Source organism: Venturia canescens, chromosome 5 (genome assembly GCF_019457755.1).
Source record: "Venturia canescens isolate UGA chromosome 5, ASM1945775v1, whole genome shotgun sequence".
In the NCBI taxonomy this organism is placed as follows: Eukaryota; Metazoa; Arthropoda; class Insecta; order Hymenoptera; family Ichneumonidae; genus Venturia; species Venturia canescens.
This window is the reverse complement of record NC_057425.1, coordinates 8251870-8393890: the sequence shown is the minus strand read 5'-3', so window position 1 is coordinate 8393890 and position 142021 is coordinate 8251870. Positions and strand designations below refer to the sequence as shown.

The 142021-nt window shown below is 43.4% G+C and overlaps 7 protein-coding genes across 12 annotated transcripts; 4 read left to right on the top strand and 3 right to left on the bottom strand.

Moving 5' to 3' along the window:
- Positions 1-46746: 46746 nt before the first annotated feature.
- On the bottom strand, positions 46747-54821 carry LOC122411007 (sialin). The gene is made up of 8 exons (XM_043419523.1): positions 54279-54821; positions 48892-49235; positions 48453-48704; positions 48283-48367; positions 47980-48197; positions 47723-47872; positions 47521-47653; positions 46747-47300 (listed from the first exon to the last, which is right to left on the bottom strand). Exons 1-8 carry the CDS (start codon positions 54301-54303, stop codon positions 46867-46869), a joined length of 1641 nt encoding a protein of 546 aa, XP_043275458.1. The 5' UTR covers positions 54304-54821; the 3' UTR covers positions 46747-46866.
- A 998-nt stretch (positions 54822-55819) lies between these two features.
- On the bottom strand, positions 55820-75051 carry LOC122410425 (protein bangles and beads). Of its 3 annotated transcripts, XM_043418538.1 has the most exons (12): positions 74404-75051; positions 74163-74262; positions 67017-67132; positions 65739-66006; positions 61742-61937; positions 60976-61239; positions 59791-59942; positions 58463-58703; positions 57993-58321; positions 57651-57826; positions 57353-57543; positions 55820-56975 (listed from the first exon to the last, which is right to left on the bottom strand). In XM_043418538.1, the coding sequence occupies exons 3-12, from the start codon at positions 67101-67103 to the stop codon at positions 56708-56710; spliced, it is 2172 nt and encodes a 723-aa protein (XP_043274473.1). In that variant the 5' UTR covers positions 67104-67132; positions 74163-74262; positions 74404-75051; the 3' UTR covers positions 55820-56707. The 3 variants fall into 3 exon arrangements, with proteins under 3 accessions (XP_043274473.1, XP_043274474.1, XP_043274475.1); XM_043418539.1 differs by having other exon boundaries at positions 74163-75051; XM_043418540.1 differs by lacking the exons at positions 65739-66006; positions 67017-67132; positions 74163-74262; positions 74404-75051 and adding an exon at positions 64544-64814.
- Positions 69295-87057, top strand: hgo (homogentisate 1,2-dioxygenase). 2 transcript variants are annotated; one of them, XM_043418553.1, is made up of 8 exons: positions 69295-69324; positions 82014-82149; positions 82622-82758; positions 83473-83656; positions 84447-84626; positions 84709-84932; positions 85113-85239; positions 86491-87057. In XM_043418553.1, the coding sequence occupies exons 1-8, from the start codon at positions 69310-69312 to the stop codon at positions 86805-86807; spliced, it is 1320 nt and encodes a 439-aa protein (XP_043274488.1). In that variant the 5' UTR covers positions 69295-69309; the 3' UTR covers positions 86808-87057. The 2 variants fall into 2 exon arrangements, with proteins under 2 accessions (XP_043274488.1, XP_043274487.1); XM_043418552.1 differs by lacking the exon at positions 69295-69324 and adding an exon at positions 81308-81424.
- Positions 87058-87572: 515 nt separating this feature from the next.
- LOC122410426 (uncharacterized) lies at positions 87573-90716 on the top strand. Of its 2 annotated transcripts, none has more exons than XM_043418543.1 (8): positions 87573-87904; positions 87986-88046; positions 88109-88264; positions 88418-88648; positions 88900-89205; positions 89287-89552; positions 89819-90215; positions 90369-90716. In XM_043418543.1, the coding sequence occupies exons 1-8, from the start codon at positions 87821-87823 to the stop codon at positions 90605-90607; spliced, it is 1740 nt and encodes a 579-aa protein (XP_043274478.1). In that variant the 5' UTR covers positions 87573-87820; the 3' UTR covers positions 90608-90716. The 2 variants fall into 2 exon arrangements, with proteins under 2 accessions (XP_043274478.1, XP_043274476.1); XM_043418541.1 differs by having other exon boundaries at positions 88091-88264.
- Positions 90717-90840: 124 nt separating this feature from the next.
- On the top strand, positions 90841-93638 carry LOC122410429 (odorant receptor 83a-like). Its single transcript, XM_043418551.1, has 5 exons — positions 90841-92096; positions 92210-92817; positions 92912-93016; positions 93096-93257; positions 93344-93638. The coding sequence occupies exons 1-5, from the start codon at positions 91682-91684 to the stop codon at positions 93401-93403; spliced, it is 1350 nt and encodes a 449-aa protein (XP_043274486.1). The 5' UTR covers positions 90841-91681; the 3' UTR covers positions 93404-93638.
- A 553-nt stretch (positions 93639-94191) lies between these two features.
- Ret (Ret oncogene) lies at positions 94192-140022 on the bottom strand. The gene is made up of 19 exons (XM_043418537.1): positions 139038-140022; positions 110466-110690; positions 110142-110263; positions 109267-109402; positions 108887-109140; positions 107726-107900; positions 107533-107630; positions 106546-106817; positions 106282-106467; positions 105875-106041; positions 105321-105515; positions 104997-105099; positions 99861-100029; positions 98441-98745; positions 97805-98006; positions 97472-97601; positions 97101-97302; positions 96609-96787; positions 94192-96228 (listed from the first exon to the last, which is right to left on the bottom strand). Exons 1-19 carry the CDS (start codon positions 139120-139122, stop codon positions 95801-95803), a joined length of 3633 nt encoding a protein of 1210 aa, XP_043274472.1. The 5' UTR covers positions 139123-140022; the 3' UTR covers positions 94192-95800.
- LOC122410428 (odorant receptor 13a-like) lies at positions 101717-105261 on the top strand. 2 transcript variants are annotated; one of them, XM_043418550.1, is made up of 6 exons: positions 101717-102124; positions 102199-102488; positions 102608-103215; positions 103316-103420; positions 103499-103660; positions 104820-105261. In XM_043418550.1, the coding sequence occupies exons 1-6, from the start codon at positions 101979-101981 to the stop codon at positions 104877-104879; spliced, it is 1371 nt and encodes a 456-aa protein (XP_043274485.1). In that variant the 5' UTR covers positions 101717-101978; the 3' UTR covers positions 104880-105261. The 2 variants fall into 2 exon arrangements, with proteins under 2 accessions (XP_043274485.1, XP_043274484.1); XM_043418549.1 differs by having other exon boundaries at positions 103316-103660.
- Positions 140023-142021: the final 1999 nt, after the last annotated feature.

Here is a 142021-nt window from a genome sequence, read left to right as displayed (position 1 = left end):
ACAAAGCTTTTTGTGTAGAGCGTTTTATCTGGTATTGCTTTAACTTGCAACACATGAATTTTTTTCTTCGTTGCTTCAAGGCTGTTTTGAATTTGGAATTTTACTGGAGAATCTTTATCGTTGAGGGGATCAAATTTTCTTGGACTACGACGGTGTTTCGATGACGCGACGAAATGTTTTTCGAAGCCAACGACGTTTTTTTGAAGGATTTTAAATGTTGTTGTTCCGAGGAAATCTTTGTTGCGTGTTCGAAGGGACTGTGGAAATCAGAAATCAACTCGAGTGGCTCGTAATGCTGGTGGATTGTGTCGAGCCGGTGGCTCGGTGTTGGCAAGAAAATTAACCGAAATTAGGATCTCAAGTGAGCACTGATGTATAGTAGAAAAAAAATTTCTACGTAGATAGTCACGGAATTTCCATCATTTCGATCGAGCAGATATTTGATTACGTAGAAAAGCAGGTTGTTATGATACGCAACTGTTTCTCAAAGCGTCTTCATCGCCTCGAGTATCATACACGTTTCAATTTCGCGTGGGATTACCGCGTTGAGTTTCTTCAGTCAATTTATATTTTCGAGTTTTATTTTCCTGCTCGTAGGCCTATTGAATAAGTACGGTCGTTCTTATCGGCTGTGTCTTTAGTTAATAAATATAGAAGGGGGATTAAGCGAGGAGAATTCTTTGCAAGATATCCACAAAGTTACATCAGATTTTATCATATTCGGCATGTTTTTCGAGCTTTCTTTACCAGTACGATTAACACTGGATGAAAAATTTTCAACTACGATGTACAAACTCCATTGATAACGATAACATTTTTCATGCAATGAGCTGACTATGGAAGTAATCACTTTTTTGTATTCAAAACTCAATCAATTCAGGGAGGAATTGAAACAAAAAGTTGCGAGCCAAACAGTTCGATTAATGAAGAGTTGTTTCGTTGCTCGATCCAATTTTCCAAATTTCGAGGCAACGGATCATAATTTTCATTGAAATTAAGGTAGTCCACGCACGAAACGATTTTCTTAAAAAAGTCTTGAAATTAACAGAGTTTAAAGAGCTACTCGACTGACACGCCTATCAAATTTTAAAGGGTTCGACTCATTGGGTATTGAGATAAACGTCTTTAAATATGAAGACAAATACACAAGCTTTCAGGGACTGTGCGTAAAAAGTCGTTTATGAAAGTTTATGAAAAAGTACACAATAACAATGAAGTATGTAATGAAGGTTTGGGAAAAAATTCGAGACGATTGTCTTACTAGTAATAAAGATATTTTATCTTAAAGATTGAACGAAATTGGTAATGAGCATTCCTAACCTCGCATTTGCTTATTTCTGTACTTTGTTTCTTCTTGGCTTCGCCCATTTGTGTCACAGCCTTCTGTCTCTTTATTAATACTTTTTTCTTGATCCATTTCCCCTTGTGTTGTCTCTTTGCTTTCTCTAATGCAATTTTTCCCATAAAAAACTATAGTATTTTCGCCAAGGACGAATGAGATTTGGGATTCGGTCAGTGATGGATCCCCGATTGATTAATGGCTCGTAGTTTCATTCGCTATATGAGACAAGTTGAAAAAATTTATTTACAATTTCGAATTAATAACTCTGCGACATTAATTTAAAGTGATTATGTCTTTGATTAGGGAGTAAAAATCGACCCAATTTAGTCACCCATAAAATACGACTCTTTGGGCACGATCTACGTTGAGGCAACAGTAGCGTTCGAAAAGTTCGAAATTTGCAGTTAGCAAAACTTTGTCCCCTTTTTGTTCACCGTTTCAGGATTCCTGACGTCACATATCATTAGAAGCATCATTATTAAGGGGGATTAACCGATGCTGTAACTCGGGGCGACCAAATGCCACGTTCACTTTCGACCCGGAACAAAACCCATAGAATTGTTTTATTTGTTGCAGCGAAACTACAAAAAGCATGCGTTCGCAACGGCTGTTACACGAGAGAAGTAGCGTAGCCTGCTCGTCTTATTAGAGGAGATTGCTCTGGTAAAACAGTTGGTCAGTTACTCCCGTCAGTTCCATCGTGTTAGGGTGAATATTTCTTGCACGGAGAGCAGCCCCAAAGGACAGCAGATGGGAGTGTCAGGGTTTGATTATTCGGGGATATAAATAAAATATTCTATACGATATTGATTTCATCGATGACTTGGTAAATGGAACGTTTTTCGTCATTATTTTTAGAGAGAATGGATCGTGACAGGGAAATTGATGCGACTCCGGACGAACTTCCGGAGGCGTCGACATGCGGTATCACTTTCCGTCGAAATAGCACGAGGCAGCGCTCGAGAGAGAGAGAGAGAGAAAATTATTATCGCCGTGGAAAGCTCGTGCCCAGGGCATGTGGCTAATGCGCCGCCGTCTTTCACTTCCGGTTTAACGGGAACCAAAGCGTCGTCGCTGCGCGTTTATAAGCGAAGATGCGTCGCCGCGAATACCCGCAGAGGACAGGTGCGCGGATAGAAACTAGAAACACCTGCTGCTCGTGTAGTTAATAGTTTTACACTCTCTCGTTTACCGTTTTCTCTTCGAATCGTTATTTGTCGTTCGATAACCCAATTCCACAAAATCCCTCCGTCTCAAAAGTAGCAATCGTCGGAGGTTTCGATTCGAACGCGTTGCTGTTTTCCGATTCAATTTCAAAAGTCGACGACCAATATGAGGCTTCCTGGAAAATGATCACTTTCGAAAGAAACTTCGCTAAATTTGTTCAGAAAAAAATCGAAGAATTTTCACGCCCTCAAAGTGTTTAGAATTTGTCCAAAGTCCCAAGCCCCAACGAGGACGCGAGAGCACCAAAGTTCGTTTCGTTATCGAGAGAGAAAGTCGAGCAGTGACGAGTGCCCGCAGGGATGATAAGCCGGAGCGATTCGTAAGCATAATTCAGCAGAAGGGAAGTTCGACGAACGTTTACCGCAAGCAAATTTCTCATTGTGTGTGTGTCCCGTTCCAGGAGCTCTCGGTCAACTAGAACTCCGCTCGTCTCCTGTCACCCTTTATTTTCCCTCTTTCTCTCCTCGCTCCCTTCGCTCGTGACGTCTGTGATAAGCCAATGGCGCCATTAGGTCGCCCTCTGCGTCGGATGACACGTGCTGTTTCAATTACAGCACCATAAGGGTCTCCCGAAGGCTGCTGCTGCTCCTATGACTTCATCGCGGACGCACGGAAATCGCGATCAAATCCCCACCCGGTTCCTTCGGCTGGGAATATCTTGATTTGCTAAACAGCCTGGCACATGCGATTCCCAGAAATTGCATTTTTTATTGTACCATTAAGTGTTATTTATTAGAAATCAATGTCGAAGGTTCACAATCTTTGGAGCTAATTATAGAAAACCCCCTCGATAATGACGCGTTCGATGTTCTTACTCAATTTTAAAAAATGCTTTTTAATTATTTCGCTTTCATATAGATTTTATCGCTCAATATAAAAGTGGCGTTAAAAATAATGGAACGAGGGTAAAAGAGGCGAGCAGGTATCGTGTAAAAATAATGAAATGTGTTTTACGAGGACACGCCTGAGAAATGTATAATTTAGCGAAAATGATCGCGGCGAGAGAGAGAGAGAGAGGGGCGAATGTAAGAAGGAGAGAAAGAGCGAGGCGGGCGAGTCGCGAAAAGTCGAGCGTGTGAATCGATGCGAGGGGAATTTAAACGAGTCGGGAGCGCAGGTTTCTTCGGCTGAAAGTGAAATAAGCCGTGTGAGAGTGTCGCCTCGTTGGCGAATGTGGTAGCGCATAATTTGAGAAGAGAGCGACTTCATTGACGGGAGTTTCGAGCTCGAGGAGCAGCCTCCGAAGGAGCAGCAAGGATCTGCTCTCGATCATTGGAACGAGATAAGAAAAGTGGTGCGCGCGGGGCGAGGGGGCGAAAAGGGAGCGAAAAAAAGACAATCTGCCCGGATGACAGTTGACACGTTCGACGGGAGAGGACAGGTGCGAGATTCCCCGATCGAGCGAGTCAAACGTGAGAACGAAACCGCTGAGGGAAGAAAAAACGAAGAGGGAGACGAAAGTCTGCGGCTGGCGCGCGAGGACACGAACAGCGAGAGAGGAACGAGCGCGGAGGCTCGTAAGAGCGAGAGGACAATTTGCCAACTTGAGAAATTCACCGCTCGTTATTCCTCGGAGAATCGAAATCGTGCTCTTGATAGATGCCCGACGTGTGACGATCCTCTCGCCTCCCGACCGCCTTTTTGTCCCCCGTACAAACCCACTATCGATCTTCCATCGAATATTCGATTGGCAATTTGTCATTTAATTATTCCCCTGCATTCTTGCGCTGTTTTTCGACTAATTCTTCCGGTGCACCTGTCAACAGATCCGGAGAGCGAACGCGCGTCGCAGTAGAATGTTGAGAGCTCCGGAACACACACACCGGACGATAACGGGGTCAAAAAAGTTTTGACTCGCTGCAATAAATGTAAACAAAGAGACAGTTGCCTTCGAGAATGTTAGCACGCAAAGGGGTGTCCTGAAGGACGAGCTATTAGTTCCTAAATTCATAAATTTTACGGAAACCAGAGAATACTCGACAGTTCAATTTCCGCTCGTCATTTATCCTCCGGAGGGTTAAACTGTCGCGTGTTTCAAGAGTGTTGAAAATTATACAGCGACCTTAACACACGAGGATATTTTGTACAAGGACGTTTCCAGGAGGCAAACGGAAGTGGGGGGGGCGTGTCGGAGTTAATCAGGAGTGAAACGACGACGGCTTGGCACAAAGATGTTTCATCGATCGCGGAGGAAATGCAGTTTTTATTTCGTCTGGCAGTTGCGGGCCTGGAAAGTGTCTGGTTTGTGGGGGCGAATGTCGAAAGAAGAGGAAAAGTGAACATGCGGGTGGGCGGGGACTCTCGAAGGGAGATCCTTCTTCCTCGTAATTGACCGAGACATTCGAAACTGTAATGTTTTTTGGCCTCTTAACACGTATGGAATGGAGGGATGACGAAAGCACGTGTTTTGTGGCCGATTTCAGATTCATGGCTTCGTCGAGTCGCTCCGCTCGTTAAATATCAATTACGAAATATGCTCACCGCTAACGCATCGTTCTAGTTCTCATGGCAGTTAATCCCCGCGTTTCTTTTTTCCTCAACTTCACTTCGAGCGCATAGCACACACATGTGTTTCGCCAATGAGTTTCGCTGAAATCCGCTATTTTCGAGTGCTCGCGAGATGCTGCGCGTGGCGGGAGGGAGCAACGTAAATGAGGGAGTGCGCGCAGTTATGGATCCTAATCCTCGCGGAGCTCTATGATCCTGCTTTGAGAGGAGCCGAGTCACGGCTGCGCGGAGGGAAAAAAACGAGGATTTCTGTGGTACAGGGGCCAATTGCCCCTGTCTGGCGCCACGGCAAAAACGACGCTGCTTCCTTTTTCGAAGAAAAGTCCGCGCTCCTTCGACTCTTCTTGCTCTATGGCCGAGCCCGTAAAACAGAGGAAGAGAAAGAGAAAAACGCGGGCTGGAACGAGAGCGGGGACCGAGAGGGAGCTCTTTCACGGGGTCAAAAATCCTTCGTGGTCCCCTCTCCCCTCCGCCCCTGATTCGCAGAGCCAAACACTGTTTTATATCTCGTGAGAAAAGTCTCTGAGAAATCCGAGTCTCTGAGAACTGGAACAAACGTTCCGCCGTTAAATTAAAATGTTAGAAGATTATCGGCATTCTTGTGAATCGCTAATTCGCCAAATCACGCCCGTAGCAAAGCTCTCCGTGAAAAGCTAAGTGCAAAAGTGCACTCAGGGCGAGGAGACAGACGCGCAATCTCCTCGCGTTTAATATACTCGCACGTAGTACCCCAAGTCATTTGTCGCTCGGTTGACTCCCCCCGTCGACAAACAGAGGGAGCATTAACCAACTAGCCCGATTCTGGTCAAACTCTGTCATGTGGAACCTTTCGCTTTGATACACTCGACACTGTTCCATAACACAAAGATTCTGTAAACAAATGCAAATCTCTCGAAATCGCGTTCTAAAACTGGCCTCTCGACACTCGAAATTACTCTGGAATAAAAAATGTTGCCTCAGTACGGTTCAACTGGAACAGCTGACGGGGGACTTTAACTCGGGAACTTGGAGTCGAAAACGATCATTTTTTTCCCCGAAGAAATCTCGTTTTCATGAAGCAAAGAAATGGAGAAGAAGAACATAAAAAATTCAGAAACGCCGGTTTTTTTGACGCTCCAATTATTCTGGGGTCTGGAAAGGAAGGAAAAAGCTTCCGAACGTTCAGTTTGAATGGAACCATAAAAACAGTCCGAAAGTTTGAAAACGTTTGAGAATTTCTTAGAGTAGTAAATCTGCTGAAGCGAGTTTTCTCGTGCTTGTGATTATTTTGAAGTTCCATGACTGAGCGTGGGAGGAGGAAAAAGGTTCGATTTCTCTCGCTACAGGTGTAACTTTTTCCCAGGGCAACGACGAGTCTTCGGAGCCGGAGAGGAGAAACGTCGAGTCAATTGAACGCAAAGGCCCGCGCGAGCGTTACAGTCGCTTCCAATCGTATTTTCCCGTCTAATTAGCGAGTTTGTACGGGGAGTTGGCTACCGCACTCTTCGGGATCGTTCATCTTCTAACTTAAGCTTTCGGAGGCAAACGGTTGTGCGAGGAACAGCAGCTGCGAGGATCGCGGTCTCACTCTTTTCCGATATCGTTTCGTCTGCGGTCATTCCCACCCGCGCGTCCCCGAGCACGCATTCGTCTTTCAACGTCGATGTGCGTGTTCGCTGAAGAAAAAACCCGAAGATTTCTCTCCTCGTGTTCTTATGCCTCGACGCTAATGCCTAATACAAATTCGAGATACGGACGATCGTACACCGAGTAATCTCTCGGCTTCTCGGCCTTTTATAAAAGGCATTAATGCGGGGAGCTAGAAACAATTTTGGGCTTCCCGGAGCCGATAGAAACGTCTCGCTTTTTCACACACACGGACAGATCCTCTCTCGCCTCGAGCTAAACTTCGGAATCGTGGGTACCCGCGCACCTGTGCACGAAGAAACACAGATCCTAGAAATAATGAGCCTGAGACTAGTTCTCATAGAACACTGGCTTCTGCGGCTCTTATTTTGTTAAAAAAATGGATGATCATGGGGATTGAACGGCTACCGCGATCTCCACAGCCCGCACTATGATTTTTTGCGGCGCCTCATCCCTTCGTGCAAATATTCCGGTCCTAATACCTCGATCTTCTTCCTCGAATCCTCTGCTCTCGTTCTCCATATTTCATCTCTCGAGAAATGCGTTACGCTTTTGATTTTTACACTCTTCATCCTCGCAGCTCCGCGTGTTTGTGAAATAGTTTTGTGTGTGTGTGCGTGTGTGTGTGTGTGCGTGCGGCGAAAAGAGAATGAGACGCACGTGCGTGCACGGCAGCGTAGCAACCGTACGCCGGCATTAAAAGTTTATTGTAGTCATTTGTAAGCGCCCTCTCTCCTCGACCTCTCGCGGCGAGGGTGGAACGACGCGATTTAAAGCGGAACCGCACACGGTACCCCGATTCACCGCACGACGCAATCACGCACAAAAAATCTTTTTAATATCAACTCCCACGACAGTTTTCCTCTTCGATTCGTACCTGCGATTTTTAGCCCACGAGCTCTCGTTTTGCATCCCAAAATATCTTCCGCCGTTTACACAATTTTACGTACTTTTTCATCTTCAAACTTTTTGGATATCGGCCTCTGAGCGAGGTCTTGGGAACGGGGGGCTGAGAACAACGATTCGAAAAATTGGGAATTGGGCTCAGCATTTTAAGTGGAAGACGCAAATCTTGGTTCCTGAAACTCGAAATTTTTAGTCAACTTCAGCCTAAAGTCTTTTGCTGGATGAGTTTTTAGGTAGTTCATGCACGAAACGATTTTATTAAGGAAGCCTTTAAATTTATACAGAGTTTAAATGCGTAGTCGCATATCAAATTTTACATTTTGCTTTGAAAAAATTCGAATTTCGGAATTTTTTCACAGTCTACTGCCTTCGAAAATGTTTTTTTTTTTCGTTTATTACACTTTCCTCTCATTCGACTCAGAATCGTAATAACAATGAAGTATATAATGAAGGTTTGGGAAAAAATTCGAGACGGTGGTCCTACTAGTAATGAATATATTAAAGATAGAAGGAAATTAGTAATGCATGAGCACTCGTATGACCTCACACTTGCTTATTTCTGCATTTTCTTTCTTCTTGGCTTGGCTCATTCCTGTCACAGCCTTCTGTCTTTTTATTAATACTTTTTTCTTGATCCATTTCCCGTTGTGTTTTCCCTTTGCTTTCTCTAATGCAATTTTTCCCATAAAAAACTATATAGTATTTTCGCCAGGGACGAATGAGATTTGGGGTTCGGTCAGTGATGGATCCCCGATTAACTATAATGGTTTGTAGTTTCATTCGCTTTGAGACAAGTTGAAAAAATTTATTCACAATTTCGAATTAATAACTCTGTCATTAAATAAAATTGATTATGTCTTTAATTAGGGAGTAAAAATCGATGCAATTTGTACACCCATAAAATTCGGGCATGATCCACTTTAAGAGAGGAGAAAATGCAGAAAAAAGAGGGAATCGGACGAATCTAGAGTTTGAAAGAAGTTGGCACGAAAATGGGAGAATCTTTGATTTTCAAAAGTAGCTGAAAAGAGAGGCGAGTAGAAGCTCTATCAAAAAAAAATAGAGACATTTGGAGGATCTGGTAAGAGCCAGGGAGTAAGTTCGGTCTGAAAATGGACGCACGTTCACAGAGCAGGGATCATTGGACGAGTTGACTCGAGAGTTCATCTCGTCGGAAGTTCGTCTTTATCCCTCTCGAGTTTAACGGCTTGGGAGTCTCGTGGGTTCGCGTTAAATTGGGGGTCGAAAATGATATTGGGTTGGAGCACCGGGAGAGAAGCGAGTGAAAGAATTCGTAGAATTCTTTGCTACGGTACTTGACCCGCGATGAAAAAAAAAACAAAAACTAGAAAACGAAGCGATCCGCAAAAAGTCAGGCTTTTTCGACTCCCACGAAGGCTCCGTTTTTTCGCCTTCTTATTTGCCACTCTGCCCAATTAGTTCGTTTCGGTACAAATCTCAAATTGCCGATCGGTTGCGCGACTAGAGATTGATTTCACCGAAATTCCCGGCGTGAATCGGCCCGGGTCTCGTGGACCACGCGAACGGGCTAGGCTACTTAATAATGTGTACACACATGCGTGCATTTCATACTCGCCGACCGAAGCGTGGGAAAGGTATACACGCAACACCTTTTTTTTCGGTCCTTTTTATATCCCAGGAAAAAGAGCGCGCAGCAGTGCTTCAAGTATATTTATTCTCTATGTGTACACACGGACGAATTTGTGTCTGAATATCTCGCGTACTTTTATGAAGCGAATATCGGAAAACTGCGGAGGGTTTAATTCGAGAAAATCGCCAAAGATACACGTGGACACACGATGATCTTGCGGAGTCTCCTGCAGATGATGACATTCGTGGGGCTCGCCGCGTCTCAGACGATGAAGAAAAGCGACTTGGACGAATAATCAGATTGATGCGCGCTCACTAACGTATGTTTATTATCCTCCAGTTTACGAGGGCTAAGTGGCACTTTGAATCTTCACTAACTTCTAGGCTCTCCCGCGCGTATCTCGAGTTTACCTCTCGAGTTTATATCCGATATTGACGATTCGACGTGGCCTTTTTCTCACGTCTCGCGCGCCGCTCCACATTTGTATTCGAACATCGGTTACGACTGTTTTTCATCGCACTTGGCAGATTTATAACTGACAGGAAACTCGAGACCATGCGCATCGTTTCTTGGCTTCGGATTGCACCTTCGTAAATGGGGCAAGAAAAAATTTGGAGTCGAACAAGTCGAGGATTATTATTTATTTAAAAAAACTCCAAACTTCTGGATTTTCATGGCTTTTTTAGTCCTTTGGTCGTTATTGAGGATTCTCAGGAAAGTATCATCGACCCTGCTCGAGCGAAGGAAAAATTCTCCGGTGGCAGGTTTTTCCGGACTCGAGCTCGTGCAGGAAGTATAGAAGAAAATATTTCTTGCTCCTTTCTCGATGACTCGAAGCATGTTACTTGACCTGGGGCGGTCAGGTGCACAGTTGGCGCGGGAGCGTCAGAAAAAAGTTGAACCTGCTGTCACCGAAAGGTGGTCTCGACAGGGACGCTTGAGATGGACTCAAAGCGAGTAAAAATGAAGAACGTCGTTTGAAAATAGGAATGGCAAACGCTCCGGGACAGAATGCCAGCGTGTGGATGACGCATAATTTTCTGGTAAATTTATTCGTAGACGCGGTGCTCGAAGCATCTCCTCCAACGTTCCCAGAGACTTGTAAACGTCCCTTATTTTCTCTTCGCTATCTCTTCGTTCCTCGCTCCTTCCTTGCTCTCTCTCGCTCGCGCATCTGGCTCTTTCATCTTTCGGTTACTCTCGCTGACCATTATTAGCCTCCGTTGGCGATGGTCACGCGACTATTTCGTGATGCATAATCGCGAGTCTAGGATTATAAAGCTCGGAATTCGGAAGGAAACCGAAGGCATAGCATCCAGGATGCTTGGGATACGAGAAAGGAGGAATTTCTCGGCTACTTTGCACCGTGGGAAGTCGCTCCTTGTGATGTGCCAATTCCGAATTCCTCCGCAACGATCCCAGCTCTTCCTTTTTCAGTAAATATTTTTTTGGCCTCGCTCAAAGAAACAGCAAAGATCCGGAAGAGAAAAACGTCTCGCGGTAAACTTAAAAACTCTAAATTGCGAAAGTATTTTTGAAATAAATTCTTCCGATCGATTTTCATTTCAATTATTCTCACTTAAAACCACCGTTTCGACGCGCGCGCTTAGTCCGAGAGTATGAATAATTAGAAAAAAATATTTTCCCCTCGTTGCGTTCCAGGCTGGAGTCCCGAGAGCGTCGAGTCCCGTTCGCGGTCTAACGTCCTAGCTCCAAACAATAATTCCCTCCTTGTTTATCCTCGCCCACGGCTTTTTCGTTTCCGTCTCCTCCCCCAATCCCGACGCAGACGCAGAGGAGAGATAAAAAAGGAAGAACGAGTGGAAAAAGGAGGCGAAGGATTTGGCCGCCTGCTGAGTCCTGGCGCCTCTTCGAAAAGTCCTCCAGGGCACACCTGTGTGTGTGTTACTTTCTCGTCCCCAGACTCTAAGAGGCGAAAATGAAAGATAAAAACGAAGAAAAAATACACGACGAGAACGAGAGAGAGAGAGAGAGAGAGAGAGAGAGAGAGGGGGAAACAAAAACACGTCTTTCCTCGGTGGGTGTCTCTGGCCAATGGCTGTGGGATGATCACACACGAGAAATTATAATACCGTTAAAATACGAGCCGAGCAGAACGGAACGCGATTCGAAGAAGGACATTTTTACTTGCGCATTTGTTTAACAATTGATTCGACTAAGAGAAATTGTCATGCAAAAAAGTCTCCGGGGAGGGACAATGCAGCCGGTGGCGATGGAGTTTTTCAGTATTTTCTAACTTTTTCACACACACACACACACGCACACATTCGAGTCTGGGTATTTTTCGGTGGTGCGATTGGCGAAACGTGACCCGAATTCCATTTCGTTTCTTTTCCCAAATTCAACACTCTCGCAACATCACCTTTTTCTACGCTGTAAATATTCTTCGGGAAAGCCAATAGATTCCGAAAGATCTTTCCGTACACACGTTTGTCTTTCACGCCTCCGCACGTTCTTCGAAGCGACGAGAAAATGTACGCAACACAAAACACTGCGTGCACACATAACCTTCGAATATAGACACGTTCGAAAAATCTTGGAAATTCGAGTTTAAGTGGACACACCTGCGCCTCCAAATCTTCCCAATGAAAATCTATTTACATGGCCCCGTCGAACGGTGCCAATTTTCGCCAGCTTTTATGTCCGAGTACGTGAGCGGATCACCTTACACGAGCTTAGGCGATTCCTCTCCCCGTCAGGTGCGTGTGCGCGCTTTAACACCCATTTTATTTTTCCTGCTTCGACGCCTTGAAGACTCTCTGGGAAAAGGCCCGGACATCTGACATTAAACGTGGCCGTTAGATAATCGTTCCGGAAGATCGTAAAAACAACAAAGCTGCATGTAATAATTCGAGGTTTCACCATTCCCGTCTATCTCAAAAGCAGATTGTATTTCGTATTATTTCAGTCACTTTTTTCCAAACTTTTCACTCCAAAATGGCGAAAAAAACTTTCGAAAAAGTTTTTTCTTTAATTCCATCATTCGCAGGTTTTTACGAATGAATGGGACGATAAAAGACCCTCAGTGTCAATGCACGTTTCATAAACATTGAGGATATTCACGGCGAGATGTGCGCGAAGCCCCGAAGAAATCCTCGCCCTCGTTAAATTCTCGTTTAGCCCGCAAGAGCCTGGAGAGCGAATTTTTTTCAGGCCGTGCCCGTTCCGTGGCCGGGCAGGCAACCCTTATTAATTTTTCCGTCCTCCGGACGAATGAATGCGAGAAATAATACAAGTTTTACGGCACGAGGAGCGTCAGAAGGGGGGACGAAGGCGATTGTTCGCACAAAGAGCTCGGAGCTATTTTCGGGCGTAAATACACTCGGGAAATGAGGAAGGGCGTATCGTCGATGCGATTCGACGGAGCTGCTCATAGCGTTGGCGCCGTTTCGTCTCGTAGCAAGCGATTTTTATACCGGAGATTCGTGAGGAATTAAGGGTCAGCGGTTAAAAGTGCAGTTGAATTTGGACTTGCGAATCGCGTTAGGCTGAAAAGCGCAGGTGCACCAGCATCAAGGAATAACTGAGAGGCTATGGTTTGAGTATCGCTTACAAAACCCGGGCGTGGATTACCACGGATATTAGGACGGGGGCGCGAGAAGGAAAGGGACCCAGAGGCAGACGGAAAGATACGGAAAGAGAGAAGACGGCGAGAAAGGGAGGGACGGAGAGCAGGAGGAAAGACGAATTGCAAATGAAACGAAAAGTTTCTGGCACTCTGGCAATCGAAACCATCCAGGTGTTTGCTCCGACGAATTATTCCAATTTGCATATCAATCTACGCTGTGGCACACATTCGAAATAAATCTTCACTCCCCTGTGTGCCTCTCCATTTATACTGACCCAGGCCAGAATTCTTAATGACCGATCAATTCCGCTCACTTCAACAAAGAAAAATGAACCGTTCAGTTCGCTATTGTATCTGAGATTTGAAAGGATTTTCCGTTCTGAGACTCACGCGTCCGCACAAAAACTCACGATTTGGGGTTTTGGACAATAATTTCGAAAAAGACGTTTCTCGTGTCAGAACCAGCGAATTTTCTTGTCGGAAAGTTGAATAGTCTGCAGCTTGTTTTTATCCAGATTGCAAGCCTCCTTTATAATCTCACTCGAAATCAAATGGTTTATAATTGTCTATTAAAAATTTTGAAAATCAAGTAACATTTGAACTTTTCTCAAAAGAATTCAACTCCGCGTTAAGGGCACGCGATCTTTTTGTAGGAGCGATTCGTTCCGGAATTTAAAAGTTGCTTTTGTTGCTCGGATTAGCGAAGGGTGCAAGGTAGATCTTCGGCCTCGGCGAGTTGGCATTTTGCTGGACAACAGGTGTAGTCAGATATTTGGTTAGGTATCAGTTACAGAGAGCTGTAAAACTTAAAATTCCATTTAGACTAGCCGTGTACAAACTCGGCTGCGCCTCCTTCACGAAATATATTTACGTCGAAGAATCCTGTGGAGTTCTCTTCAAGCTGAAGTATCATTGTTCCCTTCGTTAAGATTTACGAATGCCCCTGTGAATTCCACGAGAGGGCGTGGGCCTCGTCATCAGAGAGGATTTCTGTCCATCAACCAAGGTGTAACTTACACTCTCTTTTTTTTCCTTTCTTTCTTCATTTTACTCCTAGAGCCATAATAACACCGTGAAAAATTGTCAGCTTAACCTTTCCCGGTGCAATAAAAATTCAACAATCCTCGTTTTTCCCTGGCTGATCCAAAAGTTTTCTGGGATCCGGGTTGGGGCCTCTTGCTTAAGAAATCCTTCAAAAAAATGGAGGATCTTTCACAAAACTGAAGACTCTCGAGGTTTTCACTCCATTCGAAGAAGAAAAATTTGTGCCATTTTCAATGAAATCGATAAAATTAACATTCCAGCAGAAAAACGTTCGTTCGACCTCGAATAAAATTCCCGCGCCCAATGAATCGCGTTCAATTCCCAGTTTATTTAAATTCGAATAAGAAACTCCACCCGACTCAGAAGCGAAGGCAAAACTTTCAAGTTTCCAGCCACTTTCGACAGAAAGTGATTTTTTCGCCACGTCTTCGATCCCTCGAACACGTGGATGAACAAAAACCGGGATAAAAAACTTTCGGAAATGACGAGAGTGTGCGTTTGCGCAGTGGAGAGGAGCGCGATCGTCGGTGATGCGAAGCTAAGCGTGTGCCGTGGACGGGCCGCTGGATTAGTTCCGTTCGGCCGCGTGTATAATCGCGAACAAAACAGGTGCACACGCTCCTCCGGGAAGCGAGAGTATCAGTTACAAAGGAGAGCAACGAGAGTGAAATGGATTCGAGGTGGAAGGACGAGTCATTTGGGGGATTGCTTGAAATTTTCAAGAGGAGCATTTGTGTGTATGGGCATGCATTATTTGCAGCACGAGGCAGGCAAAAGGGTTTTTGGCAACGGTCCCGGCGAGAGCGGAGGATGCGCTGCACCTTCGATCCCCGTGGCTGTTATTCCTCGCGTGGGCGGTCAACAGGTGCATAGAAATGCAGTGGGGGGCTGAAAAACTCATAATACAGCGAGCATATGGATCGAAAGGATCAGGTACACCTTACACAAGGGAGTGAATAAGATCCTGGGAGTATCAGTTACCGAGAGCCAGCGGGATACGGGATCAGGCTCGTCTCGAGTCCTCGTGACTCTTCCCCATCAGCCTCCATTGTTGGAAGTATGGAAAATTTAAGAATTTTCATCCTGGCCTGTCCCGTTATGGGGCCGGCCACGGGGCGAGGGGTCTCGAGCGCTTTGCTCATTTTTCCGCAGGGCCCGCACTCGTGATTTATACCCTCGTTGCCCTGGACTCTGGTGCACTGCGCGGGCGAGATGCGGATGGAGAAAGGAAGAGAGGGAGCCGCGAGTGCGGGAGAAAAGGGAGAGACAATTCCGCTGCTTCTGCCTCCACGAAAGAACAATGTTCCTCCTTTATTTGCTTCTCCGACGGGGGGGTTTGTTAGACAAGAGTTTGCGACGATGAGCCAAGAAAATCGACAGAACGCCTACCCTCGGCCTCTTCTCTCTCCGGAGAATACCTTAAGACTTTTCCTCCTCGCTCAACCTCGCTATCTCTTCGAACCTTCATTCTAACAGCGGGTTACTCATTTTTTCCCTCGCGAAATTGAAAGCCCTACGAATCCGCGATGAAAGAGCTTCTCCGGCCAAACTTTCTCGGGGAAAATTGGCCCGAAAAAAGTTCCAGGAGACAATGAGATCGTGGCGGGACCTCTCGAATCCCCAGTTTTTTATCTCGACCGAGATCTTTCAATTTTTCAAGCTCACGTATATTCCCGGCGCCGAGAAACCCGGGAATGATTACCAGAAAATCAGGCTTTTTATGAAAAAAAAAAACAAAAAAAAATACAAACTCGGAAAATAATAATCGCACATCGCCCAACGTAATTGCGTCGATTCCGATGTCTGTGTTCCTCATAGTGAGTCATTTCCAGAAACCTACCTGCACCTATTAACGTCCCTTTTCGAGTCTTTTGGGCACAGCGCGAGGCTCCTCGCTTCGAAGTGGAAGGGCACAGGTGTTCGGAGCTCCTTTTCCCCTGGAGAGATACGGTGCCTCCAAAAGCCCAGGGGAGAATAGTAAACGCGTATACGAAGATACTAAAGACTGGGAAGATCGAGTGAGGGAGGAAGAGAGAAGGAGCGAGAAAGATCGAAAGGAGAAAAGGCACGACCCAGGTGGCTCGGGCATTGTCCTCGGTGTCACCGATACCCCAAATATACCTTGGTCCCTGCCATTGTTATCCTGAAAGCGATACCCGGCTCGCTGTTTCTCTCGCTCTCGTTGGGAGCTTCCAGGAACGCGGGAGGATTCTCTCGCCACCGCATCGTCTTCCAGCCCGGAGTATTCATACCTGGGAGAACATTATTGCGAAGAGGAATTGATCGGGCGGAGGGAAGGAAGAGAGAAAAGAGGGGAGGCACTTTTGGAGGCTCTGGTTCGCTGTCTAATTACTCGGACCCCATGGTCTCTATTCTCTGCAGAGAATGCGAAGAAACTTGGAATCCCAAGCGTAGAAGTGACCGAAGTTCTGAAAGACCTCGACCAACATCGAGGAGCCTGTAACCTCGTGACCTTCCTCCGAGAACCTTTTTTTTGTTCGACCGAGTCTCTGTGACTAGGGGAAACCTTACAGAAGTGGGTATTTTCGGAAGGGGCGTTCATTGTCTGCGGAAAGAATAAGAAAGACTTTGACGTCTGACATGATGACGCAGCGATCCTGAAAATCGACTCTGCTTTTCTTCATTACAAAAGAGCTTAAAAGTACGGTGAATATCCACTTCATTAAATTTATTTTTGAGACTGACTCACGCCTTTTCATTCGTCTAGTAGCTTCGCTTTTTTAAATCAATGACCATCCTCATTCTCGGTGCCATTGCAACGATACAAACTTTCTTTCGCACAAGTAAAAATGTTCCCTAGGTTATGTGTACTTCAAGTGTCACCGGTACCGACTCAATCATCAAGTATATAGTCAAGTTGAAGTATAAATTTGATCTTTAATGATATTTTTAAAGCATTTTATTGCATTCTTATAACAAAAATATTCTCAATTTAAGTATCTATTAATTTTCTTAATAATTTAGACTTAAAATTAATCAACATTTCCTCGTTCTCTTCAAAAGACTCGAAGTACGCGTTTGCGAGGGTGTGTTTTTCCACATTCGAGAGACTTTTCGACGAAGCAACTCGATATCCTTATGGACAACGAGACGAGCGCACACGCGTGTGTATATTTATAGTCGTAGGCGCTTCGAGGGCGAGAGGAGTCGCTGCTCGCATTCAAGAGCCCGTTTTTATTCTCGTGAAAATCCTCCAGTCACCGTTCCCCATAAACATACACACACGCGCAGACGAGCATATTTTAAAATGACGTATATGTGAACACGAGTCAAGGGAGATCACTCTGCATACAAAGTGTCCGGGAGGCTCGTTGCTCAACCGGCAAGCTTTCGTCCTCGCGTGTAACCGCGTCCTCTCTTGATGCTTGATGCCAGAGAGAGAGAGAGAGAGAGAGAGAGAGAGCCGGCAACTCTGCGGAGAGTGATGGCCTCACCGAGAGGGAGATCGGGTCGGCCACAAATCATATACGTGTTTCTTGACCCTCCGCGCGCCCAGTTGGACTAGCCATGTCCGCCTCTCGCTGCGTTTTCATGCAGTTTCGCGTAGGACGAGAGACTGAATCGCGACGACGCGAAGAAGAAGAAGAAGAAGAAGTTGCGCTCTCGAACCGCGAGATAAAACGAGCGAAAAAGGGTCGCGCGCGCCCGGCAAAGAAGCACTTCAGAGAAACGCGCTTTTGAGACGTGCAACGAAGCAGACGCAGACGAGGCGGATGAGAAGCCGCAGACGAGATACTACCAACTGGCAATTCTCTGTGATATCGTCCCCAGCACTTATTCGCCACGGGGTACCTGTTACTCCTTTCTCCAAAGAACGCACACACGCGGCCCTCTTTCATCTCAGCTTCTCCCATTTGTATGCCTCCCCATATTCAGGCTTTCCTACTCTTTTTCTACGTTACGCATCTCCGTTTGCACACGTTTCGCCCCTTTTTCTCGACTCTCTTAGCGCCTCCGTCTATAAAGAGAGCCTGCTTTTCGTCACCCGCCCTTGCCCCCTTCCTGCTGCTTGCTTCCTCATCTCTTCTCTCATCTTCTCCCCAGTCACCGGAGATTCTCATCTACCGACTCGTATCTCCGATCGTCCTCCTACTTTCTTGCTTTCTCTCTCTTCCTCTCGTTTCTCCTTCGCGTACCTATCTCCGTGGGCGCATATTTCGTATACTAGCTGTGGGAACCCAGGCCTCGTGCTCTTGCACATATCGCGGCTTCGTTTTTCGGCTTTCGGTTTCAGCCTGGCATTTCCTTCCCATCACACGCTCCTCTATCATTTCCGAGAATTTTCTAACTATCATCTCCACTTTTGCGCAACTCGTTCGGCCGTTCCCACATACGAACGACCTCAAATCGCGCGTCTAGACGACAATACGATCTCGCAGGCCTTGTCACTTTGATATTGATGGAACAAGTTCGTCACACAATTCGACGATTCTGGGAAACAGGCCGTTTCGTTATTTGCACTTACACGCGAAATCGACTCGGGAGTCTGAAACAATTTCGAGGGTGAAGTTCTCCTTTATTTGTTTCAAGGGCAGTTGAAAAATGGCTTTTTGCGTTTTGAATATACACGGAGAGAAAAAATCGTAAGAATTACCATGCCGTTTTTACCAAAAACGTTTTATTTTCGTACCGTTCCTCATTGGAATACGAGCAAAAATAATCCGTCAGCATAGTAATAAAACTTGATATTGAACAATACACGCGAGAGCGTGCTCGCAGTCCCATAAGTTCGTTTATAAAACGAACATACGGATCAAGAAAGAGGTCGACACACGAGGCCCCTTGTCAGGGTTAGGGTCACTTTTTTGACCGGCTCGGTTATTCGATAAATTTCTTAGAGTAAAGTTCATTGAATAAAATATACGATTGCTGTGCTTAAACTTTGTGCCATTTATTTCGAAACCTGCTCCATAATCCAATATTTCTAAATGAAAATTTCTCATAATTGCTTATTTTACAGTTTAGTACAGTCAAATTCCAAGAGCTCGAGTACAGGTATCGCTGATGCGCCGAAACGTTTGAAAATTTGCTATAAAATTAGAACTATTAATGAATTTACTATGAATTTATTATGAAAATGAGCGTGTATGTTCGTAAGAATAAATAAATATTACCCCACAGAGCCCTACTTCTATGGGACCAGAGTAGTTTTCACCGTAATTTTTTCATCCCACCCAAAAACTCAAAATTCGAGTGTTCACAATTTTTGAATCTCCAGAATTGCTGCCACGTCGTGTAATAAAACTGTTTGGAGCGCGATAGGCGCCATAAAAGTGGCAAAATAAGCTCGAGGATAATCGGCCCGTAGATTGGGCTCTTGGTTTAATCAGTGGCCGAATCGGGAGAAATGACGCTGCAGGATTTTCGGCCACGAGCTGCGAGAAGTCCTTCGCAGTCGGGTGAGTCACGTTGGCCTGGGGGGAGAATCGACGTAGGTGCGATTGCGGACGTGTGAGAGGAGACTTTAGTTGCGGGGGCGTTGATCGTTGTCTGAAGTGAGGAGATCTTTGACCACATGACAATTGGGAGAGTTGTCCAGCGATCCTGCCACTGTGTGGAGCGAGGACGCGTGCAGCGGGGTCTCATAACGAGGAGAGAAAAAAATGAGGAATTCTTTTGTTTCTGCTCTTCTGCGGCGGAGCGAGTCCGGTCTTTTCATCCGTCACGCTCATTTATCTCGGATCCTCATGCAGAATGGCTTCGACACGGCAGTTTATCCTCCGAGGATTGGGACAGTTGTGCATCTCCGTGGCTCGCGATGCAAAATAAATGTCCCATCCGCACTCGTTTTTTTCTGCCTCCCTGTCGCATCCCTTTTTTTCCAGTTCGAAAGACCCTCCTCGCGTGTCGGCCTCGTGGACGACGCGGACCCCTCGATCTCTCGTCGCTTCGGCAGAGAGAGACGAGAAGGAAGGACGACGGTAGGATTGGATTGAAGAAGGAAATGGCGAGTAACGAATCACCGGGGAACTCGCGATTCGACGTGAAGATATCGATCGCTTGAGAAACTTCTCGCATTCATCGATTCTCGAGTTCCTCTCGGAAAGAAGACTCGCGTATGAGAAGCTCGCGTGACGAGTGTGGATAAAGATACACACACGCCTGCTCGCTCGCAGTTGAAAAAGTAATCACTTTTTATTTCGTTTCGCACAGGGAGTATACAAAAGTGTAAATACGTCGATACAAAATGTGTGCCCGTGTGTGCCCGTGTGTACGTGTGTGTGTGTGTGTGTGTGTGTGTTTATGTATTTTCGCAAAGAGCCAGATCCTTTTTCGCCAACTGATATAAATCTCGTGCACTCGCGCGTCGCTTTGCTGATTATAAGAATCCTGTTCCCGCGTGAGTAATAAATCTCGTTCCGTCTCTATCTCACCATTCAAATACGCACGTATTCACTCGAATCAAAGTGTACTGTATATGCACGTATTTATGCACTTTTTGAATGAGCTCGAGTACCGAGTGCAACTCGCTACTTTTCTTTCCCTCTCCGTTCCCCCTCCCTCTCCGTCCTTCCTTTTTAATATCACGCTCATTTGCGATAAGAAATATTCCCGTTTAACCGCTCGATGATTAAGGATAAATTTATACTGCCAACTCGGCAATTCCCACACCGCATATTTCCCATATAATTACAGGCGTCTCCGCGCGATCCTTCGGAAGGCAACTCCGACGATATTATTTCACAAATTATATCTCGCTCATGAGACACCACGAAAAATCTGCATATTTATGCTCGCGTGTATGTGCGCACGTGAAGCTACTCGGAGGAGCGATAATTAAGGGAAAATCCGGCGATATTTTCGGCGCTTAACGAACTCCGATGATTTGGGTCATTGCTAAATTATTCGGACAGCTCCGGGGAAAAAAAAATAATAAAAACAAAATTTTACGCTGAAGTTTATACCGCGCACGGAGGGGGAAAAATATTCTCGCGATTTTGGCTCCCTGAGGAAATTCCGTTGCTCGCACTTCGCCATCTACTCGCTTTCCTTCAATAACGCCAACGTACAATAAACTTCGGTATTATTGTTGAGGCTATGCAGAAAGACGATACTCCGATCCGAGCTCCGATGACTGCGACGTTTCTCGTTTCATTAATATGCACACATACAACCTTTCCCAGCGTGCTTGTGGATAAGGAATATACAAACGTTTGGAACGCCTCGATTCTCGTCAGCAACCGCACAGAGGCCTTAATGCAAATGTAGCTTCATACGCCGCTAAGAGATTACTGAGCACAACATCTGGCGCCACTCGCGCAAGCCAATAAAACTCCCACGACTGCGATACGCACCTTTTTTCTCGCCACGCTGCGATCTCTCGGTGCACGAGAAATTCGCGAAAAAGTGCGATTTAGAATCGCATAAGCTTGCACCCGCACTTCCTTGTGTTTTGTCTCCAATTTCTCGGGTTTCAGCTTACTTTCGAGAAACAGCTTGACGCGACTTTTTTAAGGTTTCCGAAGAACTCGAGAATCGGCTGTATAGCTTCGTGCCTCTATTTTATTCCATGTGCGAGTCAAACGAAGATCGGTTCTTGAGAAAACCGACGATAAGAGGCCGAGTCAAGCGGATTTTGTTGATCTTTTTCTCCAGCTCGTTTTTTCTTTCGGGGGCTCGATCGTACAAGAATTCTGCGACGCAGCAAATCGAGAGGATGAGAGAATTTTAAGCTCCATTTTATCTTAGTTTTTCAATAACGAAACGTTTGCGTCTCCGATTAGCCCAGCTTTATCCGCTTTTCTCGTCGTTCACTTTTCCAAAGGTATTTGCAAATTGTTCCTCTCCTGCTCCTACTTAATTCAAAAACGACCTTTCGGTCCATTTGCGTTACATTTGCGTGGCGAACACCTGCGCGTATATCCGTCTGCGATGTCGTAGCAGACCACAGGCGAGAGGGAGGGCGCACGCGAGTCAGAAATTTCGAGTCGCGGAGACGCCGACTCGCGCCTCGTGTGTGCGAGCATCTTCGGAACGTCGTCTAACGTGTATCTGCGTCGTATTCGCTGCTGCGGCGTATCTAACGTAAAACAAAGATTGCACGACGCCGCGGCGCCGGAGTCCAGCTGGCGTTTGTGTCACCCCCTCGCAGCGTTTTCCATACGAGTTATTCCGCCTCGAGTCAAACATTTTTGGCAAAGACAAGTATCTATTTTCGGAAAACGCGCTTGTCCACAAAACGAAAACAAAAGCAAGGAAAAATCACAGAAAATATGACTCGACGGTCGCTCTCACTTTTGTATTTCTGTCCGAGGACTCGCCGCCGAAAATGATCTGTGAATTTAATTATTTTCCCATTTTTTCGTGATACCAGTGAAAGCTGAGAGCTGAAAAAAGCGGAGAAAGAGCGCTCGGAATGAAGAAAAAATTGTCACGATTTTTGGCCATGCACTTTGAGTTCTGCGTGTCGTGACAGTTTTAACGAAAAGAAATGAAATGAAAAAATCAATGGTGAATATTGAATGAGAAGGTGAAAATCGACGTCACAGAGGGCTGCGAATCTCACGATCGGCAAGATCGCCTTAACACTCGGCCCCTCCTCCCGCCCCTCGCGACGGGTCTGCTAATAATACGAGAGCGCGGCAAAGGTACGTCGCTGATCGCGTCGCGACGACGCGACAGATCGTGCAGCGCGCGCGGCGAGGGCGCGAATTGCAAGCTCTCTCGGGTTCGAAATAGAAACGCTCGTCTAGACGAGAAAAGCGAAAAGTTTGAGAGAAGATGGAGGCCGAGCGATAGGATTAAGTATCTCGCGAAAGATGAAGAAAGAAATTTGACGCGAGAGCGAGGGAGAGAGAAACGGCTATCGAACGCTGAGATCGAGGCGCGAATAATCGGAAGAATGTACTAAACCGCGAGATGGCGTTGGAGTGGCGAAGCACGCAATCTCGTGCGTAACAACCAGAAGGAGACGAGTCGAGGAAAGATTCTCGTGGCATACCGATCGTGCCAGAGGGCTCTCTCCCTCCATGTTTTTTCTTTGATGGCCGTTTTTCTTTTACCTCCTTTTTTGATGCTCGAGGGCGCGAATTAATACGTTCGGAATAGCTTCCAATTACTGAAATCCGCTTGAGCCAAGGATCTCCTTTCTCCTGAACTCTCTTCTTCTGCTACTTCGTTACACTCTGCTGTCGAGCAGAGGTGGATCCCTCGCGAACTCTATACAGCTACCGAGCTACACACAGCTTGAGCACGAGAATACCAAGGAACGAGGGAGTATATACTCGAGAACATAGCGATATTGGAGAGATCCGGAGCTGAAGAGATGTAATAATGAATGAGAAATAAAAAGAGAAGGAATTCATTGCCTGTGGGTCAGCATTATTATTCTTTAGTCTATCGATATCGAAGCCACTTTTTTCACAGCTCATTTTTCTCTCTGTCGAGTCTGCCTCATCATTTTCATGAAACTTCATTATCCTTGACAATTCACACTATCAAAGTATTTCATTTACGGACATACAAGAACTTCAATTTTCCTGAGCTGTTAAGGTAGATCTCGAAGAATCGTATTTTATGGGTGTTTAAATTCGATCGATTTTTACTCCGTAATTAAAGGTATGATCACTCTAAATTCATGTCAAAGTTATTAATTCGAAATTGCAAGTACATTTTTTCAACTTATTTTTTGGCGAATGAAATTACGAGCGATTAAACGGAGATCCATCACTGATCGAACCCAAAATTTCATTCCTCCCTGGTGAAAATACTACAGTTTTTTATGTGAAAAATCGCATTAGAGAGCGCAAAGGGAAAACACAAAGGGAAATGGATAAAAAAAAAGTATTAATAAAAGGACGGAGGCTGTGACAGCAATGGGTCAAGCCAACGAGAAACAAAGACCCGAAATAAGCAAGTGTGAGGTCATACGAGTGCTCATTACTAATTTCGTTCTATCTTTAATATATCTTCATTACCAGTAGGACCACCGTCTCGAATTTTTTCCCAAACCTTCATTATATACATGATTGTTATTGCGATTCTGAGTCGAATGAGAGAAAAGTGTAATGACCAAAAAAAAAAAATTTTCGAAGGCAGTAGACTATGAAAAAATGCCGAGATTCGAAAATTTCGAAATTTTTCGAAGATCGCAAAAATCGAAAAAATGACCTCCCACGATGGGTTCGTAACATGTTTCTAGCGATTCTGAATCGAATGAGACAAAAGTGAAATGACCAAAAAAAAAAAAATTTTCGAAGGCAGTAGACTATGAAAAAATGCCGAGATTCGAAAATTTTGAAATTTTTCGAAAATCGAAAAAATAACCTCCCACGATGGGTTCGAAACATGTTTCGTGCGATTCTGAGTCGAATGAGACAAAAGTGCAATGACCAAAAAAAAAAATTTTCGAAGGCAGTAGACCATGAAAAAATGCCGAGATTCGAAAATTTCGAAATTTTTCGAAAATCGCAAAAATCGAAAAAATGACCTCCCACGATGGGTTCGTAACATGTTTCCAGCGATTCTGAGTCGAATGAGACAAAAGTGCAATGACCAAAAAAAAAAATTTTCGAAGGCAGTAGACCATGAAAAAATGCCGAGATTCGAAAATTTCGAAATTTTTCGAAAATCGCAAAAATCGAAAAAATGACCTCCCACGATGGGTTCGTAACATGTTTCCAGCGATTCTGAGTCGAATGAGACAAAAGTGAAATGACCAAAAAAAAAAAAATTTTCGAAGGCAGTAGACTATGAAAAAATGCCGAGATTCGAAAATTTTGAAATTTTTCGAAAATCGAAAAAATAACCTCCCACGATGGGTTCGAAACATGTTTTGTGCGATTCTGAGTCGAATGAGACAAAAGTGTAATGACCAAAAAAAAAAATTTTCGAAGGCAGTAGACCATGAAAAAATGCCGAGATTCGAAAATTTCGAAATTTTTCGAAAATCGCAAAAATCGAAAAAATGACCTCCCACGATGGGTTCGTAACATGTTTCCAGCGATTCTGAGTCGAATGAGACAAAAGTGCAATGACCAAAAAAAAAAATTTTCGAAGGCAGTAGACCATGAAAAAATGCCGAGATTCGAAAATTTCGAAATTTTTCGAAAATCGCAAAAATCGAAAAAATGACCTCCCACGATGGGTTCGTAACATGTTTCCAGCGATTCTGAGTCGAATGAGACAAAAGTGAAATGACCAAAAAAAAAAAAATTTTCGAAGGCAGTAGACTATGAAAAAATGCCGAGATTCGAAAATTTTGAAATTTTTCGAAAATCGAAAAAATAACCTCCCACGATGGGTTCGAAACATGTTTCGTGCGATTCTGAGTCGAATGAGACAAAAGTGTAATGACCAAAAAAAAAAATTTTCGAAGGCAGTAGACCATGAAAAAATGCCGAGATTCGAAAATTTCGAAATTTTTCGAAAATCGCAAAAATCGAAAAAATGACCTCCCACGATGGGTTCGTAACATGTTTCTAGCGATTCTGAGTCGAATGAGACAAAAGTGTAATGACCAAAAAAAAAAAAAAAATTTTCGAAGGCAGTAGACCATGAAAAAATGCCGAGATTCGAAAATTTTGAAATTTTTCGAAAATCGAAAAAATAACCTCCCACGATGGGTTCGAAACATGTTTCGTGCGATTCTGAGTCGAATGAGACAAAAGTGAAATGACCAAAAAAAAAAAAAATTTCGAAGGCAGTAGACTATGAAAAAATGCCGAGATTCGAAAATTTTGAAATTTTTCGAAAGTCGAAAAAATAACCTCCCACGATGGGTTCGAAACATGTTTCGTGCGATTCTGAGTCGAATGAGACAAAAGTGTAATGACCAAAAAAAAAAATTTTCGAAGGCAGTAGACCATGAAAAAATGCCGAGATTCGAAAATTTCGAAATTTTTCGAAAATCGCAAAAATCGAAAAAATGACCTCCCACGATGGGTTCGTAACATGTTTCGTGCGATTCTGAGTCGAATGAGACAAAAGTGTAATGACCAAAAAAAAAAAAAAAATTTCGAAGGCAGTAGACCATGAAAAAATGCCGAGATTCGAAAATTTTGAAATTTTTCGAAAATCGAAAAAATGACCTCCCACGATGGGTTCGAAACATGTTCCTGCGGATCGCCACGGATCCCGCGAAACATTACGAGTGCTCATTACCAATTTTGTTCAGTCTTTAAGTTAATATATCTTTATTACTAGTAAGAGAATCGTTTCGAATCTTTTCCCAAACCTTTATTACATACTTTATCGTTATTGTGTACTTTTTCATGAACTTCCTAAGAAGCGTTCATTCGTTATATGGAAAGATAAACGATTTTTTACGCACAGTCTCTATAGCCCTGTGTATTTTTCTTCCTATATTTAAACATGTTTATCTAAACAACCAACAAGACAAGTCCCTTTAAAATTTGATATGCAGGTCAGTCGACTACACATATAAACTCTGTCTAAATTTCAAGCCTTTCTCTGTCAAAAAAATGTAGGCAAAAAAACAAAAAAAAATTGAAAACTGGAATCTACTCTTTCTCTCAAGTGAGCATCGTTTAATCTCAATAACACCAAAAATAGTGAGTGATGCCCATAAGAGATATATTTATATGTCCTTAAAAAATGTGAAGGACCAAAACGTGTCTCGCACCAAGTTAAGGGTGATTGCTACTAATTAACCGAGAAAAAAGTAAATGGAAAGGCTCGACGAAAGGGTGAACGTTCAGTTGGGATCTAAGTGCGGGAGTTACGAGAGCGAAATTTCGTCGGGAAATCCGGATGTGAGAGATCTATAGGTGCCGGAGCCAGGAGATACGATGATGACGACGATGAGAGAGAAGCGCAGCAGCCGTCTCCTCTCGCGAGTGTTGTATTTTCGTGGCGAACGTTCTAATTTCGTGGGCGCGCGACACACGTGGGACCACGCGGGGCGGATGAAGGGAACGAGGAGAACGCGACACGGTGGAAACAGATGTGCCGCGAGCTGTTCGACTCCCTCTCTCTTTTTCTCTCTTAAAAGCTACACCGGGTATAAATACACCGCGTTTGTGTGCCTCTGCCACACGCTACACAACATTGCCGCACTCTCGTTAACTCTTAAAGGCTTACGCACGCGGAGACTCGCTTCGTTTTATACAGCGGAGAGCTTTTTTCTATTCTTTTCAATGCACGAGACATTCCACACGGAATTCAACACCCTGCGAGGAGGAACGGTCGCCAATAGGAGCCGGAGAATCGAATTATTGATTGACCCGGAAATAACGGTCGTTCGGCTTCCGTGCACGAGTAAATAGACGCGGGATTTTGGGAAATGAGCGACTCGGAAGAACGAAACTGAATCGATCCTTTTGATTCTATGGCTTTTTTCAAAACGGTTTAAAAGGTTTTTCATTGACGCTGCATTCGTACCGGCTGTTTGAATAAAATTAAGGGTTTCTTGATCCCAATAGTCTGGGGAATAAAAATGAAAGAGAAATAACGACGACGCCGATGAAAAATCGGCTTTTTCGTCAGTTCGATTCGCTGATTCGTGATTCCTCGATGCCTGAAAAATCGCAAGGAACGAGGCTCCTGCGCTCATTTTTCACTCGCAGTGCGTCTCCTCATCAATTTTTCTCTCCTCCAAACTATTCGAGAGTGTCGAGCGTTGCACGTGGGATTTCGGGGTATGCGTTACGTACGCACACGCCCGCGAGCGTGCGTCTCGACGAGGCGTCGACGTGGCGACTGTCGTGGAGGAGAGAATCACCGGTGCGTTCGCATGTGCGCGCCCGTAAGTTCCGTATCGAGGAGGAGTGGATTTTTCTTTCGCTTGATATAAAGTTACCGCGGCGTCGCGCGCCGCGGTTCTGGCGCCATACTGCCCCGGACATTCGAGCTATTTGGATCGCTACGCGAGCAACGGACTCTGCCTCGAGTGTGCCTGTCGCGGATGAATTACACGTTTGTCTATGCATTATTATTATCGTTGCTGCGACTATACGTCGCACCTTGTACTTCGTGCTTTATTCCCGCTCGCTGTACCAACTTTTCGGGAGAAATTCCACCGGGCGTGCGACTCGCAGGCAAGAAGAAAAACTTTCCGTTTATTTTCCCAACGATTTTCATCGTTCTGGCTCTCGCACGCGACTCTCCGGCAAGGTCATTCGTCCGGTGCGCATGGAACACGGTTTTTTCTTTCTTCAAATTTCTTGTTGTCATTGAACCGAGAAATAAAATGAAATAAGCGCTCTCACGTATCGCCAAAGGCGAACGGTTTCAACCGCATATTTTATAAATCGTGTGTGTGTGTGTACTCTCTCCCCGTAAGTCGACGTTTAATTAACGCTTGTAATGAAAAGAAAAACGAGCGGCATGCATGTATTATGCGTTGGATACGTACGAAGCGGCGAGAACAGCGATAGACCAGCAGAGCCGTGGACTCGAGACCGGGTGGGTTCGCACGGTTTCAATTCCTCGTTCTTTTGCTTCTCACTCGCTGCTCCGCGCGCACCGCTCACCCAGAACAAACTCGCCAAGTGTCAGAGCTGCAATTAGCTATTACGCCCACGCATACTGAAAACCGTGTGACAACGCTTAATCAGTATATTTTCGCGCGCGCGCACCACCAGCAGGCTTCTCGCTCGTCTCGCATAAATCCCTTGACATTTGAATCCGCGAGTCTCTTTATTATTTATATAACTGCTGCTCGGATTTTCTCGTGCTCTTGGGACCGCTCCATTAGTGTTGCTCTCGCACGCACAATTCTCGTGATAAAAGATCGGATTTGGACGCACTTCACAGCCGCCACGTCCGTGAACGTTTCTTCGGATCGTTCGGACTTCCGGCTCGTCGATTATGCCCGTTTTTCAATGTTTACTTCCGGTTTGCAGACAAATACGAATTACGTTGCGTCACCATTGGATTGTGGATGCAAATTTCTACGATTATTTTTTTACAGCTGTTTGGGGATAATATTTACTGAGAACATGCAGAGTCCGCAAAACCTCCAAAATCGAGGAATTATTCCGGTTGAAACTCAAATGCGATTTATTTTTCATCTTACCAGCGGTATCGGAGAAGCAATTTTCAGTCGCCGTCCAGACCGTCCTCGTCTTCGCGATCAGACCCCAGAGGGCGATCCCTCGATACACGAACGAGTAAATCTCGTGAAATGGGGCAAAATGAGCGATTCGATTAAACAGAGTTGCTGCAACGATCGAAAGCACTGAGAAATAAATTTGGTTGAAACACCTGAAAAATGGTGAATTTAACTGAAATATTTAGTCCGCACGACAAAATATTTATTAAATATCACAAAATATTTAGATTCAAATAGACAGCGATTTGGATTAACTCTATAACGTCATATTTTGTTGCTACGAAAATATTAGTTAATGCATCCGAAAACCAGGAACACATGCAAAAAAAAGTTTTTCGTACCAACAATTGAAATAAAGAAAATCGAATATTGTGTATCAGGCAGAAATTTAGTTGGTTAATTAAGAAACAAGCAGATTCGTTGAAATAAATTATACGTAAAATATACTGAACTTTCTTTCGAGGTAGACATTTCTATAGACAATTCATTTGATTCGTCATCGTTGAGATTTAGTTAAGCTACACGAAGAAAAAATCCGACTATCAAAATTATTTGTTTGGCCAATATAATAATGCATTTCAACAAATTTTCGGTTGTATTGAACTGACCAGTATGATTCGATTTACAAAATATTCATCATTCTCAAAAAAAATTATAAATATATCATAAAAGTGTATGTGAATTAAGATAGAAATGAACAAATGTTTCGATGAGTTCTTCAAACAAAAGATTTCGTTTCACTCGTTCGGTTAATTAACACAAACAAAATAAGTTAGGTCAAACAACAAAAAAATATCAACTCAGTTGTTTCAATGATTTTTCAATGAAATTCGGACCGAATTCTAGTAACAAAAAAGAAAATGCAAAAACTTAGCACAAAAATGCACGAACTCCGATTCGTCCGTTTTGCCTCGCGTGGATCAATTCGCGTACACGATTTTTACATCGTAAACGGAAGAGAGAGAGAGAGAGAGAGCGGCGTGACACCGTCTAATTACAATCCTCTGGCATGACATCATTAACCGAGCAGGCGATTATGAATGAACAAACTCTGTTGGTCGAACGAGCAGCGGTGGCGGCGACGACGTGGACGTCGAGAAGGCGATAGCGCCGTCGGCGGCGCGAGCCAAGTCGACCCCGATTCAGGGTGCATGGGAAAACCGCCGAGTGTTTGAGCCTCGAGCGATATTCGCTCTTTTTATACGTGCAAATATATATAAAAACATAAACATGTATGGAGAAAAGGTAGAAGCGCAGCGCGAGCGAGACTGCACTTGGAGTATCATTCCCTCCCACTTTCGAGGAATCACTGCAATTTTTCCTCCTCTCTTTATTTCTCTTTTCCTCGCTCTCTCCTCCTCCCCCCCTCGCGGTCCGATGTAATGCACGTGCGTGCATTTATAACTTACGCGCGAGAGCTCTACACGGGGCGACTATTATGCATATGGGTGCAGCATTTACCGACGATGACTATGGCCCTCGAGTATACCTCTGGTAACAACAACACCGAGCATTAAACTCGCTGTTTCAGCTTCGCTCTCCACCTTCGTATCCCACAATGCATATGTATTCAAAGTAATGTGCTCCGCAACAAGTATTTTCTGCCAACTCGATCAATCCCTTCTTCTCTTTGATTTTCGTTTTATTTCATTTTTTCAGGGCTCCTTGGAACGAAATGACGCTTTAGCTGAACTTCCGGAATGAATCGAGGGACACTAAAGGTTTTTATTTTGGAGGAATTTAAAAAAAAATGATTTTCGATGATTCTAATAAAAAAATTTGTAACGCTTCTATCCAGTATTAAGGGGTAATTAGACGGACAAAAGGAGGACTATTTTCGCGAATTTTTTGGACCGGTGTAAATTATAAGGACAAAAAAGTGTTAGGCCTAAAAATCCACGCTTAAAATACACAAAAAAAATTTCTCTTATTTTACTCAGTTTTCGTACAGAGATTCGGAGGAGAAGACAGGACCGAAAAAAGATGGGTTGAATAAAATCTCTGGAATGGATGATCGGAGAAAAAAAAATAAAAGTCGTTTGAGATTCGATTGGTTAATGGCTGTAGCGCATAGGATTTTTGATTTTTCCAAAAATGACAAAATCGCGGCCATTTTTAACAAGTTCGGTGACAAAATGAAAAATACGGAATTTCTTAACCCGAGATTCCCGTCCGGATTTTTATTTCGAATTTAAAATCCCTCTCGGCGACTCTTTTGTTTCCACGACGACAAAGAGAATAGAGCGATTACGCAGAAAGACATTTAATGAAATTTTCTCGCCCACGTTGGTTCGAGGCCTCCGAAATTCGTCGCTTTTCTCATACTTCACAGTTTCATTCCAAATGTTCCTCACAAGCTCGAAGCAGGCAGTTTTGTTTTGTAAAAAAGTCTAACTCCAGAGCAGGAATCGATTATTTTTAACAGCCTTTTTACAATATCTTTATATGGCTTGTATATCTTTTTCATATCTCAACGCGTCCTTATATAAAAATATGTGCACATGCATCTATAGCAAAACTGTTGGGATGTGAGTACACGAAGGCAGGCGTACCGAGAGCCGAGCTCTGACTACAAGTCTGCGCGTACAGTTACCCTTATCCGAAAGGAGCCTGAGATGAGCCTACGTATATGGCTCGACGCAATTCCTGGCGCCAGTGTAACTACGGATCGTGATTCATGCGATATACACTTTGCTCTTGCGCTCCCTCCCGCCCCGCGCCGCTGGATCTCTCTTTGCCTCGCTCCTTTCTGTCCAACTGTCCTTCTCTCTACTTCCAGTAGTTTTTTTCCTCCGCCGCGCATGTATTTCTCTTGTTTTTCTTCTTAACGCGCGCGGTTCGTACGAGCATATGGCCACTTTGGTTCGACTTACGAGATTGTACTCGTTTCCTCGTTAGCAGCACTTTAATTACTTTGATTGAACGTTTTTTCTCTGTTTCCCTTCGTCTTTTTTCGTTGGTGAGACTTTCTCGTTGGTGTATAAGCTGACATTAGGACTAAAGTGGGGAGAAGTATTGTTCGAGTTGCTCGGCAAACGACGGCGTTTTGCAGGCTTTTCGTCGCTGCTGCTGAAGGGAAAATGGGACAGGAAATTCTCGCTTTTGTTCATTTTTGCGTTGATCGAGACCGAAGCTTTTCGTCTCCGGGACCCCGCGTCAATCAGCGAGGATCGTCCTGGACGAAAAATTTGTAAATGTGATGCCAGTTGTCGGCTCGATCGAGCCGCGCGCATAAGGCCGCCATATGTGGCTTCTTTATTGAGCATTGTGCCGACATTTGGCGATCATCGCACTCGCTCCTCGATCATTTCTCTGCACGCGTATTACACGCTCTTCGGATAAAAGCCTCGTTACGTATACGTGTGCGCACGTTGGGGAACGGGCGTAATTCCATTTGACCTTGCAAACAAGCTTTTCTCCCTCGATTCTACTCAGTAGCCAACTTGCAACGAAAATTCGTCAGAAATACGATTCCAAAGATTCCAAACATCTCGAAAAAAGATAATCGCGGTTCGTCTACCGTTGATTTGAGACTCGAGTGCAAAAGCTTTGCGCAGGAATCCCTAAATGAGCCCTCAACCTTAAGCATTCCTTCCCAACACCATTAGAAGTGATTCCTAACATTTTTCGATCCCAAGTCCTCGTTGATTGTTTGATAAACGATGTTTAGAGAATTCCTCGATACGATAAAACATAATGGAAGATAAAAAACATGGATTACCGTGTTCGATGCTGCATCGCGGGGCTCCGTCTCAATCCATCGAGGAGCCTATTAACATCTCTATCTCCATGAGATCTACGCGAAAGAGGCGGCTCTTGCCAACCCTCGACACGTCAGGTGCAACTCACTGGGCCAGCTTCGTTACTCCTTTTTTATTCCCTCTGGTGCTCACTGTGGCGAGGCGAAGGGCGAGCAGAATGCACATCAAAATGGGGAGAAGTAAATATATGCTCCATATACTGTCTTCGCGTATGCGAACATGGATACAGGGTGGCCGGACTGCGGCTTCGCTAGTTGAAGATGAGAAACGGTCACTGGGAGCCACGATTTTTCTACGATTTTCGAGTAAATTCAATCTTTTGTGAACCAACATTTTTTCTTGATATTACCGCGAAATATTCGCAAGTTGGAAATACTTTTGACGGCTCTCGATGAACTATTTTTAAAGAAAAAAGGCTAAGCGATGGAAATTTGCCGAATCGTAAATTCGGTTCTTTTAAGGTAGATGGGTGAATATTCGCTATCCGAGATTTGCAAAATTTGGACGCTGTTACCGTGCAGTTTAGCAGCAAATTTATTGTTGAATGCCGAATTCTCTCTGACACCTAACACTCCGGCACATGAAAGTCGTACAGACGTTAAAAGTTATTAAATTTTTTCACTATGGTTATGTCCAAGATTTTGCAATAAAAATAGATCCTTGTATTTCGTGGATATTCAAGAATACAGACGTATTTTAGTTTCCGAACCTTATCGTTGAAAATCGGCTGAAATATGAAAAAATATCTGATGAGAAATTATTAGGATTACACGACAAGTGGATTGGTAACGTTTGGCAACGCTGCACTCAATATATGTTCACACATGTGACGTCAGTTCGACCTTTTCGTCATATTTTGTCGTTCGTTTGATTCGCCACGCTCTTTCATCAGTTTTTACCTAACGACCATTTTTATCCTTCATTTCTACATTTTCCTCCACTGCTATACTTTGGACAGTAAACTTACTTGATAAGCTATAAAATTTGTAAACAAAACTGACAGCGGGACATCAAGAGCAGCGACAGCTGTTGCGACGCGCTAGTCAAAACGAACTCTTCAAACGTTTTTTAATAATAAGATTGTATAAAGATGTTGGTCTCTTACCGATTATATTTTTGAAATAATGAAATTATTATTTGAAAGTTTCGTTTTTTGGGATTTTCGAAAATATAGTTGTGCAAAGATCACTCAGTTCTACTGGATTTTTGTCAGGAATGTTTTGGCATTGAAAGTGAAGGAAAAAACTTTTGGTTAGCAATGAAAGTGGGAAAATAGTGGATCGAAATATCTCGAGGGCGAGGTTTGGGTCTGATGTGAAACTTTGAATAGATTTGGAGCCACCCGGTAGATGATCGTGTGCACGTGCGCATTCGAATCTCGCATTTGAGAGCGTATATTTCTGAAGGAGCACGCGCCGGAACCGGAAGTTGGAGTTGAGCACGCGAGCGCTTCGTCCACTTTGTGATATCGCCACATGCAAGAAAGCGGAGAGAAGCGCGAGCTCTGGACGGAGTAAAAGAAAGGAAAATGACTCGTACGGTGAGCGCCACGCGAGAAAGTGCTCCGTTGAAGGGAGAGTCGAAGAGCGAGCAATTTTGTGGTCGCATTACCATGTGTGCATGTCAAATTTCTTTGTGAGCGCGCTCGGCTTCGCCCTCCAACGTTTTCTCTGCAACTGACTAACATTTTGTTGCCATGTTCGAGTTTATGGATGGACAAAGAAAATGAGGAAGGGACTGAGACGGCGCACCAGTCGGAGGGAAATTTGCATTGCTTCGGGCGCAATTCGACTCGGAATTACGCCTTAAGATGATTTTTTTAAATCGTTATTTTGACACTTTTGAAAGTCTTCATTCCCAGAGATGAATATTCGAGATAAGAATGATTCTGGCTTCTTAAGAATTGATATTTTGCCGAGATGGTCTTACGAGTGATAAATCTATTGACGTTTACAACTTCGCTCTATTATCCGGCGAAAAAGACGCTGACCAAACCGTACTTCTTGCCTCCAAACTCCTTCCATATTGCTACCGACACGTTCGTTTTTTCAATCAGCTTAAAATATCGATGAAATTTCATTGGAATTCTATTTGAACGCAATTGCTCATAAAATTTGAGGAATACGTTTGTCGAATCGAAGGGTAAAACTGTTGAGTGCCGCCGTCGCCGCCGCCTGCTCGTGCTACGAGGCAAAAACTGGGATGGTTGAAACGAAACGAGGAGACTGTAGAATGGCGCGATAAACACCTGTAAGCTTTTTAATAATCGTTCATTTCACTTTATCATCACTTTTCGTGGTTCATTATTACGTCGTGGTGCGGCGAGAAACGACTTTATACTTCGGTGCTGTATACACACGTGGTAAACCGCGAAATTGCCAGAATCGAAAACGCTACGGCGTTTTATTACAGGTGCGCCTTCCGAGCCAACATTTTTCTTTTTCTTTCTCCCTTTCTCGCTCTTTTTCTTTCCCATTTCAGCCCACCTCGTGCGTACATTGCTGCTACATGTAAGAGAACCCCGCTATCATTTATTTTTCGCTCCGATACCCGCCTCTGGCTGAGCCTTTGGCAACACCATTTACCGGAGCACGTTCAGTGCTGCCGCCTACCGGAGTGCTAGCCTCGCAAAGCGCTGCTTTCGGTGCTTGCGTTCCCCATTTTTTCTATTTTTTTACGGTTTCTTACGCCGTTACCATTGGACGAAGACGATTTGGATACTTGGCACAAAAAATAAAACTTCAAGTCAAACTTAAGTGCAAAAACTCGAAAAATTTTGTCGCAAAATGGCATTGGGGACATTTTGAAAGGAAGCATCAACTTAAATTCATTCTTTTTTGTAAAAAATTGATTATTTGTCTCGTCGTTGGTGAAAACGACGAAAATTACGCTCATTGGAATAAAACACCGTCAAATTGCATTTCTCTCAATTGCAATTTCTGCGTTTCTTACCCTTTCTCAAAATCTCCAATGTCTTTTCCCTCCTTCCCCCTCGGGGGCGGTTTTTTTGAGAAAATTAAAGAAAAACTGTCGATTTTGTATGAAAATGTCCATGCAATATAAAACGCCCGTCAGGCCATGAAAGTTAACGTCATTCTCCCAGGCTCAGGACATTTTCATTACTGCCGGAGCAGCCTCCAGGCATAAAAGGTGTCGTTATACGATACGTAATCGTAATTCTTGCATACGATCGATTATCTTTTTCAACGTTTTCAGCATAGAGGAGCAACGACTGTATTTATGGGATCGATGATTGATCGAAAAAACATATAATTTTGTAATACGTATCTGAGGACACGATCTGGATCGAAAAATCAGGAAAAAAGGATCCAATGGAATTTAAGATGGGCCGTCGCAGTCATTCGGAGGAAGGTGATGAAACGATAATTTATGTTCTCCGTCACGAAGGACACTGCAGCCTTATAATTTGTGGAGATAAAATCTCGAAAGATTGTTTCTTCTTCGACGTGGGGGTGGTTTTAGAAAATTGAATGAAGAGAAAAAAGCGTTGCGCGCGCGGTGCGAGAGTTGAGAGATCATCGAGAGAACTAATGTGACGTTTGCGAGCACGTGGTAGCCTTTGTTATATAGCTCGGGCCAGGGTTTAAGTGGGCTTGGAAGAGTTAACACCGCGTACCTATAATTCTCAGTTGGCCGAACACAATCTCGTGTTCTCACCCCGGTAGCGAGAGCAGAGCGATCGTGACGCTGGATAAGCTTTCGAAACGAAGACACATGAGCCCTGCACTCTCAAAGGGTTTTGTATGCTCGCTTCTTCCACATACACAGACCGCGAGCCAAGCAAAAGGCGAGGAAAACAAATCGAAGAAAAAATACGTTTCCAAACACCCCCTTAAATCGCGAGTGTCTGCGATTGTGAATCACCGCGATCGAAACATACAGATAAATAAATGGGGCATTATCGCTCCCACTAAATCTTACCGTAAATCTTACGGCAAGCGAAATTTTATCTCGCGGGCCCGGAGTAAATCATGAGATACTGGACGGCTCGAACGAGCTCGGAATCTCGGTTAATACTTCTGCGTCCGCTCCTCGCTCAGCCTCGGGATTCTTCACTTCCGGAATTAACCTCACGATCTTTTCATTTTTACACTATTCCCAACGCTTTTCGTTGTCGCTATTTTTCGTGTCGTTTCATCGCACATTATTCGTCGGAGTTTCACACTTTGACGGATGGGAATCGCGTAATTTGGAGACGAAGCAAACTTTGGGACTGCGGTTTCAATAAATGTGGGAAAGGCAAAATTTTCACTCTTCGAAGCCAAAAATCCTGCGCTCTGTCCAGAACTTTTCAGAGGATTCAAAAACTCCCATTTTAAGCGTTCGAAAGTTTACGCAGTTTCGCGTTATCAATCTTCCCACTTCCGGTTGAAAATTCAAAAATCCATCAGTCCAAGGTTCACGGCCCCTTTGCCACGATCGGGGCCGCAGCCCGATTCATAGCATTAAAATAAATCAAGTTTTTCCAATCCGATCCTACAATCAGGAATACTCCAAACCCATAATGACATCGAAACAGTGGAATTTCGATTTTCAAATTTCATAAACTGTTAATCGAGTCCAGCAGTTGCTCTCCAATTACGTGTAACGCGTCGTTCAGAGCAAAAAATGAGGAAATAATTTCATTGAACTTGCGACGACTATTCTTCGTACCGGAGCCACAAATCGTTCGGACTGTCCGAGCAGCAGCTCCTAATCGATCGCCAAATGCCATGACGAGTGGACGAGTCAAAAGTTCGTAGCTGCGTTGCACTGTGAATGGAAGTGCATTTCGAAAGCTCCGAGAGTGACGTGCAGTGTTCTCGAAATACCAGCTCGTAAGCTGATTGTCCGATGATGCGTTTGACGAGGTTGAAACGTACGAGGAGATAGCGAGTCGTGTGTATGTCTTTGTGGATGCGGTGAGCATCGCGGGAACTGCAGGTGAATCCGTCCACCTGGCACAGGCCCGACAGCCAACTGCCTAATTAATAACAATCCAGAGATCGAGACCACTGACCAGGACTTGAGCATTCAGTGACTGAGCATGCACGTACCCGTGAATAATTCGTTTCGTCGTGACGGTGACCGGAAACGAATTATTTGCCGAAAATTTTAATTCCGTCAATTGATGATCGGGTATGATCGCTCTGCTGTAATGCTGACTCACGAAATGCCACGTGACACGAATCGCAATCGATTTTTTTAGTATTTACCATTTTCATGAGAATGCACTCGATTAACGAATCGGGTTTCGTTGGCGGGTACGTGCTTTGGAATAAATTTTGTAACGAATTATCAACAGACGATAATTCGGACTAGTTTAAGGTCGTATTTTGCATCAAATTGACTGATCGCGAATAAGAATTCAAATAAAGTTTCAGCTGAAAGTTTTCTTTTTGAAAAGAAAACGTTGGTTCAAAGTAAAAACGCGGTTAATTTCGGTGATTTATTCAGTTAGGAAGCGTATCACGGTCGTCGCGATCGTTCTCGCGATCGGTGGTGCGATCGCCCTGGGTGGTTTTGCGATCTGGTGGAATCGTCACGATTCTCGAAGCATGTTTTATCTCTCTCGCGGTGTCTCGCTCCCCGGAGATCGTTAATATGACGGCGAGTGGATGACTTTGGTATCCCGCGAGCGAGGGTCAAGCATCGGCGATTTGCACTCTCGGCTGGGATGCTCTCGGTCACGAAGAGACGAAGCTGGCCGAGATAACTGTATTTTCGATGTGCTGCTCGAATGAGACTAATTGCCCGAAATTAGTCAAAACGTATAAATAAGCAGGAAGCTGTGATTTTGTATATCGTTAGCTCGCCCCGAAAAGTAAGTAAATGCCTTGAAATTCCTTTCTTAATAACAAGAATATTCGATTTAGAACGCGATGCAAAAAGGTCCGCAACGCGAACGCGTAAAATAATGCTTAATCTCCCGTTCTCCTTCTCTGACTCCCTCGACCGGGGATTTTTGTTCTCGAGACTATACGGCCAGCAAATGATAGGGAGAAGCTGCTGTGGCACGTTGCTCGAAACATGGAATGATCTTTCGCTCTCTCGCTCTCTTCCTCTTTCACTCTGTCAGCGGATTTTGCCTCGTATTCGAGTGAGAAAGAAAGAGGAATCTGCGCATTTACCATTCGGGAGCAGTTGTGCCGGCGGGCAAGGATGAACTTGTAACGTTCGAGGGAGCGTGGGACCGAGGCTCGCGAGACGGACGATACACTCCGTGGATACACGTACTCGTATACATGGACTATTACTAACTACAGCTAGCAGGACGATCGAGAATCTTCTTCGAGATGAACGGCGACGACGACATGTACGACGTTTTCTCGTGTGTGCTGCTCTCCTCCTCTGCCGCAGCAGCCCGCACGAGACGTGTGTAACTTTGACTTGCTTGCCAGCCAGCAACGAGCCTGTAACACGTACAGAGAAATCGAGAAAATTATCACTGCCACTGGCTTTAGCTCCTGTAATTCAACCTCCTGAAAAGTATCAAGAATTTTCTCCGCCTCGAAACACACTCTCCTTAGGATCGCGTACGTGCTTGGAGAAAACTTTGCCGGGGAGCAATGTGCGTTTCAAATTAATTAGAACGATCGATATCAAAGTTATTTCGATGGACGAAGAAAAAATTGAAAATTCTGGTTTTTGTGAGTGTTTGAACGATATTTTTGAACAGATGGGCAAGTTTTTTCGGCGTTGGGTATGAAAACAGTGATTAAATATTTGTGTCAGTCTTCGGAGAATCGAATTTAAATTCGTAAGGTTTTAATGGCCAAAAAGTATTTTCTCCACTTGTTGGATTCCCCGTGCCGAGGAATAATTTTCTTCGCGAATTCCGCCGAAGGCTCGTGTTGTATGGTTTTTCATTTCTCGTTGTTTCTTACGCGTCGTAGGGCGATTTTTTCACAGCCCGTCTCTTTCTTCCTCGTCGTAATGGTGGCGGTGGTTCGTTCGGAGTTCGCGTGATGCTGGCGTGTGCCCGCGGGGGCGGTCGAGAACGACCACGCCACCAAAGTCTTCGGAGCTCGAGAGAGAGAAACGAGAAAAATGCGAGGGCGAGGAGGAGAGACGAGAAAAAAAGACTGGAGGATCGCGTGTGCTCGCCTCGTCAGTTGCGCTCTCTTGCAGGTGGAGAAGCAGGCCCAGCAACAACTCATCTTTTTTCCTTTCGTCATACTCCCGCGAGTTCCCCGCTGAATCGCGAAACTCCGCTACGGACTTTACCGATTCTCTGCGTGCGAGAGAAATGTCGATTTTATGTGTAAATCCCCATACAGTTTGCATCAAAAATCATTTACAAGCTCCAGCGAAGATTCTTCGAAGGCTCGCACTTCTAGCGCAAACTCTCAGCACGTCCGATAATTCAATTTTTGGTGGCACGTCTAAACAATACCACAGTCGAAATGTCACACATCAAAAAATCACGGACACCAAATCTCACACGACCAAAAATACCAATTAATCGAAGCTCAATCTTGTGTGTGGTGGGTTTTGAGTATTGTCCATGAGGGAATGAATAGCCGCAACGGTTAGCAGTACCTTTAGAGCGGGGGGATAATGTCTGATACATTTTGTCCATTATACGTAGATAATCGTGATTACGGTTTAGTATCAATCGCGCAAATTGTCTATCCGTTTTTTTGGGCGTGTGTGTGTGTGTGTGTGTTTGTTTTTTGGCTTCGGGACCAATCGTAGCAAATTCTTGACCTTAACCTTAACCAAAATAATTAAATGGTGTTGTACCGTCCGTGAGTTTTTGTCGGTGTTCTTTTACAGTCGTGGAGCCAAATTTTCAATAGCTTTAGTGTCAAGGTGCCGTGGGCAACGTGGGTCAAGATGGTGGAGCGTTGCATCAACTTTTCCCACTTCTGCAAGTCTTCTCCTCGGATCAGCCATCGTAATTAAATCGCCGTGTCTCGTGTGAGCTGCACAGGGAAGAAAAGTGCCTGAAGAATGTTCTCCAAGTCGAAAAAACGACTGACCTGATGAATTTGGAGGCAACTTTTAGCGCAGGCTCTATGCGCATAGGAAGGAGAGACACGGTCGTTGGACGTCGAGGTACACATCGCTTTGGGTTACGGTCAGGGTGAAGAGCGGTGGTTTGCACCACTCGGTGTGCACCTAAACGTGGGCGGAACACACTCTGGACCCCTCCGGGTCTTTCTCACCCGCATACCGTTCTCGCATATACGTCGATTCTTAGCTTACCTTCTTCGCATCCGCAGTCATCGTCGAGATACTCTTCGAGCTCCGATTGCTTCAGCCTCTTGCAGAGTTTTTAGTTCGTTTGTCGAGACGATTCCTCTGTTCCTGGGGCCGAGGTCGAGGTCCCTCGCTTCCTCGATGATTTATCGCGGGAGCAGAAGTACGAGGGAGAGTCGAGAATTAGGCGATCGTGGAACCAGTGTCGTTACCGATTCCAACATCGAATGGACTTTGACTCGATAGTTCTGGCGGAATATCGCGAGAGAAATTATGGCCGTCGAAAGGCTCTCTCGATCGGCGCTGGCCAAGGGGAACGAGAGAGGGAGCAATGAGCGAAGAGGCAGGGGGAAAAAAGGACGAAAATGTTCTTGAATGCCCTGGTATATTGCCCCGAGGAAGTTCCCATGAGTCGGGGGCGTCCACCACCGGTGGTTTGCCCGAGACTCGAGGTATTCCTCACCGGGATGAAGGATTTTTAGGCCCCGGGCCATGTTCCTCGGCTCTTCTTTCTCTATATACAATCCCTTGGCCTATCGTCCACAGGCACTATGTGCTTTGATGCTTTTCACTCCCTGCGGCTGCTGCGTGCAGTTCGTGTCTTCCTCTCTCTCTCTCTCTTTCTTCCAGACGCGTTATTATTACGAGAAACCCCTTAATAACCGTCAGCCTCTTCCCCCGCCTTGTGCCAAAAGTCCGAATAACCGGACCAACGTTTCGATTAGCTGGGCACGTTGCGCTCTTCTCTTCCAAATCATCTTTCGTGGTCATCAGCGAATCCTGGTCAACTTTTTCCATTTTTATCTTTCTTCGTCCTCGATTCGCATGATCCTCGGTTCCACGGGTTCGTCTCTCCTCGTCCAAATGTACTTTCCGCTCTGCTCTAGAAATCCCTTCCATTCGGCTCGTACCATTCGGGACGAGATTGTGGTGCGAAGGGAGCTTTCACCCTTTGGAATTTCTCCGAGGTTCTCACAGTTTTGTCCCGTTCGAAGGCTCAATCGCGGCGGGTATTATGGTAGCAGAAACCGCGAGAGTCCGTAGTAGAGCCTCCGATCCGCGGCTCCGAGCCCGAGCGTCTCTCAAATGCTTCTCTTTCAGCTTCGTCTCTGTGAATGATTCTCGAAGCACCTTTCGTTCATCGATGCGTAATTTCAGGCTTTTATTTCTTTCTCTCCAAACTTTCGCAATTTCTCTCCTTCCCCGCTTTCGCCATATTCTTTATCGTAACTATCCGTCCGGGAGCTCGGCATTCCCGAATTTTCATTCCCACAGTTACCGCTCGCGTACGAACACGCGACCAAAATATTTCGGATCTGCTCCCACGAAGGAGGGTTCTTGATCTCTGAGGCACAACGCATCTGGGCCGATCCGCAGGAGAGCAAATGGGGTAAGAATAGCAGCCGAAAGCGATGGAAAATAACAATGTGATCGGTCATCCTCTTTTGTAATGGATTTACGAACATTGCGCGAGGAACTTGCCCACGTCCGGACCAGGGCGCAATGACAACGAAGAGATGAACGAACTCCTGCACCTTCGAGCGTTGCTCGCATTGACACTGGTCCAGTCACGGAATGTTAATTGGACCGATGAAACCGTAAAACGTTTCTAGGCTCTTCCATTTTTCATCGAACCATTCACCTTCTCTAGGCAACAAAAAGAAAGTCGCTACGATGTGTATCCCTACATTTGAGTTACTACACTCAATTTAAACTCTTCCCAACGTTTCCAAACGACAAACACGGAAGCCCCGTTCGAAATGACACCAACTCCGAATCATTTTCCCCACAAAATACAAATACAAAAGCTCCCACACTACGATTTCCGAATACCAACTGGCCCAGGAGATTCCAAACACGACTTCAATCCCACGTGGAATCTCAAAAAAAATTCTATTCCCAAAATAACTAACGAATTTCTTTTTTTTTCCACGTATCGTACCAACCCGTGAGCCAACGTACGAGAAATTATCGAATTCGTACGATAATTATCGTACGGTTCCAGACCCCGAGTACCAGGGCACCAGCACCGGGAGCCGCGACAATCTAAAAGGCCATGTGGCAGAGAGAGCGAGAGAAGCGAGGGTTAGTTCCCCGGGTTCCCCGCCAAAAAGTGGCCCGTCGTGTCGCAAGAGCACGGAAGCAGCGGCGCCCTGGTGAGAGAAGGACAAGCTTCGATAAAGTAGAGAACGAGAGATAGTTGGGGATTGTGCGAGCCGTCGTATGGTACACGGTGGTGTGTTCGACACTTGGTACGCGCTCGTCGGGCCTAGTGTTGGTCCTGCTCGTACAAGACAGCGGAGTAGTCTCTCATCTCGGCTGCCACGGAACGGGGGAAGCAGATAGGAGTCGGAGGTAGAAGCGGAGCTTAGGTCTGAGCGGAGGAGGCGAAGGAGCGAGAGCCGGGTCTTGCTCTCCTCTCTCTCTCTCGCTCTCCCGGTCTCTCCGGCTGTCAGAGCAAGGTGTAGAGTGCCAGAGAGCACTCACGGACAGTCGGAGGACACTCGGAAAGATAGCCACGGATTATCATGCACATGCATGTTGACAAAAGAAGTTTAGCTTGTAAAGCTGATTAAACCTTAGTTAATCACAACCGAGCAGGAGATTATGGAGTGGATGGAAGTGGCGCTCGGCGCACGCGCTTTCCCCTCGTTCGGGTATGCTTCCCCGATACAATGCCGTTCGAGCGGGCGGTCCCGCGCGGCAAATCCGAGCGCTTTGCCTCCGCCGCGCTCCTGCTTTCCTGGCCCCCTCGACATAGCAACTGAATTCAGTGCTGCAGTCCGTGAATTCCTAAGATTCTACCATCATACCTAACGCGAACTAGCTCGCGTTCTCGCCTTTCGTCTAATGTTCCTAGCGGATGCCGCTCAGATGGCAGTGGCAAGCAGCGAGGCGGCGGAAGAGGCCGCGACGGGAAGCGCGAGGGGCACAGCGCGCCCGTTTTTTCTCTCCTGTTACTCCGAGCACGCTTCTACTTTATCGACGCAACAGAAGTGACGAGGAGGTGGAACGCCGGACGCTCTGCCTCTCTCGGCACTTGGCCGAAGTTCTTCCAATTTTTTTCTCTCCGCGGGACTCTCGTTACCCACGGCAACCCAAGGGGATTCTTTGGAAAGCTTCAGCGGATATGAGAAGATTCGAATTGGAAATGCGCAATGTGCGTTAGCAACCCACGCGAAGGAAAAATCACTCCGAGACACGTTTTTATCTCCCTTCGTAACTCAAACTTAATTGAAACTCGGTAGTAGGATAAGAGACGACGAGCTGGTTGTCACCGGTAGATAATGAAATTTACGAGGGGAACGCGATCGTAACGCGTCGAGGTAACGACCTCGCGGATAACGTAAATCGGAAGCCAAACGCCGGCATCGGAGAGCAGACTAATTAAACGGGTATTTATCACGACGCCAGAGCTGGTGAAACGCGAGAGAAAGGGAGAGAAAAATGATGAGAGATTCTTGATAATAATCGGAGATGCAGCGTGTTGATTTCTAACTTTGTAAAGTTCAATCGGTTAAAGCATACTTCGCGGGAGGAAAATAATAAAATGTTTATCTATTTGCCCAGGAATGTGTCAAAGAGATTGCAACTTTTCTGTAAATTACAAGTCCACCTCGATGCGATAAGGACTTTGAATTTCTATTTCGAGTTCGTAAGTGCTATTTTTTTCGCGAATTTGTTTCTCCGCCTGCAGCCACTGCTCGCGGGATAATCGCGACTGCGACTCGCTCGCGCGTTCCTCGTCTCCTGATAGCAGGGCGAAGCGCCGCAGCGCCACGCGTCACGGCGAGCACCATCGCAACGCCCGGCGCCTGGACGCGCTCATGTACGCTTTTTTTACGGCCACCGTCACGCGCGCCTCCCATTCCTGCTCCTTTCTCTTCTTCCTTCGCCAGTCCTAGGTCCACGGCGGCGACCAGAATGCGTCGCGGGACCGAGACACCCCACGGCGAGCAGCAAAAGGGGAATTGCCGTCTCGAATTTCACCGGAGGCTGTACAGGGTTTCATAACCCATCCGGAGTCGAGAGCTACTCAAATCGAGTCTCAATTTGCACTCGCTTCCAGATTAAAATGTTGTTCGACACCAGCGACTCTCGCGCTTGTGCTTTATCGCCAATGAAACGTTGCCGTATCGCCATCTTTCCAAATATACGAAGCTAACCGCGGAGTCAAAATCTCTCTCGTGATATTTATCCTCGCTTGGAAGATTGCAGCCTTATCAACCGCTGATAAACGCTCCGTTTTCATCCAATTCTTATCTGAGACGTTTTCATCCAATTCTTATCTGAGACGTTTTCATCCAATTCTTATCTGAGACGTTTTCATCAAAGTTTATTCTGAAAGGAGCAGAATGTTTCGAGTTTATTTTTAGAAGCGTCGAAACTTAATGACGGTTTAATCAGATGCTGCGATAAGAGTCGTCCTCGAACTGGGCTTTGAGGTTGGACTCCCACCGAGTCATCCCGAACATTTGCTGCGAGCATTTCAGAAATTATCGTTAAATTCGATTCGATTTAAAGAAATTTTCTTACCAATGAGTTTGGCAATTCGAACTAATCGAGTTATTGCTACGAGAGCTCATAACGACTTCTGATTGTGCAACGATCCAGAACCAATCTCACAAATCACACGCTTTCGTCACTCCCATTAGAAGCCAATTAAATATGAATATTTTGTTGAACCGAGAATTTTAATCCAACGGGACAAAGAACTCGCTCAACGTGGCAATAGACCGAGCAATCGAGTGGAAACATTTCACGAATTCAATCACATTTTCACGCAATTTATTCTGAACGGAGGTTCTTACGAAGCCTCATTTATCAACACTTTTACTCATTCTCTTTCTCAATTGAAGAATCAATTACTGCAATACGATCAATGGCACCGGACAAAAAACGAATTTGTATTTCTTGCGGACGAACCAAAACATTGAAATTTTCGTTTTCAAGAAACCGTCAAAGAATATATGCTTGTGTCCCACATAAATGGAAGTCAAATTTTTATCAGCGCTGCAAACTACGAACGAGGAACAAATATTTACAAAATTGTTTCAGTCACGATAAGTTTTTAACCAGCGATCGAACCAGCTACGAAATTCGAGTTTTCATGCTTATGTGTAAACCTATACTCATGTGCTGATAGACCAAGTGGATAGCATTCGACGTAGAATAATTACGATTCTGTCACTCGTGATAAAAAAAATAAAGGTACAAATGCCGGTTCAAGTTTCCCTGGAGTCTGTAGAAGATTACAAAAAGCATTTTGATCCCAATCTGGCGACCACTTTTAAAAATAAGCCCTCCAGACCCCCATCAGTTTCAATATTTGTACCATCTTTCGAAGCGTGTGAACGAGCATGGGGAAAAAGCACTCGCGATATCAATGGTCGATAGGAAGATGGCTGCTTTACGAACCGTTGGTAAACTCTCTCTGTTTCAAAACAATAAATGTTTATCGTGTCTATTGATAAAAATGTATTTCGAGATAAGCCAAAAAAATTCCAAGATTCATTTTCTGAAGGTTCTAATGAAAACCTAATAATAGTTGCGATAAGAATTTTCCTAGAAGCGAGCACTGGAGACTCGTATCGTCACAGTGAAAGTGTGTCTTGGCTCATGAATTAATGATCTCAGATTCTTTATTTTCTATGCAAACTTCAAAATACCTGGTACTGACCGATCTGGCGATTGGCAAAGAGATTCAACATTATTTGTATTTCAACATGGCTCAGCTCGAGCATTTTCGTAATAACAAATAAATACAATTCTTCAATTTGTTCCCACATTTCATACTGTTACTGCGATCCGATTGAGAACGTGGAATATATAGTCGTAATTCTCCGAATTCTCGTTACCTCGAAACATAAATAAAGCACGTAAACAGCCTTGTAAAAAAAGAGTGGATTTTTATTTACAAATACTTGAGTGTACGTCCCGGAATTATTGTCCGTTGGTCCAACAATTTATTCGAGTTTTCATTGAACGAAGATCGCGCGTATGGTTTCGCGACTACGCGACCGGAGCTTTCAGAGGCTTGAATTCCTCGGCGCCATCCTCGTTGGCTCGCCTCGCCTGTGCAGCACTTTCCGGATTGTTCCAAGACTGGAGTTCGCCGCTGCCGAAAACGAGGAACGTCGTAGCCCCGACGAAATAAGTGCCCGCGAGAATCCAGAAGATCGTGCTCCACGCCGCGTACGTTTGGTTGTGGTAAGTTATCATTCCGACCATCATGGCGCTGAGGTACCCACCGAGGGAGCTCAAGGTGTTCGCCAGGCCGAATATCGTGCCGGAAAAGTTGGGGGCGATGTCGAGGCCGTTGCCCAAGTAGCCTGCTGTTACTGCGCCGTTCAACGTGAGAGCAGCGGTGAATATCGCGACGGATGTGACGCGATCGCAGCCCCAATTGGCCAACACTATCATCAGCAAACTTGGACACAAAATGGCTGAAACAACAAAGAATCCGGAATAATAAACGGAGAGAATGAAGCTGATTGGGTGAACCGATCGACGCTTCGTTTAGTCGAATTAAGGACGTCGCTTGTGATGCGCCGTTCAATTCAATAGCTGGTCCGATTTGTCGCAACGAAAATACCAGATGCCTGCCAACATCCAATTGCTTTCGAGCATTAAAACTCTGGAACAATCGCACCAAACGTTACTCACCAAATGTCGTGAATATTTTACGAATCATCGTTACACTGAGCTTTCCAGTGCGGCGTATGTGGTCGGCGAGAGTCGCTGTTGCTAGGGCGAAAAAGTACTTGCCCAGGTATGGGAGCGACGATAAAAGTCCGTTCTGTAAACAAGCAAATTTTGAGTCCACCGAATTGTGGAGCGAGCAGCATTTCTCCTCCAAGTTTCTCACCTCTTTGATGTTGAAGTTTAGAATGTACTTCATGTAAGTCGGGAGTTGGTTTACCACAGTGAAGTAACCGAAGACACTGCAACCGTGCGTGATGATGATGGCCCAAACCGGGGCGGACGTGAAAATGGCTTTCCAGGGCACGCTGAGATGCTGGGGGAGGGGAGGGGGAGAGGAGGGCCGATAAAGCTTAATTTTTCAAGGGTTCTTCGTTAACCGATCACTCGAGGACTCAGCATTGCGCGAGTCCTTCGACGTACCTTCGTCGTCGAAGTGGTGCCAATCGCGTCCTGAATGTACCTTCGCTCGTCGTCCGAAATCCTCGGATGCTGGGCCGGCGAGTCGAACACTAAAACGAACCAAAACAGGCTCCAGAGGACGCCGATTCCTCCGGTTACGTAAAAAACAGATTCCCAGCCGATTTCTGATATGAGGAATCCGCAGATGGGCATCGTGATTGCTGCACCCAGTGAGGAAGCTGCAGAGACAGGAAACATGATTGGAAAGCGCCAAATCTCAACGAACCAATACAAAAAAATCGACCTCGAGCTCGCCATCTTTACCCATCATATTCGATACGAATTTGCTTCGCTCCATCGGAGGAATCCAGTGAGAAGTCATCGGCTGGATCGCTGGCCAAGTTGCCCCCTACAAAAATTCACCAATTTATTCGTGCCTCGCCGGGATTAATTCAGGGAAAGCAGAGACCGTCACGCAGTGGCTCGGACGTTACCAGCATGAATCCGAGGACCACTCTCAGGGCAGCGACCATCGTATACCCAAAGGTTGCTGCGAGCGGTGTCAGGAGTGTTACGAAACTGGAGACGAGCATGCTGTACCCAAAAACTCGTTTAGCTCCGACCACTTCCGCCAATCTCCCGCCCGGAAGTTCCGTACAAATGTAGCCCCAAAAAAAGCTCCCGAGAATAAAATTCACTTCGTACTCGTTCCAAGCGTATCTCGTCTGCTTCAGTTGTGTCACGTTCTGAAAAAAATTTTCAATCATATATTCCATAAAACGAGGATTCTCGATTGTCGAAATTCAAAAAAGAGTGAAAAGCTCTCGGAATATTCCTGGCGTTTTGAGGAAAATCTACAGTGGAAATTCCACAAAATGAATAGTTTTTTTTTCTTCATTTAACGATTCGGAAAAAGTGGCATTCGCGACATACATTTTGAGGACGGACTTCTTGGAAGGTTGAATCATTCGTCGCGTTTATTGTACTGTAAATATTCTCGGTGTTGTTAAAATCGACCTCTTTCGCAGTCCCATTATTGTTCAAGGTAGTGACTGCGGTGAGGGATCGATTGATCGAAACGCCGTCGACGTTTATCGATTCCGTAAATCCGTACTGAGCCGTAACAACGTGCTGGAGACTCGCGTTGCTGGAATGTCCCGTTTCGTTATGTATCACCATAGCCACGATGGCGATCGTCAGATTAACTCGAAGCATGTAATTCAGCATGAATCCGAGTATCACCATAATATTCAGTACTTGACGACATGACAGACGATCTGCAAAATAAATTTCGATCTCGATCATCTCCTGACAATTCTGTCGTATGAGCATATTGACTTTTTGCCAACTTTTCTTCACTTTCATTCAACCCAGTGCGCATCTACCCAACAAAATCTGGCGATCTTCCATCGACTTGATCATGCTCGAAACGATTTTCTTAAAAAAGTCTTCAAATTTACTCAGAAATCAAAATAATCAAAATTTGATGAAATTTCGTAATAACATTCTTTGACACCGCGAGTATACGAATACAATTTTTTTCAATATTTTTTACCACATATGGTTATCGAATAATTGAGCGTTAGGTCGAACTTCTTGTGCACGAGATGTATAACTGTATAAATGTAAACTCTGTGCTTATACACGTGAACTTTAGTGCTAAATTACTCGAGAGCAATATGTGGTAGAAAAATATTTGAAAAATTATATCATCATAAATATTTTTAAAGAATACATTTACCAAATTTATTAAATTCTTGTCATTTTTAAATGATTAATGTTTTTAACATGGTTTAGCATCGCAACATTGCATCGTCGCGATCCAACCTCCTTAAATACGAGAAAAAAAACACACAGGGACTGGGAGTTAAAAATCGCTTATCTTTTCATATCACGAATGAACGCTTCTTACGAAGTTTATGAAAAACGTGCACAATTGCAATGAAGTATAATGATGAAACGGTGATTTACACACTTCAACAAAGGGCTGAGCATGTAAAAACAATGGATAAATTGGCCGATGCAGCGACAAGCCCCTAGCGTGTCTCCAGTGCAGCCGCGTCCTAGCATAAACATTCGAACGGAAATGTTAACAGTGCAGCGCGGTAAAATTCACACTGTTTCACTGTGACGTCAAAATTTACTAAATACTGCGGTAAAAGTTTCTACTGTGCGAACAGTAAATATTTTTTATTTTCGATAGTAAAATTCAATTTCTTTCCCTCAATAATATATCACGAATTGCACTGAGAAAAAAAATTGTTGATTAAATAGCGATTGATGTTATCGGAAGAGTTTTCTTCATTTAGCTGCAAATGTTTTCGGAGTGGTTGAATCTGAAGTTCGATCTAAAACTGTTTTATTCGTTCGATCATGTTTAACCTTGTGACAATGATAATCATAATAATTTCGTTGTTCCAATTACTTTTTTCTCATGGTGGCAAACTTCTTCGAAATCGGTTCTAGGACTGCGAAACGGTAGTACGAAGAATGTCGTACTCGAAACTCGGATTTCGAAGCTCCGAATTTTTTGAGTCGAGTTCAAAAATGATTGTCACATAGGAGGAGTGACTAGCTCGTAGTCACGAGCGAGAAACATCATCGAGAAAAGTAGTTTTGTTTCCACATCGTATTTTTAGTTCATTTGAAAGGCACGTAAATACGTGAATACATTTATTCATCGACGTTCTTCGTGTACAGACGCATGCACAGAGGAAGGTGTGAGTACACGGAGGTGCGTCGACACTCGGCAGAGTGGCTCGTGTGGCTCCCGCGTAACCTTGCATCTCGTTGTTTTCTAAGGCCAGCTTGGCGAGGCTGGTTGTATCCGAGCGATCGCGCAAGCAAGGGCAATTAATAAATCACCGCTTGACGGATCAGCAGCAGCGGTTGCGAGACGCCAGGAAATCGCATCAGTTCCCTGCGCTCGTTATATGCGCCGCAAATAAATGAATGGATCGGGAGAGTTACAGCGGCGATTTTATGCAATGTAAACGCCCAGTGACGAGCGCTTGGCCCTCGAATCCTGGCGCAACGAGACCACTCTCCGTTCGTACGATTAAACTCGTCTTGATCGAGCGCACAATGCGCGCTAAACTCGAGTCTTTTCCTCCATTGAAACTTACGCCGCGTCAATCACCCATGAAAATCACGATCTCGTTCCGCTCACTCAACTTCGAACTCCTCACATATTATTCGTTGCGTCACGATAAACCCAGTCGCTTGCCATCACAAAAAGTCCCGGGAATGATAAAACTTTAAGGCGGATCGTTTGCTTCGTTTCCTCGAAAAACCCGAGCTCCCGCTATACTCGAAGCATTCGCCATCGCCGCTCCAAGCTCTTTTTCGACGTTTCGAATCGCGTGCAAATTCAATTTACAATCTTCTCCTTATTGCGTACATGTGAAGTATTATTTTAGAAAAAATGAGCCAATTTCGATGGCTTTTTTACGATACTTGCGTGGTTCGACGATCTGCAAATTTGCATTCGTTTCATTCAACGAATTTTGAGTCTCGAATAAAAATTTCAAACTGCAATAATTTCATCAAAATCGTGTGCGTGTGTGTGTTTTTTTATCGATCTTTCGATTCTGTTTGATCACACATAAAAGTCCCCATTCGCGTCGGAACCGATTGAACGCTTTCGCGCTTCTTTATTTCTGAACTCGTCACGACCTTGCGATTTTCGAGATGGAACGACGACGGTGAACATGCAAATTTGCGTTTGACATTAACACCAGGTGATTTTTCAAGCAGGGCGCGAGACGAGAGACGCGACGGAGGCGTGTGCACGCCCAAGGATGCGATGGAAACGCACATGTGCCACGTATAGTTGCATCAATTCCGACGAAATAGTGGCCAGAAATGGAGTTAATTGCCTGCTGAAGCGAGACACGCGAACGGAAATTAAAAAAGTAACTGTCAACATTTCTATTATCCCTTCCCATGGATGATCCGTTAAATTGACGTCTAATCGACTCAATTTGCTCTTTAATCTATGACATTCGCCGTATCGAAGTGTAATCACGTTCCTGCTATTTCCGCACTGCGATTCTAAACTGCGTCGATAAAACCCGAAAAGTTTTTATCGGTGAATTAATATTTTTACACGTTTCATGGGAATTTTCATTTTTATCGCCATTTTTTTTGTAAAGTCACTCTCATGAGGATTCTTGACAAATGGGAACCATCCTGAGGCTTCGGGGATCGAAACCGGAATTTCCAATCGTTTGAAACGGCTTGGACGACTCATTTGCGATGTTATCAAAAGTGATTGATTTTATTCGCGTTTTTTTTTCATCGATATCCCGCGAGGGTACTGCAGTTACGAAATTTCCACTGATTGATCGCGATTTCTCGCATTTCTCGACACAAAAACGGCGCTGAAATTTCCATTTCTGTGGTTAGTGATTTCAGCTAATTATTCGTAGCGGAAAGGTTCGATTTTCATCTCGTCCGTGATTGTTTGCTGCTTCTGAGTGAATTTGATCTCTTCGAATAGAGAATTTAATGATACCGCGTTCCAGTTCTAACAACCGAAGACTTTTCCGAACCACTTTTATGGACGAGAGAGAGAGAAAGAAAGAAAAAGCGAATAAAAGGAACTTTTCTTTCCACCAAATTGTTTGTTACTTTCAATTTTCTCGAGCATTAAATTCCACGTATATCAAGCTCCGTGTACAAGTGTGCGCTTTAATGACACATGATTGCTACAGTTATGATACCAAAAAATATACGTCTCGAGTCTGCCTTTTCTCCTTTAAGGCATGCACATGCATAAACACGTACGTGGCATTCGGACCTGTGTCGATTCACTTTTACTTGGGAATTAAGGAGCAAGAACACGCTCTTATTCGCACACTTAAAATCCCTCATCTTTTATGGCGAACCTTTCTCGAATGTGTATTTTTAGTTTTTTCGTCGTGTTTTCTTCTTAAATGTATACGACAAGCAGGAGAATATGAGGTGAGCATACAGAGCGAAGCAGGACCAAAAGTCGTTCGAATTTGGCGCTGCAAGTGCAGCCTGTCAAACTCGGTTGAGAATGTGGGTCACGAACGGAGCAAACAGAGGTTTGATTCAACACATTTGTCCTGCGTGTACGAGCCCCCACGTACAGAAACAAAAAATCGTCCGAGCCTCACGCTTCTTTCGAAATCACATCGAGCGACTATTCGTCCCATTAATCATCGCGATAAGGACCACCCCGGAGTGAGAAAATCTTGCCTCGGAATGATCTTTCGTTTCGAAATTCCTCGCTGTACAATGGAGCAACACGAATCTGGATTTTTCCAAACTCGACGGTTATCTTCCCATCGATTAATGGAGCAACGAAGATCGAACGAAAAACGAGCATCACCCGAGAGCGCTCAGCCTCGCAGACTACGATGACAACTCCATTAGGCTGACAGACAAACGCAAATTAGTTTCGTTCCTCGCAGACGCGAATGAGCAGCAACGCTGACTAGGAAGTCTACGTCTAATTTCGAGAGTTCGAGTTCGTCGTCATTAAGTCATAAAATAGAGGCGTCAAGGAGGATTAAAGTGTGCGTAAATTTGGAAGTGTCTTCGGAGCAGGATGTAGGACATAATTATGACTCGTCTGAGCCCTTAAACCCAAGGCAGACGCGTGTGCTACGCAAATGAGCGTCGTCGTCCTCGGCGCGGACAATCACGAATTTTCTGACTCGAGCTAGACTTAAACCAACACAAGCGTTAAGCGTAAAATGATCTCCATTGAGACAAGTAGGTCATTGAACGCCCAACACTTGTACGCGAAGAAGAAGAAGAAGCTCGGAAAAGCGAATTATCTTCCGCTTAAGAGAATTCTCAAGATTCCTACTGCGGCGGCGAGAAGTCGTTTCTCACATAAATTATCTTTGAAGCAATAATATTTCGGCAATCGTCCCGATTCGGCCTCTGATAATCCAAGAGAATGATTTAATAATTGGAGTAACGCTTCGTGTCACCCTGACCTCCATAAGCCATTTCTGAGGGCCGGTTAAACTGACTTAAGTGAACTTTAGAAACTCGCTCGTCGCTGCTTCCGCGCTCCTCGCAGCAGCGCTCTCGTATCGCTGAATTAGATCGCGCGCTCGTGTGTTTCTAAGCCAATGTGAAAATTGTGCTGACGTCTCGATATCAGCCGCCCGAACCGACCATAATTATAAATAAACGTGGACTGACAAAACTTCCGTAAGGTCCAGTCCCGAGCCGCTTCGCTATATCGAATTTCATCGATTCTTTGCCTTCCCGTTGCGAAATAACGAACACGAAACACTCGTTCGATCTATTCTATTCATAAGCCATTTTTTACTCACCTGCCAGAAGTTTCAACGACGCCATAATCACGATTTTTGAATTGACACAGTTCTGGGAAACCGAACAACACAATTGTGCACACTCTTCCCAGTGAATTCGAACAGAAAGGAGTTTAAAAAAGACTATTTAACGAGTGTAACTTCTGGACTGCGATGAAAAAGTGTAAAAGGTTTAAGAAAAGTTTGAAAAATCTATATTCTAATAATTGATCGTTGGCACTGCACTTTCGAAGTATTTCACGATTTTTTCAATCACACACACTCCCAAACACGAATCTTTCTCACTTCGAGTTTTCACGACTATTGAAAAAATGATTTTCATTTAATTCGACGACGAATTTCAGCTTGACGAATATTAAGACAAGAATGAAAAACGCCACATCGAGATACTCGAGCAGAGAAGAAAACGACGCCAGCAACACGATGGCATCGAGCAAAAGTTATTCTGACAGAAGCACGTGCCAACTTTTGCACAAGTTTGTCTCGAGCCAACGCGAAGCAACGTGCTGGCGTTCCGTACGCCGGTAGTCTTCAAACTGAACGACTTTACGTACCAGACTCAAGCCGCACTGCCAGCCCTAGGAATTGACGTCATATACGTATATACAAAGCCACGTACAAATACACTAGAACATTTTCTCCACCTCTGTTTCTCTCTATGTGTTCAGCAACGAGACTCGGACTACCGCACGTATTTCTCCCTCTTCGCTCTCGACTAACTTAAATTTCTACCCTGCCCTCCCCCCTCGGGCTCGTCGACACTCCCGCGGTCTGACGAAGAGGGAAATTGAGATCGAGGAAAAGATGTTTTCGAATTTATTGCATTGCGCCGATGCGACGAAACCGACGCGATTTACAGTCCCACAAATTTTGAGGCTCGAAAATGAACCCAACTGCTTTCGGTGTATCTTGATGATTAATTACAATTTTTTTCATTACGTTTCACCGAATTTCCAATCGTTCAAATGTGTCTGCGGATGATATCCTCGTTTTGTTGAAGCAGAAAGAGAGCAACGTCGACGCTTTTTATAAACATCGAAGATTCAGCAAGAATTTCTTGTGCAACGGTATCGCAATTAAGCAACGACGATTATGACTTTCGACACATTTATAGTACGCTTGGGCACGTACCGAGATACTATTATCTCAGTCGTGAAATTTTGCACGGTTGCTCGTTGGATTATCTCCCGGCCAGAGGCGTTTTTCACTTCGTGGAAATATTTTAATGGCTCTGCTTCTCACGAAAGGTTGGATCATCGAGTTTTCTCGCTTCGGTGGAATCGGCAGGGAAAAAATGTTCCAATAATCAAATTCTGATTGGAGGAGTTTGCGCGAATGATAAAAAAAGATTCTCAAATTTTGTGCTTCCTGATCGATCACACTAATTCGTTGATCTGCATCGAGATTGATCGAGTCGAATAATTTCATTTCGAACCGAAATACAATTTTATAAATTTTGAGTAAATCTGTTCCGATCTTTGCACAATGACAATTAATTTTGCACGTTGATTCCTTTACGAAGATCATCATAGACGGGGGGGTGTAGCTTAAACAATTTTATTGACAAAACGTTTTATTTACAAATTCGGATTCGAGTTCGTTGATCCATCTTTACACAAATTCAGATACATTATCTTATGTGAATATAAGAATTAACTACGAATGTCTCTCGCCGTCTCTCTCGTCTCTCCTCGCGGTCCTGCATAATCGCATAAGCCTTACGACGCGAGGATCGTATTCCATGCGAATAATCATTGTCACGTGAGGAATCGAGAATTATTTCTTATATATTTTGTATCGACGTACGTGTTGGTGTGTGTGTGTGTGTAAATATGTGTGAAATTTTTTCTTCCGTGTAATCAGGGAATAATTCACAATCAAATTTACCGAGTCGACCATTTACATACTTCGTTTAATTATTCGAATCGTCTTTGAACTCACGGTCATCGGATCAGCCGAAATCCGTCGAAAATATTCGGGCACGACTCGATAGAAATGCGTTAACTGTTTCAATTTCGTAACGACGAATTCGAGTTTGGACATCGAACTTTACTTCGTTCAAAAGAGTCGCTTAAACATTTTTTATCGCATGAATCATTGCGGGGAACTCGTCGATAAAGTTGATCGTGAGAGTGTCATTACGCGAGTGTAGGAAACGGGAGTTTCTGTATTTCTCTTCGGCTCGAGTTTCGCTCTTTTCACGTGTCAAATCATTCGATCGGAGTTTTCTCTTCCATTGAATTTTCAAAATTTATCGAAATTCCTAGAAATTCTATTTTCTCGTTTTCTCGAGCGAGTCGCTCCTCGGATTTTTCAATCCTCGCGCAATTCAGGTACGCACTTTTCTCCCCCAATCCCGTCACCGACTCGGGCACCGTTTGAAAAACAAAAATTTTTCCCTTCTCGTTATCGTCGATTGAGCCAACTGGTCAATCGATTATGTTGAGTTTGCTGTTGGTTTTTCGCAATTGAGCTCGCCAGGGTATAATCGGGGCCTCGTCTTCGTCGTCGTCGTTGTTTTCGTCCCTCGTTGTCGAACTCTTTTTCTCCTCGTTCTCGGTCCTCTCGAGGTCGATCGGTTTCAACAACCTCGAGCCGGCTGCCGGCGAGGCGTCTCTCTTTACGATCGGCGAGATCTCGATTTTTACCGCCGCTGGGACGATAAGTACAGGTGGCGTGGGCGGCCCTGAATTCGGTCTGTTTTTTTTTTTTTTGAGAATTTAATCATTTCATTGAAGAATACAATCAGGTTGGACGGACAACGAAAAAAGAATTTGAAGAGCTCAACTTTGTGGAATTTTTATCACTAAAAATATGTCGGAATTCAATCATTTGGAAAAATTAATTTGAATATTCAGTGAATAATCAAAGTAGATCAAGAAATGGAAAAAAAATTTCGATTTTTTTATCTCAACTGATCGAGTGTGCAATTGAAATTCAGTCGTTTGTAAAAATCGTTTGGAGTTTTGAGGAAAAGGATCAAAATTGTACGAAAAATGTAATGAATTTTGTAATTATTCATCGATTTTTTGTTACTCATTGGTCGGAAAATTATTGAATCTTGATGAACTTACTTTTTTTCGTCGACGTCCTTCTTCGCTAATAATTGGCGTTTCCAAGGGGGAATAGCTTTCTGTCGTTTTTCTTCATTTTCCCTCGCAATCTGTTCCTCCAGTTCTTTCTTGGCACGTTCGGCAGCTTTGCGGGCGAGCATTTGTCGCTTCCAGATTGGGATGACGTTGCCTGAGCTGTCCTTTTCAGGAATCTGTGCAACGACGAATAGAAAAGACGATTTCAATGAGAACAAAAGTCACTATTTCTGTGGAAAAATTCTGGTAATGAAATGTTCGTTAAAACTTTTATTCCATTCACCTGGTCAACGAAATTCGAGACGCTGAAAGCTTTGCTTATTTCCGTAATCATATTCTGCTCCTGGGTTTTCTCGGACTTGGCTCTCTCGACCTTGAGCTTTTTTATGCCAGGAATGTCCTTGGTTTTCTTCAGTTCTGCTATCAAGTCCGTTTTCTGGACGAAGAAAGGTTCCGAAACTGGGACAAATGAAAAACGTGGCTAGACGATACAACATTTTTTCACGTCTCAAAGCGACGATGAAAAATTAAAATAAACACGAATTTTTGTTTTTTTTTTTTTTTTTCCATTTTCATTGACAAAAATGATTGCCACAGTTGAAAAGAATCATCATGAAATAAATACCATTAGTCATAGAAACACTGCGCGGTGGAGGAGCCGAGAAGGTTTTCGTCGCGTGCATTTTGATGTTGGTTCTCCTCAGCTGTACGCTCGTAAGATCCTGGATGCTGATCGTAGCGAGTGGCTGAGGAGTTTTGGGTGTTTCCGGTTCGTGAGAGGCGGTTGGACTAGGAGGATTGTCTCGGGCGGTTGAGGCGGGTGGCAGCGGCGGCGGAGGAGGTCCCGGCACGAAAGCCTTCGCCTCCTCGCACTTCCGCGCCGTTTCTTCGTGTTGTGGCTCCTGACCTCGCTGGACTTCGGGTCTGCTTTGGATGTCTAAATTATCGACGGACCTGTGCACAAAATAGCGGAGGAAAATAGCGAAAATGAGGCAAACAACACTCGATAGAATTTAGGACTGAATGGACTCGCGGTAAAAAACGATTTGGGGTCGCGATCCCGCGCGCTCGGACGGGATCGGAGCCCGCACTGACCTGGCCTTGGAGAGGCTGTTTTTCGCAGAACTTTTGCAAATGCTCTTGAGATACTCCGATGGCTTGAGGAGAGTGTTGGAGTCAGCGGTGTTGTTGAATTTCGGTGGTATGAAAGGAAGAACCATGTGCTTGCTGACGAGGTGAGAGACCTGACTCGCCTTCGCGTCATCGGTATCCGACGAGGTACTGCCAGCTTGAACTTCCGGCTGATGTTCCAAGGATACCTCGGACTTGTTGGCCGCTGTTCCGCGACAGAAAAAGTAAGTGACCGGTTGCAATAGTCCGGAGTTGTGGAACACGCCGAGGAGGGGCATTAAGGACGAGGATCGACGCGAGAGATTATTCATTTTGCACACTCGAGCCCGTGCGCGTATCTACTACGGAAAAAGAAGGGAGCCCTCCCTCGATGCACTGGCATCGCACTCGCTTTAAGTGGATTGTACCTCTGTCCACGTGTGCGTACACGTTCGTACGATAAATGCACACCCGTATGCCTCCACGGGCAAGTGAAATCTAGGTAAGTGTATTATATGCCTGCGTGAGCTCCATGGTCTAGTAATAACCGCATCCATAATTCCCTAACGGGCCAATTAAAAAGTATCCTCCGCGCTGTTGTTCCTCTTGCTAATATTAACTCGGGCACCCCCTAAACTAGCTTAATCATTATTCTACCTCTCTTTAAATTAGTGTGCCGTCCGGTCAATCAGGACGTTGGCATCGTTCGACTCTACACTAAAACAAAACGGAGTTTCACGAGTCTCGCGGTGCATTGCGATGCCGCTTTTATTTCTGTGCTTTTTCGACGATATTCCTTGGCCCAGAAGCCACGGAAGTTGAAAAATACATTGGGCTTCGCAGAAATATTGATTTTCCTGTCAAGTGAAATTTTGCGTCAAATTTTCCAGAGTCATATCGTCTCTCTGAAGCTTTGGTTTTGCAATTGTTGAAAAAATGCGGGGCGAATACCATTCCTGAGCTCGTCATCGTGACAGACGATTGAGCGGAGATTGGAAGAGCTTTTTTTCGAGAGGCATATTTGATCAGTGGTGGGTGAGCAAAAGTCGGATGAAATTGTGCTACCGGACGCGATTTATCGCAGCGGCGATGACATTATAACTGCATGTTTCACCGCGAGTGGCACGATGCTTTCACATGCTCGATCGCTCAAGTTGTTACAGATCGTTGATTCAATAAACGATAAAAATGTGGATCAAGAGGGAAGCAACAAAATTATATCGGAACGAGTTACAATCAAAAAAAAGAGGGGCGGGGGGGGGGGAGGGGGGGAATGAGAAAATGGAAAAAGACGATTGGAAAACTTGACTTACTTGATGATGCTGTGCTGGAAGTCTCGCTCCTGGAATTCTTCTCTCTTTTCTCATCCCGAGCATTGAAATCGCCATTTTTAAGAGCGGAGGATAAATCTTCGATGGGATCCGGCGGCGGTGGAGGTGGCGGCGGAGGAGGAGGCTTAACGATACTGTTTGGAATAAAAAATCAATAAATGTCGAGCTCTCGAGCAACGAAGCCGAATTTTCAAATACACGGAGAAAATTAAACGGTTATATTTAGCGTGAAATTCACTGTCAAATTTACCGTGATATATTTGATTGTGCGGTGTAAAATTTCAAAGATTTTGCCGAATTTTCAGTTTTATAAGAGTAAATATTGCGGATAAGGAGTCAAAATTTACTAAATACTCCGGTAAAAGTTCCTACTTGGGACATTGAATATTATTCAAGGAGTTTCGATACCTGTTAACAAATGTTAACAAATTGATAAAACTTGGTGATATAATGTTCTTCAACGTAACGTGTAAAAGCTCAATTTTTTTCGAAATTTTCTTCTACATTGTTATCGAGTAACAAAGCATTAAAGCTAAGTTCTTATGCTCGGAATGTATACTTATATATATTGAAACGCTACGCTTATGCACGTAATCCTTCGAGTTCAATTACTCGATAACGGTGTAGAAGAAAAATCTAAAAAAAATCTGTATTGTCGAATTTGGTACTAAAGAATACGTTGACCAAATTTTATAAAATTCTGAACTTATTGAATTTTTTGACGTTCTTAACATGGCTTAGCATGACAACATTGTACCGACTGTACCGAAACTCCTTAATTTAAAGGAAAATCCGATTTTTCTCCCTTAATACGACGAATCGCAGCTCGTCACCGGACTGTCGTGACTCGCGCTAATTTTTCAAATATCATTTTCTCCGTGGGTAGAACGCGGTTCGCGATTAGAAAATGTGGAAACGAGACGAGAATAAAAATGATTCAACGCGAGAGGACACCGCGAAGTGTGTCAAGCAGTTTCGACCTTTTTTCCTGCGATCTTCGTGATATTGCGTGAAAGTGAGCAGCCAGTTTTGCAACGGAAGTGCGAAAACAAATCAATCGATCGAATTTCCAAGCTTTCGTGGTCGCCTCCCGCTCGTCTTTCTCCGCCCGAAGAAAGTGCAAATTGCAATGATCCTGCTCCGACGATTGACAATTTTTCAACCTACCTCGACGCGACGATCGGTGCTTTCGATTCCTTAGCGATTTCCACCGTCGTTATTATCGGCGCGTTTTTTCTCTCGACTCCACCGAGCGACGTGCCCCCATCGCTCGCCACTTTTGGTAGTTTTCCAACACGCTCGTTGCTGCTGTTTCGAGAGAGCGAAGGCGTCGATGTCGTCGACGAATAACAGTGCAGTTCGCTGCTCATGTTCGACGAATCGCTTCCGCTGCTCGATCTGCTGAAGCGTCTTCCAACCGTTCGGGAACGACTGCCGAATCGAAGATCATTAGTAGCGGAAATTCATTATCACTCGAGGGACAACGAATCTTCAGAAAAAAAACAATCGAATTTAAGGAACGTCAGAGGAACTCCGAAGTTACGAGTCAACGTGATCTTTCTTGCTCAATTTACAGCTTCTGATTAGTCTCGTAGGGAAATTCCTGTTCAGATTCAGCTAGAGGAAAATATTTGCTTCATTCGTTAGTTGATCTGCTTCGGAGAATCAAAGATTCTCGATCATATTTTACGGTAAAGAAAAGTTTTCCTAGAAAAATTTATTCCTCGGGAATTTTCCTACGATATTTGCCCTCTGATAGAAAATTTTGTCCAATTACGATGTTGGCAGCGTGCTTAAAGGAACACCGCACGATTCTTATCACCCTCTCACCATCCACGTATTCAAATACCTTTCTATATCGAATTTCAGGTGAGAAACGAATTTGGTTAATTGTAAAACGGTGTTCGCATCCGCGGTTGTGAGAATGTCTTACCCGCTCTCGGAGGCGTCATCGCTGAGTTTTTTGTGGGAGGACGAATTGACGCTGTCGTTTTCCTCCGGTCTTATGCAAATTTGTTCGTAAGCGTGCTCCGTGCCGCTGCCGCTGTCCTTTATCGAGTCCGATCTTATCGAGTTTCCATTCCCGACTGACTTGTAGCTACCGTTATTTATATGCACGTCCACTTTCACTGGAAAACGAAATGAAGAATTTATTTAGTTTTTTTTAAAATAATAGTCTCTGTCTTCGTTGCTCTCGCCCCTCTCTCTCGCTCTTTCTCGCCGTCGAGCGTAACGCCCCGCGTGAAAACTTCCGCGGGCGAAATCTCGGTTTGGTAATTCGGCCTGCCGACTCTCTCGTCTTCATCTCACGCTGCATCTCGTAATTTACAAACGTTCATTCGGATCTTGCCGCGAGAGCGGAGCATAACGATGCGTCTAATTTAGCGAGAATTTTAATTTCCATTTTTTTTTCATCCTAATTTCACCAGCTCGTTATTTGCGAGTGACGCAGCGATGCTTTGCTCGCGGAAAAAACGTTAGAACTCATTTCGTCAACGGGGAAATTGCAGCGGTGAAAAGTTTCTTGGTTTTTGGGAAAATCGATCTTGATACGAGCACAACAAAAGTCAATCCACCAACGTAAACAGTCGTTGTTCGATTATTTTATTCGAATGAGAAACGCAAGTGTCTTTGCGCCGGACACTCGCTGCTGGAAAAGAATGCCCGTTTTTTCACTTTAATTGCATACCATTATAACGCCTCGACAATAAATCGTGAACAAGCCAAGTATCCGTGAGCTCATTAGAGAAAATAAATGAGTGAGTAAACGCGCTCTTTCGATGTTCAACGCGCAGATGAATGTCGCATTAGCATTGATAAAAAAGAGCTTCGATAAGAAACACAAAAAGCATTTTTCGTTGCGTGAAAAATTTCGAGCGAGTCCGCGAGAGTTTGGAGTGAAAAAATTCTGATTTTCGTCGAGGTTGGTTTCGTTGGATTTAGTAAGGAAAAAAGAAAGCTTCGAGCGGGGAATCGCGCGTCGTGTCGGGAGCATTTCTCAAAAGTATGAATCGCCCGAGGAGCGTATCAAAGGGGCGATAAGTTATCGAATGAATAACGTCGCAATCTCGATTCGAAGATCTCGTAAGAGGAAAAACGAGAAGAATTTTCCCATTCGATGAATCCCCTTCGCGATGCTTTTTACTTTGTTATGATAATTCAATTGGCTTAATATGGCTCGTAAAGAAGGTTGGAATTTCGAGGAAAAAGTTCGAGGCTAATCGAACAAGCGTTCGTTTGTTCTGGAAGCCCCCGTTGCGAATATACTTTCCGCAAAAGAGAGATTCGCATCGGCACTTTACCGATGCTTAACGCACGCAGGCTCGCGCCCGAGACATGAAAAAAAAGTGAGAGAAAAGATGCCTCGTTTTTTTCCTCTCAACCTTCCCCGCACTCCCCTTTATGCGCCATAACGGCTTAACGGGTTTACGGAAGATTGCTCGTAAGACTCTTTAACCCGGTTTTTCCGTGAGTCGATCCGCGTTTATCATCGCTCCGCGAACGCGCAGCTTGTGAGTATTTGTTGCACTCGCCACTTTAATATTGTATTGCGCGCGCGCGTGAGCGAGTCTGCACCGAGGAGATAAATAATGGAAGAAAAAAAGGAAATTTATTAACGGCGCTATCGACGCTGCTCGTCAACCAGCCTTTTCTGCCTCTCTCAGCCATTTTGACTGTTATTTCATGCCCGCATCCGAGTGACAAACGATCCTTACGTGTCTATTGTGATGCTCTCAAATTTCAGACGCAACAATGAATCATTACAGGACATTAAATTCTCCGAAATTTCACCGGCCACTAATGACGAGTCTAAAAAACCATTGACGAAATATTAGTGTGAAATAAAAAGAGCTTGGGCGCAAAACAGCTTCTGTATGGCCCGCAGGGATAGCAGACTAATCGGCAAGAACTTGTTTTGTATTGATATTTAAGTTGCGTCATTACATTTTATCCCCTCAAAACTGAAAACGCGTTTTTCTCGAAAGCGTGTTTTTTGACCTGGTTGACAGCATGACTGTCAAATTTTGTCCGACCGACTTCATTCAAAGTGAGGAAATTTAAACTCTTTAGAAAATTTATCGCTGTCGTTGCATCGCAGAATTTTTTTTAAATTGTTTACTTTTTTCATTGACAATTTACTGCAAAATTTTTCTCTAAAATTCGATTTTTTTTGAATCTCCACCATTTTTTATTCTGATCAAAATTTTCAAATTTCTTACGATGCTGCTATAGCTGCCTTATTATAATTTAATAATCTTCTTGAATTTTTTATCTCAGGTGCTTGCTGTGGCACTTGTGCTGTCAACCGTCGCGGGGAGTTTTTTTTGGGACGCCATTTTGCGAGCGCTCCTCTGCTTAATAAAATGTACCAAAAGTAAAAAAAAAAAATTTCCTCGTATGCTTCGTTACTTGAATAATTAATACACCAAATTTCAAGTAATTTGGTCGAGCCCTTTAAAAAAAAAAAAAATCCAAATCACACCTCGTTTTTCAGCCTGTCACACTGATATTCCCCCTTAATTTATAAAAAAAGCTATCATTATATCCCTCTCGAGTTACACTTCGACCTTTACGGCTCTTTATTCATCGAAATGATATTTTTTGTCGAACTTTCACGCTTTTGTTCTCTCGTACTCGTTCTTCAAACTTCATCGCCATTAATCCCACTCCAATCTTCATTAATTCTCATTTGTTTTTGCGTTCCCGAGTTTGAGTAATACAAAACACGTCGTACCACGCTGTTGTCGATTCATGGATGCAACCCACAGGCAGAGACGATGATGTACCAGATTTTTGTATGCGATTAATTATTTATCGAGATATTAATTATTGATGAAACAGAGTCTCGGTCGGCACGCGCTTTTACCGGCAACTGCGACGGTCACAAGTATTGAAATTTTATGTCCGCATGAGCGTCTCTGTTTTTCAGCTCTTCACGAATTGTCTGATATAAGTGAATATGCATGCATGTTTTATGTGCGCGAGATTGGACGATTAACCGTCGATACGAGATGCCGGAAAGAAACTGACAATGCGAATGGGCTCGTTACGGGTGAAGCACCGATCGGCCAACGAGCACAGACGCTCCGCGCTCGCGACGATTAGAATCGACGATTAGATATAAGAATTGATGGATAAGCCTCTCGCGCTAATTGTAAATCGTACCTGAGCACGATGTACGAGCTACTTTTTCGGAGATAAAAACAAATACGATTTGATACGATTCCTCGTAAACGGAGACGTTCGTGCGCGCCTGCGTTCGTGCGTCCATGAAAAATGTGTCAATTGCAGTACATAAATTCATAAACCTCGATGAAAATGTGATTTTGGGAACAACTTGAAATTTGATACTTCTGAAACTGGAGCAGTAGCAGGCTCACTCTGATGAGAGTCGTTCGAATTAGACGAAAAGTTGATCGAGCATGTGGATTTTTTCACCAAATTCTCCGCGACATGGAACTTCATATTTTTTCTGCCAAGATTTTTAGTCGTTCCAGGGTTCATGAACCACGACGAAATTTCGTCGTGGTTCATGAAAAAAAAAAAATTGACGGCTGCTTTCGTGAGGAATTGAGTTTGAGCGAGGATTTTTCGAGGACCAAATTTTCTCGGGGCTCCAAACAAGTGCTTCCATCGGAATGTGGAATAAATGAGGAACCGACGAATAAACTAAAATATAGAAAATAGTTGGACGTGTCGTGGAAAGGAGGCGCGATGATTCGTGATGACGGAATCGAGGTCGTCCTGGGCGGATGAATTCTCTTTATTGAGGATGTGGTGAGCAGAGAAAAGAGCAGCGCAGAAGAGTGATACTTGACCGGTATAAACAACGACAAATCTCGATCTCACGACTTAAACGTCTATAAAGAGAGAGAGAGAGAGAGAGAAAAAACGACTTCTCCGCATATAATCTGGGACGTGCCACTTACCCGTTAAAGTCTCGTCCTTCCTCTCGTTTATAACGCCACGTTCGCCGTTTCTCGATTTCTCGCTGTCGCAAAATAGATGCGTTATCCTCGTGTAAACGAGATCGTGAGGGCTGTGCAGGTAAAACGACTCTCCCGTGTCCCTTGGCTTCTGGGCTGGCTCGCTGATGAACGCACTCATCGGATTTATGTATATTCCATCCCGCGGCCTCGTCCCCGGCGGATGTAGGAAAAATGGTTCGTGAAACATTCCGCAACTTCGGAGTGAGCACTGAAAAAAGTTATTTATCTTTTTCATTTTTTTAATCTCAAAATTCAATGGTGAATCACGGAATTTATGGAGCTCGCGCGACGATTTCCAATGACGATGCTATTTCAGTTGTTTATTGCGAGGAATTCTCAGGCGCTATTCAGATTCGCTTTTGCTTTGCACTTTCCAATACTCCTTCGATGATGAAAATGCTGATTATTTTTTATGTGAAATTGTTGAAAGATTAAAGGGAGCATTCAATTGAGAATCGGGGATTGAATTCGAGTGCGAATCTTCACCTTTGCGATTAGAATTATCGGGACTTGTTCGAGAGAAAACGCGCAGGGGATTTTTCAGCCGAAAGATCCCAATTCCGATTTCTATTCCGCGCGATAGAATCGCGAAAAGGAAGAAACCGAGGGAATTTCTAGTTTTATAATTTTCGTTTTTTTCCGTACTCGCTGATCGTTTATGCGCAGGCGGTAGTATTTTGCGACTCTGCTCGACGAGCCGGATCGACAATTAGTTTTCCATCGCTGCGGATTCATCGCAAGATTATTATCGCCCCTCTCACGAAAGTGAACGCGCAAATTCCCGCGATTAACGCCTGCTCTCGAGTTTCGCCGGTTGCGAGGAAAGCCCCGGATTGTGCCGGCGATAGCCGATCCGATCTGGGCAATAAAAATTTATAAACAACGCGGGTCGGGACACGCGAACGTTTAACGAACCCTCCATTTCGCTCTGCGCAACCGTACGAAATTAGTTTTTCAAATTTTCATCCATTATTTAAAAAAAACACGCTCGTTTCCAAACACTGTGCTTCGAAAATCCAACACCCCGATCCAGTATTCCGCTAATTAGCACCAAGAAATCCCGCCAATGATCATTTGCTAGAACACACTTTCAAAGAAAATAAAACGCGATAACAAGCGCGGAATGAAAATTTCTGGAATCGCAGGTCAAAGTTCCTGGAATAAAAATCAATAGACGAAGAAAAAATGAGGATTGTCAGGACCCCTGAAAAGTTTTACCTTGTCAATGGAATTCGTGGTGCAACTGCAGGTGGTCGCGTCGCTCATATTCTCCGAGTAATCAGAGCCTAGCCGATCTCTGGCCATTTCATTAGCGACATCAGAGCGATTGTCATCTGTAAAAAAAGTCGTGAAATGACTCAATTTGTTGAGGGTAATTGAAAAATATCAAATAAATGACGAAATTGAGGCTGAATTTAACGCCAGAATCGATTGAGGCGTGCAATTATAACTTATTTTGTCGTTAGCTCGTTTTCACACGTATCCAGTTCTGTAATTTGTGCAACACGACCGACACCTGTCTCTAGACTGATCGAGCCTCGACTCGAAAGGCGCAATAATCGTAATTCGCCCATTACTATAATACGAAAGTTCCTGGAAGCTACTCGCTCGTTGGACGAGCACAACGATCGTTTCGATCCACTCTGTTACCAAACTTCTAAGACCAATTTAGTGCAAATTCGGATTACCCAACGTTACCATTATAACAAAAGACTGAATTTATTACGAAACTATCGAGTCCAATGGATATAAGAATGCCACGCTTTTGTAGTCACACGAGTAATGTTAGTCTTCGTGAAAAGTTGTTTAACGATTCATGTGAATTACGAAACATTCGAATCGTTAAATTCGAGTGCCAATAAGAACTGTGTCAATCCATTTGCATCGTCTTTATGGATTCCCAGAAAAAAAAGCCAAGTTCAAACTCTTCGTTTTTGTTCATCGCCTTAAACTTTGACGAGTCGTTTCGAAACTTTTGATCAATTGAAAATTCACTTGAGCATTGAGGGGGACGGGAAGAAAAATTTGAAAGTTTTTCGAACCTGGAACAAAATATTTTTGAAAAATCGACTCATTTGGAGGGGAAAATGTTTTACGATCCTCGGTAGACAGTTCTGAAAATCTCTGCCGTTAAATTCTAGTGCCAGAGAGAAAGGGAGAAGAAAAACGATAATTGAGTGGACGGTTTTTCGTGCGAACGATCGGAGGACGTAAAAACCTGATTGCGGGGTGAAAGGAACGTTTTTTGATGCACGCATGTAAACAAAGTATTTTGCGTATATTCTCTAAATGCTTGAATCGTTAAATCGAAAAAATTTTCAGTCGTTATGTTCGTTGTAATGAACAGCGCGTTTGGAAAGTAAAAAGATTCAACGGCAATTGCTTCCCTGGCTGTTTCATGTGCGGTCTCCATTAACAGTGGCCGCGCGCGATGAATAGTTTTTTCTTCGCTTCAAACCGGCCAAGAGAAAATTGATAAATTGCTTCTATTTACCGAGCACACTCGTTATTACAATTTCGTGTGACCGATCAGTCCGATCTGTCAATAAAAATACTTTTCTTTACATTTTACGAGCTCGTTGTAAATATAATACGTAATTGTGCCTTGACGCGTAACGCTGGACTAAAGCCAAGAGTTGCTTCACCGAATCATGCCATTCTTTATTTTTATTCCCGCTGTAATATTTCATATTTCTATCGTTATGTCACAACAAATGTCTCATATTCGTCGTTGGATATTTTCTATTCCCATGACGATAAAAACCGATCGAGCCTAACGTCTCACAGCTCGCAACGGTTGCAGTGACGTTTAGAGGCTTTTGCTTCCGCGAGAAGCAAAGCTTTTTCCCACCATCTCTCTTTCGATAAATCAATGAATTTTACTACCAGTGCTAATTGAGGACACGAATTTCTCGAATAATTTATCACCTTCTTTGGCTTTTTCCTACAATTTTATTGACGTTTTCATTGAGATAGAATGTGGTCTGTCGAGTCGTGGGGAATTTGGGGAAAAGGTAGAAAACGGGGGATAATTAAAATGAGCGAATATTTGTCCATTTTCTTACAAAGATAAACCGCTTCGATCGGTTTCGTTACCGAGAATAATTTTTCGTTGAAACATCAAAGTATTTCGTTGCACACTCATTCCAAATTTTTGAGCTCCAGCAAGCAAATTTCGAAAATTCCAAGGAAGCTGAATTCTGAAAATGCTTCGAAGTGACAAAAAATTTAGTCGCATATCGACGAAATATTTCTTTGAACGTCAAAGTGCTCCAAGGTTTTGCCGTCGTCGTATTGGTTTCGAGGCGGTTTTATTGGTGCGCGTTTTCGATCGGTGACAGATTTCCCGGAAGGATTTTCCCACGGGAAAGTTGTTGCTGGGGTCTTGAGAACAATTTTTTGTTATTTTCCTCCAGATACAAAGGTGCGACGTGCATAACGCGGTGAGTGACGTGTCGTAGACAAAAGCACTGAATTTAAGGAGGAGCGGGGCGACCGAGGAAGGACTTCCATGTGGTTGAACCAGGTAGCGATGCTCGCGAAAGTGGATTTCTGCATGGTGAATTGTGTTTCTTTGGAGAAGCTCGCGGATGCTCCTGCGGTGCATGCGGAGGTGAAATTGTCGGGATGCGTACGTGTAATAAATAAATGTGCACACGCGCATAGAAAAATGTGGCTCGAGTTGAGTTGGTGGAGAGAGAAAGAGAGAAAATTTTTCTTTCTCGCTACTTTTACGTCCAGTTGCCTTTTAGAGACAAGTCGAGACGCGGCGCGTCCGGAATAATTATCCTCGGGAGCTCTTCTTCCTTGGAGAAGATCTCAAGGTCGAGTGCAGAAGATTAATCCGCCGGGAGCCAATCGGCCTCGCTCAGTAGGCGACCGAACGTGTTTTTTCTTTTTTTTCGCAAATTATTGCTCGCAATTCCTTCTGTATGAGCGTCGAAGTAATTATCGTGAAAACCCTTTCACGATTATCGTGACGAGCAACTTTTCACGCGATTGCAAATTGTTTTAATATTATTATGCTTTTCATGGACGTTAAAAATGAGAAAAAGGCTGATCATCTTGACGCGATAGATCGCGCGCATATTAAGACCGAGATCGTCAGACTCAATCACGATGATGAGCAGCTTAACACTCGGAAAGATCGTTACTCGCAGCAACGAAAAAATAAAGTTATAAAAGCAGGTAAATAACGCCTTTCTCCGTGCATCGGTTTTGTTCTCGAGCCGCACACGCTCACGTTGCGCTAGAAAACTTCAAAATGTATTTTTGAAGTCGCAGCACTCGATGCACGAACGGCGTTTCAACATTCTTTCATTCGCCAGAAGAAAACGCTCCAGAAATTTCGAACTTGCCATGTCGAAAACGTAGTTTTTGTTCTTGCAGAAAAATTCGTAATAAATTCAATTTTCAATGAAAAAATGCATCGCACGACGTTCTTCGATTTCTCGCGATTTCAGTGTAACAGAAAATCCACGATAAAAAAATCTTCTGATATTCGATCCCACAAATTATCCTAATTACGATTAATAAAGAAAAGAAAATTTAATCAAAGTTCAAAAAATATGCTCCAACGCCGTTTTAATCCGTCGAGCCCTCCAGCAATCCCGACTAATGAAAAGGACTCCTCAATTAATTACCCGAGTGAAAAATTTATGCAGACGCACGAGAGCTCAAAAAAGCTGAAATTCTGAATATTTTTCAGATCGCATTTGTCGTGCTGTTTCGCTATTGCGCTCTCGCTAAGTATCGCGACTCTCGTCAGAGACATTATTTTAATATTAGCGATCCTTTCTCCGGTAAAGTAAGTGGAAGAAAAATCCTCTTAATATCCAGTTACGTGAGCTCAGCGATATGCTTTTTGATCAAGTGGGTGAAGGACGATTGGCGAATTTTCTTCGTCACTTTTGTTTGGTCACTGAAAAAAGAGCGTCAACGAGGAGGGTGAGCGAGTAACGTTAAAGAATTTGATGAACGATTATCGCAATCAAAGTACACGACGATTCTGCTAATTGTCAACAAATTTTATTGTTCTCGTACGAACGAATTTGCCACGACTGTGCGCGAGTGCACCTTGAACCTGAGTGAGTAGCTCCGCACGACCAACGTCGCGGGACAAATTTTTTGCGCACGTCGCCAGTTGTTACTAAAGAATAAGGAAAAAATCTCGCATGTGCGTGATCGTCGGTGAGAGTTCGTCGGCCCATGAAACTCACGCGACACTCGCCGTAGGGAGACGCACACGTGCGCATGTGCGCGTTTTACTCCTTAATGAGTTGGATTTACTTGTTTTAGTGGGAGCTCGCGCGCGGAGCGACTCCAAGTGTGACGACCCCGGCCCATCCTCGCGATGATTTTTCCTCGCGAATGTACGTTTTTTCAATGTCACTCATTCATTTATTTGTGTAATAACAGTGAGCCTGGAAGATTTAAGTTTTAGGATGCCTGAAATAAATCTCAGTAATTTCACGATGGAAAGAAACGTCGCGGGACGAGTCCTGCGTCACTGCGCGCGGGTGAAGGCCGAACGGTTTTTATTGTCATTATTTCCGATTGCGGAATGATGCATTTTTTCGAATCATTCTACTTGTTTGCTGATTACATTCGATCGGGTATTTCGAAGGGAGAAAAAACAATCGTTTCGCTCTTAATGATCATTTTGACGCTAATTCAACGAGCTGCAAAACGCTGTTAATCATTCAGGATAAAAGTCAAGTCGCATGAATTATTTTTCAAACAAACGCGTGTGTTTATTGAATTTTTTAAGGAGGATTGAGGTTAAAACCGTTATCGAGTAAATCGATTGAAACTCTCGCGAGCAAACAGGGTAGTAAAAGATTTCGATTAATCCCAACGAAAATCGACGCGTCCGGAGCGCTCGGCTTTTTATCGCGATATTGTTCGACTTTCGAGGCTAATAACCGACGAGAACTAAACGCGCGTTTATTAACCTCTGGAAGCGGCTTCGGAGCCGTCAATCGGTGATTTATAAGCGGAAAAATCATGGATTTGCTCGTAACGTGAATTTTTCGTTCAACGACGTTTCAAGAGTATTCCCGAGATCGGAGAATTTTTCGTGTTGCTCTTTTTTCGTGTTTAGCTCTTTTATCGACTCTTTTTCAACGGGAAATTCGGACGAGTCGCTCCCGGTTTTTTCATCGATCGAAACGGTGTGCAGAAATTTTTGTTTTTTTTTGCAGATCCCAAGTCCGCTGAGCACATCGAAGCACTTGGGAAAGACGGCCGAAGTAGGTGATTCTCTTTTCTGGTCTGCCAGAACGAATAAAACGAGTAAAAAACGAAAAGTTAAAAAATAGAGAAACGAAGGATCGTTCGTGCAATCGACGAGCGCCGTTTCGTTCCAAATATGTCGTAGTTGCGTGCCGACCGCGATTTAATTACTCATACAAACGAGTGTGTACTTGGCAGTCCCAAACCTTTGCAAACTTGAAAACGATTTTTCTACTTTACGATCTCAAGAGGATTCGAAAGCTCGAAAAAAGAAAATGTCAATCCAGAAAATTGAATTTTCTGAAGACACTCCGCGACGGTCGAGATGAATGCTCGTCTTGAAATCCTTTAATTTTGCGAGCATCGGATGAGTTTCGCGAGACACGAGCGTGTCGAATGAATGATCGAATATAGGCTGCGTTCTCGATTCATCGTACGGGAGTCAGGTCGATTCTCTCGAGCCCGTGCACATACGTGCACGTGAGAGGAAAAATGGCTTCCTGGGCGTCATATTATTCGTTACACTCTCACGGTACATCCCGAGCATCGAACGGAAGAGAAAGAGAATTTGCAATAAAAAAAGTGTCATCAATTATCGTAGCGGTGCAGTGTTTTTTTTTCGGTCAGGATAAAAAAAAAAAAAAAAAAAAAAATCAACGCATTCGTGGATATTGAGACGTCAGGACGGAGGCAGGAAGTTTCAAACTCGTTTTTGAGGCTTCGACGAGTTTTTTGGAACGAGCTACTCTGGAGGCTCCGAGTGTCACCGCGAAGGCTCGCGAATCGCGAGTAATTACGCATGAATACATTCATATTCGGATTTATTTCTCATTTGTTATTATTGTGGCATTTCAAAACCCACGTTTCCTCGGTCGATGCCTTTTCAGGCCTAAAATGCAAAAAAATCAGAGGAAAAAAGGCAACGACCACTCCCCTCGACATGTCATTATACCACGCTTCGCCAAGTTACCATCATTTATTTCGTTCGCTCTGCGAGCTCCAGGTCAAAATGCAATTAAACAGTCTACAAAGCGAGTAATCCTCGGACAGGAAAATATCATTGCTTTCCAAACAGTCCCAAATCATAAATTATTATAGAAAATCGTATTTTTGGGCTTAATTTATTTTTGACAAATTGAGCAGAGCTACTGTCAAATCGACACGAGTTTCGGACATTTTTTTTCTAAGAAAACGACCGAGATCCACTTCCTTGTAGTCAAGCCCCCCGAATTAAGAGATTTTCGTAAAAATTAATCTGTTTAAACCCAATTTTCTGTTTCATTCAAAGAAATGTTTGAGTGAATTTCGAAATGAAAAGAAATTTATAAAAGTTTGATTAGCAAAAATATTCCCTCGCGAAATCATTATTCATAACGGTTTTTTGTGCAGCATTAGTATTATTTATAAAAAAGTGTTTTGATGCTTTACTTGAAGAGATGTCCTACTGAACGGTTAGAAACGCGTGTGTGCGAGCATAATGGGAATGATTCTCGAGCTACGTGTTGCTTGTTGAATCGAGTCGCGAGCTGGCAACCTACTTCACGCTGGAGATTCATAGAGATCGCTTGAGCGAAGTACAGCTAAGATGATTTTACGTCTCAGCTGACTGGACAAATAACGTGAATTTTGTGAGCCTAACGGATCGTCGTTTTATCTTTCTTCATTTTCCGAAATCTTCGTCGCGCTTTATTTTTATTATTTTTAATAACGAATTTTCCAACGATCGTTGGCGGTGAAGCAATATTTTCATGAGAAACTGTAAAATTTTGGCAGCACGTGGCTTTCCAGGGTACAAATATCAAAGAGAAATTATGGTCGTTTTACGGCAGCCTCTCGATACTTTGCTCGCAAAATTTTCTCTCGAATTCTGAAATCGACAGGCCTGAAAACGTTTCGTCTAACTTTCCACGTATCCGGGACTTCGACAGGGTTAATTTGATCGAAAATTCAAAGCCCGTGCCCCGAAAACGGCACGTGAAAATATGAGAATTTTGAATACGGTGAAAAGATGTAAAACGCACGAGAAGTGTGATTCGAGGGAGAGAGATTCGGCTTACCGGATGTTTTGCAAGAGAAGCTTATCGGTCGTGCTCTCAATATTTATTCATCATCCAGTTAGAACTAACGTACCTGAAAAGTCAGTCGATCCGAGCGAGCGACGAGAGGAAGAGGAAGAAGCAGCAGCAGCAGGAAAAGGCGAATAGAAAGAACGAGCTCGTCGCACTCGAGCCTTGGTTCAATGGTCCATTGGCAATTCGAAAAAAATCCGTAAACATACGACCATAGAGTTAAGCATAAAAAATAAACCGTCGAACGAATGTCCTCGTCCCGAGGGATTTACAAACTGCGCACACGTAATAACAGTACTTACGACGCTGCGATTTCACATACAAAATTCAACGTTCTATCTCCGGCTGCGTTGCTTCTGGTACAACAGCGAGAGAGACAGAGGCTAAATTTTCCCCAGCTAAACCGGATTTACGCGCGAGTTGGCGCGCGGTCCCAGCGGGGCCTCACGAATGTGGGCCGCTAATTGATAGCATCTGACAGTTTTTTCTTCCGCTCATCTCCTCCTCCACCGTCCCCGGGTCAACGTTTACTCGCTTATTCCACTCGCCACGATGCTTTAATTCGCAGAGACCTTCCCAGATCCGCAGCACCTTCGACCGGCCGCTTCCGGGCCGGACTTAACCGACCGGGCAGCAAAAACGCTCGGCGAATAATCGGCAAATATCGCGAGCGATTTATCGCGCGGCTTTATGGATACAGGTCGGACAACGAACTCGCGCAACCGGCAACTAGGTGCGGAAACCGGCAGACCGGGACTCCGAGAAGAGCGTCAGTCAGTTTTACCGCGCTCATGTGCATTAACGCACACCTTAAAACCCGCGAGTTTGTTTGCACAAACTCTACATCCGAGCACGTACGATACACACGGCCAAACGAACGCCTCTGCGCCGCTTCTTCGTGCTCACTTTGCTCCTCGACTAACGAGTCTGTGCTTCACCTGCTGGTGCCTCGAAACTCTACCAACTGTCGGGACTCGCCAACCGATTCAACCTCATGGGCTTTCTCGCGCCGTTTCCCCGATCCTGCCCTCCCTCTCCGCTCCCTTTCCACCACTTTGTGACTAACTCCTTCCTCACTCACTTACTTCCTTCCTTCCTTCCTTTTTCTTCCATGTCGAACGATCTACAATTATACGCACCTTGTGCTCTCCTCTGTGCAGGGACACTCGTCCACTTTTGCTCAGACGCTCGCAGTCTCGCAGATACTCCGGGAAACTGTGGACTGTGCTGACAAATATGAGAATCGAATTCCTCGGGAACGGTAATTTTGATCACGCGACTTTATCGAAGCTGGATTCGCTGGGGATAATCGAGTTCGAGGGGAAATGATGGTTTTGCGTTTTCCTGATTTCTCGACTGGATTCGAAACGTTTTTTTGGGTCAATTTAAAAAGGAATTTCTCGTGAAATTTCAGCAATCATTTGTCTCCTTTGCAGCTACGTTTTGTCTCGTCGTCAATTCCACGGAATATCTAATTTTCCGAGCGGAATCTTCAGGCATGGGGCATCACTTTTGAAGACTCGAAAACAATGATTTTAGAGCTCGCACCAAACTAAAACGCCGAAAACAAAGGAACGGATTTTTCACTGGACACTATCAATCAAAGGATTTCCAAATGTCTCGATTAATCATACTTATCTGAGGATCTAACGAGTTCAAGTTTTCGATTAAGTGTAAAAAAAATTCCGGAGTTGCCATCCGAGTGGCCACGAAACAGCGTGTTCAAACGTCACCTTTTCCCAGTTTGTCTAACCCCATAAAACGATAAATCATTTCGAGGAGCGCGCGGACGCGTGAGTACCGCGTGCTTCGTGGTTTCGGCTTGATGATCTCTGAACACGGATATCCGAGAGTGCAACAGATTGATAGGAGAATAAAAACGGAGCACACATTTTTGCTGATGGAAACACGCGGATATTCGAGCTCAAGTCGCACTCTGAATCGGGGGATCCAACGACCGCTAAATAAAATTGTAACAGAGAAGAATCTCCGGAGCGCTGAGTATCAGAAAAAAATCATTCGTTTCTCCATCGACCAATCAAATATCGAGTGTTTTCCAATAAACGAATGAAGGTAGTTCGACCGTTCCATGACCAGTCAAGTTTGCAGCTACTTTATGTTGATTAATTTTAACTCTAAATTATTAATAAAATGAATAAACATTTAGATCGAGAATATTTTTATCATAAGAATGCAATAAAATGTTTTAAAAATATCATAAAATATGAAATTTATACTTCTACTTGACTAATTAATGATTGAAACGCCGGTACCGGGGACACTTTAAATACGCACATAACCTAGGGAACATTTTTATCGCGCGAAAGAAAGTTTACATCGGTGTAATGCCACCGAGAAAAAGGAATGGTCAAATCGTTAAAAAAAAGCGAAGCTCTCGTTTCCGACGCGTCAAAAACTAAGCTTTTTTCATGTTTTCTTTCTTAAAAGTCCCGTAAGGTAATGTTTTTTTTTTTAAAGAAATGGAATCTGCGATAAATTTTCTTCGCGAAATAAATTTTTCTGAAGCTCGAACATCCGTGTATACAATTTTTCCACAATTAATATTATTGCGAGTTCTCCCAAAGGGTTAAAAACTCGAAATTGTTAATGCAATAATTCGAAATTTTGTCCCCCAAGAGGCTTCGGAACTGTGGTTATCGTTATCAGGGGACCTTAAATTATCATTTACCGGAAAAAAGTGGGCCTTTACCGTACTTGATCGAACGGCCGAACTGCTTTAAGCAAATTAATGAAAACGTGCTGGGAATTTTAAAATCATCAATTTCGCTTCCCTCGATCCGACGTGTAAGCTTCCGATTTATTTCCCTTCCTTCTGGATTCACATCGAGGCTCTCCCGATACCGTAACTCAACGGATATGCGCGCCCTCGCGGATAAATGCTGTTGCGAGCGTGTGCAAATATACCCCTTCTATCCGGCCTCATGAACGTTTGCATTTAAATATTAAATGTCCTGAAGCGGCAAGGTCGAGCGATACACAAATCCGTGAATGTGTGTGCGTCGTCGATGTTGATCGGCTCGTGTACGAAACTCTCTTCCTCTTTCATCGAGAGATCTGGGTCAAGATGGCTGCAGGATTCTTCCTGTGAATCTTCTCTCAGAGAGTCATCCGCGTGGTCATTCTCGCATGTATGGATTATTTTTTCGCCAGGAATCTCGAGCTTATTATCTCGTCTCGCTCTCTCCTCTCCTTTCTCGAATCCTCCTCGCGGCGAGTCGCTCAGGAACTCCGGAATTCTGCGGTATCCGAGGGCCTGAAAGCCTCCTCAATCTTCTGGTTCAACTACAAACTTTGACCAGTCGCTGAACGTCTATTAAGGGGAGGTCCTGCTCTAGAAAGTCAAACAAATCGATTGTTTTTCATTTTCATATATTTTTCTTCCATATGAACCTATAAAAACCCGAAAAAATTGCGAACTTCTGAATTTTTTTAGAAGCGTTTTTTTTCAAACTCGCTAAAAGTATGGAATTTCGCCATTTTTTGGGGTTTTCATAGATTCGTGTGGAAGGAAATGAAAATGGAAAAGAAATTTGGAATTTTCGTTGCTGACAATAATTACGATCTCCACGTTGTACGCGCAGCTGAGAAATTTCGAGAATGAGACTTGGCTCATAAACGATGTACAAATTGGCATTTCTCACGTAACAAAAATTTTTTTGTGCTCTTGAAATATCCTTGAAGCAATACCGAAAAGTGCGCTATGGCGAGTTATTTCCGTCCATCCAGAAACATTCCCGAAAGCAATAGATTTTTTCGACTTTTTAAAGCAGGATCCCGTTAATGGGAGATGTGGACGTTGGAAATCGTCGTCAATCGACATTTTGTTCCTCCGTAGCCTTTTCCAATAACGTGATCGAGCTCCGGGGTTCAGGATCCGGTTTTTCGGAAGCGTGTTCCTAGAAAGTGGGCAAATTGCGATTTTTTTCGGTCGAAAATCAGTGCAGCTGGGGCGAATCTCCGAGAAAATTTCTCGAAAGAATCTCCATTTCGGTCGTCTATTAAAATTTCACTCGTCTTTGAAAAACGACTGAAAAGATTCGAGCACGTGAAAGCGTTTTGTTTGTTTTTATGTCCAACCGCGACAAGTTAAACATTCCTGAGACAGGACAGATGTTCGAAAGGTCGAAAGCTCGTCTTAACGATTTTTTACACTTTTTTATGGTGCCCATGTAGACACAGGATAATGCAAGTTTGTCGTATTGTCCGTGGTTCGCACGAGAGAAGAAAAAAGATCGAGAGATTTCAACGTCCCTCTTTCTTCATCAGCTGGTGTTTCTGGTGGTGCTTCAGTGCCTGTTAAACTCTGACAAGACACGCACACATCGCTGAGAAAGATTCTCATCTCTCGCGAGGAATCTTTTCACTCGCTTCATCTTTATTTTTCTCCTCGCTTCTCCCCTCTTGGCGCAATCTTCGTCTAACTGTAAAGCGGCTCCTCGCCGGTCTTTCCCCACTCGCGTATTAAAGCTCTTTCTCTCTCGCTCTTCCTCTGTCTCTTTTTCCTCTTTTACACTCTCTTTCTTGGCTGTTATTGCTCTACCACGATGCCGCGGGTTTCTAACTCTGATGCAATTCTAATTATGCTCCGATCGAGGAAGTTACGTCGAATGAGGCTCGATCAGAATTCAAGACAATGTGTGCACCGATATTTCGAAAATAAAGTCGATTTTTCAAGCTTTTTATTGGAAACGGCCAATTGTTTTGTTGATCGATTATAGTTTGCGGGGAGAAAAATTGAGAAATGTCGTGAAAACTTGGAACAATTCGGTGGGGAAATTTTGTGGGCTTTTGGCAGCTCTCGGACGACCCCTTCGACGGATCCTTTCACTTTTCATTCAATTTTAGCCCCACAACGAAAAATAATTCGCACCACCCTGCAAGAGAAAGGCGCAAAAAAGTTTCGTGTTTGGTGGACCTGTTTTAGCCACTTGACCAAAGCACATTTGACGTTCTCTCGTTCCGTGATACGGAGATTTTTATCAGCTCGTTCCGGTCCAATCTATTCACTCGCGATTGCTTCTCGCGCTATAATTATAACATTTGCTACGATTTAATGAGCGCTTCGATCAATCAGAAATTATCGAAGCGTTGAAACCTGAGTGCTCCTTCGATTAGGTCAACGAAAGCAGGAAGGATCAACGCATTTTTACAGCCTATTTTGTCACGCGATGTTTAATTTAATGCTAAACTACGTTCCTTTTTTTACGAATAAACGGCGAGAAGAAAAGTGAAAACTCGCGAAATTCTTCGTGCTCGCTCCATCCTCCGCGTCCCCCTCATCGGCGTGACCATCGAGCGTCGACTCTGAAATATTGGACTTGGGAATGCTCCGCATCCGCGGACCACCTTTCTCCGGAAATACATTAAATATTATCGAACAATAAAATCTGCGTTATGTCAAAGCCCCGAGATGAAATAGACTTGAGCATCGCTCCAGCGAGAGTTTCCTTAAATACAAAAATGTCGAGAGTATCAAAACAAGTGACGTTCTAAAGTTTTTCTTTCCGGACTTTTTGTCTCGAGCAAATTCGTTTCTGTTTATCACAAGAAAGAATATTTTATTCCGATCTCGTGTCACTGGAAAAATTCCGGTTTCGGGTAATCTCGAGTTCGCCGACCCCGCGAGGATGAAGCGAGCTAGATTAAAAGTCTCCGTTCACTTATTTCCGAATGATAATAAAGTGAATTTCGGTAGCGGGGAAGAAAAATTGGTCGTGCACGCTCGCGTTTGTGTTGAGCCGGAAAACCAGTTGGTTCTTGTCGACGAATACAAATGTTGCATAAGTCTGAAAATAACGGGTTCGATTCTCGGACCCTTTCAACTGTGAACAAACGATAAGAGCAGCCGAGAGAGCGGCGTCGTATTTTATCCTCGTCTCGCGCGTGAGAGACGCTCGAGTGGAACTGGACGAAGTAAAGAGTTGGAGCAAGGACCACCGCATTTCCATAAGGAATTACGTCTCCTGCTCTCCCTGCAAGTGCACTCGTCGCGTGACTTTTTACAACGAACAATCTCAACGTGAATTATTTCACGATTAAATTACTCACTGTGTCACTCGGTCCGGGACAGTGCGCTTGATTTAAACCCACTTTATGCCATTTCTAATCCTAGTGACCAGAATTTATTCACTCGTGACGAAATCAACACGATTTTATAACAACCGGTTAATATTTGGCTGACGAGATTAACGCCGAGAGTATACGAGCGAAGTAATCGATTACGATTTTTTGACAAACCTTCAATTCAGTCACGTTCAACGATTCTTTCTTTTTCCCCTGGAATTCGTTCTCCCAATTACCCGTGTTTTTATGGCGACTCGAAAAAGCAAACTGCAGTCAGCGGCTCTCCGGAAACGAGTCCTTTTTCCAACGTAATTAGAAAAGGCTTCTGCGACGAAGATTTCCAGTTTGGAAATGATTGCAGCACTGTGGTTGGGAGGGAAAATAAAATGCGAAGAGTCGCGAGGGGAGATAAATCAACGGATGATCAGCGGCGAGTCTTTTGTTAGCAGGGAGCCAGGAAAAAAGGCTGGTCGCAGGCACGAAACGTCGTATATTGCACAGCCTTAACGACAATGACTTAGCTGATGAGCCCATCAGGATTTCGCTGCCTCGTATAAACGTTCCTTTCGATATTCCAAAGCGGCTCGGGTTTTTCGCATCGAATAAAAAAGAGGACTCGCACCGTGAGTTTCACTCGTTCGAGTGTTTGACGAAATGACAAAGTCCCGAGGAGAAAATGCGTGTCAGAACGTTTAACATTGTCGCCCGAATGATACACGTCGCGGCAGGAGCGTGCTGCGCGATTCTTCGTAATAACGGAGTGAGGAAACATCATATTTTCGACGCACGCTTATATGAGCCGCTGGAATTTTCTCGAGCTTATTCGCTCCCGACTCTCGTCCCTCGGAGGCTCGTCGCACGAGCAACATTCCGATAAATCGTAGTGATTTCAACACACGAGCCGAAGATAAAAAAATATTTAAGATGGGAGAAAAAGAAGAGAAAAAAAGGGCGGAGCATCAACCGGTGCCGTGATCGTCCGAGCGGTCAGGCAACGCGGTCGTGCCTTCGGCTCCTCTCAAGCCCATTGGTCGAGCGACCTGCGTCTCTGCGTCGGAGTAAACACGTTTTTGAATTTATAATTATCATCAACGATCCTGTTGACACCGCCAATGAATCTAAGGTCGTCCGGTATTCTCTCGCTATAAAATCCCCCCGCCCGATATCACTCCTCCGTATTTAGTCTCGTTGAGAGCTTCGCTCAGCAGCTTCGATCACAACGCGATGGAAAATCTTAAGGTGCGCATCTCGTAAAACCGCTGTAAAAATCCTAAAAAATCGCGCTCAATCGAGCGGACTCGCGGCTCACGCGGATCGAGTCGTTGCGAGCGACGATTGTGTCGATTCTGATTACGGTCCTGATAAGGTCTTCTTGCAATTCGACGTTGTAATTGCGTTAATCGATTACTCGTTGATTTGTTTTTTCATTGTTTCTGCGGATTTTATAATCGGATGGACATTATTGAGGTTTGAGTGATCCGAATATTGACCGATGTGCCAGTGATTAAAATTTCTTTCGAAGAATTTATATGGGATTAAAAAACTTAATTCATTCGTGCTTTCGTTGATTTTTCCAAGATTTTTGTTCACTTCTCGAGGCCTGGAAAACCGCGAGAACATCGAACTCGCATTCTGAATCGACGGGCATGACCCACTTTGAGGGAAAAAGTTCGTCTAGGAGTTGAAAAAAAATGAAAAGTTTCACTCAAACTTTGTACTCGGCGCGCGGATTAATTGCGCCCTTAAATTCAGAGCGCTCGCGAGATATCGCCAGTTTTAAGGCCCTCGGGAATAAAAGCGTTAATGCTAATAGCCAACTAATTTGCAGTATTTATCGGGCTTCGGCGGGGAATTCGCCAGCGAGGATCCTCGTTGCCCGGGCTCGCTTCCGGCCGCTCAGAACACACCGCAAAAGTGTCCGTACGGTCTTTACGCCGAACAACTGTCCGGCACGGCGTTTACCGGTAAGTAAATTGTTGCCTTTCAACGTTAATTGAGGTACGTCATTCAAGAACTCTTGAAAGTGTACGGATGTACAGGGTGTCCCGAGAGGGACCTCGGAAGTATAAAAAAACATGTTTAATCTCGAATTTACAAATTTTTTGATCTTTTTTGAACTTTTTTGAACTTTTTTTTCATTAAAAAATATCAAAAAAGCAGGAAAAATTATTTGCTTCTCGAGTTTGGACATTGGATGAAAAATGAAAAGATTGATGAAGTTTTCGGAGCACCTTGTACATTCCTCAATTTCCCCGGCGTAGGAAACCGCCTTAATAATCATAAAACTAGAAAAGCGTGCAGATTTGTACCATTTTTTCTTTTTCTTTTTTTTTTTTTTTTATTGTCCATGTACATATTTGCACTACGAGCGTGCGACCTGCGCCCAAACGATCGAGGGAAGCGGCGTGTAATTTTGAAGTGATTGGTAAATTGCAGCGCCGAGAGGAGAAAACAAGAGGACGTGGTTTTACAGAATGAGACCATCCGTTTGTCACGGTCCTTACAAACATGATCCGAAATTAGCGTCCAGGCTTCGACGAGATTGGGACAAAACTTTGCCTGATCCAAATCCGGTAAGCTCGACGTACTAATCTCCTTCGAGAAAGCTCATCGTATCGTTAAGGAATAATCGAAATTAGAAATTCCGGAAAAACTGAAAATTGAATTTCGAATTCGCGTGGAGCGCGAAACCGTTTTCACGGTCAGTCAGTCAGCGATGATTCGATGAAAAACGGATTCGTCCAATTGCGTCGAAAACTCGTGAAAAAAACAAGAAAATCGAGCACTCGATCTCTTCTGTCACTCCAGTTAAAATCAAAAATTCAAATAGAAACGTATTTTTTCATTGGCTGTACGAAAAGTTAATGAAAACCTCAATTTTTCCATCGTTTTCGACTCAAAAGTTGAGAAAAAACTATTAAAATTTTAACCTTTATAAATATACGAATAAAATCGAAGAGCACGCGACAAAAATTGCATGTTTGAAGAAAGCTCTTGATACGTCGCAGTAAAATAAAATTGAGAAAAAGATGCGACGAGCTCGTAAGAGTAGAAACGTTTCCGAGAGCACGTGAAAGTGCACATTGAGAGCTTGATTGTAATACGTCCGAGCAGCGTCAGCCAGTAAAGTAAGCAACAAAACTCGGACTCGAAATGGTTAGCATTCCACGCTCGTTAAATTGTCGCGAATTCACGTTTTCTCGTGTGTATCAGGGTGATTTGATGGAAGAATAAAAAGCGCCGAGTACATGCGTATGCCGTGGTAAGAGTGATCCATTTAATTGCAGCTTCGTTGGAGAGCATTCGAGTTGCCTGGTGGTCAAGAAACCGTGGACTTTGTGGACGGTCTTCATACGATTTGTGGGGCCGGTGATCCGAGTTTGCGAAATGGAGCGGAGATTCACGTTTATCTGTGCAACGTTTCCATGGGAGATAAAGCCTTTTATAACGCCGATGGAGATTTCCTCATCGGTAGAGAGCAATTTTTTCGGGACGAGAGTACAGCTTCTGTATAATTCTTTAAGGGGGGTCCCGCTTTAGAAAGACAAAAAATCGATTGTTTTCGGGAGCGTTTATTGATAGACGAAAATAACTCGGCGTCGCGCACTTTTCGGTATAGTTTCAAGGATATTTCAAGAGTACAAAAACGTTTTTTTCATGTGAGAAATACTAATTTGTACACGGTTTAGGCGCCAAGTTTCTCAGCTGCGTACAACGTGGAGAGATCGTAATTATTGTCAGTGACAAAAATTCCAAATTCTTTTCCCATTTTCATATATATTTTCCTTCCATACGAACCTATAAAAACCCGAAAAAATTGCGAGATTCCATACTTTTAGCGAGTTTTAAAATAAGCCTTCTAAAGGAGAAGAATATCACTTCAACGTGCTGGTAATATAGAATTTCGCATTTTTTTCGGCTTTCCCTCGGTTAATATGAAAGAAAAATTAATGAAAATGAAAAACGCTCGATTTGTTTGTCTCCCTAAAGCAGGACTCCCCTCAACCAAGGTCGTTGCGTATCGGGAAGAAGGAAGCTGTGAATTTCGAGGGGGGATAAAGTGTTGAGAAAAAATGTGCTCCCCTCGTGAATAATGAGCGTTCGAGTGAGGAGACTCGATCCTTGCTTCACTGATAAAAATAAACGCGCATTCATAAGCACACGAAACAAGCATCGGCGGACTCCGGTTTTTATAATATTTTAGCATAAAATCAGGTTCGCCCGTTTTACCAACGAGATTTTTATTCCCCAACGATTCCAGTGCCTCAGCTCGGAGAACTGGAAATCGCTACCGAGTTCGGCAAGATCCGATGCAAACCGGACGAGATCTGCGTGATCCAACAGGGAATGAAGTTCTCCGTGGGGGTTTCCGGCCCCTCGAGAGGCTACGTTCTCGAAGTTTATGACAACCATTTTCAACTGCCGGCTCTTGGACCGATCGGTAATCAGGCGAACGATCTCTCGCCCAGCGAAGAATCTTCTTTCAAACGATTTCTCTTTCCTTCCCTCTCTCTCTCTCTCAGGAGCGAACGGCCTTGCTCAGCCTCGAGATTTCCTGACTCCCGTTGCCTGGTACGAGGATCGCGAGGTCCCTTACAAAATCGGTTGCAAGTATCAAGGCAAGTATTTCGAGGCGTCGCAGGAGCACAGTCCGTTTGACGTTGTCGCATGGCACGGAAATTACGTCCCCTACAAATACGATCTGGCACGTTTCATGGTCATCAATTCCGTCTCGTTTGACCATTGCGTAAGTAGCCTTGAAGTCGTTACGGAGCTTTGCTCGTAAGACCGAAACTCTCGGCTCGGAGAAAAACGGTTTACTAAATTTTTATTTACTAGAGTATTCCCGAGTCTGATGATTCTTTTGAATCATTGAAGATCTTCTCGCGGCTTTCGTGTCATCGAAATTCTCGATGCCTCTTTTCAGGATCCATCCATCTTCACAGTCCTGACGTGCCCGTCGTCCAAACCCGGAACCGCCGTCGCCGATTTCGTTATTTTTCCTCCGAGATGGTCTGTGCAGGAGAACACTTTTCGTCCGCCGTACTATCACCGTGAGTATTATTTAAAAGTCGAAAAGCTCGATGCGCCATACCAGCGACGAGAGTTCCCAAATTCCGATCAGCCGAGTTCGCAATTCGCAACTTGCTCGATTTTCCCTCGACAGCAGCGATCGTCGTAACAACGTGAATCATCACGATTCAGTGCCAACGTTCATTTTCACGCGATCGGTACAAAAAGTAACGTTTTCCGTTACGAGAGTCCGAAACAGTGAAAATCGATCCTGTATAATTGCGTTGAAAGAAAGGGATTTTTTTTTCTCTCTTTTTTTAATTCCCTCTACGAGGCACACGAAAGTCCACTGGTCACCACTTAAGGGGCTCGGTCAAGCGGCTTCGAGCGTGTCTTCGTTACGGTACAACTCCGACAAACAGCGAAACAGAAAAAGGGAGAGGGCGAGTGTGTGTGTGTGTGTGTGCATGGCTCGGTTTGGAATCGAGGAGAGAAAACCCACGGAATTCAACGTCGCATCCCTGATTCCGGGGAATGTCAATCATTCCTCGGCTTCGTGAACAACAGTATGGCCCCCTTAAAGAATTTTTATTCGCATTCGCTCCTCTCGTGGGCACCGTTTCTTTGCTAATTTCCCTTGTCCAGGGTCACGCATCATGTGGAGTAAAAACGCAAATCAGTTTCGTTTTTTCATCCCCTCTTTCCAAACTTTCTATACTATCGAGCTTAAAAAGAGAGTTTCGATATAATTTCCATCGACGATTAACCGATTTTGCATTTTAACCATTCGAACGATTTTTCGAACGAATGTGTCAAAAATTTGCTCGTTCTGAAATAAATGTGAAATTCGAGTGGTGCTTTTTCTCAACGTGATAAACGAAGGATTTACAAAAATTGCGGTCAGCATTTTTTAAAAAAGAAACGGGAAAAATTTAAAGTTTGTATCGCTGAATTCTTGCGATGACTCAGTCTGGGCAGTGAGAAATAATTTTGTTTATTCAAGGGTCCCCCCTTAAGGAAATCTTTTGGTTGCAGTGCGACATCAAAATGGTTTGGAACTCGAAAAAAATGGCAGCTGCAACGATTTTTGGAAAGAAAGTTTGTCGAGATATAGAAGCCTGCCTTAATTTGAATAAATTGAAATGATAATTATTAATTCTGTAATTATTCAGTGAAAAGTATGAATATTTTTCAGTCAGGAGTATTTTCGTTAGGACAGCGAATTAAAAAAAGAATTTTGTATATTTTCTGGTTGTATCGTTACTTATCGACAAATTGTTATTTAATTTCAGGAAATTGCATGAGCGAATTCATGGGTTTGATCAAGGGTCGTTACGAAGCGAAGGAGGAAGGATTTCAAGCTGGAGGAGCTTCGTTGCACACCATGATGACACCGCATGGACCGGATGCCCAGTGTTTTGAAGCTGCATCGAAATGTAAATTGAAGCCAGAACGCGTCGCCGATGGTACAATGGCGTTTATGTTCGAAACGTCATTGTGTTTACGTTTGACCGAGTGGGCTTTGAGCACCGAAAGCCTTGACAAAGATTATAATCTCTGCTGGCAGGGACTCCAGAAACATTTCGACAAATCCAATGGCCTTGAGTGATAAATTGAACTCAGTCGCCGATTTTTCAAAATCAAATACTTCGTGAGCTTGAATTCGATTATTATTTGTGGTTTTATGGTGCATTTTTAAAGTTTGTTTTATTTTTGTTGGTTAATCGTGCTTTCTATATGCAATAATGAAAAACAACCGTTTTTACTCTCGTGTTTTTCATCATTTAATCGTAATGGAATAGCGTAATTTGTAATAAATGAGTTTTAGAACTTAATAGAGTACACACAGTCACTAGGTATATTGTGTTTTCTTTATTCATTCTTTATTTCCCTATTACACTTTCTACCCTTTTATTATGGCAACTTTCCCTGACCGGTTATTCCTCTCGGGACATTAATTTTCAAAAGAGCAATTTGTTTTATGAGTCGTTCCATGAGTTTATATTGTCTCTCGTAATTATATTGTTGATGCAGACAGAATTTTACTGATCTTTCGATTTCCACGTTGAAAGCTGAAGAGCGAGCACTAACGCTATTTCGACTCACAATTTGTATATTTATTTATCAAAAACTTTGATATTTTGAATCGTTTGACGAAATAGTTGCAAATTCACGTGCAAATACACGAAAACTTTGGTCATTTCATTATTATCTTGATGGAATGGTTGAGCGTATTTACAGTTTTTATTATTTCTGAATCTTTTCTTCTTTGCGTTATGTCAACTGACGTGTTAGCCGATAGTTGGCGTTCCAGTCGTGACAAAGTAACGAATCAAGTTATCTTCGTTGCCCCCACTTCCTTTGGTTTCCCGGGTTGCTCTGTTGCCCAGCTGATGACTGGGATGAGTTGATGCGTAGATCAATGTATACGTTATATAATTAGACAACGAAGCGATGTTATTTCGAAAAAAAATATTAATAAACTCGTCACCGACAAATCGTACAGTGATGTTTCGTGAGCGATAGTGTAAGACAGACAACAAATTTTTCGCGACACGCGGAAAATGCAGGATCGTAGATTATTACGATTCTGACAAAAACTTCATTTTTTAACCTACAAAAATGTTTGTAATAATACTCAGTGCTGCGATATGTTTGACATCGAGAGTTCTAGCGTCCGATTGTTACTCGGACATCTGTCACAAGGTGAGGAAAGAAACGTAACCTCTCAAGTGGTGGAAATCTCCAAAATCAAAGTTTGTCGTTATGCCATTCCTCGTGTTTTAGGGTACGGAACTCCAAGCCCCAGGACAGCAATGTTTGTACACACCGATTCAAAGAGGCAAAGGTAAGAACATCTCTGTTTGTTCGTCAATGTTAGAATTTTTTTAGCAAAGTATTATCTTACAGACTGCGTCAATCTGCGTTTTGAAAACTTGGGCTTCGCACCTGCGGGCAGTGAATCCCTAGGGAAATTTAGACTTTCCACTTATGTCAAAGATTTTGGCAAATTTCAAGGAAGAACTACAGCATTCAATCTTTCTATTAGTGACATCGCATTCAACAGTAAGAATCTGTCAATAGTTACATTGCTTTAGGATCTATGAATTACTTCAAACTGTGTAAATGCTATCTGAATGGAAAACTTATTGTGATTTCCCTGTGAATCTATCTAACCTCTCTTTAGATATTATAATGGATATGTTATGCTTTCAACAGGGTTAATTGCGAGATATCAAGATGCAAGTAATTATCGTCATGCCGATTGCTTTGAAATCGATATTCATCCCAAAAACGAGGAAACTCTTTTTCCTGAAATATTTTTTTCTTGTCCATTTGCGGAAGAAACATTTGAAGCAACTCCCTACCGCTTGCAATACTTAGTAGTTGGCAAAGATTTTGAGTACAGTCGAAAATTGGTTTTCGTTGTACCAAGACATATGGAAATTGGTGAGTTTTTTAACTTTGACACAAAGTAGTTTTGAGATTCGAAATATCTGTGTTAGCAAACAATTCTGAAATATTTTGATTTACCGAACAGTGAGATCAAATTCATGATTATAAATTCAGTTTTTCTATTCCAATTTTTATGAGCTTGAAAAGAAGCAATTCAATTTTTATGCAAAAGGTTTATATGAAAAAAATGAATTTCTGAAGATAATAAAATTCAGAAAAATCTCCTCATTTATGTCACAATGCAGATGAAAGTATCAATGATGTGAGGACGTTTAAACCATTTTTCTACATTGATGTATCCAACCCGGGATCACTGTTATTGCACATTCAACCGTTGCCAGAAGAATTTAATGTCACCGATTACAAAGTATGGATGATAAATAATCATACAAACAGTGAAGTCAGTTTGGAATTGAAACACAATGGAGAAGAAGAGATTCGTTATAACTTCACTGTCGTTGACGGTGTTCATTATTTTAAAGTAGCGGCTGTGCATCCTTTCTGTGGAAAAGAAGGTTGTGTCAATAGCACATCACCCGCGATAAGTACAAGTGAGAGAAACAGCTTTTCAGCAATATTCATTAACTAATGAATAAAATGTATTTACATCGAAAAATCATTTTTATTCCCAGAACAATCCGCTCGTCGTTTAGTCTTAATGATAATCAGCGTCGTATGGATTCCACCTGCAATTCTTTACGCCATGTATTACGCTTACAAATTATACATGAAAAATTCACTCGCTAAACAACAATACCGGAGAACTAATTGTCTTCTGGTATATTCGCCCACTCATACGGCCCATATCGACGTCATGCAAAAATTGGCTTTGTACATGAGAAGTTGTAATATTAACGCCATGATTGATATGCTCGATATTCCTAAAACTGCCAATAAGGTGAACATCAACTTTTTTTTTCGTTTTTCAACACTTGCGTTCGATTATTAATCATATAATAATTCATTTTAAACTTTCCACTTTATTATTTTCAATAAGAGAAAAAAAATGTTTATAATTACTCAAATAGTTTACAATTATGAGAATGTCTTAGATTTTCTTCATGTGAAAAATCCATTTTTCAGCTTTATCGACATTGCTATTGATATTTGATTTTATTGGAAATTTACTCACATTCTTCTTCCCATATTTGATTTCTAATCCAGGATCCCGGCCTCTGGTGTAACTCAGCATTTCGAGATGCCGATGTGATCGTCATAGCAACGTCTCCACCGTCCGGAGGCAAAGTAGTGCCCCACATTTATCGGAACGTTGACAATCATGCATTGCGTTTACTAAAAGAGAATTATCCGAGACGAAATAAGCGATATTTCGTCGTACAATTTCCTTATTGCAAACGTGATGATTTGCCTGAAGAGGCAAGACTTATGAGGCGTTTTGAAATGCCCGGAGAGCTGGAAAAATTCGTGAGGAATATTTACGCTGTTGATCGTATACGTTTGTTCGGAGTTTCGGGCGTCGAATTTGCCGAGGCTATCAAAGTCGCAATGGTCCAAATACCGAGAGATTGTTCCGAAAAATCGACACTTTGCGAAGAAATTGGTGAGGTTCTTTTCACTCATTGATTGCGTTGTTTTTCCTTAGACTTTTGACGTTCTATTTTAACGAAAATATGAGTTTTGCATGAATTTCAATGATTTTTCTTCCTTCGAATCGTGTTTGAAATTTTTTTAAAATCACAATCCCTGTTTTCAGGTCCCCAAACCGAAGACACTCTTTCAACCGTGCTTTTACCCTCGGAATTACCTTCAAAAATGCTCCTCGAGCCTAATAAAAACGAAAAAATTCGAGAGAAACAAAGTGGCGAAGAAAGCTACTATGTGATCAATATTGACGAGCTCAATTTACTCGGTGACAAGGGTGAGAGTGAGACTTTATTTTACACACCGCCAAATACTACTGATGAATTCCGAATTGATCAGTTGAATTTATAAAACATTAAAAAAAAAAATAGTTTTTAGCAATATTTTATAAGCAAATATTTTTATAATGCGTGTTTAACACTTGACTGAAGAATAATATTCTAAAGGCTATGGACAGAAATTTTGTGCCAAATTTGAATTGCGCCAAACAGAGCCAACTTCATTCCATTATATTCCTATCAATCCTACCTTCAGGAATATGTTCCTTTCATACGTCATTTTTCTTCACATTCAGACACTTCACGACGTCCATGAAAAAGGGTGAATCCCGTATGCCCGAACGATTCTTTTTTTTCACCCCCGAAAAACCTCGTTTCGGCTTTGCGCAAAAGCAGAAGAGTACCGAATATTATATACGATTTTCTACAACGTTCTATTCCTTTGATATATAGAATCAAGAAAAAATCGATTTTTTCTCGGATTTTCTTCTCTAATGTCTGGTAATTCGGATGCTCGTGCAGCAATACTTTTCTCATCTTTTGCGTGTTCGTGCTTGGAGAGGCATCGTGAATAAAGGTGTGGGAGTAAAATTTTTCGAAAATTATAGCTCCCGATTCGTATTTCTGTGGGAAAGGAAAAGTGGTCGAAAGTATTTTATGCATAGTCCTAAAATATTGATTTTGTTTGACTTTCATACACGGCGGTAAACCAGCGATACGTAATGGAAAAGAGGGGCAGTGATTGCAGGTTGTGATACGGTGGGGCTTCGAGGGAGTCAACGCGGGATGTGTCGTTTGGAAATCTCGGTTGAAACGTGTTGCTCGTCTTACAATATTTTTCAGCAGGTATCAATTTGGAATTCCCTATAGAAATCAATTCTTCGTGCCATGACGCTTTGTTCTCGTCGAATCTTCAAAAAGAGCAAGGAGGAACGAAGGGAGAATAACAGATGGCGAGTGTCCGGAAAGTGCCATTTTCCATACAACCGTTTTAGAAAATTACACCCACTGACTTATGCAGTGAATTTTTTTGCTCAAATTGGCGATGAATTTTTAATCCGCGAGTTCTCGAGACTTGCTTGAGCATGGTGGGGACTTTCTCCTCGATTTCGCTCCAGTGGTCGTGTCCTCTCCCTTGGCGATCATTATGGACTTGAGGGTTATTCCTCACAGGGCAATACAGAAGGCTAACTTCGCAGCTCTGAGGTGGAAGATCAGTCCAAAAAAGGATAATCCATTTTTTCATCTGTTCTTACTGCTATTTCATCGCAGATTTTTCAGTTTCTGGGCCCCGGGTTCAGAGTCTTCGGGAATTTCAAAGTTCCTTTATTTCCTGTACAACAAAATCATGTTCGCAATAATATTCACGTACACGGGTACGGTCATCGCCGATCTTTGTGAAAACTACAGGGACTTGGTGATGGCGACTGACGACGGTTGCTACATCGTTGGTGCATTGATCGTCATTTTCAAACTCATAAACTTTCAATTGCGGCGTGATAGGATCGAACATTTAATGAATAGGATTTACGAGCCCGTCCGGATGTTACTTCGCTCGTCCGGTGAGTCCAGAAATCAGAAATAATCGGTGATAAAGGTAAAGATTTGGTTTGAAGCCTTTAAAAAGATTTTACAGTGATTCATGCTTATTTGATTTTGTTTTTTTTTTCGCCAGATAAAGCCGTCGTGACTCTCGTCAAAAGTTTCGTTCTCTATGAAATGGGAACAGTCTTCATCCTGTGGAGCATCGGAGCTTTTCTGATAGCCGCTTCGGTCATATTTCCACCAACGGAGAACGGCTCGTTGCCGATTCGTGCCAAGTATCCGTTCGACTCGAGGGTCTCGCCGATGCACGAAGTTGCATTTTCCATTGAAGCGACCGCCTTAACGTCGATTGTAACCGCGATTTGGGTGATGGACATTGTAGTAATGGGTTTTTGCAGGTACACAATTCTGCAGCTACAAATTCTCGGATCGAACTACATGAACTGTCGGAATTCATTGAGCGAGCGTGGCTACCTCAGATTGCCGGAGAGCAGTTTAGCCACAAGCTTTATCAGCGCAGAAGACGACTTCGTTATTCGTACTTTCGTGCCATTCTGTTCGGAAGAAAGCACCGAATCTGAGGATAGTTTTGATAAGCGTTTTAAAACTTGTGTCAAGCACCATCATCGGTTGATTCGGATCGTTGATGACATCAACGAATTATTCAGCTCAGGAATGCTCGTCCAATTGTGCGCAAGTACGAGCATGATTTGTCTCGTTGCTTTTCAAGCAGTGCTCGTGAGTAATTTCGTTTTTCATAATTCTTCGGTTACTCGAGTTTCTAGAAGCAGGCAACCGAGTGGATCACTCACTGTCAATAAATCGGTTCCAGGGTGCCAATGAAAATTCAAGTTTCGCGCAGTACGCTGTTTTCTTCGGTTCCGTCTTTTGTCAACTTTGGTGCTGGTGCTGGTTCGGCAATGCATTGATCTACGAGGTAATTCATCGTTTTGCAATCAATGATTCAATCCCTCGAATTAATATCGAATTGTCGCTCATTCCTCAACACTGTGAAGAGTGATTCTTTGGCAACGAGCCAATGGTTTTCGGGGTGGGAGGATGAGAAAGACATTTCTTCGGTGGCTTCTCTGATAACCATGTCCCTGATACGGACACGTAGACCGATGGGTTTGGCAGCTGGAAGTTTTTACACGATGTCGTTGGGAATGTTCATCACGGTAAGGCTCGAAGCGTTTTATCCAATTTTCGTTTCGATTTTCTTCTTTGAATACAGCCAAAAATCGGAATTTTTCTTTGCCTTTAGATACTGAAAAGCAGTTACTCCATCTTCGCTCTTCTGACTGCTGTAAACGACGAGCCTTAAAAAAGTCGCGTTTGAAATCTGCAGCCTCAATCGATTGTTGCATACTCACGCCTGCAGTCGATCAGTCAATGACCAGTAAAAAAAAATCAACTCGAATTCACTGATATTTCATTATTTTTACGAATTCAGCCATACTGTGCTTACTGGGTACGCTTTTTTGATTTTTCTTTTTTGAATCAATGGCAAGTTTCATCTATTTACATGCAATAAAAGACCGAGTTGGTCATCCAGTCAATTCTTGATTTCTGAACGGTCCAGCTCGAGCACATTTCCAAACGCCGAATGGCATGTTCCGCACATTTAAAAAAAAATATAAAATATGAAGAATTAGGTACTTACCGATGTCTTCAAATTGCGATTGAACGGACAAACACCGAGTGTTAAAACGTGGGTTAGCTGCTCTGATGATCGATGCTCGACCACAACGACCGTCAAAACGTGCTGGAAGCAGGAACTAAAAACCAATTTTCCCCTCCTTCCAAGAGCTACAGATCGAGTGACCCGTAACGAAGTATTTCTGTCAAATTTTCGTCCAACGATCTTATTCCATTTCCAAACGTTCTGAACCACAAAAATTGAAGCATTTTCAGACCCAATTTCTCTTTTTTTTACTGCACTTTAGTGCTTACCTTCAGCAGCCTTCAACACCGTTGATCCATTGCTCAATGCCTTCGATCTCTTCCACATACAAGAATATCTGCCACCCTCACGTCCAGTCTCCCAATCTCAATTGTCAGACTGACTTTCGAGGAGCATCAGTACAAATAAATACAAAAGTATTCAACAGGTTTCACCTTTGGAAAGTTAGCACTTTATTCGTCACGTCATATTCGAAAAATTTTGAAAAAGCTGAATTGTGCACAGGATGCTTTATCGCCCAAGGTGCATTACAACTTCGTCAGAGTTTGCATTACATTTTCATAAAAATTACATCACGATTACAATTGTCTGACGACATACTTGCTATGTAATTTACATTTACATATATATTTCTATATTTTTACACGAGAATATTCTATCGTATAATAAATAGTATTTATAGTGGAATGTTTATATTCTTTCTTTCGTCATTATTAATTCTAAACGTTAGAAGTACAAAATAATGACGTTATTTTTATTAGTCTGTCATTAAGGTACGGGAAACGCAGTCTTTCGCTTTCGATATTGGTTTATTCAGGAAAAAATCAGGAAAAAAAGCTTTTGAATGAAACGTCAATCGTATTCTGAGTGTTCTCTAGACGACGGAGACGACTTTTTTCACTTTTTTTTTTCAAACTGTACGAGCTCAACGAAATACAATTAATAGGAAGCATAAACCGGCGAGTCACGAACTCGCTGAATGAACAAAATGGGATTTGCTTGTTTCTTCTTTCATAAAATACAAAATTCAACGAGAATTATATAAATATGTGTGTTAATATAGATCTAGAGACTATCTACGTAGATGCAAGATTCGCGTCGGTCAATCATTCGCAATATTTCACCAATTCTACCTCCATTATTATCATCATTATTATTATGATTCGTTTTTAATTGAATCGATATTATTTCCATTATTTTCATGAATTTCAATTAGTTTACGTAACGGTATTAAATACGATAAAAATAGGTCAGAGGTTATTTGTTTTTATCTTGATTTTGGTACGAATCTCGATTCATTCGTTTGGACTTTGCACACTTTTTGGTGAATTTCCATCGAGCCTCTTCGCTTGGTCCTTCAAATGCTTCGTGAATTGAATAATCAAGATTCCTTGAGATCGCTTCTCCCATTCGATTTTTTTTCGATTATTCCACTATTTCTTCGTCGACTTATCATTTATCTTCATTTTATTTGGGATTTTGATTCGCCTCGTTCAACTTATAACTCGTAACTTCGGTTAGAAAGACTAGTCTCAATTTTCATAGATCTCGAGTTAAATAAAAGTTACTTATCCTACGATCAGGTAATGTGTTCTCTCTCTCTCTCTCTCTCTCTATTTCCTCCTGTCGACTTGACTTTCGATTACTCGGTTCGCTCCACTCCTTCGAATTCCTCAAAATCTTTGAGTTCTGACATGATTTTTTTTCAATTCTCGAATAACTTCGATTTCGCCACTTCCGGGACATCGGAAGTGCTTTTTTAAGGTTTGTTTTCGAGCACATTTCATTTTATTGTGATCGGAGCAGATTTTATTGAATATTTTCGAAAAAGTATCCGATTTTTCTGCATTTTTCCGAGGGGAATTAACCACGAGAGATCCTCCGGAAATTTGTTCGATATTTGCAAAAATAATTCTTTCTTTTTTCTCACCTTTTCTTCGGAGACGTTTCGACGGTTTCTCCACGAAGATTTCGCCATTCCAGGCTAGTATTTTCTCATTCTTCGATCGAGTCAACGAGATCGATGTGGCAATAAGCTCACTGCTTGGTTTGACTGTTCGCTCGATCGTCTTTATCGATTCGATCGATGTTATTGAACATCAACAAATCGTCGTGACCATTTTGCCCCCTTTTACCAGCCATGTCAATGTAGGACTGCGGCCTCTCGTTGCTCGGCGTCTTGAGATCGTTCTCGCTGTTACTCGCGACACTCAAGTTCCGCAATTTAATCGGACTCTCGTAGTGATTCGCGTTGATATTCACCGTACGATCGTTCTCGTACGATGCCGGAGCGCATTTTCCTGATTCTTCAGGAAACGATGCTATCGGCTCGTGCCAAAGTGCCTGCAGCTTGTCAACTTTGTCACACTTTTTAATCGGCTCCTCCGATGGTTTGCTCATGTAGTTGAATGCCTCGGTCCTTATTATACTCAAGTTTCCATTCGTCATACCCTCGACACTGGAACCTGCGAATGAAAAACATTTTCGTTGGATAAAACTTCAAAATCTAAGAAAAATTTTTTTGATCGTTCAAAATCATTAAATTCGATCAAAAAAAAGGCTTCAAAATGAGAAAAAATACTTTTCGATCCCTAAGAAATCATCGCGACTTCAAACTTTTGATAATTGATTCTTTTTTACTGACGAGTAAATTCTTCGTTGGTCGAGAACGTTTGGAAAGAAAATAGAAAACGATTTTTCCACTGCTCAACCATTGAACCGAGACTTTTTATCTTTTCGTCCCTACCAACAAAAATGTTGTAAAACATCATTTATGAAGCTATTTTTTTAATAAAATATTTTTCAGATTCTAGAAACAAGGAAAATATGAGCAGACAAAACTCACTCGTAGGACTGTCCAGCGCATGAAGTGATGCGAAATACGCCTGATTGTGGACAGTGCGAGGATTCAGGTCGAGATACTCGACCCCATCTTCGAGCATTCGTTCCCAATGACAGGTGAGCTCCTTGAACGATGGCCTCATGCCAGGCTCGTCGTGCCAACACGAAACCATCAATTTGTATCTGGTCGGAAAGACAGAGTGTGTATTTTGTCGACAGATTATGATCGATCATCTTTTCTCCATTCAATTCTATAGCAAGATTTGTCAGCTTGTTAGTCAGGCGTGAAAACACCAATTTTGACGATTTTGGTTACTGTTTTCATTGTTTTTGCTATTTTTCTAAGTCCTGTACAATTTATTCGGAAAATTTGACACCAGAAAATCGCTGTTTTAGTGCCAAATTTCATAGTTTCGACGATGGGAAAAAATTCTTCAGAAACGTGCAACAAAAAAATGAGAATTAATGAACGATTGACAGTTCAATGGGGCCTTACAGTTGGGTGGAGCAGTTTGCTGGCCTCTCCATTCGATAACCGGCCTTCAGTAAGTTATAAAGATTATGCACATCGACACCGGGATAAGGGGATGCTCCCAATGTCACTAATTCCCATAGCAGGACACCGAAACTCCAAACGTCCGATTTACTCGTGTAAACGTGGTCTGCCAGGGACTCTGGTGCCATCCACTTGACAGGCACTGAAAGGAATTGGCAATTTTATCAAATTCGGCCAACTTTTCAATGACAAATTTGAAAAGTGGTTCAATTGTTTGGATGTTTTTTTTCATTTTTATCGACGTCGTTTGCGTCGCTTTTTTCATGCTCTTTTAAAGTGATTTTTATTGTTTATTGTGAAAAGATAAAAACCTCGGCCTTTGCTACGCTTTAAGTAAGCATCGTCTTCATAAACGTCGCGCGTCAGTCCAAAATCAGATATTTTGCAAACTTTTCCAGTCGCCAGAAGAACGTTTCGTGCTGCTAGATCGCGATGCACCAACTGAAAAGTTCCAACGAGTTTGTGAGAATATCCAAAGTTCTGTTTGTTTCGCAGAATATTTGCGCTGCCGAGGGACAATGAAGAGTAATTATTTTTGTTAATTTTGTTTTTTTTTTGATTAACGAAAGCACGTCGATCAGTGGAGGGTCCAAAGTGGCTTGTTAATTGATGGATAAAGTTTTTGGAGTTTGTTCGGTGGGTACCTTAATGTCCGTCAAATAGGCCATTCCCTTGCTTATTTGCCAAGCGAAAGACAAAATGTCACGTGGCGTTATCGCGTAGTTTGACGTCGTGTCATTCGTCTGCAATTCCTCGCGGGCGTTTCCTGGAGATGCTGATAATAACGAGGTCGAACAAGGTGCTCGTCCCTCCGATTCCAAGTGACGACTTCGTCGCAAATAGTTCCTGGAAATAATGCGCAATTTAATTATCCGTCAAACGAAACGTCGGTGCAATTCGAAGTCGTTGGAAACTTTTGGAAAATTCAGTGTTTCGAAACAAGCCAATTAAGTAGGTGCTCGCATCGAGCAGCGAGCAAGAAGTGCTCAGTCTCTCGAGCAATTTTCATTTCATTTTACCTCGTTAAGGGCTCGACCAGTTTATTCTTATTTACAACTTTTCATATAATTTCTGGCAAGTTGAAATATTTGCAATTTTTCATTCGATTAGCTGCAAATTGATCAAAGGGAAGCCGCGTTTTAAAAACTGGATGCAGAATTTCCAGGGTTGTAATTAAAATTTATCTTTTTGTGAGTTTGGTGAAAGTTTGGAAAAAGTGCAACGAATTTGTGACACTGTTAATGCGGATACGTTGTTTTTTCGTTTAAAAAATGCATTACCTTAAGGAGCCGAATTCAGCGAATTCGATGATCAGGTAAACCGGACCCCCGGGCGAGGTGCAAGCGCCGAGGAGTCTGATGACGTTGGGATGTTGAGCCTCCTTAAGCAACTGATATTCGGAGAGGAGATCAGCGAGTTCGGATGCACTCGCATCTTCTTTGAGAGTTTTAACTGCAACTGTTGTAGGCCCTGGCCAACCTCCAATATCGACTGCTTTGGCTCTCAGAACTCGTCCGAATTCCCCCTCGCCCAATACTTGTTCGATGGTTAATCGAGAACGCGGGAACTCCCACTTTGGATCGGGCTATTGGAAGAATTAAGTTTCAGTTTTTCTGCCCGAACAGTATAGAATCTGAGACTTTTTTGCAAAAAAATATGAAAAATTACGTTTAAAAAAATCAATTTTTTAAACTCTTGGTTAGAAAACAATGAAAAATTGTGAACTTTTTATTTGTTTTAGAGCTGCTCAATAGGTTTTCCCCCGAAATAGTTGGCATGTGAGAAAAAACCAAGAAAAACTCTCAATCGTTGACTCCTGGAGCGCTCTAACGACGAGAATTAATTTTATTCACCCATAAAGAAAAATCGATACTGTTATCGCACCCATTTTGCTCGACTGAAGCATTCCACTTTGGTCGAGTCCACACGATCGATTCCGTTCTTCTAACGGTTTTTTTTCCACCACTACCTCGTAAAACCACAAGTAAAGTTGTCGACCGAAAACTGAAAATCTCTTTCCATTTTCTCTGGATTACATCACCACAAAAGTGTGAAAAAAAGGAGAAAAAATTTCGACTATCGTTCACCAATTTGCAGTTTTGGAACAGGTGAATAAAAATCTTATCAAATTTGATAAAGTTTCGTCAATTTTTGGTAATAATCATTTCAACTTTTTCGAAAAGCTTCGAATGCAAATCCCTCCCCGATCATTGGATCGAATGTTTTTCTCAATTTCGCAATGAAAAAGAAAAAAAAAAAAAGATTTTTAATAAAAACTCAAAAACGTTACGCACTCAATTTCAGTTTCTCTTAAGAGAAAGCTCGACTAAAGGGAACCTCTAAAAATCTTTCAAGCGATTAATTATTTCACAAGGTCTGAGTGGATGAAAAAAATCGATCGTTACACTCATTAGTGGAAGTTTCGCTCCCCGGGATTATTTAGCCAGACCTTAAAACAGGAGCAACCCCTTTGACTGGAGACTATTATTTCCGGGAGGTTTTTTTTCGAGGTTCATGACACAGAGTGAATAACGCGTCGATCTTTATCCGCCCCGGACGAGAGAACACCGCAGCGAAATAATCGTATTCAGTGAATTATCGTTCGGGCTCTGCCCCGAGGGGATGCACTAGTTTGACCCTAGCCCCCTTAACCGTGAACAGATAACGACGAGAATAAGACTCAGAACAAGATAAACGTACCGGTGATGCTTTGGGCAAGAGAAGACTTCGATTCAAACCGCTGAAGGAATCCAAACCGATCAAGTGACCGTCGCCACGATCGAGGTAATCGGATGGTAATATTCCTAGTCCGTTGGCTCCGTCGACCCCTCTGTGCTTGCACTCGCGTCGCAAACTCTTTTTCGTGCCCCTGATGAAGTAAAAATAAACAAATTTTCAAATTACATGGAAAAATTGTATCGTGATTGATTCAAAAACCATGAAAATCGACTGAAAAATACATTTTTTGTTAAGGGGCCTACCCCAATTAGACGGGCAAAAAAAGACTACTTTCACGAATTTTTTTGACCGGTATAAATTATAAATATGGATACAAAAAGTGTTAGGCCTAAAAAATACACGCTTGAAATACACAACAAATTTCTTTATATTTTACTCAGTTTTCGTAGAGAAAAATGGGGGAGAAAACAGGTCCGAAATTGGTTTTAGATTCGATAGGTAAATGGCCATAGCGGGTATCATACGATTTTTGATTTTTTCAAAAATGACAAAATGGCGGCCATTTTTCCAAAAACTGCGGAAAACCACGTTTTTTTCATCGTTTTTTGCAGAAAAAAATAATTCCACTCAAAATTTCAAAATTCCTGTGATATGCACGACAGCTACATACGTCTTTACGCAAAGGCTGATTCACGGTACCGCACTGGGCGGTGCGTATTAGCGCGCTCAGACAGCCAAGTAAACGCATCGCTCAAAAGTACATTTGGACTGCTACTCCGATTTTTATAAAATTTTCCTATGATACTTTTAAATTTCGAAAAATGCAATATAAAAAGATCGATTTTTTGAAAATTCTAATTAAGCTAGACCCCATAATTTCGCAAAATTATAAAAAAAATGGACGCCTAAAGTTCCAGCTTCGTTCCTCACACTTCCAATGTTTCATTGCGTTCACAAAGCCTCGAGTGTCCACGGCACCATGAAAATGTGGCTGTAAATGTCATGGGTCATGGTGAAAGCCTATAATTTTCGGGGCTTTCATGTTTCCTTGGCTTCGAAATTGATTTTTTTGCGATCTCGAGCACATGATTATTAAGGTTGAGTGGAACTATTTTTCCACAGTCGCTGCACATTGTGATCGTTTTTATGTGATAAATGCAACGTAATACTTGGCAACTTCCTGCCTATAGGAAAATTAGATAGTTATGCAAGTCGCATGACATCGATAAGAATCTCGTTCCTTTTTCAAAGGGCTGTCGTGTCTTGAATTACGTTTTATTACGTCCTGCTGCACTATATCGATCCTCCCGTGGCCATGAAACCTTTCCTCACCCCTTGACTTTCAGCAATTTTTTCCCTGCTTCTCGTTCCGTAGCGACTCGAAATTTTACAACGTTTATAAAGAGGCTCGAATGAAGAATGACCGGAGACTCTTTCGTTCCATCGAATCAGACTTTCCTTCAGATTTGCGCAAACGCAACACAGCACCGTCGATATTCGAATGAATTTACAAAACCTGCCATTTTCCTCGTTGATAAAACACGAGGAAAGTGGTGGCTGGGAGAGTCCTTCGAGGATTTTCATCCCCAGCAACGTTCCCTAAGTTTAGCAAAGAGGCGGAGCAGCCTTACTTTTTATGAGTAAAATGTATGGGAAATTACCCCCTCGATGTATATTCTGCAGGGATCGAAAAAGAACCTTCGAAAGTATCTCGCGCGTAGAGACTTCAGCGATATTGATACGTTCCACTTCAAATACTGTGATCAATTTCCAATTGGGAGTGAAAAAAGTGCAGTGATTGCAGCTCCCAACGGAGCGTGGACTGCGGTGCATCGCAGTCGCGAGTAAAACGTCTTCCCCCTTAATATTTAGCAACGAGTATGAATTTCCTTCCGAATGGAAATCAGGCGAGGGCCTGCGTTCGATGGCGTTTTGTTTTCCCACCGTGAATGAGTTGCTTCTCGTTTCTAGCTCGCGTGGATTTCGCTTCGGCAAAAAAAGTGTGCGAAGGGCGCACATGTCGAGTTTCTCAAGGGTGCGATTTTACAAAAGTTTTCAAAGATTGCAGGGAGCGATTTGTGGAAAGTTGAAATCGAGGGAGATTCGTTGCTATTAAGCCTCATTTCGGATGAATTTATAATGCGCGAGGATTCACTCGAGCATCGCGCAGGGACTTTTCCCTCCCTCAGTCAGTGGTGGGATTTCAGTCGAGCCGGAATCGCAATGGACAGGAACCAGACGGCCTCGCACAGGCAGATACTGGACGCGAACGTCTCGGCTTTGAGGTGAACGAGCAGCTCGACGCAAAGAGTTTGAAGAATTTTCCCCTGGGTTTTTCATTTCTGAGATCTTTCCACAGATTCTTTGGATTCTGGGCCCCGGGTCCGGGGTCTCCGAGGCTCTGGAAGCTGCTCTATCCGTTCTACAACAAAATCATGCTCGCCCTCATGTGCTCGTTCGCCGCCACGATCGTTGCTGATCTGTGCACGAACTACGGAGACTTGATGATACTGACTGACGACGGTTGCTTCATCGCGGGTGTTTCCGTCGTAATTTTCAAGCTTTTCAACTTCCAGGCACGTCGCGAGAGAATCGATCGTTTGATGAGCGCGATTCACGAGCCCGTAGAAATACTGCGTCGCTCGTCCGGTGAGGCAACTCGAGAGCAATTTTTCATTCGAAACTGACCGCTCTGTTGGGCCGAAGAGCGATCGAGTGCTGCTTCGATTCGTGGCTCTTTCGCATTAATCTGTTTTCTTATTGATCAGACGAGGCGGTCGTCAGGCTGGTCAAGAGTTTCGTTCTTCACGAGAAAACGACGGTTTACTTTCTCTCGAGCCTCGGAGGTTTTCTCGTGTTGGCTTTGCTGCTGTTCGTCCCAACGGAAAACGGATCGCTGCCCATCCGTGCCAAGTACCCTTTCGACTCGAGGGTCAAACCGATGCACGAAATCGCATTTTTCATTCAGGCATCAGCAGTGACGACGACGATCGTTGCGATAATGGCGATGGACACTATAGTCATAGGGTTTTGCAGGTTCACGCATCTCCAGCTCCAAGTTCTGACCTCGAATTACCTCAAGTGTAGAAACTCTTCGAGTGAGCGCGGTTCCCTCGAGCTGAGGAAGGGCCATTCGGCGACGAGCTTTTTCAGACCGCAAGAGGACTTTGTCATCCGTACTTTCGTCCCATTTCATCTCGGGGAAATTAACGAGACGGAGGACAGTTTTACAAAGCGTTTCAAAACTTGTGTCAAGCACCATCAGCGCTTGTTCGAAATCGTCGATGACATCAACGAGCTCTTCGGCTCGAGCATGCTCGTTCAACTGTGCGCGAGCTCCTCCATGATTTGTCTCACTGGCTTCCAAGCGGTGCTCGTGAGTGATCCGCATTCTTTCAACTTTTTCCACTTTTCTGCCTCTCGCCGGTGGCTTAAAAATCTTCTTTTCCTTTACACGCAAATTGATGGGACTCCAGGGGGCTAAGGAGAGTGCAAATTTCATGAAATTCGCTCTCTATCTCGGCGCTGCCTTCTCACAACTGCTGTGCTGGTGTTGGTTCGGCAATAAACTCATCTACCAGGTGATCGATCACTTAACGCCCGATCATCCAATCCCTCGAACGAATAATTTCGTGTCGATTATTTTTAACACCGTGAAGAGCGATTCTCTGGCATTGAGTCAATGGTTCTCGGGATGGGAAGACGAGACAAATTATTCTTCGCTTGCCGCCCTGATCGTCGTTTCCTTGATCCGGACACGCAGACCGATGAGCTTGACAGCTGGGAGCTTCTACACGATGTCGATGGAAACTTTCATCGCGGTGAGATTCAACATTTTTTCATTCATCGATTTCTCTCCACGAAGAAAACTGATTCGTTTTGCGTTTTCTTATATTATTTTTCAAGAATTTTCAAAGTACTTAGCCACCGATTACGAAGAGCACAATGTTTTTTCATCTTTACAATTTTTCGTCCCTGAATTCTAAACAGTTTACGCGAACAGCAAAAAGTGATGCACGTGAGAACTATATTTCGTTTCGTTTTCGAGTGTTATTCATCGTGTCAGACTATAGCACTTACCGATAAGTGGAAATTTATTGTAGATTACAAATTTTCACTGTCAGCATAGTAAATATGATAAACACACGAATATACTCCGAATGGTTCCATGACTGTAAAGCACACAACAAAGGAACACCGACGAAAAATCGCATGGACAAAATATCACCACTCAATTATTTTGGTAAAAGTAAAGGTAAAGAATTTTTAACGTTTCATCAATCCATACAAACAAACACACACCCACACTCCCAAACAAAAACAGACACACACTTTCTGCGATTGATACTAAACTCCAATCACGATTATCTACAAATAATAGACAAAGCGTATCAGGCATTAACCCCTCCATTCATTCTCTCATGCACAATACTCAAAACACACACACACACACACACACACAACATTGAGCTTCGATTAATTCGTGATAAATGCCTGCTCTTCGTGCACCATCGACGTGATATTTTGTCACAGTTATTTTTGGTCGTGTGAGATTTTGCGTGCGTGATTTTTTCATGTGTGATGTATTGCCTGCGATATTTTTTCGTGTGATATTTCGACTGTGATATTTAGACGTGCTATCGTGTGATATTTTACCATACATATAATTTTTTTTCAGGCTTGTCCGAGGATACTTAACAATCTAAACATTTGAAGTGACTGAAAAGATTTTTTACCATTATTATAGAGAAAAACACTCTTGAGTCTTGAGTAAAAGGTCCACCATTATAAAAAGACCAATGTCTCTTCACTGTGGTGGATAAAACAATTCTTATTACTGCTCTTCGAATAAATGCTGCAATCCAGTACCCCGAGATACTATATTTCTAGTATTTTTCTCTCGAATTTCCGGCCTCGTTTTCTCCGTGTATTTGCTCTCTGAATTTCGGTTCTGAGCAGAGTGTTTATGGATGTTTCCAGATACTGAAGAGCAGTTATTCCTTCTTCGCACTTCTAACGACCGTGAACGAAGAGACCTAGAAATCGCCTCGAGCTTCGACCGAGGGTTTTAAACCACGGCGAATTTGTGGCATCCTCGAGCAAGCGAATAGTCGGTGCATCGATATTTCATTGTAAATAGTGAAGTTCATTGCTCACCGGTATCTCCACATAACGAAGGCGCTGACGAAGACGATGAGGACGAAAAAGCTCGCACCGACGGCTCCGATCATGCAGGTCGGACCGCAACCACCGTCCGAAGCTGCTGGAACAGCGACAACGCTTTACTTCGAAGGACTTTCCCAAAATTTTTCGTTCAACGACTCCATTATTTTTTCAAACTTTCAGAAAACGAATAACAACAATCGAGGCAACCTTTTTCGCATTATTTCTGATCGGAGTCACTTCCAAATCTTGGAATCGCTCTCCGAGTGAAACGAGCCCGAAATAAATTCGTTTCCCTCCCTCCCCAACGATACCGACCTTTGCGAGCATCCGAGACGACCGCCTCCTTCTTCCGTTCCCTCTTCGATTTGTTTCCGCCGTTTGAGTTCCCATCGACGCTGTTTCCGTGGAAGAGGCCGCAGGTGCACTGCATCTCGTCATCGCACTTGCATATGCCAGATGCGCTCGATATCCCCCGACCATCTTTATTCAGAATAGCGAAGTGTACTTCCGCTGAAATGAAGGAATTTTCATAGTCTCACTACCGCGGATACGTTTCCAGGAATTCTTGCAATCCTACTTTCGCATTCAATTAAGATTTATTCTCCAAATCTTTCGTTTCATTGCGCTCAACAGTTGTGCGGGCATTGGAAAACGAGATTGACGAGATGCCAATTATCAGGAAAAACTCCTTTCGAAAGCCCGTGAAACAAGTTCGTTATTTTCGTTTATTTTGCACGATAGAGAAGAAATCGTTTTGTGCTCATTCTCAATGCCGAAGTCTTTCCATGAAAACCCGCTTCTAATAGGCACTTTTCTCAACCATTTTTCACAGGATTTTCTGATTAAGCAATTCGTGAAATTTTAATTACATTCCGTGGCACAGTCCTGTGGGCATATCCGAGAATCCAAGCGCTCGAGGTCGTCGCAAACGTTGTCAGGACAGTGGGTCAGGTTCGGCGAACACGTTTGGTACCGTTCCGTCATTCCCACCATGTTGTTCGAACGCCAAACGCACTCGCTCGTCAACGTATTTTCGCTGTAAAGTCACGTTTTTTTTAGAAATCGAGATTTTAGGAAAAAATGACTAAAATGGGAATCTGAGCCTGAGAAAATATTCTGAAAAATGGGGTTTTTAAATCATTCGAAAAATTCGAGTTTTCTAAAATTTCTCAGTAATAAAAATGCTCGGAAAATGTTGATAACGAAGAGTCGCAGTCGGACAGAAGCTTTTTGTGAAATTTGTCACGCGGGCGTTCGTAGATCGCTTAAAACTCACTGCAGAGAGCCGCTGCCGATGCCGCAATGAGATTCGCACTCCTTTTGTGATGCAAAGTTGGCACAGGAGTGAGCGACGCTCGTCCGATTGCACGAGCTCCCCTTGGCGATGACAGCGTCGACGAGATTGACGATCAAAGTCGCGGAGGATTGTTTGTGCTCGGAAATCCGCCACTGGATCGTCAAGCTGGAGAAAAATCGTAAGAAATTCAATTCAACCATTTGCTATGAAAGTTCCAACAGAAAAACCGAAACTCGAACTCACGATATTGCAGTCGGAGCCGATTGCAAGAGCGTGGAATTCGCCACGTAGACTATTCCGTTTTTACGAGTGACGTTGAATATTTTCGAATCCTGTATCGTGAATACCGCAGCTTGATTCGGCTTGAAAAGCGGCTGAACGAGGCGCGAATAAATCGTCGATGATCTCGCGATCGTGACGCTCCCTGGAAATGATATCGGCCTTTTCGTCGGCGGGGAAACTGTCGTTGGCGAAGCGTGGTGTTGGGGACCGACGAATGATATTGAAATGTTGACCTGCGAACGTGCCAAGCAAGCAAATATAATTATGCGACGTAATTTGTGTGATTTAATTATTTGCACTTTGACGAAGCAGTGAATAATAATTAGCATAAAGTTTGTCGGCTAATTTGGTAACATTTGTTACGGCAGTGAAATGGTATTTCGAGTTTAAAAGTTATCGAGAATTTTCATTTTCCAGTTTCGTGCTTTTGAGCTCATTTCAATGAAAATTTTTCGTTTCAGATAAATTGGAGTCGGCAATGGCGAGTTTTGACACAATTCTCCTTCTTTTTTCTTCAGATTTCATTGGATTTCCGGAGAATTTGAGCAAGCGGATGAACTCGTTAAGGATCCTCCGGCGGAGACGAGCAAAAGTAAGTGTTTCCCGAAGCGGAGTATCTTCCGCAGATTAACAGATCAATAATTCACGCGGGCCATTATTCGGTTATTAAAATCCACTCTGTCGAGTCCTCGCGTGGCACAGGCGTGGCGATGTGATTTCACGCGAGCCCCGGAAAAGCTAATTGTCAATTAATGGAGAGCGAGTTTTTGGGCGCACGAACATGCGGAATTGAATGTCGCGTCGTCTGAACCGCGTCCGGTGTTCGGTCCACCGGAACACGTCGATTTTCATGGGAATTTAATCGACGACAATATTTCCGGTGGCCCGAATCGCGAGGAAGAAAATCCGTCGATGATAAATCGCGCCCGCGAAGTCTTTGGAGCTTACCGATTTTTTTCCGTAACCGGGGAGGAGACTCTCGTCCGTCACTTGCAGGATGACTTTGTACGGAGACTTCGGCAATAACGTCGTTCTCGCGAAAATTCCTAAAAACCCAAAAGAGTGGTTTTTGTGACGTTTCAGGGGTTATTTATGAGGATAAAAATGGCAAACTGAGAAGAGGGAAAACGTGACGACGAACTCGCATAAATCGCTGTCGATGGCGGCTCCGGTCTTGCGTAATGCTCCACCGACATCGTGTCGTAAGTTATGTTCAAAGCATTTTCAGTGTCACCCAAAATTCTCGCCACGTAACGATTGCTCGTGATGGAATCGGCGTCCTTGAACACCAGTTCGTTGCTGTCGAGTCGGTGCCCCTATAAAAATGATGAAAATCGTGATTCGATCGATTCAGCCTGGTTGATAAAACGTTGAAACTCGTATGGGACACGAGTCAATTAATTTTTTCAACTCCTCGTCGAAGGTTTTAAAGATTGAGTAAAAATGTTCGAATTACATTTGTAGAAGGGGCAGTAAAATATTCGTTTACAAGTGATTACTTTTTTATACAGTTTTTTATGGCACTTGGATTATTTATGGATTTTGGGTCTCATAAAACTCGAATCAGGGTTTTATCTTTCTTTCGCGATTCGGGAAAATTGCTACAGCATTGAAATACTCGGTGAAAGGCCCCGGGTTTGATTATTCTTTCATGAAAAAAGGCGCGAGATAACATTTTTCCGTTAGGAATGATCCCGAATGACGAATGTTGAACGAGCAACGGTTTATCGTGCTCGTTCGTCATCCTCGAATATATCAGAGAATGGAAAAAGCGAAGGTGAGAGCATGCAAGAAAAGGGAAGAACGGGAGCCCGGAAAAGCTCTCGCTCGAGATCGAGCGCCATGAATGCTCTTCCGTTTCCGGCTACTCGCTCTCCTCCCTCCGCTCCTCGCAAATCCTTCTGAATACCTTAAAAAAAGGATATTTCTCCGCGAAACAAACGATCTCTGGGCTTGACGCAACCCTCGAAATGGTCGCGGATCAAACAAAGGTCAAATTTGCAAATTTATTTCGCGGTAAAAATCCCAGAAATTCTCAAGTTGAAACCCTCGTCGCCGGGCAGTCAATTCAATTTTTACAAAAACAATTTTTTTGCTCATCGTAAAATGTGAGAGTGAAAAATGCGTTTGGTTGAAGGATATTCAAATAATTTTCAACTCCAGAACTCAAAAGTTGAATTGCCCTCGTTCGATTGAACAAAAACATTTTTTCACAACTCGAACAGTCAACTTTTCTACGAATCCAAGTAAATTTCAATGACGAAAGAATTTTGTAATGAAAAGTCGGCTCGAATGATCTTACCGCAGAAAAATCACTCAGCAAAATTTGTATCGTTTTGTTGATCTGAGCGATCGGTGGATTGTCATCTTCGTCGAGAACATTGACGTTGATATTGGAGTCTCTGACGTGTTGAATGCCGGTATTTCCATCCCAAACGACGCAGCGAACTGCGACAGTGATGCGAGGTCCTGGACCTCCAGGAAACTTGGAAGTGTCGCGATCCAGTGACGCGTTAGAGTAAAGTTCATCGTCCAGTATGTGAACGTAATTCGTGCCTTGGAGAGGGGACAAAAGACGACGTGAAAAAAGGTGAAAAACAAAAACAACAATGACGGTCCCAAGTTGGTAAAGAAAAGGCGAAGAAATCCAGGAAAAATCTAGCAGAATTCTTTCTTTCATACCATTCAGCAGCTCGTATCTGACGATGTGAAGTTCTGGACAAAGCTGTCGATATATCGAAGGTCCGATTTTTCCGAGCATCGTGGCTGGCTGGTTTTCATAGATTTTGTAACGTGCCACGTGCCAGAAGCATACATCCTGACAGAGGAAAAAGAATTGAATGAAATTCAACGAAAAACATTTTTTAAATGAGAAAATGAACATTTTTAGCCAACTTATTCAACGAGGAAAAGTTTTTTATGAAAAATACTCCAAATGAAAAACTTGAAAAACATTCAGTTAATGGAAAAATATTGTAAACACTGAGGAAAATCTGTTAAGGGGGGTCTTGCTTTAGAAATTCAAAAAGTCGATTGTTTTCGGGATTATTTATATAGTTTCAAAAATATAAAAACATTTTTTAAATGTGAGAAATACTAATTTGTACACGCTTTATGCGCAAAGTCTCATTGTCGAAATTTCTCAACTGCGTACAATGTGGAGATCGTAATTATTGTCTGCGACAAAAATTCCAAAGTTTTTTTCCATTTTCATATATTTTCCTTCCAAACGAACCTATAAAAGCTCGGAAAAATTTTGAAATTCTATATTTACAGCGCGTTGAAGTGATATTCTTCTGTAGAAGCATTTTTTTTCAAACTCGTTAAAAATATATAATTTCACAATTTTTTCGGGCTTTTACAGATTTTTATGGGTTTTTTTAGATTTTATTTCAGTCTATCCTCAAAACATTCCCGAAAACAACCGATTTTTTTGACTTTCTAAAGCAGGATCCCCCTTAATCGATTCTGACGAGCTTGATTCGCGTTCGACAAAGCACAATCGGGGCTTATGGCATGATCGTGGTAGAACGAACACCATGGACAATTGGCTTTACCTGTACGTACTCCGTGCAATTAATCCTGTTGCTCTTGGCGACGATTGGTTCAACGGTAATTCCGAGTATTGCTTCATCGCTGCCGCGTTCTCTGGCTTCGACAATCAGGGTTTTCGTCGCCCCTGATATGGTACATGAAATCGATATTTTTTGCTCTCAATCCATCAAATTGTTTCATTTGTAATTATTTCGTCGATCTTACGACACATTTCCAAAGATTTTCTGGCAATTTACTGAGGAAATCGTGCTCCGGTGACGAAAAAATGGAATGCAATTGAAGTTTTCAGTCGAGTTTCAATCGAAAGAGGAAGTAAATGAACCAACCTTTCTTGGGCATCGAATGCAGCACAATGTCGCCGCCGGTCCTCGAATCGAGGGAGGCGAAACTTTCCCTGGGCGACGCGATATTATATTTTGGTTCTTTGGGAGCACTCGAATCGTTTCTGAGAGTTCTCAAGCTGAGTAGTACCAGTTCCAGGTCGGATTTGCCCTCGTCTCCAGCCAAGTAGGGCAAGCGAAGGGTCAAGTTCGATTGCGGGAAGTACAAAGCTGTAAAAGGAGCAAAGTTTTTTCATCAGTTTCCTTTCCCCACGAATTGCTTGGAGCTGGGATTTTCTTCTGTTTAATTAACACTGAGAATCTTCAGCCGAGGGAATCGAGGAGGAAAACGTTATTTGCAAATCGTTTGCACCTTGTCGGGCTTCTTTCTGGCGGTAAACTCAACTTCCTCACGCTTTCAACCCTCCAACTCCACCTGGTCGCAACCAACCCCACGGAACTCTACGCTCGCTGTAGATTACACATAAATCAGGGCCAAAACGCCTCCGCGTACTCCCGACCCCCAACAGATAGTTCGGTATTTCTACTTTCGCACGCTCACGTTTTCACCTCTTAACATTTAATTTCTAACTACGCGACGCCGTTTCTCGTGACGCTTTCTTCGTTTATTTTACCCTTTGAGTCTAGCCGCGGAACATTTCCAATTAAAGTTCACGAAAAACGTCGATAACGATGCTCGCGATACGCATTTTAAGGGGCTAAAATCCACGATCAAAAATAGTGCGCTGCCATTGGCGAGAATTCAAACTGTAATTCCATTTTATTTCATCTTGATGAGCAAATATTTTTTAATTGCTGTGGACGACACAGAAAAGCTGATTTTTGTCCTTTCGTTGGAGGCAGCTCGTCGAAAACGTGGAAAAATCTCTCATGAAATATTTTCCCAGCACGTAAAAGTAAAAAAATTTTACTTTTTTCAATAAAAATCCTGTAAAAAATGAAGCTCGTGATTCTACTGAAATTTCCCGAAATCGGGATAAAAGCGGCTGAATTTTTTCTTGCTTATCAAGCAATTAGCATACCGAGGGATCGCTGACTCTGCATTATTCCCTGGAATTTACGCCTCGTGGCATAAATACCCTGCGTTTTATTCTCGAATATTGATGTTTCGTGAGAAAACTCGGTTGGAGGGATTTTCGAAAAATTCATGCGTAAGCAGTTTTGTTATTTGCTCCATTTTGAGGGACGTAAATCATTAAAAACGCCTCAAAATCTCCCCTTAGAAGAAGCTCTGTGGGCTCCGAACATTTTCCAAGTTTCCTGGGGGAAGAATCGAGCCGCCAATCGTTTGACGAACTTCGTTTCTCCCCATTTTAATGGAGGTTCACAGTTGCCCGGAAGTGTTTCCGAAATTCCAGGTAAACAGTAACCATTCGAAGATTCTCGGTTCGATTATCGTACCGAAATGTTACGGAGCGGAGTATCAATTTCCTTGGAGCTGCGAAGTACCTTCTCGCTCGCTGCGCTCGAGTTTAGAGTCACGTTCGCGTTAACACGAGATAGAAACAGCAGAGCGAGGGCCGAGGGTGCTCGATATCGGCAGACATAATCGTAAAGATGAGAAACACAACCGAGTCTCATCTTACGATAGTTTCGAGGCGAGCTGATACATAAAGCAAAATCGATTTTCCGTAAAGCTCGTCGCCGCAGCGCGAGATGACGAAGCGTGAAATAAAGTTTTCCCGGAACTTTGAAGACGTGTCGTGCGTAACGACGAGATGCCTCGCTCCGGTGGGAGAGGCGAGGGAGCGTCGAAAAATTGTATCATTTTTCCGGATCAAAAACGATTCTCCAAACTGCTCTCGATGCTCCCGACAACTTCGGACAAAATATTGGAAGAAGAAAAACTTGGAGGCAAGAATTCTCGTTGAAGTGAAGTCAAAATGACGAAAATAATTCCACCATTCCGATTGGATTCCTCCGAGCAATTCCATAATCCAAAGATTGCTTCCCCCCCCCCCCCCCCCCCCTCATTTATTTATCCCCCAAGACCCCCCATGCCAGCTCGACTTTTTTAATCCGCAAAATTGCCCTCGTCTGGGAGACTCCCGCAGTTAAAAGTCGTATAAACCCCCATAGCAATAAAACACGCGCGCGATGAGAGCATTGAGAATGCATTTCTCGCTTCGATCGAACGACTCGTCGATGGATATAGTCGGAGGTTGATTTTATGGGCATGAGTATAATCGAGACAAAGTTCAATGTCGGGCATCGTCCGCCTGTGCATAGTACTGCCAAGTAAACAGTCGTTACGTTCGAAATAAACGCTTGTACGTATGTACGTGGGTATAAACACGGAGGTAAAAATATTTGACGTCAGTCAAGGTGAGCATACGAGGATGATCGATATTTTCAAGGCAGTTAATCGTAATTAGAGTTCGCGTGTTGGTTGGCAGTTACAGCATTTACTTAACTTTTCTTGCTCGTTCTCATTTCCCCCTGGCCTCTTCCTCTTTGCATCATTAGCCAAAGTTCGATCGAAAACTCCGTACTGCAAAAACCATTGGCATAAACGCATATCTGACTAAATAAATGAATCTCCCTGGGACTCTCTTCAAAAGTCCGAATTGAGTCCTCGATACAACGCGCGAATCACCGTTAAACTCGGCGCACGCGCGCCCTCGTAAATTCCACTTTCCGTCAATGTTTTCCTCCTACGGTAAGCCTACGTGGCGGCGAGCTCGTTAAAGATGGAATGGCGAGGAGAAAATACGGTCGCAATAAAATATGAGTTTGGAGCGATCAGAGTTGCTGGATTTCCTGAAAAAGGAGCCTCGATTTCGAATTTTATACGAAAATAAGCAACGACGAGGTGAATTTTATTACAGTGAAAATTCTCGTACGAAAATCTCCCTGAAATTAAATCTAATAAACACAAATGTGCGTTCTGAATTATGCGATCCTTCGCGAGTTCGAGTCTAAAGGGCCGACGCCCAGGATTCATCGCCCCCGAAAAGTTTCGTTCCGCAAATGCGAGTAGTTCCCTCGCCCCTGAATAAATAACGATTTCGGTCGAGAGTAAACACCGCAAATGGACGCTTCTAATTCCCAGCATGTTGGCCGCACTCAGCCACGGGCCGGAGTGTCCCAGGGGAGCGATGCACGTAACGGCGCCGAAGTTTTTGAGCCCCTGGAAGCGAGATGAACGTCGTTTTTTTCTAATTCTCTTCGCCAGTGTTACGACCGGTCGGATGCGGATCACGCGAGAGTCGTCGAGTTAACCCTCGGTCGCGGGTTATGAACTGCGTGACCATCCCGCGCTTGCCGCGGGCAGGCCAACCTCGCCGAGTCAAGTTTTACACGCTCGTGCATATACGTACGTGTTAAGGAGAGGAATAAGTAACGACGCGTACACGTGACTCGCATATGTAAATCTTGGCCGTAAGCACATGCGAAATAGTGCATCAAGAATCCTTCGCGTGCAGAACTTGGGGAGGCCACGAGCAGGCGAAAATTTGCATATTCAGGGAGGCGAGCCGCGCCGCTAACGTTGCACGAAAACATGCCGAAAGCTGATACGTCCTGACACCAAGATTTTCTCGCTAGCGCGCATCACTCTCCGCTTCTTCCTTCCCCACGCCTTAAATCTCCAGTTGACGTAAACAAATGTTTACACCACTCGGAATAAATCTGCGGAAAAGTTGAATGGGCTGCGATGAAACGATGAGCCTGGAAAACCTATGGAAACTTTCGGCTCAATATTTTTGAGGAGCTTCCGCGTGAAAACTTTGATTCGCAATCTTCTTCCTTTTGTTGAAGAAAAACTGTACGAGGTTCCTTGCAACTCCAATTCAACTTTCGTCCAAAAACCATCGGAACGGGCCCTCGCTTTTATTCGTGAGAATTTCCGCGAGAAAACTCCGGAAAACGGACTCTGGCGAACTTTTTTCCTTGGATAAATTTTTCCGCGCTAAAGGTCATCGAAAAAGGCACACCTTCGGCCCGAATAAAAATATTCATTGCGACCTCGAGTCTCTCGACGCTGTAAAAATACCGAGCTCTTCCCCGATAACGATTGGAAATTATATCGCTACTTTTCTCCCCGAGGCTCGAATCCTTACTAAAAGTAGCACGCGGTCAGATATTTATTGGCTCTCGACAGCAGTAACGATACCGATAACTCAGCTCGTTGTTGGAACGGTAATTAGGAAATACTCGTGAGAAGAAAAAAGGCTTTAGGATTTCCTGCTTTCCGTAACTCTTTTCTCTCCCTCCGCGTGCGGAGCTTTATGGAGGGTAAAAAATAAAGAAGCTCGAAAGCCAGATGATCTCCGAGGTGACTTAAGGCCGTCTTCACATGGGTTTAGCTCCCGCACGTGGGCACACGTAGAAGCGAAATATACGAAGGGAAACTGCAGTCCGCGTTTTGTGGATCGTGCGTCGGGTCACATTCGGCGTCGTAACCTTTGTTAAGCTCTTTTTATCGTGGCATTAAAACGTTAATCCGTTACAGAGCCTCTCCGCGACTTACGATGTTTCGAGAACTCCCTCTCTCGGCGCAGATCCATCTTCAACTAAATTCGTGGCAATAATACTAAGCCGCAGAAGGGACTGAAGCTTGGAAGGAAATGTCCGAGTGAAAAGACGAAAGCACCACTCACGTGCGAGCTTTCCTGCTCCTTTATCACCCACCGAATCGTCGCTTTATCTTCCGGGTGGCCTGCTTCCCGGAACGGCCTCTTCTGGCCTGCAAATCTCTTTTTCATGCAAAACTTTCAATAAGCTGAAAAAAACGTTCTTCGTTGTACACGAATGTTCTCGAAGGTGGTCCCCGCTGGGAAAAGGAGCGATATGAAGAGCGTCTTTTGCATGATGCACGCGTTCTTTCCTCAAAGGATCAAGAGCCTTTGCTCCATGGAGCTTGAAACTCGAACATTTTCTCCGTGTCACCGGTTTTCCTTCTTCCCCGCACACGCTACCGAAGAAGCTTCCTGCTGCGTCTGCTCGGGAGCCACGGAACTAGAACAGGTTGCTCGAAACGAATTCTGTTTTATGTCTTTTTCAATTCCCCCCATAAAACCCGATATTTCTTCTAATTCGCCCCTCCGAATCTCGCCTCGTCCAAAACCTACGAACTCCTAAGCCCTTCGCTGCGGACACTCGAGCTAAGCCCCGCTAACTCGGCGCAGAGAGTTGTCAAAACGGGAGAAAAGGGGGCGGCAATGAGCCTTTCTCGTCGCGGCGAGAGCGAGCGCCGGGACACAGGTCGGAGCGTCGAAACCCTATCGAACATCAAGTTACAATTCCCGAAAACAGAGACCCGAAGTGAGAATTCGACACCGAGCGAGAGCAGGGGCAAATGCAACCTTACAAAAGTCTCCCCGCGGAGGAAAACCTCGCGTTTCGTTCCCCCTGCACATTCAAGACGCGGAGACACGAACGCATTTATTTATGTATAAAGTCCTTTCCCTTCATCGCTCGCTCCCGCGAGGGAGCCCCTGAGAGTCGATGTTCGAATACGAGCCAACGAGAAACAGATCAACGAGGCAAACAACTTTTATAGAACCGTACGGGGCTCTATGAAAGCGGTTTGCTCCTTAAATATATACGCGAGTGTATAGGGCGAGAGAGAAAAGCGGATGGAGTCACACTTTTAGTATCGTTATCTCACACGAGGCCCCGAAAGCTTCTCGTGTTCTTTCTTCTCTCCGCGTCTCAAGTGTGCACTGAGAAACATTTTTGGTTCATAGTACCATATTTGCATGTTTCCCTGAGGTGATAGAAATATTTTTATGGTAACGCTCATTCAAAAAAATATGATTGTATTTACTATATTTTATATGTCGTTTACATCAAGCGCATATATTAACAGCAACAATGGCCTTGCCAAAAATATATTGTGTACATGTCACCAAATAATAGTAATACTTTTTACAATCAGGTATTGTACTCTCGACTATATGCTCATGGTACACTTGGCAAAGATTTAAGGTAGACCACGGAGAGGAAGGATTTTAACAAAAAGAAAGAATTTCAACAAACCGAAGAACATTGATTGACCTAAGTGGGACTCGATCCCGGGACTCTTGGAGTTCGAGCCTGGAGCGCTATCCACTGCGCTACCATACGTTCTATAACTAGGAAACAAGCAAACGCATATATAAGTCGTCATCACGGTTTATATAGAAGTTTTGTTATTTTCAGCTATAAAGTGTGTGGTAGCGTAATGGATTGCGTTCCAAACTCAAATTCCGAAAGTCTCGGGGTCGAGCCTTCCTCTGATCGACTTTTTTTTGTCGCGTCGTACTTTTACTCAGGAGAAAGGTATAAATATCCCTTGCGGTATGGTTGACTTAACGATAATAAATAATCATCAATACCTGGAAGCACAAGTCTCCGCAAAATTACAAAAATTGTTCCTATCATGGAATATTATGATAATGCCCACTGAATCATAGATATTAATTGCAAAATGGATGGTAAAATTCAGTAAGGTTTATCCAAACATGAATATGATACAGTATACCATATTTTTCATATCCAAAACGACTTACTTATAAAGTTACATGCATTATCTGATCATTGTAAAGATTTTTACCATGATTGTTAGTTACTTTTAAATAACACATGGTCATCCACACCATAGAGATCATATGTTTTGATGATCATGACAGATATAGTTCATTTAACTATGGAAAAATTGTCATAACAATATTTTTTGGTACATTTTACCATAGAGGTGATAACCATACGTGTATAGTAGCAGTAACCACTGCTTTTTTTCTCAGTGTGTTTGGAGAGGAGCATTATGCGTTACATCTCTAAATATAAACTCGGCGCCCGGGCTTCGACGTCTGTCCGATTCCCTTTTGTCTCGCGATGTCTCTCACGAAGCATGAAAACAGCCCGCGCGGGGAACTTTAATACCATTTTGATGCTTCGATATTCGTACGCGCATCCGCATCGACGTATGGATCGTAACAATGCAGAGGAAAAAGGGGGCAGGAAAAATACGGAGACTTGCTAGCAGGCTCTGTAAAAGCGTCGGAGCCAAGTGAGAAAAAACACTCGCGAGGCACTTGGAACTCGTGCAAAGAATAACATCGCGTCTGTCTCTGGGAATATAAAAAATGAAGGATCGGAGAAAAAAAGGACGGGGGGAGACAAAAATTCTGGCATTTCGTCGCTCACTCGCTGGGAGAAAAAGACGCGTGCGCGCCGGCTCACAGGTGTCCGAACTCGTGATCTATGCCCCCGTCCACCTGCTCTATACGTTTGTGTTTCGCGTCCAAGTGATTTAGTGCTCTAGGGCCTCGAGAAAATGAGAAACATGCTGCGAGACAAGAAAAATATCATGAAAACAGCGGCGTCTGCGTGTACAACCGCCTTTTTTCAAACTTCCCTCTCTCGACTCGACTTCCAAATTTTTCATTATGTTTTTGTAACCCTAAAGAGCGGACGCTAGTTTTTGGACCCTTTTCCAACTGACTATTCAATTATGGAAAAAAGTTTTACGAGTTACAAATCGTCGACTTGGTTCCTCCCCGAGAGCAGCGACATTAATCGATCGCTGCTTTTTTCACGAATCTTCGTCGAGTCTGAAAACATTTTCACTTCCATATTTACCGGAAGAATAATCGGAAGTACTTTTTTAAGGGTTCCTTCCGCATTTGCCAGCGATTTTGAAAAAATATGAATTTCCGTCAAATTCTTTTCACCATTTCTCAGGCTTTTGGATCCAATAATCTCGAAACGATCAATCTTCGATATTTTCTCAAATTATACCGATGCACGAAGATACGATTATATTCAGCGTGAAATTCGCTGTAAAATTATTCGACTGCGGGGACGAGTTAACGAAATATATTTATTCCAGTAACGCACTGTAAAATTTTTCATATTTTACGGAATTCTCAGTTTTATACTAGTAAATATTGGAAATACTGAAATTTACGCCTTGACGCAGGTACCGATCGCTCGTTTCCGAATTTCGTAGCCCACCGCGCGAGTTTTGTCTTGAAAAAAAGAAAACCGTTCGTTTTAAGAAGAAGTTGAACGTCAACTCGAACGACGAAAAAAGCGCGTCATTTTTTCAAATGAAATTCTCTCCGCGTGACATTTGACGAGAAAAAACCAGCCATCGAGTCCGACGTGCCAAAGGGCACGAAAATTTTCGATTTTAATGCAATATTTTCTTGGCACATGATCGTCGAACTGGCTTATCGATTGGTTAAAAAAATATGTGTATCGCCTCGCTTTCCCCTCGTTCCAAAGGACACACAGCAGTTTTACGTGCTGGACGGTTAAGCGCGTGGGTGTGCATCGCCAAACAACGCTTCTTCACTTCGATATGCCAGCAGCTCGTCTATATACATTTCAATATCCATCGACATAGATATTCGACGTATGAATACTTGCCGCACGGGAGATGGAAAAAAGAGCGATAGTGATGGACGTGAGCTTCACACACGTTTTCTTCGTACAAATATTTGTACACGTGTACAATTACGATCGCGGGTATTACGAACGTCTTTAACCGTTTCTCTCTCTTTCTCCTACCTCCGCTTTTCCTCGTCGTTTGTCTCGCTCGAGCCGGCGGTTGATGACGGACATGGGCTGGAGCGTTTTCTATTGTGATCTTTCTCTTTTCCTGGCGCCAGACCAGTCCGGATCGACACTCGCGGGTCGATCATTAGAATTTGAATATGAAAAATTTCACCGAATCGCGTCGCTCTTACTTTTTTGGCGTTTTTGGCCTCGCTGACGAAGATTGGCACTTTTTTGTTCGTTCTCAAAGAATAAAGTTCTCACGAAACAACGAATATTCGAACGCTTTTCCATGGACGAAGATTTTTTTCGAAAAAAGGGCTTCCCTGCTCCCGTCCAAGTTTTTACGATCGATGCTATCACTTTTTATCTTTTCGCTCGAAGCCACGCAGAGAAAAAAATGATCGCACTACTAAAAGTAGCTCATTACACGATCGTTGAAAAAGCTCTCTCTCGCCCCTGATTTTTGCAGCGTCCTCCGCAAGCCTGTTGCAAGGGTACCGAAGCGGCCGCCGGGGCAGTAACTCTCCTCCGGGTTACGGAATACATGCACACACTGGCCAAACGAGCAGCGGACTCGTACGATTTATAGGCGGCGTAATCACTCCGACATAAAAACTTTAATATCCCTCAGGCGATGAGGATTCGTTCTCTTTTTCTTATGCGGGGAATAACACGAGCGAGGATCGATACTGACGACGCTTGAAATTCGACGTCGACGATCCCGGCTTTGTATCTCATTTTCGGATAAAAAAGCAGAGAAAAAACGCTTTGTATCCGTCAAACGGGGGCGATCCAAGCTTCGCTGTGAAACGTTTCCTCGCAATCATCGCGGTAACGCGCAATCCTCACAAATTTCCAATTATTTTCGATGCCATAATGTCGATAATTGAACTCGCCGAGGCCCGGGCGACGAGGTGGGCGATTCCGGGGAAATTTGGAGCGCTCCAAAACGAGAACATGGCTGTTGGGGGGGCGTTGAATGAATCGGCGCGTGGTGAGGAGCGGCCCGCGGGACAGTTGGCGCTCGCAGAAACACCGACAAAAATCCCTTCGGCAAATCACTTTGCAACCGCGTGCCTCGATCTATACGAAGCAAATTCGTGGATACAAAATAATTTTTTGGGAGGATTAGGAAATGGATATTCCCTGGAAATATACACGAGAGTCGATCCGCACGAGCGAGATTTCCAAGCGAAAATCGTGACGTTTGATTCGAGAGATTCCCTCGCCGGAAAACCGCTTGACGGACAACCGCAATGGCGCATTTCGCATCCGGGACTCGCGAGAGCTTCTCTCGGCCTGTATTCGTTCTACACGCGGATAATCCCACGGCGTTTATTCGACTTAAAACACAAATCTGACTCTGACGAGAGCTAATTATATGTTGGAAATGCGAAAATTCATTTTCGTATATTCATTTCACTTATTTTGGAAAATTCGTTTTCGTGACGATGCACATATTTTTTTCCAAACTGGCGATATCGAGTTGGAAAAATCAGTTCGAGTCACTCAAGTTCACCGAATCGTATTCGAGGGCCTCCACAAATTCTTAGTTCCCACGCTTTCAACAAAACATTTCGAGCCCCGAGGTACGGCGGTGTGTTCGAAAGCGGATATTGCTTTTCCTCGCTTCTCTCAAACTTTTCGTTTGTTCAGAAAAAACGACACTAGTTCTTCGATTGGAGTTTACAGTTGTTTGCAGCTCCCTGGAATCCATCGAAGGGCGGTGTCGAGGGTTACGCTCCGCGAAATCGCGTTGAGCCGAAAAAAAATCGTTTTAAATACACTTTGAATTGACCTGCTGCCGTTTGGTCCTGATATATTTGCTGCCATTTATCCCTCTTCGTTTTAAGATTCCACGTGGTGTTTTGCCGAGAGTTTTTATTAGCCACAATCTCCTGAGCATTTAATCAAAGACTCGAGCAAACGCGTCCCAGTTTTTCTCGCCCCAGAAACGAGGCTTCGCTCCTCTTTTTCATCCCCAGCTTTCGCTGAGGTCAGCGCGACAATTTTCCAGTTTTAAACTGCCCCCTCCTCGCCGTTAATTCGTCTGGCTTCGCCGAAACTGGAAGGTGTAACAGCGAGAAATTCGAACCGAATAAATATTTGCATTTGTGCTCGAATAATCGAGCAGCGAGTGCTAATGAAAAAGTCAATCGAAGCACGACCCTGCAGAACCATTAATTCGATGTTGCTTTCGAAATAATTAGAACAATACGATTCGAACCAAATTTGCGAACATTATTAACGAGCCTGACGTTTTATACGGTATAAATACAAACGGCAAAGTGAATTGTTGGCCGGTGATTTTGCTCGTAATTTCGAATACTCGATGAAAGGAAGACAGAGGGATGAAATTATAAATTGATGTGACAGGAAGCTCGCGATGAATAGTGAGGATCATAAAACGAAGAGGGTTGAATTCTCGCTTTACATCAAGCCCACGCGCGCATCCTTTCGATCTTTCCAGCTCAGCCGCCTCGTTCTTTTTATTGTTTGCCAAGAGAATGAAGGGATGTCGACGCACGGACGTTACTTTGGCTGGTGCGACAGGCAAATGGCAGAGTCAACAAGGGTCGCCGGAGAGGGAGTGAGTACACATTTAATTTTTGTTGTAACTCGAGTGTGGATTTTTATGAGGCGAAAATTATTGTCGTTTCTTTGAAATGAGAACGAAGAAATCGCGACGCGTGATCGTTCCATCGATTTCTGGAGCTCTTGGCTCTCAAATTCTCGTCCGCGTCACGCCTCCAATTTCCTCTTTTCAAGTATGTTTATGAACGTGTCACAATTTTCCTTATCCGTTTATTTACGTTCCCTGAGGGTCCATGGAAAGTGTTTTTTGCGTTTTTTATCCAGCCCCACGAACCGCCGCGTGTTTACTCCGAGGAAATGAAATTTTCTCATCCCGTTTTTAGCGCATTCTCTCATCAGCGTTTACGCTTTTGCGCGCCCCTCGTCGGAGCCTCGTCCTGGCAACGAAGTGGATTTGTGCCACTCGAAAGGCGAAGCAGGATCTGATGAGGATCAGTAGTGCGAATCAACGAGGGGTCGGCCTCGTGATTTTCCAGTGCGTTCCCAATAGTTCGCTGGCATTCATCGGAGCCTGCCAATCGCTTTTGCTTCGCTTTCTCTTGTCGAGTCGATGCGCCGAGACGTCACTCGACCGAGCAAAATCAGCTCGCGGATCTTCTAATCCGCGAGAGAAACGCGCGGTTCCAATGCGAATGCAAACTCTCTCTTCGAATCCTGCTGGCCCAGTTTACTCAGTCGCAGTTGCTCTACAACCGGAGCAAAACCGTGATTGAGGACGGGTATTCGGCGAGAGGGAATTTCCGACGGTCTGGATGAGCCACGATAGCAAACCGTCGAGGAGGGTGCTGATAAATATTTCTTGCGGCCCACGTCTGTGGCAGCTTCCATTTCCGGCCAGCGATTGGAAAACCTCAAAATTCACGGAGCGCAAGTTTCCCATTCCGATTTGGAAGTTTTTTGTCATTTTGGAGTATCGATGGATGCGCGCGTGTTTCCAGCGAGTGCGCGTTTGAGAGGCTCGACAACCAAGTTTTTTCGATGCCCTGACTTTTCGCTTCTTTCTTCACACTCGGCAAAAGAAGTCCGCGTAAATCGAACTTCGATGAAACAATCATAAAACTGCCCGCAGCGGTTAACAAAATACGAAACCGCGCGATACCAAAAATTGTATCGAAGCGAAAGTAAGCCGATAAAGTGAAGATCCTAACGAACGCTTTCCCCGGAGCGAAAGCAGGAGTCGTCGCGTCCTTTTTTCTCCCTGCTGCATCGTCGAGTACACACGTCCCCGATAAAACGTGCGATCCTAGGAGTGTTATTGCCCCCAAGGCTCCAAAGGGGCTCCAAGAAACCGGTTGATTTCCACCGGGACCTTGAGTCCTGGTCCATCGCATAGGTTTGCAGAAAGTTCAAAGGACGAGAGCAGGCGAATTGACGAGGGAGCGGAGCACCGAAATTAACAATTCTATTGTAAAAACGCGTGTCACGCGAGGCTCGTTGCTTAAGGGAGTGCGGTCGTATTGAAACTTCTTTCCGGTCGCGTTGCTTCAGGAGAATGAATTAATTGAGAAAGGGATGATAAACAAAGGCAGCTAAATCTAGTCACGGCGATTGAAACGAGGTGCGTTTGTTCACAGTGCAACGTTCACGGACACTCGTACGCACACAGAGGTAAAAACGTGTGTTTAATTTTTGGCACGTGCTCGACAGAGCACAATTTTTCCTCTCGCAGACATGTGTTTTATGCGGTTCATTAAAATTCATAGAATTTTAATTCCACTTTGTCCACCCTCGACATTTTTCTCATTGATCCATTTGCCTGATATTTTTTTATTTCTCTCTATATCTGTAGAGTGCCCTCGTCGTCGGTGTGTGTATTTGTAGTGCGTGATCGTGAGGAAGAAACAGATGCGATCCATCATAATGCGGCCAACGAGGCAAGCATAAAATACACGAGTTTCTCGTTAGGAGGAACCAACGCCTTTTGGCCATGCGCATATAAATATAGACCTCCATTCACTCGTGTTTAGGAACTCCCGCCGCGAGTCGATGTACGTGTGTATACTCGACGGATTAGAATATACTCTCGGTAAATTCGCACGTTTCAACGTCTTCAATCAAATTAAGGTCAAAGTCGCACTTATTTTAGAACTATAAACTGTCTGTCTCTCAAAATGCTTTTCGATCAAGGTCCTTTCTCTGGCAACGCTAATGTTCCATGATATTTTTGTGCCCGAGCCAATGCAGGACTGGAAAACTACTTGGGAATATTCAAATTTATCTCCTGGGCGGAGTCGCTTTGAAAATCTTGAAATTTCTCATTCTTTTGACAGAAATTTCTTTCGGGCTTTCAATCAAAGCTCTTTTTCGCACTCGTGGACTCTGGGATTTGAGGTTTCTTTGATTATTTCATTCTCGAGGCACGAGGATCGATTGCAACTTTTTTTCTGTGAAAAAAGTTGCAATCGATCGTCTGCTGGGTTTTTCTACGTACAAAACAGAAATTCCCGTGGCGGAAACGCCAAGGATGGCATCAATTAATTAGAAGAGTTGAGCTCACTCGAGAGCTATTCAATTAACTCCGCGGTGAAGAGTATTATAGGTAAACCGATTGTATCTCGTTGTGTTTCAGTGTACACTTCTCATGTTGACGGGAACACACCGCAACGTTTGTATCGAGGATGTTTGAACTTTATTTAGTGTCAGAAGAATTGAGTCTCGTAATACTTGACCTTTTGATCCTGGCTCATTCGTCATTGCTTTTTTCCTCAAAGCAAATGAGGAAAAAGCACATATGAACGAACGTGTAAATACGAAAATTGAATAATTCGCAATTTTTATGATTTTGGCTCTCAGATGATAATGAGACTTGATGAATGTTTCTCTTTCCACTCGATTTTTCTTGGCCCTGAATTCATCAAGGAAAGAAAATTTCACTTGTAAATGAGCTGTGCACACCTCTAAGTGTCATTTTGTAATAAACGAGTGAAGTACTCGCTGCTAACCTCGCGGAACATCATTATTTCCTTTATTTGGGTTATTAGGCGTGGCGCTCATAACCCCAGAGACCTCGCACCGTGTACCCGTTCACCCACGTAACATAAACAAGTTACACTTTTTAACGATGCACCTTACCACTTAATTTTCTAAACGACCGAGAGTTTCAAAGCCTCGAGTTACGCTCGCGTCCCTTGCTCGGAGAAAAACGTCAATTAATTACTGGAAAATATTTAATTGGCCGTTGAAACCTTTTAGGAAAATGGCCGAGCCTTTCGACGAATGAATTAAAAATCGAGCGTCCAAGGAAGTTTTTCATCAGACTTAATCCCTTTATTTTTTCATTACGAGTGTCCAAACAACGATTATCGAAAATTGGAAAAGTTTGCGCTTCTCATCTGTCAAATTTACGACTCTATCGACTCGACCCAGTGCTCTTTCTACCTTCTAACGAAAACCGTCGCTCAAGTATCCATAAAATCAAGAAAATGTTTATACTCTTCAGTGTAATCGGGAAGAAAAAGATCTCGCGATTCGTTTCGGACTCAACTATACCCCAAGTTTTGATGAAATCCTAAACGTCTAAAGATCCTGAGTCTGTTCCCACTGCCACAGTTCCCTTCCAACTCACTATACGAAAACTTTTAATTGAAATTTCCATCAAAGGATCGCCGGATTCTGCTTAAAGATGCTTCTTTTAATCTCGTCTTATCTTCCACCGATTTCGTTTTGTGTTGCACCACCCGTGCAGCCCAACGCACAGCCGATAAAACAGCGAAAGGTAAATGAAAAGTTGGAACAAAAATGATGAATCGAATATTTCGAAAAAGCAATCTGACAAGACCGAAATAGCACGTAAAGCCCCCGAAATCCTGATGGAGTATTTCGAACGTGTGTTCCGTCGTTCCGCGTTCGTGAAAAATGGCTTTTGATGGATCGACTGTACGATCTGGTTGTTGAGAGTAATCGACGAGCGAGAGCTGCACACGTGGGCAGTAGAATGGTCGACGGTTTACGATTTAAGGGGCGAATGACAACGGATTTCGCTCCTCTTTTTATGTCCAGATGCACCGATCCTGCTGACCTTTCAGGAGGAAAAGTTCGCCGAGGTGAAAATGTCTCGATCTCTCGTCCCAACAGATCTCGCGGGGACCAAATACTCGCGAACTCAGAAATTGGAGTTTCGGTATCTCAACGAGATCGTTGAATTCCCGTCACGTTTTACCGACTCGGGCGAATTATGGAAGACACGTAGCGACTTAATTCGAGGAAGTTTGCATAACATCGACGATTCCAAACGAAATAACGAGCAGCGATACAAACGTTCGGGGGGCTGAAGAGCCAAAGATTTCCATCGATTTTATCACCTCCGAGTTTTTCTCCCGTTGCACACAGCTTTCCGGAACGAGGTTGAGGGACAATCTATAGCAACGAAATCACGTTCAAACACTGCCGGATATTTCCGTACCGAGTGCGCGCGGTGGCTCGGACTAAACAAACAGTTCGTTTGGACACACTCGGCAGAGACAAGGCCGCGAGCTGATCCATATGTTCCCCAGTTTTCAGGTGACCGTGAAAGAAACGCGGTAATCCTCTCACACCGACTCCAAAGGTCACTGATTTATTCAGCGTCTTATACTTTTATTTGTCCTGCCAAAAAATAAATTCTCGTTAATCGATCTGCAGCTGATGAAATTCTGTGAATTTCTGTTGAGAATTGAAACAGAGGATTACGAATATTTAATCGGAAGGCGAAATTTCGTTTCAGCGAACCCCCCCCCAAAATTCAATCTTTATTCATATTTTATTTACTCTCGTGCAGCATCGACTTTAATGAAATTTCGTTTCCTATTTACCATCGCGTTTATCTATGTGCTTTAATTTTCGAAAAAACAATATTTTCCCAGAAAATTTTCACAGTCGTGCACAACTCCGGAATCCTACTAACGAATTCTCGAAGCCTCGAGCACTCCGAAAACCCCAGGCAGAAGCTACACTTCGCACTGCACTGCCGCATTTGAAACTTTGTCGTTGTTGTTGCTTCGTAGGAAATTCGATAAGCCCCATAACACTCTCTGACATCGTGCTTGAATTAACTACCCTCGTTTATGCTCGCTCATTGCCTGCATATTATATTCCAAACATTCCCAGCCTCGTCGGCGCAGAGTCTTATTGCTCCGGACTCCACCGTCCTCTTCGCTCCGATGAATCTCGAATTGTGTCTTCCAAGGGACCAGTGACTCCGGGTCGGCCAATACTTTGGCGAGTTTTCCCTCGATGTACCGGCCACGAAAGCTGAGCTTAAATTCTCCAGTCGAAAACGTTGAACTTGATGAAAAACGTGGGGGAAGAGTGCGGAAGGAATTGCTCGCCAAGCAGTTCGGAAAGAAGCTCAAAGTGGAAGCTTCTTCGAGCTACTTCCAGTTCGAGAATCGATAATCGAGCACACATTTCTTCTCAAATAAAGGAAAAGAATAGCACTCGAGAGATACGTTAGCGATCGGTCAAGCGAGAGCTTTCGTCGATGGCTCGAGTTGGGCTTTCCCGACGTAATATCGATATGGGAATTATTAAAATGTAGAGCAAGTCGGTGAGTTATGAAGGGTAAATATTCTCGAGCTTTGAGCGAGCTCATCGTCTGACTTTGTGTTTGGAGATTGCATCGACCACGAGCTTTTGACACAGACGCTGACAGGATTCGTGCAAATATTTGCAGCGGATAGATTTAGGTACGAATGCACGTTTGCCGATGTATATTCTCTCGGTTAATACGCGAGTGTAAAGCCGCCGCAGTCAGGCGGCAACCTTTTGACCGAGGTTAAGGCCGCGCGCGTCCGACGGAATTTGCACGCTATCTAGAAATGATTAGTTCGAACAGTAGTACAAACGCTCGTCGTTCTGTCTGCGAGCTTATATTTCGTTTGAAAATAAAATACCGATGAACGTGCATTGGCGACGTACGCGAGCACCGAGTATACTCCTCAACAATCGATACGTGTCCGGCTAACCCAGGACACGAGCTTTCCTACATCACGAAACCGCAGCGCAGCACCGCTCCGTTTATCGTGTCACGTATATACATTAATAGTCACGAAACACTCACGCAACTCACTATCATTCCACGCACCCTGCTATCCCCAAAGTTCCATTCTAATTGCGGTGCTGGGCAATTTTCTCGTTCCTTTCTATACCAACATTTTTCTGGGAGTTTCTCTAATTAATGGGAATCGTCGAACAAATCCGAGTATTTGCTGAGAATTTTCAGTCCGCGGTGAGCTCGCTTGTTCGGGGGTCGCGAAATCTTTGCGTTACTGAGTTCCTGTGCGGCCACTTTTAATCGGTTATTTGTAGCGCAAATTGAGCGAGTTGAGGTAGTTCATGCACGAAACAATTTTCTTAAGGAAGTCTTGAAATTTCCACAGAGTTTAAATGCGTAGTCGACTGACACGCATATTCGTCTTATTGGTTCTTCAGACAAACGTGCTTGAATATGAAGAAAAATGTACACGCTTATAGACACTATGCGTAAAAAATCGTTTATTTTTCCGCATATAACGAACGAACGCTTCTGACAAAGTTTATGAAAAATTTTCACAATAACAATGAATTATAGAATGAAGGTCTGGAAAAAAATCGAAAAATAAAGATATATTGTCTTAAAAATCGAACGAAATTGGTAATGAGCACTCGCGTCACCTCACATTTGCTTATTTCGGTATTCTGCTTCTTCTTGGTTTGGCCCGCATCCCCGTCACAGCTTTCTGTCTTTTTATTAAAACTTTTTTCTTGATTCATTTTCCTTTGCATTTTTCCTTTGAGCTCTCTAAACCGATTTTTTACATAAAAAACTGTAGTATTTTAGCCAGGGACGAATGAAATTTCGGGTTCGGTCAGTGATGGATCCCCGTTTAATTATCGGCTTGTTATTTCATTCGCTAAAAAATAAGTTGGAAAAATTTATTCACAATTTCGAATTAATAACTCTGACATTAATACTTTAAGCTCGTGGCTGTGGGGCAATGTGAAACAAACGAAATTTAACCAGTCGTTTCATTCCGGAGATAAATTTTCGATTTCCCATGGCAGAATCGCCATAAAAGATAGTAAAATAATTGTCGTTTCGTTCTAACTTCAGAAACGCGTGTTTAGTTCGAACGTCGATAAATTAGCTCGAGAAATACGATTCGTCGAAGCTTAACCAGTGCGTCGGCGTTCCTGGTTTCATTTAATTTAGTGAATTTCTATTATTCCTTTCTTCAGGAAGACATGCGGAAGTATTTACGAGTAAGATACGGTGTGACACCGAGTTTTAAATTCAGATTGTTTGCGTCTTCGAGCCCAGTCGATTTTCGTTTAGTTTACGGCTCGTTGACCGTTGCGAAATAACGTTAAAAGTATTCGGCCAACTCCAGAATTCGGAGGTCTTTGAAACAGCGTTTCTCAAAGCTGCTTTTACGCGATCGGTTCAAAGAAGGTGAGGAAAAAGGGAGTCGAGAAAGCGCACGGAAATAATTTATTTCAGCAACAGAGAGTCCGCGAGCTCAAGCTCACAACGTGCACCTCGGTTGAACGCTCGCCACATAGTCAGAGAAGCAAATACGAAGACCTCCGCATTAGGCGGAGGGGAAAAAAGGAAATTTAAAAAAAAAAAAAAAAAACGAAAAAAATGAGTTACCTCGAGGAAGGGAGTCTCGCTGGCGTAGAAAATATAAAGGTGCGGAGGATAACGGCCCGGACGGACTTCGTTAATGGACTCTCGCGCCGAGAGGGAGCGAGTTTCGAGTCTGTACACCGCTCAGTTTGCTTAATTGCCGGCATTAAGATTGTACGAAATGAAAAATATGTACAAGAGCCGCTAAAAGATCGCGAGATCCGACCCGCACCAGAACCAGACTACTCGCTGCCTTAAGAAAATGCATTTATTTATTATGCAAGCATATTATCACAATATATGCATACGTTACACGTAGACATGTACGTATTTGAATAAATGGGTGTGTACGCCCGAGCGAGCAGCTAATCGGTGCGCTCTCGCTCGTTTCTAATTTTTCTTCAAACTCGTTTGTACTTCATTATCGCGAAAGATCCACTTTAATTTGTAAGAAATCGAACTTATTTACTCCGCAATTATATTCGCGAACGGTTTCGTCCGGGACGGTTCGATGCTTAAAATAAACTGCAGGGGAAACGCAAGCATTTTGAGATTCATCAGTTTCGTTGAGTCTTTCTGAATTTTCATTCTGATATATTTGATTTTCAAAATTTCTTAAAAACCGTACAGTCTGTGAAAAATTGAGCACTTGGTTCAATTTTTTTTCCAGGTTCTTTTATTCAGTTCTGGAAATTCAGAGCAACGAATACGAATCCATTTTGATCGTTGACTGGGAGTCAGGACTCTCAGGATGATCGAATAATTCGAACAATTATCGAAATACTTTTCAATCCTTCCGAGCAATTTTAAACTCTGAGTGTTTCTAACGTAAACAACATTTTTCTCAACTTGTCCAAGGACATCGAACACCGAACGAGCTGAATTGAAATCAGAGCTGACGAGCAATCATCTCCCTCGAATCTGTACCAGAATGCCTGTGTACGCCTCCGCACAGCGGACTCTGAATATTCGGAATGATTCGAAGGCTCCATTACCCCGAACTAATGGACTCGGTGGAGAGCTCAGAAGCTAAGCTTAATTAGTGCGCGCCGAACGGGAGCAGGGTCCCAGCAAATTCCTCATCGAATGTACGCAAAGGAAAAAATTGAATGGTTTTTAGTTCTGTTCGACATTACGTAGATAAATATCCGAAATATCGCCTGCAGGGCGGCCAGTAAACTCCCACAAAAAATGTCCACCGTTCTTCTTTCGATAATCGAATAAGTTTATTCTGCTCGCTGCGACAAAAGCGGCTCGGATGGGGCCCCGTGGATATTTGCAGAGGTTTAGGTCCTCTCGGTTTCCACAATCGTCAATATGACGCACAGCTGCAGCATTCGTTTCTCTGTACGCGTCTGTGGGTGTGTGTGTGTGTGTGTGTGTGTGTGTGTGTGTGTGTGTGTGTGTGTGTTTGTGTGTGTTTTTTTTTCGATAAGCGATCCCAGAGAACTGCAACCGACGAAAAAAATGTCTGAGCAACGGGTTATTTTTCCAACAGACTAGACCATTCACACAGTATATTCCACGAGACCACATCCTCCAATCGATATCTTTTCGCAGCGTTCTCCCTTCGGGCTGCTCGTTTTTCTCACTTTTTCCTCTCCCCATCTCCCTCTTTTTTTTGCTTCCTCATTTTTTCTCTTCCTTCCCGTTCTTTGAGTCTCGCAGTCTGTCGTATCGTCTCTTGGCCCTCGCCTTCTTACTACCGCACTGTGAGTCCTTCCGCCCTGTACGTTTGTTGTGATAGTGAGATATGAGTATAGTAGACACAAAATGAAAGAGCCATTCATAGTGGAGATCCAAACAACGCGTGCCTCGTTTCTTCGCTATGAAGCCTTTTCTTGACCTTGAAATCCTGCGCAGCGGAAGTCTCCGAACGCGGGGCAATTCGGCTCTCGGGAGAAATTTTGAAAAAAAGCGAAGACGGAACTCCGTTGCGACTGATGGAAGGAGCGACGATTCGGTTTTTCCGAAGCGACTCGGAGCTCAGGATTTTAGAGGCAAAAATCCGAGCTCCCCCGGGCTCGGGACAGCCAATTTCAAGGGACGCGGAGAGAAAACGGAAGTCGAAATGACAGTGGTTCCTTTCATATGGACGGGAGTAATACGCGTCGCGGTCTCGAACATCTGGAAAGCCTCGTGCAATCGGTTAGTGACCCTATCGCGCCCGTTCACGATTTTATCGTCACCTGGAGCTCACACAACTCACGAATCGACACACACCGAGTCTCCTGTAAAAGGGGGATAAAGTACGTTGTCAATTTGAATAACTCGGTGTACAGCGTCGGTTTTATTAGCATATCTACACATTTATCTATTTTGAAGTGTGTGGATTCGTCGGTGGGCGAAGTACAAAGTGGTCGGGGCGGTTCGCACACTCGTGGGCGCTATTTTCCTTATTATTATCATGATTTTATTGATACACATAAATGAATATAAGCGGAATGAAGCGATAGCTCGAGATTAGTTTTCGGCTGCTGTCATCGATACCGAACATCGTCCCTCCCTTCAACCCTCGAACGTCCTAAATCAATGTCCCTCTATTCGCGCGATAAGTTATCTCTTCGCATCGATATCCTCGGCGCTCAGGCAGATGATTTTTTCCGGTGAAGCTATACCCTCGTCTGTGTCCGCGCTTGTATCTTCCTCTCACTCTCTCTTCCTCTTTTCCGTACGCTTCACATTCCTCGAGGAAAGTAAAGCGTAGTGGCCTTGTGCTTCTTTTTCGATTGTCCAGCACACGACGCAAGATCGACCGTGGCTCTTTCACACCCACGCGGCCTCGAGGGCCGCGCGGTAAAACGCCATATTTAATCGCGTTACTCTCGTGACGTTATCGGACAACGTCACTGGATCACGAGCACAGTTGCCGGGAAGAAAAGTCACGATATTGTGCTGCCCTGCGAGCGATTGATCCAAGTTTATATTTACGGAATCAATTACGTGGGAATATTGCATCGGTTGTAATCGGGGCTCTGAATCCGGTTGAATTTTTTAAGTACAGAAAATTATGGAGAGTTTGGTTTCCTACAAAATTTGCAATTTCTTTGAGTTTTCGTCGATTTTTTAAATCAATGCAGCCACAGGGCGAATTTCACCCTGCGAGTTTCTGCCCCCTTTTTTTACGTCGGAGCCACCGTTACTGATTTTTTGCTCCCTCCCACATACTCGATACCAGGAAGCTCGGAACGCTTTTTCGCACATTCTCGATACATCAGTCGCAGGGATTGTTCTGCTCGCGCGCGAGGGTAAGGCCGGAGGGATAAAGACAAAAAATAATCGCGTGTCCCACAGCAGTTAACCGGATCATTTTTCTGGTGAATTATGATTATAGTCACTTTGTATATACCACATCAATCCCGACGAAAAATCTATGTTTACGACCTTTCAGACTCGCTTTAGACGAAGGATTTACCAACGTGAAAAGCCAACTTGCCTTTCAACAGTTTTACGAAATTTTGAAACGTTCTGGCCGAGGGACTCTATACTAGAAACGTCGTATGAATGTCATATTAAGGGGCCTACAATAATTAGAATTTTCAAAAAATCGATTTTTTTTATTGCATTTTTTCGAAATTTAAAAGTATCACAGTCAAATTTTATAAAAATCGGAGCAGTCCAAGTTTACTTTGAGTTTAAAAGCGTTTGCCTGAAAATTACGCTTTCGGACGGCTCGTTGATAAAATCTCCGAAACTATTCGACCGATCCTTACCAAAATTTTACCACGTGTTCTTTATGACTATAGCTATAGCGCATATTATACGAATTTTGAAATTTTGAGTGGAACAATTTTTTTTTGCAAAAAACGATGAAAAAACGCGGTTTTTCGTAGTTTTTGGAAAAAATGACCGCAGTTTCGTCATTTTGGAGAAAATAACGAATCGTATGATATGCGCTATAGCCACTTATTTGCTGAAAAAAATTTTTGTGTTTCTTAGGCCTAACACTTTTTATATCCATGTTCTAATTTATACAGGTCAAAAAAATTCGTGAAAATAGTCTTTTTTTTGCCCGTATAATTTGGATAGACCCCTTAACGTAATGTCAAGACAAATTTATTTCTTCATAAGAAAGAGATTTTCTGAGAATCGATAAATCAACGAATCTAAGAAAAAAATCTTGTTCAGATTTTTTAAAACTTTTTTATCTAATTGAATTTGCATCCTAGAAAATTGTTTTTTCGTATATTTTTTCACTTATTAATCAACGTGAATATGCATCTCAGCTAATTGCTGGTGGAGACTTGGAAGAATAAAGTTGAGAAAAAAATTTGCAATTCAATGAGCATTCGTCCGAAGAGGAAGAAGGCCCTGGAAATCTAATGACAAAGATAATCGATAAATTTGGTGTATTTTTGATGAAGAATTCATAGAAGACTCCGAAATCGACGAAAAATCATGGCTCGTGTGAGATCAATTGAAAGATTTGTTTGCCCACGCGTTAGCGGCGAAGTCTAAAAATATGTGGAGCCAAATTGCGTATAGTTTAAACGTTCGTTGATCCGGGAGTTGTTGCACCCCGCCGTTGAAAGGGAGGAAGGAGACCGAGCCGTCGAGAAGGCGTGGATAGCGTGACACGAGCAATAAGACGACTTCACCCCTCGCGGAGGTTCGATCGCGAACGAAAAAATGGCAAGGGCGAAAGCACCATCGCGGTTCCAGTCACCGTGTACTTACTCGCATATGCGTGAAGGGTGAGAAAAGAGCAAGAGGAAAAAGAAATAGCGAAGGGCAATAAATGTGTGAAAAAGGGGGAAGAAGTGATGAAGGGAAAACTACTTTGGTCAGTCAAGTTTACGCAGAACAATAATCGACGATCATTCGAGAAAATCGATTACCAGCACGAGTCGAGAGAAAGCACTGGAATCGCAGTTTCGCTTTCTTCTTCGAAAATGTGGAGTGAAAAATACAAATTTCAATAATTCGAGAAAATTTATTTTGCTTTCATTAATTTGAAGCTACGGACTAAAAATAATTCACGTAAAACCTTGCCGAGTGATGAAAACGATAAATTTAATTTTGATCAAACTTTGCGTTGAATTAAATGGAAACAAAGTTTTCCCCACGGCTTTTGAACCATGATTTTTTTCTCCCCCGCGAATTTAAAACGAGATCTTTCCTAGTTGAATAAGAATTGTTCTTATTATTCTTACGACAAGAGTTCGTCAACTCTCGTCTGCGGTCGTAATATTCTTGGGGAGCTCGAGCGCAACCCTTGGGCGTATTGTGCCGCAAAATTGTCGCGGATGTGCATAAACGAGAAAACTTCAATGTCATATAAACGCGCCTTAACGACTTCCCAACAGCACAGGCTGCGGGACCCAGCCTTTTGCTTTCACACAAAAAGGTGCGGGAGAAAACATGGAAGCTGGCAGAAACGCCAAAGGCTGGCAAAAGAGCGTGTTGCGGCTACGAGATGTTCCACGTGAGTGTGAAACGCACGAATTTTTTGAAAAAAATTCGTTTTTCTCTTTCTAAAATATTTTTCTTTCCCAACAATCTCAACACTTTTCGCTGGTGAGCGTTTCATCAAGTTTTGAAAGAGCCCCTCAATTTGAGGGCAATTTGAAAAGCATTCAGCTCAGATTCGATCTCTTCGCACGCGAAAAAGCCCGTGCGTAGGGTGCTTTCCTATAGCGAGTTGTGTCAGAGAGGCTTGCGGCAAAAGCTCAGCGCCCTCTCGGGGGCCGACGGAAACAATGCGTTTTCCTCGGGATTCTCGAAAATCGGGAGCGACGTGTCTGATGAGGAGCGAAAACACAAAGGAATTTTCGAGCTTTTTTCACTTGGGTGCCCGCGTGATAATTTGTTTGGTAGAAAGCGAGAGCAGAAAAAGGAGGAAAAAAGAATGAATTTTGCGGGAGTCGAAGGCTCCGGAGAGATCCAAAGGCGTCGCTCACAGGGACGAGAAAGCACTAGAGCACGAGAACAGCAAACGAGGTGATTATGTTTATGGCCACACTCGGTACACGCTCGATACATTTACCAATTTTTTTTCGTACCGTTGGACAAGAGATTACAAATCGACGCTTTACGTTTGGCGTCGTTTCGCAAATGGCGTATCTCCGACCTCCGTTTTCTCATGTTTCTTCATCCGTATACGTCACTCATTTTTTCCCCTATTTCATCGTTTCAACGAAACCAACACAGGTCGAAGAATAGAAACCTTGATTAAATCCGACAATCGAATGAGTGTCCATCAGGGATCAAAAGTTTCGAAATCGAAGAAAATGGAAGCGAAAGTTCCTCGATCCGCCACGGAAAAAGTTTCGTCCGGATCCAAGTTTATTTGACAAGCTTCAAAATTGAACGTCGAAAGTACGAAATAAACGAGTATCAAACTCGCTGACAGTCAGAATGTCCTTGACAGTCAAAAAAAGTTGTATGACGTTGAAGTTTGGAGCTCCGGAGTCGAACGTAATGAACGAAATAGAAATTCATTCTCCCCAATTTTTCATTTCACGAATCATTTGTGCAGGTGGAAAAACCACAAATTAGCGAAGCAGCACAAAATTAGAGAATTACATTTTTTTTTCCATTTCGTTGGACTCCAAAGCTCCGAGCTTCAGCGTCATAAAATTATTTGCCTGCACGCCAATTGGAGTTGATAAAGGTGACAAGTGACATTGTGGGATTATAGAAATCGACGTACCTCAACCAGCCGCGCAATGGCACCCGGGCCAGCACTCGTGATGCAGCTGTGTTCTGATGTGGGTTTGCCTCCAGAGAATTAAATTCTACACGACAAGAACCCACACTTCGTCTGTGTATAATGTACGTGCTGAATTACCGAAGACATCCCTCTCACCTTTTCTCTGTCTCTCTCTCCTAAGACAGGATAATCCGATCGACAAACGAGAGAACAAGAGGCAGCTAGTAATTAAGCTGGTGGTCCTATCATCCAATTATACCGACGTGTGCTTCCATATTCTCTGTTTATTGAGCTACACGAGCGACGGCCCCAGCATACAGGCTGGTTCAGAAAACGTGCTTGAGCTAGGACCAATCGTTGGATCGTTAAATTCTGGAGAAAAAAGTCTCCAACGATGATTTTCGCGTTTGCATTGTTCAGGAGATTATCATTCATTAAGGACGGCCAATCCAGTGCCCCGGTGAAGAGCAGTGGGCGAGGCTAGCGTCGGACCTCTCGTGGGACCTTCCAGGGATGAGGAATGGGCGGGCTCTGGCCCTGTTTCTCTGCGGCCATGCGTCGAATTCGCTTCTCAATGAACAATTAAGGAAGTCCACGCGAATCTAATGCAAATCGAAAATTCCAACTTTAAGAGTTGAAATTTGGAAATGTGCTAGAAACAACGTGCAACTATTCGTGGAATTAAGATAGTATCTACGGTCTGGTTGTCGAGAAAAGAATTAACGGAAATCACATTTTTTGAAGAGTTTTTAATAGGCTTTGTGGCAGGCAGACTTCCTGTGAAGACTTACGGGCGAAAATGACTTGGGAATAGAAAAGAAAAACACTTTTTTGAAGTTAACGAGTATTAACGACATAAACAGTGGAAGGTTTGACAACACCATGAGCCAGCTGGTTTAAAATATAGATATGCATACGCATATAAATAGAAAATGGTTGCTGTCACATTTTGCTTGACGATTTTACTACGAAAGTATTTAAACCGCTATCATAAATAATTTTAAAAATTGCGAGAATAAACGTTGATCGTTTCTTTGATCATGAAAGGAGCAAAAAGTTGATTTTTTGAATGGAAAAGAAATAGGATTTTTCCTTCAGCTTCAATTATTTATCATTTTTTCCACTTTTGAGTTTGAGTCCAAACATTAAATTCCACTTTACCCAAAGTTTAGTCAAGTCTCGATCAATTAATCACGCCCCATCCACCGCGTTCGCCTTTCCAATGGCTTCGAATTTGGAACCCCAATAAACTCTGCAACATGCAAAAAACTATTGAAAAATTCCCCAAGTTGAAAAATCCTTTTTGAATAAGTTCCTGCGGCGTTTATCATCGTGGGGAGGGCAACATTGTCGATAACAGCGGTTACAACGCCTCCGAGCTGCGTATATAGTTCTATGTATTTTAATGTTTAATATCGTGCGAGAATACTCGGGAGGGAAAAGCGAGGGGAAGGAAAAAAATCTCGTGCCACCACCTGTGCAATGAAGCGCTCATATTCGTTGTAAACTTTGTGTAGTGATAACCTGTTGCGTATATATAGCTCCGGCATGTACAGGCGTTTTCTCTTTTTATTCATGCACGGAGATTAATAACGTGCAAAAGCCTGATAAATACTGGCTTAATAAACAATATCGAATTTCCATAAAAGTTTCGAAGCCCTGAAACGTAAAATCGCTTTTTCCTCGTACGGTGGGCTGACCCGATTAAACCGATTTCATTAATAATACGATACACAATGACAGTTGCGCGACATTGCGCGTGCTCTCGCGACCTACGACTTAATTAATTACTGCGGAGTGCTGCATTCGCTCCGCCATATTGCCCGTGTCGCGTGTGTTTCTCGATCCCCTCCTGTACGTCGTAATCTTTATCGTGGATCTGCTTCTTCCCTGGACAGCTAACGTGAAGCACATTTTCCGATTACTCCTTCAGGAACGTAGAAAATCAAGCACTTTTATATCGAGAGCATTCCGTCGAGGAGGATCCAGGAATTGAAGGTTCGAAGTGAACTGGAAGGAGACGAATTTCGAGCTGCTCCAACCGGCGCATTTTTGCTTTCAAGCTCTTCGGTAATTCCAAGCTTTTCGTCAATTTCCTCTATTTTTTGGCTTCCTTCTGCAATGCTTTCAAAACCATGGAGCACTTTTACGCATGAAAATGCATCAGGATGACGAAACCAGGAAACAAACGAGCCACAAAAGCTTGAGCCAGGTGAGAATCCATTTAACGAAATCCAAGTGATTTTATTTTGCTTTTCCCCCCATTCTCGACTGTCTTTCCGAATAATTTACAGTCTATCGCGCTGTTCGGGTGGACGAGTATATTCGCAGCAGGGCCGAACGAGATCGAGTGAGAGAGAAGCGAAAAAGAGGGGACGAAGATATCACACCTGCATGCACTACAGCGCAGTACAGCGTTCCCTACACTCCTGCCGGCTCTGGCGCAACGCTATAAAGTGTCTGAGCACTTGCCCTGGACGGGTAGCTCAAGAAGTTTCGAAATTTTCCAGTACCGCGATATTTTGCCCTCGGAGATCCGAAAGCGGACGTTTTTCCAAACTTTTTAAAAGAGTAATTCACCGCGAAGTTAACTTTGCCCCGAAGCATCAGCCTCGTTGAGGGGAGCTGATAAATTTTCGTGGAAAAGTGAAGAGGGAAGCCTTTATTGCTTTCGAGAGGATGACAAAATTATTGATGGCAATTTGAGCCCTGATGCTTCGTTCACTTCTGAAGCTACAAAGAATTGATTAATTTTTCAAACTCCTACGTGAAACGAAAACGATTCCACTGGAAATATTGACGACGAATCCGAACCTGGAAAGAGGCAAACTCTTTCCACTGGCCGAGGCTGCTTTCCCAGCAATAATACTAGGCCAGGAAAAAACGCTCGCCATCAGTAAATCCTACTGGAATCGGTATCATTGGCAGTTGGTGTTTGAACAGGGACTCACATAAGCCCAAGTTGGGAGCACTAATTGCTAGATATACGAGCAGTTTCGTGGTTGTCTGTTGTGTTCGACCCGGTGGCTTTTACGAGGGCAACATTATTATGCGTCTGCTTTATGCATTATACATATGCTTCGTATACATACTCAAAGTCGACACAATGGTAGAGCTAAAGCATGGGATATTGTAGAATACTCGGTGCTCGAGTGATCGATGTTTCGTCTCGTTTTTATTTCTCGTTCCTTTTTTTCGTTGGTATATGAATATGTAATGAGGAATTTGATCTGACCTGATGCAAATGCTGCGAAGAGAAGAAGAAGAGGAAGGGCCAGTCGGAGGGGAGCCGAAGCTCTGGGTGTTCCGGAGTTTCCCATTTTCACAATCGGGCAATTCTTCCTGCGACGAAAAATTCGAGAATTGGAAGTCAAGTCCCACTTTCTTGTATCCTCTTTTATCGTATGGCTTTTGAAAAATGGCCAACGATCGTACAGTCAGCGTTGAGTCATTGAACTCGTTCGCCGCTTGCCGGCCATCGAATGCAAATATCGAACGCGTTCAGCGTTTCCTAAGCCTTTTTATCTCTTTTCTTTTCGAATGTTTTTTCCTCTATTTTTCCTTTTATTTTCTAATTAATGTTCACACGATTCCGCACGTGGCCTCTTCGTGCTCTCCTCACTCTTCAGACCCACCGTCATCGTTCACCTTTCCTCGCCGCTACCAATATCGCGACGAACGTACACACAGACGAACACACACACACACACACACGATCGATTCTACAAACTCCAAAGTTTTTTTCCCATCGAGATATTTTTCAAACTCATCGTCACCAACGTGCCCGCAAAATCATTCGATTGCCAACGATAAAGATTTGCTCACGAAATAAATAAAGGAGTTACTAATTGTTAAGAACGAACAAACTTTTTCAAACACTTTCAGTCAATTATTTATAACGTTGATAACAAAATTTTGAGTGAAAAAATAATTGCAGGATGTCAACGAACACCTCAGCAAATAACGAATGAGAAACGATCGATTTTTTTCTTCAATCGATTCCGACGAAAATTTTTCTGTTAAAGTCAGTTTGTTTAAGAATTTTTATTCGTAACATTCATCGATAGTCCATGTTTTATTTTGTGTTTTATTTTTTTTTTTTAATGCAATTTATTGTGACAAAATGAATTTTTTATTATGCGCTCGTAAAACCGCGTGTTGACAAGGCTGTCAAATAGCGATATCGAGGATCGTCGTCTCAGCGTCACGACGCCACGGTGTTACGGCCGGCACTAAAACCTCTCCGCCGGGACACCCGCAAGCCGCGTTATCAGACAATTTTCCGCGCTTGCGCACACCCCGGAAACGTACACCACGAAGACCGGGTCGAGTCGCAGCCCCCACGTTTCCGCGACGTCCGACTGAGCCCTTCGGTACTCACCTATGGGACGCCATAGAATGTATACTGGCGCAGTGGGGATACCGCTCTTTCCCTCTCAACTTAACGGCTCTTAACGAGACACTCACTGCGGACTAATTTGTCCTAATTTTCGAGTATTTTGGATTCTCCGGATCGCACTGATTCGAATGTTTGATGTGGTAAAAATAACCCGATTTTGTTCAGGAAAATTTATGATTTCTTCATTATGAAAATTATTAAAGCCAACAGGAATTTGATTAGGATGAAAAATATTGTGATTATTGATTCGAAACAAATCTCACACGAGAATAGAATTTTCACGAGACTCGTGTGAAACGATGATGCACCGTGTATTGTTCCAGTTTGAGAATTTGAGAATTTATTGATGAGACGTAACTATATGGAATAAAAAAAAAATGGAATAAAACACAGAGATTATCACACACAAATACAGTAATAAGTAGATCACCTGACGAAATCTTGATTAACTGTAATTCAAGAGAAGGAAAAAAGTTATCCATTAATTCATCTCCATCGTTCGTTCGTTTGATCACACAGATGAAAATCTCGTCACGTTAAGAAATCTTCTTGTTCTTTGGCAACTCAAGTACAATTTTATGGGTAAAAATGTAATTATAACACAAAATATCGATATTAGATAAACTGATCGAATATCTCAAGCACTCAAGTACAATTTTATGGGTAAAAATGTAATTATAACACAAAATATCGATATTAGATAAACTGATCGAATATATTTCTATGACATAAAGTTTACGTCCTTCTTCATCGTTGGTCGGAGAAAAACTATCTCCAAGTAAACAAACGTCTTTACTTCGTTTTGTTTCTTTTTTCTCTTTCACATTCATCTGTATATCCGAACTTGTGAAAGACAGTGTGACCATCTTCACTGCGTCAACACTAATCGATAATATTAATATTCAATTCGAGGAATGAACCATTTATCAAAAAAAATAAGTTTCTTTATTTTATAATATCTTTTAATGAGTACGTTAAAATCGATAAAAAGTCGATGAACAGAGTGTCGAAATTTCGAATCAGTTCGACCGAATTCCATTTTATTCTTCAATTTGGAAAATCATTGTCGGTTTTAAAGTAATAATTGAATTTTTTTAAATTACTTTCTGCCCTCACCGTTTTCAGGCTTTTACGAGCCCATCCCGTGCCGTTAATCTCATTTTTATTTTCACTTCAGAGCCTCTCTTCCTGTTGCTGGGGGTTTACAAATAGATGAAAAAATCTCGTAAACGAAAATAAATGAGTTTGTTACATTTTCGTTATTATTTTACAAGTATGTAAAACTCGTTGACATGGATTTCCATAAAACTGCCAGCTGCAGGCAATGACTATTATTAACTTGTTGGAAAGTTGCTCGATCCGCGTGGGCAGAAGGACACTGGCGTCGATTTCATTTTCTCACCTTTGGCCCGCCACCATCCTTCCCGTATATACGTACGTCTCCTCTGTGTATGAGTTTACCGCACCCCCCTTAACGCGTACAATCGCCGCGCGCGCGGTATTGGCTTTCAGTCAATAGCAAAAAGCTACATTCACCCTTGTCATCACCCTCTATTCTAATTCAATTAGAACATCGATCCGTGCATCGCCACATCTCAGCTCGAAACTTTTCCCCCGTCACATCTCCGATACGAATTTTTCGTCGTTGCTATACACCAAATTTGAATTCGAAGTACAGCCAAAACGAGAAAAGAAACGTGATGGAGTCGAATCGGGCTCATTTGAGTTTGGATTCGATCGATGAAAAATTTTTTTCGACGCGTTAAAGTAATTCGGCTCTTCGATAAAGTACGGTGAAGGTCCACTTTTTTTGCGATAAA

Bases quoted from the DNA above. Each gene is read 5' to 3' on its own strand.
- LOC122411007 (XM_043419523.1), bottom strand. From the start codon at position 54,303: ATGGCGTCGTTGAAACTTCTGGCAG. The intron at 48,368-48,452 runs GTAACGTCCGAG...GAATTTTTGTAG, and splicing joins TGGTCCTCGGATTCATGCTG to GGGGCAACTTGGCCAGCGAT. The intron at 47,301-47,520 runs GTGAGTAACGTT...TTGTTGTTTCAG, and splicing joins TAAAATATTCACGACATTTG to CCATTTTGTGTCCAAGTTTG.
- LOC122410425 (XM_043418539.1), bottom strand. From the start codon at position 67,103: ATGGCCAGAGATCGGCTAGGCTCTGATTACTCGGAGAATATGAGCGAC. The intron at 61,240-61,741 runs GTAAGACATTCT...TCGATTCGGCAG, and splicing joins GATGACGCCTCCGAGAGCGG to TCGTTCCCGAACGGTTGGAA. The intron at 58,704-59,790 runs GTAAGTCAAGTT...GTCGCGGAACAG, and splicing joins TTCCAGCACAGCATCATCAA to CGGCCAACAAGTCCGAGGTA.
- hgo (XM_043418553.1), top strand. The intron at 83,657-84,446 runs GTAGAGAGCAAT...CAACGATTCCAG, and splicing joins CGATGGAGATTTCCTCATCG to TGCCTCAGCTCGGAGAACTG. The intron at 84,627-84,708 runs GTAATCAGGCGA...TCTCTCTCTCAG, and splicing joins GCCGGCTCTTGGACCGATCG to GAGCGAACGGCCTTGCTCAG.
- LOC122410426 (XM_043418541.1), top strand. From the start codon at position 87,821: ATGTTTGTAATAATACTCAGTGCTGCGATATGTTTGACATCGAGAGTT. The intron at 89,553-89,818 runs GTGAACATCAAC...TTTCTAATCCAG, and splicing joins TTCCTAAAACTGCCAATAAG to GATCCCGGCCTCTGGTGTAA. The intron at 90,216-90,368 runs GTGAGGTTCTTT...CCCTGTTTTCAG, and splicing joins GACACTTTGCGAAGAAATTG to GTCCCCAAACCGAAGACACT.
- LOC122410429 (XM_043418551.1), top strand. From the start codon at position 91,682: ATGGACTTGAGGGTTATTCCTCACAGGGCAATACAGAAGGCTAACTTC. The intron at 92,818-92,911 runs GTGAGTAATTTC...AATCGGTTCCAG, and splicing joins TTGCTTTTCAAGCAGTGCTC to GGTGCCAATGAAAATTCAAG. The intron at 93,017-93,095 runs GTAATTCATCGT...AACACTGTGAAG, and splicing joins GCAATGCATTGATCTACGAG to AGTGATTCTTTGGCAACGAG.
- LOC122410428 (XM_043418549.1), top strand. From the start codon at position 101,979: ATGCGCGAGGATTCACTCGAGCATCGCGCAGGGACTTTTCCCTCCCTC. The intron at 103,216-103,315 runs GTGAGTGATCCG...ATGGGACTCCAG, and splicing joins CTGGCTTCCAAGCGGTGCTC to GGGGCTAAGGAGAGTGCAAA. The intron at 103,661-104,819 runs GTGAGATTCAAC...GGATGTTTCCAG, and splicing joins CGATGGAAACTTTCATCGCG to ATACTGAAGAGCAGTTATTC.
- Ret (XM_043418537.1), bottom strand. From the start codon at position 139,122: ATGGGAAACTCCGGAACACCCAGAGCTTCGGCTCCCCTCCGACTGGCC. The intron at 109,403-110,141 runs GTAAAGCCAATT...TTCCTCTGTCAG, and splicing joins ATTGCACGGAGTACGTACAG to GATGTATGCTTCTGGCACGT. The intron at 107,901-108,886 runs GTAAGATCATTC...TCATTTTTATAG, and splicing joins TGCTGAGTGATTTTTCTGCG to GGGCACCGACTCGACAGCAA.